This window comes from Schistocerca cancellata, chromosome 8 (assembly GCF_023864275.1).
Source record: "Schistocerca cancellata isolate TAMUIC-IGC-003103 chromosome 8, iqSchCanc2.1, whole genome shotgun sequence".
Lineage (NCBI taxonomy): Eukaryota > Metazoa > Arthropoda > Insecta > Orthoptera > Acrididae > Schistocerca > Schistocerca cancellata.
In genome coordinates this window covers 205,087,124-205,231,302 of record NC_064633.1, presented here as the reverse complement: position 1 = coordinate 205,231,302, position 144,179 = coordinate 205,087,124, and the positions used below count along the sequence as shown (strand labels likewise).

The following is a 144,179-nucleotide window of genomic DNA, read 5'->3' as shown; positions in this document are numbered from 1 at the left end:
TCATTATGTGTTATAAAATACATTTTGGTTACCTTGTCCATCATTAAATAAAAGAAATGCATACATGACCTCTAACAGCCTTTAGTTTGATTAACTTTCAGTAAGTAGGTACGAGTACGAAGTGTGAATGATCGTAATATTTCACAGTGTGTACACCACTTCAAGAATCATGGCAAAACAGAAGCAAACATGTGGAGTATTTCTTGTGTCAAGTGTCACTTGCTATTTCAATTGCTCACGAAGAATGCAGAGTAATAACTGTCAATGGTCTACATCTACATCTACATCCATACTCCGCAAGCCACCTGACGGTGTGTGGCGGAGGGTACCCTGAGTACCTCCATCGGTTCTCCCTTCTATTCCAGTCTCGTACTGTTCGTGGAAAGAAGGATTGTCGGTATGCTTCCGTGTGGGCTCTAATCTCTCTGATTTTATCCTCATGGTCTCTTCGCGAGGTATACGTAGGAGGGAGCAATATACTGCTTGACTCTTCGGTGAAGGTATGTTCTCGAAGCTTTAACAAAAGCACGTACCGGGCTACTGAGCGTCTCTCCTGCAGAGTCTTCCACTGGAGTTTATCTATCATCTCCGTAACGCTTTCGCGATTACTAAATGATCCTGTAACGAAGCGCGCTGCTCTCTGTTGGATCTTCTCTATCTCCTCCATCAATCCCATCTGGTTCGGATCCCACACTGCTGAGCAGTATTCAAGCAGCGGGCGAACAAGCGTACTGTAACCTACTTCCTTTGTTTTCGGATTGCATTTCCTTAGGATTCTTCCAATGAATCTCAGTCTGGCAACTGCTTTACCGACGATCAACTTTATATGATCATTCCATTTCAAATCACTCCTAATTCGTACTCCCAGATAATTTATGGAATTAACTGCTTCCAGTTGCTGACCTGCTATTTTGTAGCTAAATGATAAGGGATCTATCTTTCTATGTATTCGCAGCACATTACACTTGTCTACATTGAGATTCAATTGCCATTCCCTGCACCATGCGTCAATTCGCTGCAGATCCTCCTGCATTTCAGTACAATTTTCCATTGTTACAACCACTCGATACACCACAGCATCATCTGCAAAAAGCCTCAATGAACTTCCGATGTCAGCCACAAGGTCATTTATGTATATTGTCAATAGCAACGGTCCTATGACACTCCCCTGCGGCACACCTGAAACCACTCTCACTTCGGAAGACTTCTCTCCATTGAGAATGACATGCTGCGTTCTGTTATCTAGGAACTCTTCAATCCAATCACACAATTGGTCTGATAGTCCACATGCTCTTACTTTGTTCATTAAACGACTGTGGGGAACTGTATCGAACGCCTTGCGGAAGTCAAGAAACACGGCATCTACCTGTGAACCCGTGTCTATGGCCCTCTGAGTCTCGTGGACGAATAGCGCGAGCTGCGTTTCACACGACCGTCTTTTTCGAAACCCATGCTGATTCCTACAGAGTAGATTTCTAGTCTCCAGAAAAGTCATTATACTCGAACGTAATACGTGTTCCAAAATTCTACAACTGATCGACGTTAGAGATATAGGTCTATAGTTCTGCACATCTGTTCGACGTCCCTTCTTGAAAACGGGGATGACCTGTGCCCTTTTCCAATCCTTTGGAAAGCTGCGCTCTTTTAGAGACCTACGGTACACCGCTGCAAGAAGGGGGGCAAGTTCCTTCGCGTACTCTGTGTAAAATCGAACTGGTATCCCATCAGGTCCAACGGTCTTTTTTCTTTTGAGCGATTTTAATTGTTTCTCTATCCCTCTGTCGTGTATTTCGATATCTACCATTTTGTCATCTGTGCGACAATCTAGAGAAGGAACTACAGTGCAGTGTTCCTCTGTGAAACAGCTTTGGGAAAAGACATTTAGTATTTTGGCCTTTAGTCTGTCATCCTCTGTTTCAGTACCATTTTGGTCACAGAGTGTCTGGACATTTTGTTTTGATCCACCTACCGCTTTGACATAAGACCAAAATTTCTTAGGATTTTCTGCCAAGTCAGTACATAGAACTTTACTTTCGAATTCATTGAACGCCTCTCGCATAGCCCTCCTCACACTACATTTCGCTTCTTGTAATTTTTGTTTGTCTGCAAGGCTTTGGCTATGTTTATGTTTGCTGTGAAGTTCCCTTTGCTTCGGCAGCAGTTTTCTAACTCGGTTGTTGTACCACGGTGGCTCTTTTCCATCTCTTACGATCTTGCTTGGCACATACTCATCTAGCGCATATTGTACAATGGTTTTGAACTTTGTCCACTGATCCTCAACACTATCTGTACTTGAGACAAAACTTTTGTGTTGAGCCGTCAGGTACTCTGAAATCTGCTTTTTGTCGCTTTCGCTAAACAGAAAAATCTTCCTACCTTTTTTAATATTTCTATTTGGGATGAAATCATCGATGCAGTAACCGCTTTATGATCGCTGATTCCCTGTTCTGCGTTAACTGTTTCAAATAGTTCGGGTCTGTTTGTCACCAGAAGGTCCAATATGTTATCGCCACGAGTCGGTTCTCTGTTTAATTGCTCAAGGTAGTTTTCAGATAAAGAACTTAAAAAAATTTCACTGGATTCTTTGTTCCTGCCACCCGTTATGAACGTTTGAGTCTCCCAGTCTATATCCGGCAAATTAAAATCTCCACCCAGAACTATAACATGGTGGGGAAATCTACTCGAAATATTTTCCAAATTATCCTTCAGGTGCTCAGCCACAACAGCTGCTGAGCCAGGGGCCTATAGAGACATCCAATTACCATGTCTGAGCCTGCTTTAACCGTGACCTTGACCCAAATTATTTCACATTTCGGATCTCCGTCAATTTCCTTCGATACTATTGCACTTCTTATCGCTATAAACACGCCTCCCCCTTCACTGTCCAGCCTGTCTCTGCTGTATACATTCCAATCTGAGTTTAGGATTTCATTACTGTTTACGTCTGGTTTCAGCCAACTTTCTGTCCCTAGTACTATATGGGCATTGTGACCGTTTATTAATGAGAGCAGTTCTGGGACCTTTCTGCAGACGCTCCTGCAGTTTACTATTAGCAGATTAATATTGTTATTCCCTGTTGCATTTAGCCTACTCCTACCTTGCCGCGTCTCAGGAGGCGTCTTGTCGGGCCTAGGGAGGGAATTCTCTAACCTAAAAAAACCCCATGTGCACTCCACACGTACTCCGCTACCCTTGTAGCCGCTTCCGGCGTGTAGTGCACGCCTGTCCTATCCATGGGGACCCTACATTTCTCCACCCGATAGCGGAGAACCTAGTGTTGGTATTTCATGTCGTTAGCTTCCTTTCTATTAGCATAAATTTATACAGCTTCCATAAAACCTCCAGCTCATGTGACTTCAATGAAGATTTTTTGTACCAATGTCGTTCGTAGAATTATAGCAGTTCATTTGCAATAGCGAGTAAATATACCAGTAGAGAACATAATGTCAACAAATGGATGTAGCACAATCCCTACAACGAGGCTCTGCCAAGCGAACAATCTATAATTAATACCATAGTGTGACCTAAACTCCATGTTCGTACACAGTATATCAGCATTTCTATATACCAAATTAAAGAGTAGTTATGACAACAAAACAGAAATGTGTAAATATGCAATCCATACGCAAAGCAGCAAATATATATCTTACATAATAAACAGGTCATTAGCATCATATCAGCATAAGCAAATAAATGTTCATATGTAATCTTAATAAGTAAACATGAAGGCGCAAGCAGATAAATCACAAAGTATAACTTACATACATAACCATATCAGCACGACTAATCAGGTGACAATTATAATTTAAATAAATAAGCACAGCAGGCACATAATGAAAAAAATATGACATCAGTGAAAAAGCAGAGCAGCCAAGCAATGCATAATATACATAAGTAACAACCCTGTTCATTAATCAATCACTGTCAAAATCAGTTAACACAGAGTATAAATCACGCAATTGCGAGCAGAAAATTACGTCTAAAGTACGTACCTAAGTGGAAATATATTACCTGAAAAATAAACTCAATTAATAGTTACCTTTTTAGTTTATTACTTTCTTCTTCGAAATTACATTCTTCCTGAAATTTTCTCGATAGCAAGTCCTCTTAACGTCGGACACACACAGAATTTACCTGAAGTTCTTAAATATTTTATACAACTGTATCCTGAAAAAAACTGAACGTTAATAACATAATTTATCAAGTCACTATAGCTATATACTGAATTTGATCGGAGAAATTAGACTGTGTATTTGTTTACGGCTGTCAGTGCATTCGCACTGAGTGCTCGATCAGCTGTAGGTACGCGTGACGTAGGAAGTAATTGTTTGCGGTCAACGACTACCTTGTGCGGAGCGCAGACTTGACTGTTGCTTTGAGTGTGTGCCGCCGCCAGAACACGGCGCGGTATCCTTATATTCTCCGCGTGGTTAGTTGGTTCAAATGGTTCAAATGGCTCTGAGAACTATGGGACTTATCTTCTGAGGTCATCAGTCCCCTAGAACTTTTCTTTTTTTTTTTTTTTTTTGTCATCAGTCTACTGACTGGTTTGATGCGGCCCGCCACGAATTCCTTTCCTGTGCTAACCTCTTCATCTCAGAGTAGCACTTGCAACCTACGTCCTCAATTATTTGCTTGACGTATTCCAATCTCTGTCTTCCTCTACAGTTTTTGCCCTCTACAACTCCTTCTAGTACCATGGAAGTCATTCCCTCATGTCTTAGCAGATGCCCTATCATCCTGTCCCTTCTCCTTATCAGTGTTTTCCACATATTCCTTTCCTCTCCGATTCTGGGTAGAACCTCCTCATTCCTTACCTTATCAGTCCACCTAATTTTCAACATTCGTCTATAGCACCACATCTCAAATGCTTCGATTCTCTTCTGTTCCGGTTTTCCCACAGTCCATGTTTCACTACCATACAATGCTGTACTCCAGACGTACATCCTCAGAAATTTCTTCCTCAAATTAAGGCCGATATTTGATATTAGTAGACTTCTCTTGGCCAGAAATGCCTTTTTTGCCATAGCGAGTCTGCTTTTGATGTCCTCCTTGCTCCGTCCGTCATTGGTTATTTTACTGCCTAGGTAGCAGAATTCCTTAACTTCATTGACTTCGTGACCATCAATCCTGATGTTAAGTTTCTCGCTGTTCTCATTTCTACTACTTCTCATTACCTTCGTCTTTCTCCGATTTACTCTCAAACCATACTGCGTACTCATTAGACTGTTCATTCCGTTCAGCAGATCATTTAATTCTTCTTCACTTTCACTCAGGATAACAATGTCATCAGCGAATCGTATCATTGATATCCTTTCACCTTGTATTTTAATTCCACTCCTGAACCTTTCTTTTATTTCCATCATTGCTTCCTCGATGTACAAATTGAAGAGTAGGGGTGAAAGGCTACAGCCTTGTCTTACACCCTTCTTAATACGAGCACTTCGTTCTTGATCGTCCATTCTTATTATTCCCTCTTGGTTGTTGTACATATCGTATATGACCCGTCTCTCCCTATAGCTTACCCCTACTTTTTTCAGAATCTCGAACAGCTTGCACCATTTTATATTGTCGAACGCTTTTTCCAGGTCGACAAATCCTATGAAAGTGTCTTGATTTTTCTTTAGCCTTGCTTCCATTATTAGCCGTAACGTCAGAATTGCCTCTCTCGTCCCTTTACTTTTCCTAAAGCCAAACTGATCGTCACCTAGCGCATTCTCTATTTTCTTTTCCATTCTTCTGTATATTATTCTTGTAAGCAGCTTCGATGCATGAGCTGTTAAGCTGATTGTGCGATAATTCTCGCACTTGTCAGCTCTTGCCGTCTTCGGAATTGTGTGGATGATGCTTTTCCGAAAGTCAGATGGTATATCGCCAGACTCATATATTCTACACACCAACGTGAATAGTCGTTTTGTTGCCACTTCCCCCAATGATTTTAGAAATTCTGATGGAATGTTATCTATCCCTTCTGCCTTATTTGACTGTACGTCCTCCAAAGCTCTTTTAAATTCCGATTCTAATACTGGATCCCCTATCTCTTCTAAATCGACTCCTGTTTCTTCTTCTATCACATCAGACAAATCTTCACCTTCATAGAGACTTTCAATGTATTCTTTCCACCTATCTGCTCTCTCCTCTGCATTTAACAGTGGAATTCCCGTTGCACTCTTAATGTTACCACCGTTGCTTTTAATGTCACCAAAGGTTGTTTTGACTTTCCTGTATGCTGAGTCTGTCCTTCCGACAATCAGATCTTTTTCGATGTCTTCACATTTTTCCTGCAGCCATTTCGTCTTAGCTTCCCTGCACTTCCTATTTATTTAATTCCTCAGCGACTTGTATTTCTGTATTCCTGATTTTCCCGGAACATGTTTGTACTTCCTCCTTTCATCCATCAACTGAAGTATTTCTTCTGTTACCCATCGTTTCTTCGCAGCTACCTTCTTTGTACCTATGTTTTCCTTCCCGACTTCTGTGATGGCCCTTTTTAGAGATGTCCATTCCTCTTCAACTGTACTGCCTACTGCGCTATTCCTTATTGCTGTATCTATAGCGTTAGAGAACTTCAAACGTATCTCGTCATTCCTTAGTACTTCCGTATCCCACTCCTTTGCGTATTGATTCTTCCTGACTAATGTCTTGAACTTCAGCCTACTCTTCATCACTACTATATTGTGATCTGAGTCTATATCTGCTCCTGGGTACGCCTTACAATCCAGTATCTGATTTCGGAATCTCTGTCTGACCATGATGTAATCTAATTGAAATCTTCCCGTATCTCCTGGCCTTTTCCAAGTATATCTCCTCCTCTTGTGATTCTTGAACAGGGTATTCGCTATTACTAGTTGAAACTTGTTACAGAACTCAATTAGTCTTTCTCCTCTTTCATTCCTTGTCCCAAGCCCATATTCTCCTGTAACCTTTTCTTCTACTCCTTCCCCTACAACTGCATTCCAGTCGCCCATGACTATTAGATTTTCGTCCCCTTTTACATACTGCATTACCCTTTCAATATCCTCATACACTTTATCTATCTGTTCATCTTCAGCTTGCGACGTCGGCATGTATACCTGAACTATCGTTGTCGGTGTTGGTCTGCTGTCGATTCTGATTAGAACAACCCGGTCACTGAACTGTTCACAGTAACACACCCTCTGCCCTACCTTCCTATTCATAACGAATCCTACACCTGTTATACCATTTTCTGCTGCTGTTGATATTACTCGATACTCATCTGACCAGAAATCCTTGTCTTCCTTCCACTTCACTTCACTGACCCCTACTATATCTAGATTGAGCCTTTGCATTTCCCTTTTCAGATTTTCTAGTTTCCCTACCACGTTCAAGCTTCTGACATTCCACGCCCCGACTCGTAGAACGTTATCCTTTCGTTGATTATTCAATCTTTTTCTCATGGTAACCTCCCCCTTGGCAGTCCCCTCCCGGAGATCCGAATGGGGGACTATTCCGGAATCTTTTGCCAATGGAAAGATCATCATGACACTTTCTTCAAATACAGGCCACATGTCCTGTGGATACACGTTACGTGTCTTTAATGCAGTGGTTTCCATTGCCTTCTGCATCCTCATGTCGTTGATCATTGCTGATTCTTCCGCCTTTAGGGGCAATTTCCCACCCCTAGGACAAGAGAGTGCCCTGAACCTCTATCCGCTCCTCCGCCCTCTTTGACAAGGCCGTTGGCAGAATGAGGCTGACTTCTTATGCCGGAAGTCTTCGGCCGCCAATGCTGATTATTTATCAAAATTTAGGCAGTGGCGGGGATCGAACCCGGGACCGAAGACGTTTTAGATTATGAATCAAAGACGCTACCCCTATACCACGGGTACCTATCCCCCTAGAACTTAGAACTACTTAAACCTAACTAACCTAAGGACATCACACACATCCATGCCCGAGGCAGGATTCGAACCTGCGACCGTAGCGGTCGCGCGGTTCCAGACTGGAAACTGTTAGTTCCTCAAAAGTATGTCATTCCACAAAAATTTTAACGTTCGATATGTGATGTATTCCCTTAAAGCTCCGTGATTTAAGAGTTTCTACTTCGACAGTGTTATCATGAATAATTTTGCGAACTCTATATGGACCGTTATAAAGCAGAAAAAATTTGCGCCACAAGCCTTCTCCTTTGTGAGACAAACGATGAGACATAATCAACACTTTTTGACCAACTGACAAGGTTTTCAAACGACCAGGACGTTTAGCTGATTTCTTTCTTCTAGCAGCCGCAGATGCAATATTTTGTAGAGCCAGGCTGGCAACTTCAGAATGCCGCAGTTTCCACGTAGGCGGAAAAGGAACGATTTCAGAAATGCGATTTGTCGGTGCTTTATTTTTTAATATCAATATAGGCGGTAAAGAAGTTGAATCATTAGAAAGTTCATTCAGAATGTTTTGAAAAATATGAAGATACCGATCCCACGTTCTGTTATTCTGATGACAATAAAGATGACACAATTTATTGATTTCCTTCATCCATCTCTCTGAAGCGTTAGACTGAGGGTGAAAAAGTGAAATGAAAATTGGTTTAATCTTACGATGCCGTAGAGTACGAAGCCAAGTTTTAGAGCAAAACTGTGATCCATTAGCTGATATAACTTTATCAACATGACCCACTTCTTTAAGAAAATGTTTGATGAAAGCATTAGATACTGAACGAGCTGTTGCTTTACATAAAGGTGTAAAACACACATATTTTTATGTCAATTCCACTACTACCAAACTGTACGCAAAACCATTAGTAGAACGAACCACTGGACCGAACAAATCGACTGCAGCCATCTCCTTTAATTTCGCTGGAATGATAGGAAACAACAGTGTTCTGTGAGAAATAGTTGGCGGCTTAGGCTTTTGACATAATTTGCATTTGGCAAGAACAAATCGAATACGTTTTTCCATATTACTGAAGTAGCAATTTCCCTCGTAATTTATGAAAGCATTTTCTAGGACCGAAGTGTGCATAACTGAAATGTATATACCAAATCAATTTATTAACCCACTCATCAGGAATGCAAACTAACCAAACAGCGTTGTCAACCGATTTTCGTTTAAAAAGAATATCATTGCGAACTAAATAATACTGTCTAATCGCTACGCTTTCCTTTCTCCTCCACTTCTCCCTAATGTCCTTCCAGATTGGATCCTTGTTTTGCTCCTTAGCGATGTCCTGGAGCGAAGACGAAATAAAATTCTCAACGCAACACTTTGAATATACATCAAACAATAATTGTTTTCTTTGCAGTCCCCCTCAGCACTTTGTTTTAAACCCATAGGTGCACGTGATAAAGCATCAGCAATAATATTTGAAGGACCCTGTATGTAAACAATACTAAAATCAAATTCCTGTAGATACAGCGCCCATCGTGACAATCTTCCATGTGTTAATTTTGTTGACATAAGAAATTCCAGAGCTCGACGATCGGTGTAAACCTTAGTATGTCTGCCATGCAAAAAGATGTGAAATTTTGTGAAAGCCCATACAACAGCCAAAGCTTCAAGTTCCGTAGTCGAATAATTCTTTTCTGATTTAGAGAGAACACGACTTCCAAATGCAATAGTTTTCTGTACTACAACGCCGTTTTCTTCTACCTCTTGAAATAAATGTGCACCTAGGCCTTTGTATGATGAGTCCGTCGCCAAACAAAAATCTTCAGATAAATCCGGGTGTGAAAGAAGTGGAGCAGCAACTAAAGCATCACGAAGTTGTTCAAATTCTGATTGAACTTCCTCATCCCAACACCAATTAGAATTCTTTCCAGATAGTTCATATAAACGAGGTGTGGCCAAATTGTCCAATCTAACAAAGCGTCTAAGAAAATTACAGACACCAAGGAAACTACAAACATCACATTTTGTGATAGGAACAGCATAATTACGAATAGCACCTAGTTTCTCTGGATCAGGAAGAATACCTTCTGTAAAAATAATATGACCAAGTAATTTCACCTGAGAACGACCAAATCCAGATTTTTCCAAGTTTACTGTAATGCCAACTCTTGCAAAAATACGTAATAATGAATCCAAAATTTTGTTATGATCACTCCAAGAACGTTTAGCAATAAGAATATCGTCAACATATGAAGTAATATTGTTACGAAGATAGACAGGTAAAATTTCGTTTAAACTACTAATGAATGCTGCTGAAGATACAGTAAGTACAAACGGTAATTTCCGAAATTACTTTTGGGTAAAATAGTCATATCCGGTTATTCTTTACCGACTCCTTTTCTAGATAGATCGATAGTTGAAGAGTTGTTTTGATAGATACAAAGAATAGTAAAAGAGTAGGCAGTAGTGCAGAAAACTAAAAGGGAAATAGCACCACTACAGCTCGGGGCGCTGTGCACGCTACGGCACATATTCACTTAGAGTAGTGAATCCCCTGAGGGCTTAAATAGACACACATATATTCCAGTTTGTGACTTAGTGGCCAATTTGGTGGAAGTGCGTACATAAATTGATCTAACCATGAACATTCTTAGAATTGCGAAAGATCTTAAATTTCCGAACAGTTAAAAAGTGTTTATAGTCAACGTTTTCGCCTCGTGGCGACAAAGACCTACCTCGTCTGTCTCAGTCCGAATGTCGATTATTGTCAAGTTCGTGCGCCTGGCGCTCTCTTGTTGCATCTCGTAAATTAAATAAATTGTTTTCTTCAAAACCCGCTGCTATCTGTGATTCTAAATTTCTTCTACTATCTTTTCCTACGATTTCGCTTTCAATTTGTTTAACTTGTTTTCGTAACGTCTCAAATTCCCTTTTAACCCGTTCATTAAATTTTCCTTGATTTTCAACATGTTTATTTATGTTCTGGTACTCTTCGGTTTCTGCAAATGGCAATGGAGCTGTATCGTCTGAATCTCTGTCCCCATTAAACTAAGACTTGTCAATTTATCTGAAATCTCCTCAACTCTTTCCGGTAAGTCACCTATTTGTTCTTTCTGTTTATTTACGTCTTGGTTAAAATGGCTCTGAGCACTATGGGACTTAATATCTATGGTCATCAGTCCCCTAGAACTTAGAACTACTTAAACCTAACTAAAGACAGCACACAACACCTAGTCATCACAAGGCAGAGAAAATCCCTGACCCCGCCGGGAATCGAACACGGGAACCCGGGCGTGGGAAGCGAGAACGCTACCGCACGACCACGAGCTGCGGACTTATTTACGTCTTCCGTAAGTGTCGCGACTCGGGTTTCAGTATTGACACATTTAGTAGTAAACTGTTCATATTGTTGTGTTAGGTTATTTATTCTGTCATTTGGTACGGATTCGTCGATTCTTTCAAATATTTCTTCCTTATCGTGTGCACGTAAACTTAACTCTGAAAATTTTTGTACTATCACGCGATCTCTTTCTTCCTGTTCTCTATCCTGTTCCTTTTGTCTAATTTCTATTGAAATTAATCTATTATTGTGAGCATTCAAAATCGGTTGTACTTATTCTCTAATTTCTTTCTTTAATTCATCTTTCATGTTTTTGAAACATGTCCCTATTCGTGAGACTAACTGAGTTTCCATTGTTACCACATCAGTTTTAACTGTTCCTATTTGTGAGTCTAACCGTGTTGCCAATGTTCCCATCTCAGTTTTAATTGTTCCTATTTGTGATCCCAAATTTAATATTGCACTCATCAACTGCTCCATATTACCTGGTTCGAAATTCTTTTCGCCCCTAACATTTCCCGTAAAACTAACTTCCTTCGGCATAGCCCTAAAGCTATCTGTGTTCGATACTACTTCAGAATATTATATTGTTAATCTCATATTCTGAAAATGTTTTGATTGTGAAAAATTTTGAACTGGTTCCGGACTATTTTCCCGGCTTATTAAATAGTTTTCTACTTCATTATTCATCCTACTGTTCTCCTGTGTTGGCGAGTTCGCCATGTTAACAATTTCGTCATTCTGACTATCCATCATTTTTGCCTTTTTCATCGATCGCGTAATCATTTACAAAACATACAAAACTCGTCACTATACGAAAATTACACACAATATAACACTTTATCACCAACAATACCATTCACACGAAATGCTTCCCGACAAACACGATTAACGAACAATTAAAACCTTCACAATTGCACAAAATTGTCAACCCATATATGACTCATCAAAAATTAAATTCTGCAAAAATACCATTAGAAGAATGACAAGACAACTACAAATGTTCAATTACCAAATCTACACATGCAATATAGACTACTATTACTAAACTACAAATTGCTACAACAATACTACTGTCTGCTATTTTTACTATCAAAAGAATTCAAAGGGACGATCCGAAGCAGCGGTCGCCACGTGCATGGGGGCTTAATTGTTAAATGAAAATATAATTTTAGTAGCTGTATGTCCGGTTACGAAGTCTCGTAACCGGTTGGCCTTGACTAGTATTAGTACGCAATCTGACTGCATAAAATAACAATAAAGAATGAAAGGAAATTTCCGTTAACACAATTCATTAATTAAGTCCCCTGCAACTATAAAAGCTACGAAACAACAAGGCACAAGTGTAACTGTTCTGTGTGTGGTAGTGTGATTGAACGTACGGTTATCTGGCACGGTTCTTCCTTAATACGACAAGATATTTCAAACACAATTTACAATGAACTAATTGAAAAACCAGAAATACTATAATTGCACATAGAAACCAGAATTACAGTCTAATACATGAACACGAGCCAGATGCTTTGTTGACTGAACCTGTGACCAAGAGGCATTGTTATTTAGGAAATTTGAAATAAAATTTTTTTTGTTACCTTCATATATATTGCCGAAAAATACACTGTGATCATTGCAACATCTTCCATATATACATTACACCAACCGAACAGCATCTACTCTCTCGCCCAGCAGAACAATAACTACACACGACATGCTCTCAACTAGTACTGCTCTCGACATCCTCTCAACAAGCACTGCCCATGACAACCTCTGAACTACAACTGCCCTCGACATTCGCTGAACAACTACTGCCAGTGGAGGCGGCGGAATAATACTCTTTGGCGCAATCTCTGGCGCTGTGACTCAGTGTAGCCACCTTTCTATGTGTGTGGTATCCTTAAGTTAGTTAGGTTGAAGTAGTTCTAAGTTCTGGGGGACTGATGACCTCAGAGCCATTTGAACCATAATAATAATAATAGTGGCAGATGTGACACCTCTAATTAGAGGTAAAAGTAATTACAGGGATATAAGCTAATAAAGAATATTTTCCGCAGGTAGTGCCTTGAAACATTAGATCTCTCGTTGACATAAAGATTCAATGGACTATTATGTAAAAGTAAGACACTGTGGTATCTCTACCTGATCGCTTGTCTTTTCGATCTTGTTGCTTACCTCTTGTCTTGAACTCATGCCTCTGCATGCAATTCGATGTATAGACGCTTGCTGCCTATTCATGTAAGTTCAGTTACCCTGCCTATTCATGTAAGTTGAATTACCGTTAAATAATACTTAAATAAAAATATCGGCTCTTTATCGATATGACTGGGAAGACAGCAGGTTTATCGATATTTTATCGAAAGCCACAATTTGAAGAATGAACGCGATGTCTGTAACTTATCTGCTCGGCGTTGAGGAGTGACTGGGAAGACAGCAGATTTATCGATATTTTATCAAAAATAAAAATATCAGTGATGAATTTTAAAAATTTGTTCTCGGTCTGAAACGGAATCCTTTTCCTCTGCTTAAAATTTATGTAAATACGGCTAATATTTTGTAGGGGTTGAAATTCGTGTGGTAATTTAATTTAATTCCAGAGGTAGCTTAAAATTAATGTTCTTTCATTTCTCGCGCTCTATATGCTGAACAATCTGCATTTTAAAATTTTTTACGAAGTCCGATTTTCAGGTAACACAGTACGGTTATCTTTGATTGTTGAAAATTTGTCTTTACGTAGAACTACACTAGCAGAACGTTGCATTAACTTTGGTTTGTGCCTTACAAAGTAATTAAAAGAATTTTCAATTTATTTTGACTCAGAAAGAAAAATATTTAATAGCCATGTCAGAGATAATTTTTCGTAGCAGTAAAATATATCTATGATCTCAGATTAATAATTTCTAACATCACGATATTTTCACTTTATGTAAAGGATATATTTTAAGTGCAGTTTCCATCATTAAAGGTAGGACGAGAAGTTCATAATAATAATAGTTATTTATTCTTGCTTTTCCAAAAATTGTTTGTGAGGATGCTTTCTCAATTTCCCATAATGAAATCAGGTGAGGGAATTTATGTGTGTACAAAATAGATGTTTTCTTATACAACGCGTGATGAGGAAGGAAATTTGAGGAACAGCGGCTTCTACGGTGACTGCGTTGGCTTGGAAACGTCCCGTTTCCTGAAGCGTCATAAGACGAAGAAATAGCCGCCAGTAATGTGTGTTCTCATCAGGGTATCGCCCGTTGTGGAGGTTAGGTTAGGTTAGTGGTGTTTAACGTCCCGTCGACAACGAGGTCATTAGAGACGGAGCGCAAGCTCGGGTTAGGGAAGGATGGGGCAGGAAATCGGCCATGCCCTTTTCAAAGGAACCATCCCGGCATTTGCCTGAAACGATTTAGGGAAATCACGGAAAACCTAAATCAGGATGGCCGGAGACGGGTTTGAATCGTCGTCCTCCCGAATGCGAGTCCAGTGTGCTAACCACTGCGCCACCTCGCTCGGTCCGTTGTGGAGACCGTCTGCCTCAGTAGCATTACACTTACCTTCCATCACAATAAAAGAAAAGTAACGATGTTATAGTTTTTAATTAAGGATGACCTTTAGTGTACACAACCAATCATTTAAAACTATTACCTTACTGTACTACTTGTACTCAGATGGTAAATAGGAAAACATTACTGCAATTGCTTTTCTGCTAACCCACAATCTTCATATACGAGTAGCATTTCTACCTTCCATTCGTTTGTATTCATTGTACTCACAGACCATACAACTGCGTCATCCTACCCAGCGTACAACTGTGATGACACAGTACTTCAAATCCACAGCACCTAATGAAAAAACAATGTGCCATCTGCTCCCTAAAAAGCACCAACTCTTCTGGGTGCAACAAAATATCAGCCCGGACGCTAAAACTATGTGGTGACTTTATCAGCAACATATTGTGCTATTTAAGTAACCAGTCTACAAAAACTGGAGTGCTTCTTTTATAGATTAAAACATTCTACAGTGATGTCAATACACAAAGGAGGTGAGAAACATGTCATATCTATCAGCCTATCTTCAACTGCCAATCCTTTCAAAAATATTTGAGACGATAGTGTACAACAAGCTATATTAACATCGAACACTAAAAGGCTTTCTGACACCGTCGCAGTTTGGCTTCCGCAAAGGCTATCCTGAGCAATCTCACAAAAGAAATCCGAGGTTAACTGAAGTGTTGAAGGTCTCCTGTGGGGATTTTCTGTGCTAAAGCTTTTGGCTGTGTAAAACGTAAAATATCAGTCAAACACTCCCACACGATGGCATCAAATACGAACCACTAGTATGGCTAGGATATTACTTACGTAACCGGAAACAAAGAGTTGCCCCATTAGGTGCATGTGACACAATAAAACCTGAGTGGGGAACTGTTAAATATGGTGTTCGGTAAAGCTTGATGCTTGGAACACTGATATTCTTAGTGTACAGTAACGACCTACCAGCACCAGTAAATAACAATGCAAATACAGGAAGATTTGTTGATGATAGAAGCACCTTGATCAAGGGAGTGAAATCCTCAATGCACATTACAACTGAATCAGTACTGCAACAAGTATATAAGTGGTTCACAGCAAATAATCTACCATTAAATCTTTCAAAAACAAATTTAGTGTCGTTTCAAACAGCAAATAACAAGCTACAAGCTTTTGGAATATAGACATCAAGGGTCAGAAAATAAATTAAACTTCACATATAAGATTTCTAAGTGTATGAATGTATAATAAATTGTTATGGAATGAATTTAATTATCACCTGCTAAAGGAATTAACTTCAGCACGCTCTGCACTAAGAGCTATTTTGCCCTATGTTGACAGGGGAATATTTCCACTCACTGATCTGGTATGGTATAATATTCTGAGGCAATGATGCAAAAGTGGAAAAGTTTTTAAAGTACAAAAACGAATTGTGAAATCTATCTGTGTTATTACGAATTGGACATCCTGTAGGCACCTGCTCAAGCTCCTTGGAACACTGAGACCCGAAAGTCAGTACATCAGTTCACTGATGATATTTTTAATCAAAAACAAAAAACTTTTCCAAGCTAACTGCGACACAAGACGTAAGCAAAGCCTTCACAAAGGATCAATAACTTTCTATATAGTACAAACAAGAGTTATCCAGTAGAAAATAAAAAAAATTACAGTTATCCCCCAGTGAATGTAAAAAAAGGGATATTGGCAGCTCTCGTGAATTCAGGGAAACCATACGGTATATAATTTAAATGAATTTCTAGAGCTATAAGTTTTTTAAAAGATGTATTATATTATAAATTATGCTGCAATATTGTTGCTAATGTATGTAATAATGTGTACCTTGTATGTATATTGTCTATTATATTGTTGTTTTTCTTGAAACCTTGAATGTAACAATGTATACTTGATACATATATTGTTTACAGTGTTGTTTTTTTTTATACATGTAATAAAATTCTTTGACTTGTCTTACATTTCATTACAATCTTTGCTAGGTAGTTGCGTTGTGTGCTAGTATGGGAGAGCAAAGTCAGTTTTGTGTTACTTCTTAATAACATTATCAGTAGTACACTGTGATACGTTTTTAGAACAGGAAGTGGATTGCTGAAAAATACATATATATTCACAAAATACGTGCTGCTGTCCATATCTTCATAGTTAACAAATGCAAGAAACGTAATGCAGCTGACTAATGTCCTCCTGATAGCTAAACAACATTCGGCAGATACTCTCTAAGGCAAAAAAAAAGACGCACAAGGAAGGAATTATCCGAGTATAATGAAAATCGGTAGTTGTGATGTACATGTGCAGACAAACAAAGGATTTGGCCTGCAACTTCAGAAAAATTGAATGATGTATTCAAGAGAAAGAGCTTCATAAATTGAGCAAGTCAATAACGAGTTGTCCAGCTCTGGCACTTATGCAAGCACTTTTTGGCCTTGGCACTGACTGATATGTTGGATGTCCTCAACTGGCGCATTAGATCGTCAGAATTCCGAGATGGTTGGAGGGTCCTGTTTCAAACGTTCTCAACTGGGCAGAGATACGACGGCCTTGCTGACAACGTATGGTTTGATAAGCATGAATACAAGCAGTAGAAAATGTCACTGTGTGCGGGCGGGGATTATCTTGCTGAAGTGTCAGTCAAGGATGGCTTTCCATGAAGGGCAACAAAACGGGCCATACAATATCACTAACATACTGTTGTGCTGTAAGGGTGCCACCTATGACAACCAAAGGGGTCCTGCTACGAAAAGAAATGACACCCCAGACCATCACTCCTGGTAATAATAATGCCGTGAGGCTAGGACCTCCAGTCGGGTAGACTGTTCGCCTGGTGCAAGTCTTTCGCCTTGACGCCACTTCGGCGACTTGCGTGTCGATGGGGATGAAGTGATGATGATAAGGACAACACAACACCCAGTCCCTGAGCGGAGAAAATCTCCGACGCAGCCGGGAATCGAACCTGGGCCGTTAGGTATGACATGCCATCGCATTGACCACTCAGCTACCAGGGGCGGACAGCACTCTTGGTTGTCGAGCCATATAGCGGGTGACAGTCAGTTTGGTATCCCACCACGTCTACAGCCAAACCTTCGGCCTGGAATCTCATTAAAAGGAGTAGAACTGTCTTCGTTGATGAGTCCCGCTTCAAATTTAGTCCTGATGACCAGCGGTACCCTTATCTCAAAGCAGTTCCTACGCCCCATTTTATTGCCCTTCATAGCAAGTCATCCTGGCTTACGTTTCAGCAAGATAATGCCCACCCTCACATGACGAGTTTCTACTGCTTGTCAACGCCAATTCTAAAAACTCCTTCGATAAGGGCCTGAAGTGGACAATGCGTTGTCGACTCGCTCAATTTGTTAAGCTCTTTCTCTCGAATAAATCATCAAATTTTTCTGAAACTGTAATAGTTTGTTTCGTTTGTACATGTATATTAAATCTACAAATTTCATCCTATTCGGATAATTCCTTCGGGGTGCATCGTCTGTTGTCTTAGCGTGTTTAATTTTTTTTTTATTTTGCTTCTGAACGAAAAGGTATTTGGGTTGGTGAAGAAAACCTGGACACCTTGTACCTATATCAATGTTGCGTCTATGTCAGTGGTTCCCAGCCTGGGGGTAATTACCCCTTAGGGGTAAAATGAAATTTTCTGAAGGGTAAAAAAAACTGAAGGATTCAATTCTGTTTCAGTCGCGAAACTAAGTTATTTTCAAATGATCATTATTATCATCCCATTTTGTAAGACTCTAATATTAATTATATAAGTTATCAATCATTACTTTTTCTCAATTAGTAGCATTAATGCGGTGGAGATTACAGGGTCCTCACACAGTCCACCCACTACGAACATATGTTGTGCTTTGTTCTGTACATCGTTGATGATAAAAGTGATACATACGGAACAAATGCTTAATATCTCAAGAAAATATCTTCTCCAAGTTGTAGAAAGTACCTGCAGTAGTCTAGAAATTGCTTTATTATTCACTTCGAAAAAGTTAAATGAATTAATTGGCAGCACGGCACATAAAGGCTACTACAGTGCTGGACACAGTTTTATTATTATTATTATTATTATTATTATTATTATTATTATTGGAGTGGTTAATCAGAAAGCATTAACAGTTTGAAGTCGTCCAATTTCTGACAGTTCAGAAATAAGGAGTGCAGCAATGAAGCGATTTACAAACAGTAAGTATAGTGTACACACCTGAACTTCTTTGATTTTAGATTGGATTGCCGCGTGCAGGTCAAGCAAATGCCGCAATGGAGTGGGATAATGCAGAGGAAGCATGTTTTATAACGAGTGTGTACCCTCACTGTAGGTAGTTAGCTTCTTTTCCGAGAAAGAATCGTGGGTAGCACGTGCGATGTACTACAAATTCCTTCGTCATTCATTCTAAAACACATACTCACACACACACACACACACTCACACACACACACACAAAGTATCTTTCATCATTCTAAAAATAAAAAGTGCTCCAAGAAAAGTCTTTCATTCTACAGTTTAGTTAGGTTCTAATGTGGGAGAGGGCAGGCAACAGATGGCCGGGGGGGAGGATGGGGGCGTGAGAGTGGGGATACTAGCTAATGTCTGATTGCACTCAGGAGTAGTGCTCTAAGAAAGGTTGGGAAATACTGGTCTATACAGTACTTCCGCCAGCTCCAGTCTTGGAACCGGAGTTCCACATTGGCAGTACGAGGTGCATTCAAATTCTAAGGCCTCCGATTTTTTTTCTCCGGACTGGAAAGAGATAGAAACATGCGCATTGTTTTAAAATGAGGCCGCGTTCATTGTCAATACGTCCCAGAGATGGCAGCACCGTACGGCAGATGGAATTTTACCGCCAGCGGCGAGAATGAGAACTGTTTTAAATACTTAAAATGGCGACGTTTTCCTTACTTGAAAAGCGTGCAATCATTCGTTTTCTGAATTTGCGTGGTGTGAAACCAATTGAAATTCATCGACAGTTGAAGGAGACATGTGGTGATGGAGTTATGGATGTGTCGAAAGTGCGTTTGTGGGTGCGACAGTTTAATGAAGGCAGAACATCGTGTGACAACAAACCGAAACAACCTCGGGCTCGCACAAGCCGGTCTGATGACATGATCGAGAAAGTGGAGAGAATTGTTTTGAGGGATCGCCAAATGACTGTTGAATAGATCGCCTCCAGAGTTGGCATTTCTGTGGGTTCTGTGCACACAATCCTGCATGACGACCTGAAAATGCGAAAAGTGTCATCCAGGTGGGTGCCACGAATGCTGACGGACGACCACAGGGCTGCCCATGTGGCATGTTGCCAAGCAATGTTGACGCGCAATGACAGCATGAATGGGACATTCTTTTCGTCGGTTGTGACAATGGATGAGACGTGGATGCCATTTTTCAATCCAGAAACAAAGCGCCAGTCAGCTCAATGGAAGCACACAGATTCACCGCCACCAAAAAAATTTCGGGTAACCGCCAGTGCCGAAAAAATGATGGTGTCCATGTTCTGGGACAGCGAGGGCGTAATCCTTACCTATTGCGTTCCAAAGGGCACTACGGTAACAGGTGCATCCTACGAAAATGTTTTGAAGAACAAATTCCTTCCTGCACTGCAACAAAAACGTCTGGGAAGGGCTGCACGTGTGCTGTTTCACCAAGACAACGCACCCGCACATCGAGCTAACGTTACGCAACAGTTTCTTCGTGATAACAACTTTGAAGTGATTCCTCATGCTCCCTACTCACCTGACCTGGCTCCTACTGACTTTTGGCTTTTTACAACAATGAAAGGCACTCTCCGTGGCCGCACATTCACCAGCTGTGCTGCCATTGCCTCAGCGATTTTCCAGTGGTCAAAACAGACTCCTAAAGAAGCCTTCGCCGCTGCCATGGAATCATGGCGTCAGCGTTGTGAAAAATGTGTACGTCTGCATGGCGATTACGTCGAGAAGTAACGCCAGTTTCATCGATTTCGGGTGAGTAGTTAATTAGAAAAAAAATCGGAGGCCTTAGAACTTGAATGCACCTCGTGTTACATCTATTGTCATTGCTTCAGGTACATTTTCCTAGTTGCGGCTATTGACCTATGACTGTGGCTGGGCTACCCTGTGTCTTGTCGCTCAGTTGGATGTCGAAGCGGCACATAAGTAAATATAGTGGCCTTCATGCCACGGAAGGCGTGTCAAACTTCCCGCTCCCTCTGGGTACCCAGAACCACAGAGATGTTCGCTGCTCCAAGCAACTCGTATCGGATGACACATGGCGAGTGAAATTTCAATTCATTCGATTTTCCTAAAAAAATTGTATTATGTAGATGAAGCGAAGCTACATCCATCTCTGTAGTTAGTTTCACAGTAAAGCTTTTCATGTAAAAAAATAAAAGCCACTGTTTTGGGATTCACGCATGTTCTCCACTATGCAGTCTTTCTCAATCGATTTTGAGAAAACTATTCGGTAAGAAAACATTTCTCCGCTCCTTATACCAACATTGCCGCTTCATAATGAACTTTTTTTCTTTTAGATATGGTCCATAGTTATTGTCATACTTCAAAGTAAAGTACAAAAGTGAAAAATGTAGTTGCACGCCAGTTTACATTTCATGCATTTTAAGGAGAGTCTTACTATCTTTGGTTCAAAAAATCGATTTTTTTAAATTGAATTTTTGGATCCATAAAAGTGTTTAAAATCCACCCCTGAAACGGTTTTTCCGAATACGGAAGGGAAAAGTTTGTTATTCGCGGTTGAACAAAAAAATGCACCTGCCTGAAATCGGCCTTTTTCACGCACCAGTTTTTTTTCTTTCTGAGGACGAGTTACTGTACCGGTGCTTGGGAGGAAACACACAAAATGCAAATGAAGGTTTGAACGCGTGTGTTTGGAATTTAACCCCCAAGCATTTGCATTCTGGTGCGAAAACTGCGGAGATTGCGACTTTCCTGGCAGTGAGCAGCTTCAACGAAGGGTATTCAGCAATTCTTAAGACCATGACAACGATGGACGTCAGTCACCCTGGGACTCTATTCGACGCAGTTCACCAAGCATTCGGACTACAACCGGATTCAAGCGGCCGAAAACTACTTGTCACCGGCCGTACGAGCGGCTCTGGAGCAGCGCAGGTTTGTAGTCAAAACTTCAAACGCGTTTTTCTCGAAGTGACTATTTTTTATCGCACGGTATGGTAACTTCAAATCTACTGAACCGATTGGCACGATACTTTGTTTCCGACGAATCTAACTAAATTGTCTATGAGTTTTACCACTTTTATTCCGATCCATCAACTATAAATATTTTTACTTGGCCGACGAAGTCGAAAAATCGATGAAAAAACGCTATTTTTTTCAATTGGCCCTCATTTTGTTTCCTGTGGTCCAAATAACTTAAGCGAGGTACAACTCCTAAAGAATCTTATATACTTCACTAACGTCAACTCAATTTTGATTTCAGACGAGCCGGCTGACCTTGACATATCGCGCGTGGAGGTCTACATCGAAATTTTGTTTCGTTCCGACGGCACTTCCGCCTTTACTCTTCGACATTTCCGGTCGAAAAAATTCCAGTTTGTAGACGAAATATCAGTAAACATTTTGACCGAATTTGACATTGACATTTATAACAAATCCCGAGAAAAAAATTATCAAAGAACATGCTTTTTTCGAGCCAAAGATAGTAAACCTCCACTTAAGGGTCATAGTTATTGTGACATTTACGTGAAAGTAAGACACTGTGTGAAATTCAGAAAAGTGTACAATGGAAAACAAAGGTAACTATGATTTTGTGTTTGGTGCATATTACATAATATGTTGTTGCATATGAAGTTTAACTAACATATTGGATTTTTCTTTAGACTTGGGTAGAGGTATGTACCTGTCACCAATCTCGAGAAAACTCATCTGATGTAGCACATTCATTTGCGATCGTGCCGCGTCAGCTACGAAGTCAAATATCCACAATATTCCTGACATTCATAAAAGATTTCAGATATCGAAATGAGGTTTTGGCAAATGATAGCATGCAAAGAGAAGAGTATTTTCCATATAATTATTATGTAAAACTTTATTACCTGCCATGTTATTCCAATAACTACAAGCGTTTTCGGTGAAAGAATGTTATTTATAATGGCCAACGATAGCTGGCGAAACGAGAAATGCTATGGGTTTTGGAACAACATGTGTGATGACATTACGCGTTTTTTTGTACCGAGGATGTTCTTTTTTGTAAGTTAATGACTTTACTTTTCATCAGTTCCTCACTTAATAAACTTCATAAACCACTATTTCAGAATTCTCTTGCAGCTGTGTCTGCACAACATGTTAGTGAAGCAAGACAGTGTAATCTCCGCTATGTTTTGGCAAAACAAGCAAATTTTGACATGGCAACCAGAGAAATGCGTAAGTTTTACTCAAAATTCGCCACTCATGACCTTTCTCTGGAAGTTAGAAACGGTTAACAAGCCAGGCCAAAATAAATAGCTGCATTTTCGGCGGAATTCTGTTAAGATACTAACGAAAGTAGAGGTGACAGTAGATCTTTTTGAATGCTCAGCATGCAAGTGTGGGCTTGAAGGGGCTCCACTTAATATTTACAAAAAATGTGAACATAGGCTTCAATTTAGAATGGCACTTTCCCCTCCAGCCGTCAGCATTTTCCCTATAGCGCTCCTTGCGACCGCCCACTACTGCTACTCTCCCCATGCTTCCCCAGCCGACTTTGCATCTAGCGGACATAGCATTTTGTGCGTACTATAGTAAAATAATTGTCGTGTGACTAGGGCCTCCCGTCGGGTAGACCGTTCGCCAGGTGCAAGTCTTTCGACTTGGGGATGAAATGATGATGATTAGGACAACACAACACCCAGTCCCTGAGCGGAGAAAAATCTCCGATCCAACCGGGAATCGAACCCGGGCCTTAGGAATGACATTCTGTCGCGCTGACCACTCTTTTCTTTTTATTTGCATTTTGTTCGGTATTGTTCGTTGAGTTTGGTCTGCGCGGATGTCACAAGACGTCCATTCACGTTGATAAATGATTCCTTTACTCAGTTTTTTATTACAGAGAGCGAGCAACCCTCTGACTGAACACGCTGAGCTACCGTGCTGGCATTCAGTTACCAGGGGTGGACCGCACAATATCAACGAGCTACGACAGTATCGTGATTGTACAGTGCCGACCCACGTACGTCAGTCGTGAACTGTCGAGTATTATCGTACGCCTTCGGTCCCCTCTGCACGTAAACAAAGTTGTGTCTCGTGTGCTGCCATCAGAAACTGTAAAATGAAGATGCTATTGTTAATTTGAAATCTAACAAATCTGAAGCAAGCCTGATAGACAGGTGAGGTGAGGCAGTGAGTAAACAAGCAGAGGTAAAAACAGCAGTGAGACTGGTGCTGCGCGAAGTGCGGTAGGTAACAAAGAGGGAGGATGGGAGTGGGGGAGGTCCGGGCACAAACTACGGTCTACGGTCCTTCGTCACACAAATTTCATAACCTTTTGAGCCTCCACCCCCTCATTGTCAAAAGTGGTCTCATTTGTGTGACCACCCGCCCTGGTGCGATGTAACATACTTCGCAGTTTTAAGTGTATAAATTATTAAATTACAACAGCACTCCCTACATTATTTATATATTTCTATATAAAGTCTTTTTTTTCATAAAATCAGGAACGAATCAAATGTTTTAGAAAATTTACAAAAAATAATAAATCAAATGAATGATCAAAAATTTAATCTTCTTGTCCATGGACTTTGAACCCATTCCTCTATATTATTTATTTTGGATAATGTTAGGAACATCCTTTGTATCCACATCATATTCCCTGGCACGTCTAGCTGCAATTCTTTGAAGATGAATCTTCCTGCTAGGCGTATGTGATTACATTTGGTGGTTAGTGTTTTTGTATGGTGAAAAATATAGGGCACAGATGCCACACGATCTTATAACTAATTATGCCTTGCCAGTGGAGCAACAGCCATCGTACGGATCTTGTTTCAAATGTGATGAAGCTCGTAGATCCAAAGATGTTCATTTTTATTTTTTACAATTGCCGACGGCAGAATCAACGCCACCTAGGTGGCGTTGGCAGAACGCGGAACTAAGCTTTGTTTACATACTGACGGGACCGAAGGCGTCCGGCAAAACTCGACAATACACGAATGACGCACGTGGGTCGGCATTGTACACTCACGTTATTGTCACAGTGTGTTACTACTGCTGTGTATTTTTAGCATTTGCTGAAACGGACAGTGATCGCGCACATATGCTTTATCGAGGAGTACGCTCAGACGGAAAAGTCTACGATAATTCAGTTCTGTCGAGGAGAAAAACGAAAAGGTTTGCTAAAACCGTTAGAAAGAGCTCTGGAAACAGCAGCAGCCGCAGTAGGAAAGAGTGTAAGGACAGTGCGTAATGTTGTGCACGACATTGAGAAAGCCAGACGGAGTGGTCAGAACATTGTGACACCAAGGAAGTAGAGATTGAGTAAGAAAACGAAGTGACTCGATGACTCTGATAAGTGTTTACTGAAGAGAAAGTTCTTGAAATATTACGACGTTAAAAATCACATCGAAAGCTTTACAGTTGGATGAAGGAGAATACAGTCTTTAACTTCACGGTGAAATGAACCACTTTGTAAAAATAGACTAAAATTTCTGGTTGAGAGAGTGTACATTGTAACATGATGTGCATGCTTCCTTAGAATTTTGAGAGAAAACGAGAAAGTTGCGAAGAAGCCCGTCGTGTATACTGATGAAACATGGGCATATACACACTATACAGTCAGTAAATGTTGGCAGAATAGCGACACACCGCCGGCGGTTCTAGGCGCTTCCGTCCGGAACCACGCTGCTGCGACGGTCGTCGGTTCGAATCCTGCCTCAGGCGTGCAGTTGGAATGATATGGGACTCCCAGCCATGAACATTATTGAGCATACCTGGGATGCCTTGCAACGTGCTGTTCAGAAGATATCTCCACCCCCTCGTACTCTTACGGATTCATGGACAGCCCTGCAGGATTCATGATGTCAGTTCCCTCCAGCACTACTTCAGACAGTCGAATCGATGCCACGTCGTGTTGCGAACACTTCTGCGCGCTCGCAGGGATCCTACACGATATTAGGCAGGTGTGCCAGTCTCTTTGCCTCTTCAGTGTATAATACTTGCATCAACGTAGCGAGTAAGCTTATGTTTTTCAGCGACCACGAAATCTTGATCCATTAATTTTACACGGTAGTCAAAGTGCATTAATAGTGTAACTCTTCAGGCTTTCCCGGCGAGATCTTGACATGTGGAATAATCGTGTCTACTGCCGGATGTTTGTGTCGCTGTGGCACCGCAGGTAGCACCTGAAGAAGGCAACGAGTTACGTGGCCGAAATATTGTGCCAAAGCGACACTAACATCCGGCAGTAGACCCGATTATTCCACATGCATTAATATTGTTGTTTAATCATTTGCAACTGTAATGCCTAATGGCATACCTGTTTTGTCATACATATATAAAAAGAATAGTTGACCAGAGCCCAAAATTGAAAGAGTCAAGGTTTCGTATAGTAGCTGTACAGAATTTGCCATTTTTATGCTTTACATGAAGCGTAGAGTCTGGTTTCCACAATTTAACAGGAACAGTTACCACACTTTTTTTCCTTCCTCTGTATTGATTCGTCTGGGAGGTGTCTTCAGTCTATCCCTGTTCGACTGATAGTACAGCCTAGTTTACATAATTCGGCTTGTTAGTCGTCCAATGCTTTGCAACGCCTTATAATTTCACTGCGACGTCGATCATCAGGTGCACCACCAAAACCTGCAATCTCCTTTATGACTTCAAGTAAACCGGGCCTACTTTCTTCTTTCTAGGCCGACCAACAGTATTTCGAATTTTAAGAGCTGCTGCTAAGTCGAAATTACTTTCACAAATTTCTAGACTTTTTCCTGTCGCTGATATTTCTTTTCATTATGTTTCTTTCCCGTTGAATGTCTTTTCTTGATGCTGTTACTCTTCTTGTTGCTTCATCTGTCGCCATTCCAGCATCGCCTGCTAACATCATCAAGCTGTTGAACTGATTCTAGTACTAAAATTTTATTCCTAAATGTATCCTGACTAGTCGTTGATTTAGATACTGTTTGAGGTAACGCTTCCACTTGTTGCATACCAATATCTTAAGCGTTTTCCGGTATGTGTGGTTTCTTCCTACAATTACATGCAAGCATGTAACACGTTGAATTTGGGCATTTCACACAACATGTAGCGACTAAACCAACCATATGTATTTTTAATTAAAAACTCCAAATTTCTCGGTAAAATTTCTTTTGCAGCAGCTGAAACATCCAGTTGCAAGGAATGGCACAAGCAACATACTAAAATCAGGTGTGGTACCCCTTCTTACAATTTCGTAAATACTCAGTTAATTACTCCAACCATGACAGAGGCACTATCTGTAGCAATGCCCAATAAATTTTCGTCGCAAATCGAATCGCTGAAGTGTCTTCTTTACAGCAGAGACAATAGAGCTTCAGCATTACATTCGTGCCTTTCAGCAAGGTCAAGGTATGTAGACACTATTTTAGGTGAAACTTACTGTAATAAATTATAATCAATCCCAAGTATTTACATATTAAATAGGCAAACAAAGTTGACACTCGGCGCGGTGGCTGATGGGAGCGACTGCAAAGGCATTTCCAATTTACAGCCGCTCCCATCAGCCAACTTTAGATTCATCAGTTAATAAACTAAATGGTTGATCTTTGCAATCTTGTTTTAGAACGTCAGTGAAACGCGGTGCTAATACGTTTTTTATAAATGAGCTGCACTTAGATCGGTGCAGCTGAACTTTTTCGATATCTTTTTCATGACTGTCATTAATTACCTCTCCCAAATGGCCAACTACACGCATACTAGAATGCATGGCTGTGGATAATGCAAGTCTTGCTTCTTCCGTTTTTTGATTCGCAATGGGCTCTGACTTAAAACCAATTTTAGGCTGCATAGTTGCAATCTGCAACAATTTACTTAGTCAAAGAGTGGTCAAAGATGTAAAACCTGATTAATGAATGACTAATCAATTTTTTAAAAAGCTTACCTTTTTATTTTGTAGATGCTTCTTTGACATCCCATGACACTTCAAATCTCTACAGTGACTCCTTAAAACTGTACCACAAAATTTGCACTTCGCTACCTGACCTGTAGTACTTTCAATAACTTGAAGCCAACCTTTTAAATGTGGGTCTTGAAGTCAAGAATCCCGAAACTTTTGCGTATATTGTGGTTTCGACATAGTTATACGCGTAGGAAGTCGTGAAATAATACCATACAGTGAGAGTCACTATTGTCAAATGCACAAGACGAACGACAACAGTCTAGTTACTTTTTCTGCGCATCTGATGTGACGCACCCTGCGTGAGCCAACTAGTGCTCAGTGGTTATTCTAAGCGACAGTGAAATACGTGTTTGAAACCGGTTGCTGCAGTCCCTGCACCTGCGCAAGCCGCCTTCGCTCGTGAAATGAACTATACTAGGTGCTACTAAATACTGTTCATTCTACAGGGAATCCCCGCATGTAGTCTATCGAGTGTGATGGTTCGTTTGATGTCAGATGGTAATGCATCAGTGTTGTCTTCGCAGTAAAAGTTAAATGCTCCTGAAATCAAGTAAAGTAGAAATAACATATTTCGAAACATATAAATAGCTAGTGGTTGAGAGATCGCGTTTTTAGTAACTGAAACCAAATTCTACCCAATCATTATAAAATCCACCAGCCACTAGAAGCAACATTTCGCCACTAAAAAGAGGGTAGAAACCACTAGTTTTAGTGGGAAATCCACTCAGTTGACAACACTACTTTCGGCGCATGTCAAAGACGGCCGACGCGCGAGCATGAACAACGATCACATCGCGCGGCTGCCACGTACCGAAGTCATAGAAACAAATTTAAACCTTAATAAATAATAATGATATAATGGGTAATGTTTTAAAGTTTTATCAGAGTTGAAGTTCCGAGTTGTAATACGAAACAAAACAAAACATTATACATGTAAAATCATGAAGCTTATGACTTCCACACCCCTTGTCACACTACGCCACACTTAGTTGCCCCTTGCTTACTTCCATGTTCTGTAGCTGCAGCCGCCAATATTTCCTAAGGCCTGTTCCCAGCCACAGCCGCAGCGTACAGTCGGCGACAGCACGGAAAGACGCTTTAAAGGAAGTAGGACGTCAAACGGGCTGGCTTGGTGCAGGAGAGGCTCCATAGGATATTTTAATTTCCACTGTTTATACTTTTACAAATAAATTCGTAAAACGTTGTCACTGGATTAAAGTCACTTACAAAAACAGGACGCAAGAACTGCAAAATCGTGTAAACGGTAAAAGTACCGGTGACACGTTCTTTGTGCACGAGAATCCTTTTGAAGTGTGTTCAGCTATAGATTGTGATATCTCAATGAGCTGCGTCGAACCACATTGAAAGATAAAGGACATCACAAAACAAAGAACGACAGAGTCGCTTTCAACCACAGGGAAAAAACAATTCAACCGTGAGTGCAGTCACCTACAGTGAATTAAAATCAAGTGTTCCTCAAGTTGGAAAATCGACTAATATGGACAAAAAAGACAAAAGAAACAGTGCCACCACACAACATCCAAGAACCGGCAGGCCTAATAACAGCTATCTTCAACCATCGAAAACGTGTGACATAAACCTATTTGCAGATAGTCAAGGATGGAACATAACAGTCTAGAGCCAGTCACAATATAACTTGCGTAGTGAAACTAGGCGTAAAATTTCAGGCAGTGACATCCATGAACTGGCAACGGCCTTGTCGCAGTGGATACACCGGTTCCCGTGAGATCACCAAAGTTAAGCCCTGTCGGGCGATGGGTGACCAACCAGGCCACCATGTTCTGTTGCCATTTTTCGGGGTGCACTCAGCCTCGTGATGCCAATTGTGGAGCTACTCGACCGAATAGTAGCGGCTTCGGTCAAGAATACCATCATAACGATCGGGAGAGCGGTGTGCTGACCCCACGCCCCTCTTATCCGTGTCCTCCACTGCGGATGACATATATATATATATATAAAAACAAAGATGATGTGACTTACCAAATGAAAGCGCTGGCAGGTCGCTAGACACACAAACAAACACAAACATACACACAAAATTAAAGCTTTCGCAACCAACGGTTGCTTCATCAGGAAAGAGGGAAGGAGAGGGAAAGACGAAAGGATGTGGGTTTTAAGGGAGAGGGTAAGGAGTCATTTCAATCCCGGCAGCGGAAAGACTTACCTTAGGGGGGAAAAAGAACAGGTATACACTCGCGCACACACCCATATCCAACCGCACAAAAATGTCTACTTGTGTCTGTGTATGTGCGGTTGGATATGGCTGTGTGTGCGAGTGTATACCTGTCCTTTTTTCCCCCTAAGGTAAGTCTTTCCGCTCCCGGGATTGAAATGACTCCTTACCCTCTCCCTTAAAACCCACATCCTTTCGTCTTTCCCTCTCCTTCCCTCTTTCCTGATGAAGCAACCGTTGGTTGCGAAAGCTTTAATTTTGTGTGTATGTTTGTGTGTCTATCGACCTGCCAGCACTTTCGTTTGGTAAGTCACATCATCTTTGTTTTTAGATATTTTTCCCACGTGGAATGTTTCCCTCTATTATATATATATATATATATATATATATATATATTTTCTGGTGTTCCTCAGGGCTCCGTTTTAGGTCCAGTCCTATTCATAACTATGTAAATGATTTCCCAAGTCATTGTGACAATAAGCAATTGGCCATGCAGATGATACATCTGGTCTCTGCTATGCAGACAATGAGCCCATCCTAGTTGAAGAGATACATAACTTTATTGAAAAGGTAAGAGCTCACTTCGAAAGAGAGAACCTGAAAGTAAACATAGAAAAAACTAATGTTATTCATTTTAAACCAAGTGGTCCAAACAGACAAAATACTGTGATTGATCAAATTCAACCAAAAACCTGTACAGATTGTAAATTTTTAGGTTTATGCATAGATGATTGACTTTCATGGAAGCAGCAAGTTGATTATGCCTGTAAAAAATAACATCAAGTCAAGTATTAAGAAGATTATTACCATATCTTAATTCTGTAACCCTAAGGACTGTATATTATGGATTAGTGCATCCTTTCTTGTCTTATGAAATAGTACTGTGGGGTGGGACATGCCACACTAATATGAAAAGAGTTTTCATACTGCAGAAGCGAGCTTTGAGGATCAGAGCAAAAGTAAAACCAGGAAGTTTTTGCAAACCCTTATTCATTAGACATAATATTCTCACAGTTTATGTCATGTATATACTAGATAATATAAGGCTAGTGAAAGAAGTCACCATGATCAAAAAAAGAAACATGGATATTCACAACTACAGAGCATGGCATAGAAAAAATTTTCATATGTTTAACAAAAGATTAACTTTTTCAGCGTAAAACCCCTATGTCAAAGGAGCTGTTTTTAATAATTTGTTACTAAATAAAGTTAAGATATTAATGGGGGATAGTTTTAAAAGGTAAGTCAAGCAGTGGATTATCCAAAAATGTCCTTACAACTTGAATTTGTCATGAATTAAAATGTAATGAGACATAAAGTAAGCTAAAAAAAAAAATTTGTAACTGTAGGAACTTTATACTTAGTTGAAAATGGACATGCATGTAAAATTATGTCTTATGAGCAATAAATTGAATTGAAAAAGCATGACCAGAAAGGTTTTAGGATTCAAACCCATAGCAGTGGAAGTTCAAAAACATCACAAAATCTTTTTTTTTTTTTTTACATGTGAACTTTCATCATTTTTTGCTATAGGTACACTACTCTTCATAAGTAAGAGAGATTCTTCGATGAATTTTGCACAGCATGCAAACTATACTTATGAAACTCTAGAATTTATTTAATTTATGAAAAAAACGAGTGAGCTGTTGCATTTTAAACTTCATGTTTAGAAAAAACTCAAATTTTATAGTTAATTGTCTCAATGTTTACCACAGTTCTTAATAGATTTGCAAAAATTCTTAAGTTTCATACACCTGTAAGTATGGTTTGTATGCAGCCAATAGTAAGTGAAAATATAATGAAATTTCACATGTAAAAAAAATTTATTTTGTACTTCCACTGCTATGAGTGTGAATCCTGACAAAGTCTTACAAATTTATTTGTAAAAGTATAGACAGTGGAAATTAAAATGTCCTGTGGTGCCTCTCCTGCTCCAAGTCGGTCCATTTTGTGTCCTACCCCCTTAAATTTCTTAGATATTTTACAATAATAAGAAGAGGATGGCTCAGTTTGGTTATAAGGCTCCTGAACAAGGGGAAGAAGAAATAGATTGATAATAGTTTCGCTGCACATGGCAGTGAAGGGTGCTATAGCATTTTGATTAACACACATCTTCTAAATGACAGCTAAAGTCAGGCTTCAGTTTTGATTAAACATTAGTTAGTTTACAGATATTTTACAATTTATACAAAGTGATACACAAAAAAAGATCATACAACATGTTAAAGAAACTTCTGTATTGTCTCTGGAATCAGGCACAGTATTTGAAACTGTACTGTCAGTCATTTCTTCCAACAAGAGAGCGAAATATTACAAGAAAATATTTATTGTTGTAGCTCATTAAATGTTTCAACATAGGCCATATTTATTATTGCCAAAGCAAAGGAACAGAAACTCATGCCAGATGAAAGAAGTGCGCATAATATCGACAAATTTACTTGCTGTCTTTTGTATTGAACTATCGTGCAGAAATTATTTCTTTAGTTTAGGCACAACAAAAAGATAGCTTACTTTTTAGCTTCTTCTGAAGCACACACACATTCACACAAGCACAACTCATGCACACACAACTACTGTGTCTGGTTTCTGTGGATAGACTGCGTCATATCTGCACCTGATGGGACAGGAATCTGATGGTGCGGGTAAAGTGGCCACATGAGGTGTAGATGGTAGTGACAACACATAGGAATGGGCGAAGGCATAGTGCTGCTTGTGGGCTGTGCAAGGACATTGTGGGACCACGCTAGGTTTGCTAGGTGCAGTTGGATGGGAGGAGATGTGTGTGTGGGGGGGGGGGGGGGGGGGGGCTTGTGGAAGAGGAGAGAAGGAAAGCAATAAGTGGGTGCATTGGTGTAACAGAAAGCTGTGTTGTCCTGGAATGAGAGCAGGGAAGGGGGATAGTTAAGTGGAGGATGAGGCCAGGGGAACATAGGCTATGTTTCAGAGAGAGTTTCCCCCTGCACAATTCAGAAAAGCTAGTGATGACAGGAAGGATCTAGACAGCACAGGCTGTGAAGCACTCATTGAAGTGACGCACATTATGTTAGGCAGCAGGTTCAGCAATAGTGTGGTACCAAACTTGTTCCAAAGGAGATCTTCCCTACTTTGTCTCTCCAATCACTTACCACCTCCCACATACCAATCATCTGGACACAAAGGAGCATTCCTCTCATGACTCAGTCGTACCCAGCACAGGAGCAACTGAATCACATTCTCCACCAGAGTTTTGGTTCCCTTTTGTTGTATCCTGAAACGAGGAATATTCTACCCATTATCCTTCCCACCCCTCCTACAGTGGTAGTCTGCCACCCACCAGAGCTACGCAATATCCTTGGCCATCCCTAATTCCAACACCTTACCTCATTGTACATATTTCCACAGTAGGCCTAGACCTGTCCCATACTCCAGTCTGGTCACACGATTTCCTATCCCAACAAATGCAGTGCTATATTTGAGAGCAGCCATGTGATGTACAAACTAAGCTGCAACCACTGAGCTGCTTTCTACATGGTCATTTGCTGTCCACCGACAAACTGTGGCCAAGAGACAGCTGGACCACCCAGGCACTGAATATACTGTCTAACACAGTATTCCTCACTTCAGTGACTGCTACACAGCCTGTGCCATGTGGATCCTTCCTACCAACACTAGCTTTTCTGATTTCGCTGGTAGGAATTTTCTCTGCAATATATCCTATATTTCCGAACCCCCTGGCCTGAATCTTCACTAGTTTCTGTCCTCCACTTACCTATCTCCTTCCCTGCTCCCACTCTAGCACAACATAGCCTTCCATTTCACTGACATACCCACTAGTCCATTTCCCCTTCTCTGCCCTCCCCCTTCCCACCAACTAAACCTAGAGGCCCTACCTACCCCAACCATGTCCCTGCACACTCCCCACAAGCAGAACTACACCTTCCCTCATCCCACTCTGCTGGGGGCCCTCATTCCTACCTCATGCTGCCTCCTTACCCCCATCGCTGGATTGCTGCTCCTATCAGGTGTACAGATATGTCTCAGTCCAGTCACAGTGACCAAAGACCATGGCCGTGTGTGTGTCAGTTGTGATTGCATGATGTGTGCTTCTACTTCACAAGAAGGCCTTCTGGCCAAAGGATGAAACATGAGCAGTCATTTCATTGTGCCTTACTGCAACTGAACAACTCCTCTACGTAGAGAGTAACAATCTATCCTTTTCATGATACTGTTGTTGTTCTGTTCTGGACTTTCCATTGTCTGTCAATACAGAAAAAGCAACAGACGCCTCACAAACTCAATCCTGTTAGAAATTAAGAAGGAAAATTACTTGCTTGGCATATGCTGTGACCTTGTCAAGGCCAATGGTTGTCTAGATTACAAAATCATTATTAGATGGAGGGAACATATCACAACAGAAAACAACTAAGAAATACTACCACAGGAATAACACTAAAGTAAAAGTATGTAAATATTAACTTTGATGTTCTGCAAGGTTCTTTAATTGACCCACTCCTGTTCTTGCTACATAAATGATTTGCCAAAGACATTCACATACTGTTATGTATGTTACTGGTACAAATATACTGACAATGAGCTCAAACATATCCATACCAGACACAGTAAACTGTGAAAAATGCTTACAGCTGACTCACAGCAAACAAGTTAACTCCTTTTATTACAAAAACTCATAGTTCATAGTTCCCAAGAAATACAAATTATTTATGGGTACCATAAATAGATATCAATGGGAACATACTGAATGTACTTCCCACTTATATAACTACTAGGCATCCATCCAAACAGTACTGCCTGACTATGATACTAGAGCAGATCCTAACTTAACGAGCACCTTCCATAATGGCAAATTCGCACAACGAGCAAAAAAAATTGTAAAACAATTACTCACTTAACGAGCAATGTTTCGCATTATGGGTGGTGATGATTCAGTGTGATGTCACCAGCCATTCGCATGCGACGGGGGAATGTTTAACAACATGAATACCTTTCATTGTCGGCAGCGGCATATGAACAATGTCTTTAGTACATACCGCACACTAGGTTTGTGCTGTTTCTGCTACCATCTTAGTTCAGCTTATGATCACACATTTTTCTAAACTTGTGTCGCATAGAGGTTTTTGTGTGCATATTTTAATACCCTTCGTAGAAATGTCCCCGAAGATATGGTCGCAAAAAGAAGACCATAAGAGATGAAAAAGACCTTTGAAATAAAACGTAAAATCATTGAAAAATGCGAACATAGTGTGAGCGTTGCTGATTTAGCATGCACCTACAATCGGTCTACATCAACTACTTGCACTGTCCTCAAGAACAAAGGCAAGATTAAGGAGATAGATGCTTTAAAAGGGGTGACAAGAGCATCCAAACAACAGTTTCATATTCTGGATGATGTCGAAAGGTTCCTCCTCATATGGATAAATGAAAAACAATTGTAAGGTGAAACTATTAACGAGAACATCATTTGTGAGAAGGTGAGAATGATTTTTGCCAACCTCAGGATCATCAGCTGCCAAAGAGGTGTTTAAGGGAAGTCGTGGGTGGTTTCAGAAGTTTAAGAGAAGAAACAGCATCAACAGCTTTGAGAGGCATGGCAAAGCAGCCAGCTCTGATATAAAGGCAGAGGAGTACTTCATCAGCAACTTCACGATGCTCGTAGGTTCTGAGGGTAATCTGCCACAATAGGTTTTTAATTGCGACGGGATGGGTCTATTCTCGAACAAGATGCTGAAGTGTACCTTTATAACAGCGGAGGAGAATGCATTGCCTGGCCACAAGCCAATGGAAGACCATCTCACACTGCTATACTGTGCCAGTGCAAGCAGTGATTTGAAAATTAAATAGCTGCTTTACCATTCAGGAACCCCACAAGTGCTCAAGAAGTGCAAAGTCCAGAAGAATAGATTAAATGTGATGTACAAGGCTTGGGTGACATGTGATCTCTTTTGTGACTGGATCAATGAAGTGTTTAACCCATCAGCGAAAAAATATTTGCTTGAGATGACTCTGCCACTCCATGTCTTGCTTGTTATGGACAACACTTCTGCCCATTCTCCAGGCCTACAAGACCACCTTCTTGAAGAATTTAAATTCAAGATCCAATTTCTGCCTCCCAACACTGCCCCGTTACTCCAACTTACTGACCAGTATATTATTTCTAACTTTAAGCAGCTCTACATTGAAGCACTCTTCAAGCATTGCTTTGTGTTGACTGAAGCTACCAGTCTCACTCTACGAGAGTTTTGGAAATATCACTTCAACACTGTTGCCTGCGCCAAGATGACTGAAAAGACCTGGGCAGGAGTTACCAAGAGAACTCTCATTTCTGCTTGGAAGAAGCTTCAGCTAGAGTGAGTTGTCGAATGTGACTCTGAGGCATTTCAGTCAGAACCTGTCGTCAGTGAAATTCCTGTGTCTCTGGCCAAGAGCAAGGGATTAGAAGTGGATAAAAATGATATTGATGAGCTTGTGGAAGATCACAGCCAAGAAATGGCCACCAAAGAGCTTATGGAGTTGCAGTGTGTTTGACAGCAGGAAGCTGAGGAGAGGAGTTTGTCAGAGGAGGAGGAGGCAGTAACAGCAATGCAGCAATCTTCTGGTGCAATAAGAGAAATGCTGAAAGCACAGGAATCAGTTACATCGTACATTGAAAGATCATCACCCCCATAAAGTGATAGTTACATGTGCTACAAATTTATTTGACAGTAATGTTGTGTTGCATTTTCGCCAGATGTCGAAGCATTGGCAGAAAGAAATAGGTACCAGTATAGTAAAAAAGAATTAGTTATGTATTGTGAATAATAAAGTACATTTTCTTTGAATAAATGGCATGAATACGATAAAATTTTAGTACTTTTTCTGCATGGAACACATTATCATATTTTACATTAATTTATATGGGATAAATTGTTTCACTTAACAAGTGTTTCACACCATGAGTAAGATTCTGGAGTGAATTATGCTTGCTATGCGAGATTTGACCGTATTACACTTGGCCTCCCATGACATGACCGTTATTGGGAACACATGGTGACATTACAGTAAACAAGTACAGTGATGACTAACAACAACACATCGCACAGTGAATGATTTTAAGACAGCTGTGCATATACTACCAAGTGGTTCAGCAGATCATCAAATATCACAATAAACTGATCGAAGCAACCTCACTCCCAGGTGCAATAACATTGTGGTCGACTAATGTAGTCATATGACGTAATAATTTAGAACCATATAAATAAATCAAACAAGTATTTATTCTGTAGAAGTGTGCAGTAAGAACATTGTGTTAAATCGATATTTGACAACTGAACACAGTCTCTTCATGGACCTTAACATTCTTGCACTTGTGTGCCAATACATTTTTTGGTACATATATTAGGATTTTTATCTGTCAGTTTCCAGTTCTTTATCTTATGGTGATGTTTATTATTGCGAAAAATGCCAAGTTGCGATGTGGTTTGGAGTCCACATTAAGCTGTAGCACTCCCTGTAACTGGCTTGATCAGTCAGTTCAAACGCTGCAGTAAGGCACACCACACTTTATCACCTCCAAGAGGGCCACGCCAAGTACAGCACTATTATGTTTGAACCAATATTCAAGTTGATGACAGTTTTACTTTCTTTATTTGTGGTGAAATGAGTATTTGTGAGTGAAGTCAGTATGATGTTGAAATTTACAACCACAATTCTCGAAATAAAGTAATTTCACAATTTTTTTTTTCATATTGCGGGGCCACAGTCATAATATATTTCTTTAAAGTCGGTACTGCCATTAGACTGTTGTTTATTTACAGTGTAGTATTTACACTTACACAATCATGATTTCGGCTTCAAAGTGCCATCTCCTACACAGTATCTCTCTCATGATAATGGCACTTTGAAGAAGAAATCATGATTGTGTAAGTATAAACATAACTCAGTAAATAAACAACAGTCTAATGGCGGTACTGACTTTAAAGTAAAGTACTTTCCTTATAGGCTGTGTATGTCAGCACAGAATTTTATATTTTGACACAGAAGTCTTTTAACAGGTTTCTGGCAGACAACAGACTGGAAAACCTCAGATCTGGAGTAAACAATCAGCTTATTAATATCTCTATTATTTGTAGCACTTTAACTTCACCAGTATAAAGGAAGATGACACTTCTACGTAAAGTTATGTAAGTGTTTAATCTGGAGTAACAGATAAAAACAGTGACATAGTAGTGTAAGAGTAAGAGCAGCAGTTTTCTCAAAGTATGTCCTTTTCTGCTTTTAAAGTAATTCCCATAAATATTTTGCTTACAGTGTTTGTCTGAGTCCAACTGTCCCATTCACGGACAAAAGGGGGAACATGGTATATCCTGATTGTGGTCCTACAAGCATACCCAACACTTTAAAATCACCACACACCATCCAATTGTCAAGTGTAGTAAATAATATCTTCATGATGGCATATGTTTCCTTGAGGTGCACTGAATGGCCGGCCGCATACACATTACCATTGTGCAGCAGAACTGCCTTCTTTAGATGAGTCAATAAAGAGTCTGCAGTCACCTGGCGCAATGTTGAACTGATCCATAAAACCTTGTACAACAATGCAGAATACTAACAAGACATTTTGAGCAAAATACTGTGTGAATACCAAGTCCCTTTCTCTGTAAAATGTAACAGATGAACCAGCTGCTAACAAAGGTCTTTCATATGGTCTTGATCCTAGGAGCTCTGCTTTATCCTCTATCAATACCGGATCATGACCTAAATCATTTAGATCTGGCTGAGTGAACAGAAGAGTCTCATCTATGCCTACTTCAGTCAGTATCATCTGTCTCCTACACAGTATCTCTGTCATCTGTATTTGATGCTGTGGAGTCCGTGGTACATGTATGTCCTCCAGGCCCAAGGAACAAGACGAAGTGCTGAGCGAATGTTGTTTGGATACTCAATAGTCTTCTTGTTGAAATGAGTAGTCTTACGTGAGCAAACGTAGGAGATGTTGGTACGATTCTGTGCTCCTGCTAGATCATAGTGATGCCAAATTGTAATGACTTATTTCCTGCCATCCAGCATCATAAATCTTCTACACACATGCCCTGTGGAGCCCATGCTTTATTGCTGTCATCTAGTTTCACTCTGAAATAGGCATGGTGGACCACAAATATAACAAAACGTGTTAGGAGAATTTACACAGCATCAGCTAGACATTGTACACTAACACTTACTGCCTTCCATAAACACAACACAATGATGGACAGGCAGCACCATTTGCAATGTGACAGTTTGCTGTGTGTCACTAGAGGAGAAAGTGTTGAACAGTTGAAAGTTACACACCGCTTTTGAGCTCCATTATTGAAAACGTGCGTGACTTGTGGGAAAACAATGGGTGATATGATATTTTGAGTATCATTTTAGAATTCAGGAGGTCAAAATGCGCAAAGAATGCCTACATTTAAAAAAAATGGTTTTTGTGATCTTGCAGTTTGTTGCATTGTGTTATTGTAGTGAAGGTGAATGTGAAGTCAACACCCTCCACAGTTGAAACCCTCTGCAGATGATGGAGAAACTGAAATCATGTCTAATGAGAGAAACGAAATTACTCAGACAGTCAAAGGAGATGAAAATTTAATTGTGATGGGTGAATGGAATTTGATAGTAGGAAAAGAAAGAGCAGGAAGAAATGTAGAACATGGACTGGGGAAAGGAATGAAAAATGGCACTGCCAGAACATTTGGTTTAAGAACTATGAGAGAAGGTTGTGTATGTGGAAGAAACTTGGATATATTAGAAAGTTTCAGATTCATTATATAATGGTAAAGACACAAATTTTAAGACTGGGCTTTCAACTGTAAAACATTTCCAGAGGCAGATGGGGACTCTGACTGCAATGTATTAGTTATGAACTATACGTTACAACTAAATATATTGCAAAAATATATCAATTTACAGAGATGGGAGCTGAATGAAACTGAAAAAACCAGAGCTTCTTGAGAGCTGACGAGGGAACAGTAGCCAATGTTGGACTGTAAGAGGGGAATGAAATTCAATAGAAGATGAATGAATAGCTTTGAGAGATCAAATAATGAAGGCAGTCATGAGCATGTGGAAAATGGCTATGCAGAAATGGCTGGTGAACAAATGCAAGGCTGTAGAAATGCACATGGCTAGGGGAAAGATAGATAGTGCAAATAAGAAAATTAAGAGAGCTTTGGAGAAAAGAAAGTGTTATGCAAAAAAAAGAAAAGAAGACAGAAATACATAGAAGGGAAACAAATTTGATGGCAATCTTATGGAAAGAGAAAAGGAAGTAGGTGAAGATGAGATGGGAGATATGATACTGTAAGAAAATTGTGACAGAGCATTGAAAGACCTAAGGGGAAAGAAGGTCCTCAGAATTGTTGAGATCTATGGGAGAGCCAGTATTGAAAAAACCTATTTCACCGGCTATGTAAGGTATATGAATAGGCAAAATAGCCTCAGACTTCACGAAGAGTGTAATACTACGAGTTCCAAAGAAGACAAATGATAATAGATGTGACTGCTACTGAACCACCAGTTTGACAAGTCCTGGTTCCAAAATACTAATGTGATTTATTTACATAAGAACTGATAGAAGCCAACCTCAGGGAAGATAATTTTGTATTCAGGAGAAATGTACATATATATGAGGCAGTACTGATCCTACATCTCAGAAGACAGGTTGAAGAAATTTAAGCCTACATTATACCATTTGTAGATTTAGAGAAAGCTTTTGCGAATGGTGACTGGTCTACACTCTTTGAAATTCTGAAGGTAGCATGGACAAAATGAAAGAAGCAGAAAGTTATTTACAACTTGTACAGAAACCACAGTGCAGCTATTTGAGACAAAGGAAGCTGTCACCAAGAATGTGGTGGGTCAGGGTTGTAGCCTATTTTCCACGTTAGTCAATCTGCAATCAGTAAAGGAACCCACGGAGAAATTTGGAATGTGAATTATATCAGATGAAAGATTTATATTCATATTAAAATTGTTATCTCCTGTATCTGACAACAGATTGTAGCTACCTAATATTCTTTATATGAATTGATAGTTTTTAGCATGGCTGGATTCTGATCGAGCTGTGACACACATCCAATTGCAGTTTGGGACTGGAGAGGGCTTCTATTTTTTCTTTTCCTTTTTTATTTTCATTTCCGGCTATGGAGCTGAACTGGGAGAAGCCATTTTTGTTATTCCCTGGTGTGTTCAAGTAGAAATTATGTTTCATGGGCGAGTCTTCTCCTTCCTGGGACAATGTCATTTCTTAGTGCTACGAATTTAGAGATGAAATAAATATTCTTGGGTGTCCAGTCTAGCTACTAGCAAGGTTAATGCATTTTGTGTCCGGAGAATTACTCCACCTGAAAGCATATTGAGTGTATCCTTAGAAGTGTATCTCTCAATTTCTTTGAGCCAAGTCCTCATTATCGAATGATGCTCACACTGTACAACTGATAATCAAAATACTCCGTATTTTGAGTTCTCTCAGCAGATGCTTCATAGATTGCCATTTCAACAATTACAATCAAAATCTAGTTCTCTGATATTTCTCTCTTTGCACAAAAGTGAAGGGACACAATTCACAGAAATTACTTTGTGTCCTCAGGTGTGGCTGCCACTCCCTTTTCTGGGAGAAGTATCATAGAGATAACGGTACTAAAATCTTTGAAATGTTGCAACAAGATGACACTTTAAATCTTCTGAACAGTCATTGTACAAAAGCTTAACAATAGACTGCCTGTTCTGACTTGTCCTGTTGTTGTCATGAGTAAAAGAACATTTACTTGAGTAGCATAGAAAAAATTGCCAAATTTAGTACTAAGAATGTCAGCAAGTGTTGCCTCAAAAGTCGCTGCATGCTGTCATGATGTAACTGAACAAATGGCATCATCGCAAACAATCAATGTGGGAACTACGGAACATTGCATGCTACTGAATGACTAAGTTACTGCAGCAATGCTTATACATCAGGCTGACCTCAAGTGCTCACATTTGTGCAACAAGATTGAATAGAGTCATTTGTAATTCGTAGATCATCGTGTAATCCAATAAGCTCAACTTCTTGTTCTGCAAATAGGCAAGTCTTATCATACTTGGCAAGAAACAGTGGAGAATGAACGCATCAGAATTGCTGGTGACAGGACCGGTATGTGATTGAAATACTACAACATAGAGGCAATCTTATACCATTCTTTGTTCCCTTGGTCTGTGATAAAAGTCAATTTTGCAGTGTGTACAATCTCGGTGGCTCATCTACAATGGATAGTATAAAGGGCAGTGTAAGATGTCTAAAAGAAAATGTCCAACAATTCTTGTAAGGACACAAATTATTTATTGTGATTGAACTTATTGACAAAGCCCATTGTATAAGAAAATACTGAACGGCTAATAAAGATTCTTATTTTTTCAGAACTGTCATTCCATTGAAAGCAACCGAGCAACTATATGTCAAACTTCACTGTGGCTGTTCTGTGAATTACTGTGAGACAGCCTGCCCCCTCCGTCAGCTACAGAGTGTAATTCCAACAGCTTCATTCCACATTTATTACTATTTGCCAGCAAAAAGTGCTCATCTACCTGTTGTTCATGCTGAAAACTAGGGCTACACTGTAAATTAAATAGCAGTGTAAATAATGTATTTTGACTGTGCAGAGCAATGCATTAATAGATCATGTTTGCTATTTCTACCAGATCAGGGGCTTAAGATAATGCACATGTAGCACAGTGTATTCTGTTCATTCTGACACACAACTAATCAGTACTATATGCTGACCATCCAGTTCCGATTTTGCTCTCACAAAAATGAATAATAATTGTTGAAGAGCAATGTATGGAACCTGTTATAAAATACAGATTGTCTATTAGAAGGATGGACTAAAAATCAGTGATAAGTGATGCACAATGTAGTTTCCCTAGTAACAATAATGAAGAACTGATTATCTTACAACGAAAACTGTATGAGTGTTGCTTTACATTAATTTCAAGACCACAATTCTTGTTGGGTGTGATCTCTTGAAAAAAGTGTGTGTCTCAGCTTTAAGTAAGAATGTTATTGCTGGCATAAGTAATGGCTCCATTGATTTGTAAATCTTCTGGGAGTTTTTTTAGAAGGTGGCAAGGACTGAAAAAAATAAAGAACAAAAAACTGAAGTTCATTAATCCTATTTCACAGCCATCAGTTCATAAAATACAAAGAAATAATATAAATTTTTTATCCATATTCTGATGAACCTTTTCATCCTATAATTAACATTTATCTACATTTTGTACTATCTCACTGTCATTAAGGCAATCAATCAATAACCAAAAAACATAGTACTAAGATATAACATTTTCCTGGTAATATATGATTGCACACATATTAATTACAGAATACCATGCATTATTAATGTGGAAAAGGGTCAAAAGGCTAACCTTAAGACTATGCCACATCAGCAGCACACAATCAAAATAAACCAAGGGGCTAAGCTGCAATTATAACAACAAAAGCTTCTTGCCATAAAAGTCTTCAATTTACACAACAGGGCAGACATTGAAGGTGGATGTGGAATTTCAGAATTCAAAAATCATTAGTCCAGTCATATACGTGTTACACAGTTTTTTAATTCTCTTCAATTTTTTATATGCAATAAAGGAGTTCAGAATCTTCCTGACTCAAACCCAGGTCTTTGTTTATTATGGGCAAAGTAAGCAGAACTTCTTTGAAGCTTGGAAAGTATACAAGAAGTGCTGACTAAATTGAGCCTAAATAAAAAGGCAGCGAGTTCTGCCTGAATAAAATGATTGGTAACAGCATTTTCCACAAAAGCCAGGGGTCTGCATTCTAGTTTCTGTTTGACATGCAGTTGTATGTAACAGGAAGTTTCACAAGTCTCACCCTCTGGTGCAGACTGAAAGATTAATTTTGGAAACACAGGAGATGTTTACTGAATATTTTACAGAAATTATAAATCACACCAGACCATTGCAAAACAAATGGATTTCATATTATTGCGCACAGTGAAAAGCAAGTGGTATTACATAATTTTATAGTTGTAAAAGAAATCCTACTCACAAGTAACAATTCTACAGAAAATTATCAGTGTCCACAGTTTTTAGAATCTTTTACCACATTTTATGAGTTATTTTAACCCTGTCATCAATCTGAAAAATAATAAATAAACTATTAGGTACAAAAATAAAATATGTGAAATGTGATCCAAACAGTTATCCTATTGTAATTATTTTCCATTCAAAATTAATTGCAATACTGTCATGCTGCACTATGAAATTAATTTTGTTTATCATTCAGTCCTAATAAAGTGAATGTATACCTCTTACCTGTAATGTCAGTAATATGTTCATCACAAAAAGGAGGGAGATAGGTTGACTGTAATGGAGGGCAGGGAGAACAAAAGCAAACAGTTTGTGCAGATTAACATATGGAGGCACTGTAAATCAACTGAGGCAGCTACATACCAAAAAAATTCTTCCACTTGTCATTTTTTCTGATGCCAGGCAAAAGTTTCATATATTACTCTGAAAACAAAGTTTAAGATACCAAGTTTTTTTTTCATTTAGGTAATAAACTACAACTGTGTTTAAAAAATATTTTATCTTCTAACACCTGTATCACAGGTGCAGAATGCCGAAATGGAGTTTTTCACAACATTTCAAATGTATTCACAATATATTTACACAAAAGTAATGAAAATAAGGAGGTAATTAAAACTCTCTAGTTTTCGGCTGCCAAATGCAGCCATATTAAAAATGATAAAATTCGTGATCTGTCCGTGTATGACAAAATTACTATACATTTCAACAGTTGTCCGATACGAAACATTAATACAAAGATAATTTTTGATTCATCACAAATATCACAAATACAAAAATTTCACAATAATGACAAGGTGGAAAATGTACTGTACAATTTGAACAAGAAAAATTTCACTGTAATTTTTCCTCTTACTAAGTTAATATTTACAATAATTACACTGTAATAAATAGAGCTACAAGTTTCACACGGCAAAGAAGTTAACAAAGTAGTAAGATCATATAAATGCACGGTATGATCTGAATAACTTCATTTTATACAATTCTCTTATCTCACTTGCTATGAGTTCATAAGGAAATATCCAACAACTAACACAGTGCAGATAAGTGACAGTTTTAACAGGGAAGGCACACAAGTTGCACTGATTTTTTTATGATGATGCCCTCTCATTTTTATTCACATTTCAGTGGAATGCACGATTCTCTTGTGTAACTCCTCTGTCTTAATGTTACATGCATCTTTATCACAATTTAAGTTTCTCTTACGACGTTTACTTCTATTTATTCCAAATAAAGATAGAATTCTGCACATATACATGTACATATGTAGCCTTGGAACCAGTCACAGTTTGTGAGGTTTTATCTGGAAACATACTGACAAGATAACACTTACTGACAGCATGTTTAATTTTTCTTCATAAAATGCTAGACAGTATAGTCTTGAATTATCTCATTTCCATAAGATTATTAGCTCTTACCTGTCAGCAATGTTTAATAAATATAAACTACATCGTGGAGAAATTCTTTATAGCAGCAGCAAAAATCAGGATCTAGCACGCTAGTAAAAACTAATGCATTCTTATTTACTGCTTTGCAGTCCATGCGAACTGCACCCGTATAATAACATTGTTAAAAAAAATATTTGCAATTTCTTCAGAAGCTCAAGTTCTGAATTTAAAATGGTGCTACTTTTATTAAAGCTTGCCAAATGCTATTCCACATTCTGTCAATCAAGGCACTTGTAATGATTATTTATCTAAAGGGAATAGCTGCATGCAAATTGTGACTGTTCACATACATGTTTCAAACTTACAGCTTATATTGTTTCCGTGATGAAATGTTTTCAGTCAAAATTAACAGCACACTGAACAGCATCGTACTCCAGACAATGAAATGAGCCACTCTAAGAAGAGTGCTTGACAATGTAAATATATACAATAAACCACTCTTCATAAAATATAGTCTATGTTCACCTAGTAGAACAACACTACAAGGTGCAGGAATGAATGTGTCCTCTGGAGTGGCAATATTTTCATGCCAACGTTCTGCCGTCATTAAATTGTAACTATAAAATCTGTTAACACTCTGAACACCAAATCCAGTTTTTCACTCGCACGTTACACATAAACAAGGGTCAATGTTGTTGCCGTCTGGGTCCAAAACAACACTAAGACATGAGGGTTTTCACTGACACACGAAATGGTCAGTTCATTTATTTACAAAAGTATGTTACTGTACACACGATCAAGTTTACCCTGCAAAACAACTCGGAGAGGAAGAGCACCATAAATCTATGCCCATCAAGAGAATATGAAGTCATAATAATACGCCCTTCTTTGACAACACTAACTTTATGGTTTGGCCACCAATTTGTCAGTCATATAGAAGGGCACCATTGAGGTTCTGTCACCAGCTCCACACACTTTGTTCACCATAACTGTGCGGTCAGTCACTGTCCGAGCCTACTGGGTTAGTCTTTTTCCTCTTTTTCGCTTGCTTTGGCTTCACCACCTCCTCTTCCTTTGTAAATAAAACAAAACAAAAATCAATGAATACATTAAACACATTTAGTGAAGAAATTATGTTTTATTCTACAAAGCTTATTTACATTACCAGGAAATTGTTAATAAATGTGCTATTGCAGAAATTGTTTCATTCATTACTTGATACACAATTAACTAGATCATATGTCAGTCTACAGCAAATGAACCTGTCTTCTATATCTGGCAGGTCATCATTTATGTCATATTCTCTTGTTTCTTCTATTTTCTCACTCTTAATCAAGAACACTGAAACACAAAAATTTTCCTTCCCGTTCTATCTAAACATTTCCTGCATCTCCTCCATATTCAGTTACAAACAATGACTTTTCGATGATCCTAGTTAGGCAGTCATAGTTTCTATATTATGAACCTTTATATGTTTGCAGGCCTTATGCTCTATACTCTACTGCTCCTAATTATTTCTGTTACTTTGCTATACAGAAACACAAGTAGTATGAAGCTATATTAAGATTATTCTGATAACATTCAGTTTATTGACCTTTAATTTTAAAAAATTTAATTCTTGGAATAGAGAGACAGCCTATTCAGTACCCCTGAATGTTAAAAAAAATGGTTCAAATGGCTCTGAGCACTATGGAATTTAACATCTATGGTCATCAGTCCCCTAGAACTTAGAACTACTTAAACCTAACTAACCTAAGGACAGCACACAACACCCAGTCATCACGAGGCAGAGAAAATCCCTGACCCCGCCGGGAATCGAACCCGGAAACCTGGGCGTGGGAAGCGAGAACGCTACAGCACGACCACGACCTGCGGACCTCAATGTTAAATTCAGTTCACTTTTAGCCTCGGCCAACCTCCATCCCCCCTCCCCCCTTTTCCAGTCCAGGCCTTTTGTGATACCTTCTTTACTTTTATTTATACTAGCCACCATAACCCCCCCGAAGTTCTTATTTGCGTAAGCTTCTACTCTCAACTTTTATCCCTTTTCCTGTGTAGTCTCATAGAAGATTTTCAGTTTTATTGCACCATTCTTCTCCTAAATTGCTACACTCTTGCTTATAATGAAATCTTTTAGTCAATGAATATCATAAACTATTCTGGAATGAATACTACAGTTTTTGCACCATTAACTGACCTATATATACCACCAGTCCACACCTTCTTGGTATATTTCAACCCAAAGTGCATCTAGTTTAAAGTTATGTGTTAACAAAGACATTATGAAACATGTTGTCTCATGTTCTACACATGGAATACCAATACCTATCCAACATACTGACAAAGGCTGATTTCTAACCAAGAGAATTTTGTATGAAAGCAATTTAATTATTTAATCTGCAGGTGTGCTTAGAATATTCCCTACAGAGGTTTCAGTATTCTCCTTTTGTATTTTGTCAGCATGTTACGTAATGCCTGTCCTCCTCCAGCTGAGATTAAAATAATTACTGCACATTATTTCAGAACGCAATGAGATTTTTGAATGTACTGACAGTGTGTCAGATTATAGAACAAGTGGCTTCAGTTTTCAGTAAAAGTTTGGTTGCAGTAGTAGCAGTCCTACCTGTGGCTCTGCAAGAGTGACAGGCAATCGCAAAAAAAAGAGGAGACACTTCACAAATGAGTAAACAAATGTGTTACATAACTTGGCAAAGCAAGCTGTACTCCTGGCCATGTCAGGAACTGACTTGGTCACATTACTAGGCACAGCCACAGTCTGGTTCAAAGTAGTATCTCATAGCCCAAGTACAGACTGCGATCTCAGGAAATGCCTTCATGAGCAGCTACAATGCGCTTGCTGTTAGCATAATAAATTCACTGATAATGTGATGGAAGCAAGAGTGACAGCATAGAAGGAAAAAGTGACAGAATGTGCACTCAAATGGAGTAAGTCAATGGTGTGGAAATTACAGTAGGAAGGACATGACACTGAGCATAATGGAATTCAGGTATCTAGAAACGAAGTCCACATAATAAATATTCCATTGAAAATATGTTTAACTGTGTTATTAGACAGCAGTTTCTGTATATTATCAACAGTGCGAAAAGAAAAGCCACCTTTGAGAATAATTCACGGCCAACAATTCAAAGTCAACAAGGAAACTCTGAAAAACAGAATTTTCGAATCTATGGGACTGGGTTTTAAAGAAGTTACAATAAACAAGTCTTCATGGGTGAGCAAGATGACATACTTTCCTAAAAGCACATAACATTAGATTTTTATACAAAATGAACCATCATACTTGAAGAGGTCAGAGGTATATATGTGTAGCGACAGTTCTACACTAGTACAAATATTAAAATGTACACTATTAATATTTTCCATCCCATTTTTCTTAGTCATGGAAATAATACACATGTAGAAAAAGGGTTAGCAAACTTCCTAGATGAAAACAAACAAGAAAAAATGATATGGGTATTATCCAGATTGTAGGATAAAAGTACTTCTAATTAGTGAAAATAGATCTAAAAATTGTCTTCCACCATAATATATAAAATATATTTCAGAAAACATATATTTTCTGCTTACTTACCTAAATACAGTAGCGAATAGATATTTTTAGTATCTCAATAGAAATAAAGGCCATTATACTACGAGGGCGCCCAGAAAATAATGCCACACATTTTTTCCTCAGCACACAACAATTTTGTTAAAGTGAGACATTACGTATGAATTCTTTGAAGCTTCCTTACGGTGAAAGCAAAATTTCCAGTTCCTCTGACAAACACCGTAGCTGCAGCAATGACACTGGTTCAAGATGTACACGCAGTATGTCATCATTGAATTTCTCACTGCACACAAAGAAACTGTTGCGAATATTCAGGAACATTTGTTTTAAGTCTGTGGAGCATCTGCAGTCGAGAGGAGTACAGCGAGTCATTCGATACAGGGGGGTGAGACCATCAAAATGCAGTTTGCCAGAGTCCCCTGATTCACAGCAACCAGAGAGACCGTCCACAGCTGTCATGCCAGACACATAACAGACCAACATGCTGATGATCTCATTCTCAAGGATCACTGCATCATTCTTGGCATTGGGTGGTGCTGCTGCTGCTGATCAGCAAAGGAAGTATGGGTGCAATTATCCACATTCTTGGATACTCAAAGGTTTGTGCACGATGAGTTACATGCTGTCTTGTGCAACACAAAACTCGGAGAAAAAACATTTGCTCCGAGTTGTTGCAACATTTTGATGCTGAGAGGAGGCTTTCTTGCTCCAGACTGTGATGGGTGATGAAACCTGGGTTTACCATTTTCAGTGCAAAAGCAAACTCAAAGCTTCTGTCAGTAAGACTGTGTTTTGGGACTGTGAGGATGTGATTCTCATTGATATGATGCCACAAAGGCAGTACCAACAGTGCAGAAGCATATGTGAACACATTAATCACACTAAATGTTTATACTGACTTCAGTGCCATAACCACCCTTTGAATGTTTCAGTTCAACACAATTATGCTTGGCCTCACACAAGTCTGAGGACTTCTGAACATATCGCGAAATACTGTTGGACTGTGTTATACAGCCCACCCTGCAGCTCTGACCTAACTGCCTCACACTTCCACTTTTCATACCATTAAAAGATAGCATTTGCACAAGACTTTTTGAGGGTGACAAGGACATGATTTGTGCAGTGAAGAAGTGGCTTCGTGACCAGAACAATGACTGGTACCGACGGGATGTACGTTTCCTTTTGTCTTTCTGCAAGATAGTCATAGATCTGGAAGGAGATTACATGGAAAAATAGGGTGGGTAGATAAAACAACATTATTTCAAGTGTGTAATATATAATTGTATAACAAAAAAATGTCAGACATTATTTCCTGGGTGACCCTAATATAATGAAGACAAAAAAATGTACTACACTTTCAGGCCATTAGTAAGTTAAAAAATTTCATATGGAAGTTCAAACAATGGAAACTGCAGGTTGGAATACCAACAACATAAGGAAAAGACAGATTGTTACTCACTGTAAAGATGACACATTGAGTTTTAGACAGGCACAACAAAAAGGCAGTTACACATCATCTTTCAGACAAAGCCTTCTTCAAAAAGGAAACACACACACGTTCATTCACACAAGCAAGTACATCTCACACACACGACTGCCATTTACAGGAGCTTGGACCAGTTCAAGCTGTTGCAGATGGCAGTCATGTACGTGTGAGATGTTCTTGTATATATATATATATATATATATATCTGTCTGTGTGTGTGTGTGTGTGTGTGTAGCAGACTATCTTTTCCTTATACTGTCATATGGACATTCATCTCCCACCACCATGGTGAGAACTTTAAGAGCAGTGTACCGGGACAATTACATTAACCACAGTATTCTATGAAAAACATGCTGACAAGACCAGTTCCAACTCCAATTATGTGAACACAGTTGTCTAGATTCACACATTAAAAAACTTTAAAATGTACAAGGGTTGACCACTTTCTTACCTCACTAGAATCTTCTGAGGAATCAGATGGTCGAGTTGCTTGCCTCCCTTTCCCTCTCGGTTTACGACCACCCCCTCCCCCACCTCCTCTCCGACCCCGGGGTTCCAGTTCCTCTACTTCAGCAAGGGCAAAGAGGTCAGAGAAACGTTTCCTCTGCGGATCACTGCACTGGGACTGTGCCTGCAATTAGAATATAGCACTGTAGTGTTAAAACTTCAACTGCATAAATAACTAAAACAACTATTGGGTTATACGCTGCTCTAAATTTCTGAATACAAATTACACTACAGAAAAATTGTATTTCTTTTTGTTAAATGTGCTAATCATTTGGTAAGATTGAATGCAACACAAACAATAAACACAGTTTACTTGGTATCATCCATGTCAGATATGAGGTGGTGGTTGTTAAAATCAATCTTAAAATGTGTGTTCAACAACCTTTCAAAACGCAAAAGCACTAAAATTGACGAATTTCAAAAGAGCAAGCCTCTATCATCAGAATTATTTTGCAAGAATCCTATGAAAGCAATAAGGATAAAGATTTATCACTTTTATTCGATACCAGTGGAATAATTCTGACAATGGTGGCTAGCACCTTTGAAATACATCAATTTTGGTGCTTTTACATTGTGAAAGCTGGTTGAGCCTACATTTTAAAATTAACACAGTTTATTCTTAATCATAACAACAGGAAAATAATATTAACTACACACCACTGGAAAATGTTCATTTCATTGTATTTTAAGTAGAGCTGATGAAGTTGATGATGAAACCAAACCCAGAACTTCATACATGATGGTGAAAAATTATCTGAAATATTTGTACAATGGTCATGGACACAGATAACATCAGAGTTAATAAGTGTCTTCCCACAATCTTCAATGTTGTAGTAAAGTTTGTCTCCCTATCTTGGGAAACAGCAGTGTCTTATAATTGAGCCCTGTTCACTCCCCAAGCTGTATATGAAGTGTTACTTTTGAGCAAAAATGTTTAGAAAGCAGAATTTCAGTAATGCTGAACTGCAAAGTGGTTTCATGTCTATCGGTTGTGCAACCAATCTATAAGGGGCAGTCAAATGAAAACTGAACACCCATCACAATGGGCCATGGAATGGTTCCATTCACATGTAATCACCACATGTGTTACGACATCCACAACCTCACCCACTCTCACACTTTCTTGTCCAAGTGAAACTGACGTCCACTCATGTCTTTCTTCAGCTCGCCAAAAGTATGTAAAACATATGATGGAAAACACAGAATATATGCCGGATGTTGCTGTGTTTTCCAATCAAATCTCTAAATTATAGCCTTCATCTGATTGGCAGTGTGGGAGGACGGGCATTATTGTGCAACAGAAATGGTTCCACCTGACACCATTCCTTGGTGTTTTGACAGTGCACTGACAATGGTTTCACGCTCAAGGAACTCAACAGCCGAGGACCCCTGCAGTCAAAGAAGAAAGTTATCAGGGTCTTACTGGAACTTGTGTGAACAGCTTTGGATTTGTTTGGTGGGTGAGATGTTTCCACTGCTGGCTTTGCTGTTTGCCCTTAGGCTGTTGGAACGCTGTTGGATGGAATCATCCTGTTGCATGATAATGCCCACTCCCACATTGCCCATTAGGCAAAGGCTACACATGAGGGATTTGTGTTGGGGATCACTTCAACATCTTGCATACAGCCAGGATCCTTCACTGTGTGTTTTTAACTTCTTTGGCAAGTTGATGACAGACATGCATGGATGTCGGTTTCAGTCTGGCGAGGAAGAAAGGAGTGGGTGCAATTGTGGATCTGTCAGCAGCAAACCGTGTTCTACAAAACAGGAATTGACTGTCTTTTCTCCCTTTGTGATAAATGTCTTAATGCATGTGGTGATTATTTTTGAATGGAATCATTCCATGGTTTCCTTACGGCAGGTGTTCGGTTTTCATTTGACTGCCTTTCCTAACTGTGACAGTGACATGCACAGGTGAATGTGTCCACAAAATATATCAGGTCGACAGACACACAAACGAACACAAACATACACACAAAATTCAAGCTTTCGCAACAAACTGTTGCCTCATCAGGAAAGAGGGAAGGAGAGGGAAAGACGAAAGGATGTGGGTTTTAAGGGAGAGGGTAAGGAGTCATTCCAGTCCCGGGAGCGGAAAGACTTACTTTAGGGGGAAAAAAGGACGGGTATACACTCGCACACACACACATATCCATCCACACATATACAGACACAAGCAGACATATTTAAAGACAAAGAGTTTGGGCAGAGATGTCAGTCGAGGCAGAAGTGCAGAGGCAAAGATGTTGATGAATGACAGGTGAGGTATGAGTGGCGGAAATTTGAAATTAGCGGAGATTGAGGCCTGGTGGATAACGGGAAGAGAGGATATATTGAAGAGCAAGTTCCCATCTCCTGAGTTCGGATAGGTTGGTGTTAGTAGGAAGTATCCAGATAACCCGGACGGTGTAACACTGCGCCAAGATGTGCTGGCCGTGCACCAAGGCATGTTTAGCCACAGGGTGATCCTCATTACCAACAAACACTGTCTGCCTGTGTCCATTCATGCGAATGGACAGTTTGTTGCTGGTCATTCCCACATAGAATACATCACAGTGTAGGCAGGTCAGTTGGTAGATCACGTGGGTGCTTTCACACGTGGCTCTGCCTTTGATTGTGTACACCTTCCGGGTTACAGGACTGGAGTAGGTGGTGGTGGGAGGGTGCATGGGACAGGTTTTACACCGGGGGCGGTTACAAGGGTAGGAGCCAGAAGGTAGGGAAGGTGGTTTGGGGATTTCATAGGGATGAACTAAGAGGTTACGAAGGTTAGGTGGACGGCGGAAAGACACTCTTGGTGGAGTGGGGAGGATTTCATGAAGGATGGATCTCATTTCAGGGCAGGATTTGAGGAAGTCGTATCCCTGCTGGAGAGCCACATTCAGAATCTGATCCAGTCCCGGAAAGTATCCTGTCACAAGTGGGGCACTTTTGTGGTTCTTCTGTGAGAGGTTCTGGGTTTGAGAGGATGAGGAAGTGGCTCTGGTTATTTGCTTCTGTACCAGGTCGGGAGGGTAGTTGCGGGATGCGAAAGCTGTTGTCAGGTTGTTGGTGTAATGCTTCAGGGATTCCGGACTGGAGCAGATTCGTTTGCCACGAAGACCTAGGCTGTAGGGAAGGGACCGTTTGATGTGGAATGGGTGGCAGCTGTCGTAATGGAGGTACTGTTGCTTGTTGGTGGGTTTGATGTGGACGGACGTGTGAAGCTGGCCATTGGACAGGTGAAGGTCAACATCAAGGAAAGTGGCATGGGATTTGGAGAAGGACCAGGTGAATCTGATGGAACCAAAGGAGTTGAGGTTGGAGAGGAAATTCTGGAGTTCTTCTTCACTGTGAGTCCAGATCATGAAGATGTCATCAATAAATCTGTACCAAACTTTGGGTTGGCAGGCCTGGGTAACCAAGAAGGCTTCCTCTAAGCGACCCATGAATAGGTTGGCGTACGAGGGGGCCATCCTGGTACCCATGGCTGTTCCCTTTAATTGTTGGTACCTTAGCCAGCTTCATCCTGACCCACAACTTCTTCACTTTTGAAAACCAGACATACCAACAATTAAAGGGAACAGCCATGGGTACCAGGATGGCCCCCTCGTACGCCAACCTATTCATGGGTCACTTAGAGGAAGCCTTCTTGGTTACCCAGGCCTGCCAACCCAAAGTTTGGTACAGATTTATTGATGACATCTTCATGATCTGGACTCACAGTGAAGAAGAACTCCAGAATTTCCTCTCCAACCTCAACTCCTTTGGTTCCATCAGATTCACCTGGTCCTTCTCCAAATCCCATGCCACTTTCCTTGATGTTGACCTTCACCTGTCCAATGGCCAGCTTCACACGTCCGTCCACATCAAACCCACCAACAAGCAACAGTACCTCCATTACGACAGCTGCCACCATTTCCACATCAAACGGTCCCTTCCCTACAGCCTAGGTCTTCGTGGCAAACGAATCTGCTCCAGTCCGGAATCCCTGAAGCATTACACCAACAACCTGACAACAGCTTTCGCATCCCGCAACTACCCTCCCGACCTGGTACAGAAGCAAATAACCAGAGCCACTTCCTCATCCTCTCAAACCCAGAACCTCTCACAGAAGAACCACAAAAGTGCCCCACTTGTGACAGGATACTTTCCGGGACTGGATCAGATTCTGAATGTGGCTCTCCAGCAGGGATACGACTTCCTCAAATCCTGCCCTGAAATGAGATCCATCCTTCATGAAATCCTCCCCACTCCACCAAGAGTGTCTTTCCGCCGTCCACCTAACCTTCGTAACCTCTTAGTTCATCCCTATGAAATCCCCAAACCAACTTCCCTACCCTCTGGCTCCTACCCTTGTAACCGCCCCCGGTGTAAAACCTGTCCCATGCACCCTCCCACCACCACCTACTCCAGTCCTGTAACCCGGAAGGTGTACACAATCAAAGGCAGAGCCACGTGTGAAAGCACCCACGTGATCTACCAACTGACCTGCCTACACTGTGATGCATTCTATGTGGGAATGACCAGCAACAAACTGTTCATTCGCATGAATGGACACAGGCAGACAGTGTTTGTTGGTAATGAGGATCACCCTGTGGCTAAACATGCCTTGGTGCACGACCAGCACATCTTGGCGCAGTGTTACACCGTCCGGGTTATCTGGATACTTCCTACTAACACCAACCTATCCGAACTCAGGAGATGGGAACTTGCTCTTCAATATATCCTCTCTTCCCGTTATCCACCAGGCCTCAATCTCCGCTAATTTCAAATTTCCGCCACTCATACCTCACCTGTCATTCATCAACATCTTTGCCTCTGCACTTCTGCCTCGACTGACATCTCTGCCCAAACTCTTTGTCTTTAAATATGTCTGCTTGTGTCTGTATATGTGTGGATGGATATGTGTGTGTGTGCGAGTGTATACCCGTCCTTTTTTCCCCCTAAAGTAAGTCTTTCCGCTCCCGGGACTGGAATGACTCCTTACCCTCTCCCTTAAAACCCACATCCTTTCGTCTTTCCCTCTCCTTCCCTCTTTCCTGATGAGGCAACAGTTTGTTGCGAAAGCTTGAATTTTGTGTGTATGTTTGTGTTCGTTTGTGTGTCTGTCGACCTGCCAGCACTTTCATTTGGTAAGTCACATCATCTTTGTTTTTATAATAGAAGGAAACATTCCACGAAGGAAAAATATACCTAAAAACAAAGATGATGTGACTGTGTGTCTGTCGACCTGCCGTGTTCGTTTGGGTGTCTGTCGACCTGCCAGCACTTTCATTTGGTAAGTCACATCATCTTTGTTTTTAGGTACATCTTTGTTTTTATATATATATATATATATATATATATATATATATATATATATATATATATATATATATAATAGAAGGAAACATTCCACGAAGGAAATGGAAATCACCTGACTGGAATCAGAATCTCCCATTGGCCACAGTGAACTAGTTCTTCTCTGCATGAAATGTATATGTAGAAAGGATTGTGTTTGCTGTGTACCAGGCTCATATATGGCAAATATTCGATTTCACTTAAATTGTGTAATGAATTTAAATTACGCTTATCTTATATGCACTGTTCCACTCCATTTTTTTTATTATATATATAATAGAGGGAAACATTCCACGTGGGAAAAATATATCTAAAAAGAAAGATGATGAGACTTACCAAACAAAAGCGCTGGCAGGTCGATAGACACACAAACAAACACAAACATACACACAAAATTCTAGCTTTCGCAACCAACGGTTGCCTCGTCAGGAAAGAGGGAAGGATAGGGAAAGACAAAAGGATTTGGGTTTTAAGGGAGAGGGTAAGGAGTCATTCCAATCCCGGGAGCGGAAAGACTTACCTTAGGGGGGAAAAAGGACAGGTATACACTCGCACACATTGGGATATATGTGTGTGTGTGTGTGTGTGTGTGTGTGTGTGTGTGTGTGTGTGTGTGTGTGCGCGAGTGTATACCTGTCCTTTTTTCCCCCTAAGGTAAGTCTTTCCGCTCCCGGGATTGGAATGACTCCTTACCCTCTCCTTTAAAACCCAAATCCTTTTGTCTTTCCCTATCCTTCCCTCTTTCCTGACGAGGCAACCGTTGGTTGCGAAAGCTAGAATTATGTGTGTATGTTTGTGTGTCTATCGACCTGCCAGCGCTTTTGTTTGGAAAGTCTCATCATCTTCCTTTTTAGATATATTTTTCCCACATGGAATGTTTCCCTCTATTATATATATAATAAAAAAAATGGAGTGGAACAGTGCATATAAGATAAGCAGAATTTAAATTCATTACACAATTTAAGTGAAATCGAATATTTGCCATATATGAGCCTGGTACACAGCAAACACAATCCTTTCTACATATACATTTCATGCAGAGAAGAACTAGTTCACTGTGGCCAATGGGAGATTCTGATTCCAGTCAGGTGATTTCCATTTCAGTCACAGTCGACATTCCCACACAGAGGAGCAGTTAGGATCAGTTTTTACTTCTTTGCTCCCTCATAATAATAATGCGTAGTACTAATATTAACAATTACTATTATGAGGACATAGTTATTACCTACTGACTGCATTTTTGGTAGAGTACTGAAACTTCTATACAAAGGACAATTTTTGTAACATAAGAGGAATTTAATGAGCTCTACCAGTCAGTGGGTGAAGTAAGAAACCTTGTTAAAGAATGGAGAGCAATAGACATTAAATTCCTATCAGAGGGCCTATGAAATTTAGATCACACAAGTGAAAGGAAATGAATTTTCACATACCAGTATGATGCTATGTGAAACACTCATATTGATATGGAAGTGATTGCATCCTAGAGGTCTCAGCATTATGTACAAGGGCAAAAGTCTCTTTAGAAATGCAGATGGACAATTACAAATTTCTTCTCTTAACCACGAGCTGCATTACTTCTCAGCCACACAATCTCAGATGACAAGAAGAAAGCTGTTGCTAGCTTGCTGTAAACTATTTTTAGAGATGATTGGCAAAAACAACAGGACATAAGTTGGTATACATCTATCATTTACAATAGTCCCATGTTGTTCAATACAGAGATAGAGAAAATTGCTTGTGAATATGTAGATGCTTTTGGTTTATATGTTTAAGTGTAACAGTTACCACAAAGAATTGTTCTAATAACAGGAAATGCCACTGTTACATCACTGTATTCTGTTATAGGTGATTTGAAACATTTTAAATAATTGCGAAGGAACGATAAAATCAGAACTTTTACTAAAACACTGAATATCAATGTTACAGTTGGCAGTTTATAATTTTACAGTTGGCAGTTTATAATTTTTTCCCATGATATCACATACTAAATTGTTACAAAAATGATATAGTGTAAGAAGCATTATACAACAGGATTTAAGTTGTTTTCAGAAAACAACACATTCACTTTTGGAAATCATTCAGCATTGAACATGTCCAAAATGTTTCGGCAAATGAGAATATGTCCATATTTAAATGTACAGGATTATTACAAATGATTGAAGCGATTTCACAGCTCTACAATAACTTTATTATTTGAGATATTTTCCAATGCTTTGCACACACATACAAAAACTCAAAAAGTTTTTTTAGGCATTCACAAATGTTCGATATGTGACCCTTTAGTGATTCGGCAGACATCAAGCCGATAATCAAGTTACTCCCACACTCGGTGCATGTCCCCATCAATGAGTTCGAAAGCATCGTTGATGCGAGCTCGCAGTTCTGGCACGTTTCTTGGTAGAGGAGGTTTAAACACTGAACCTTTCACATAACCCGACAGAAAGAAATCGCATGGGGTTAAGTCGGGAGAGCGTGGAGGTCATGACACGAATTGCTGATCATGATCTCCACCACGGCCGATCCATCGGTTTTCCAATCTCCTGTTTAAGAAATGCCAAACATCATGATGGAAGTGCGGTGGAGCACCATACTGTTGAAAGATGAAGTCGGCGCTTTCGGTCTCCATTTGTGGCATGAGCCAATTTTCCAGCATGTCCAGATACATGTGTCCTGTAACGTTTTTTTCGCAGAAGAAAAAGGGGCCGTAAACTTTAAACCGTGAGATTGCACAAAACGAGTTAACTTTTGCTGAATTGCGAATTTGCTGCACGAATGCGTGAGGATTCTCTACCGCCCAGATTCACACATTGTGTCTGTTCACTTCACCATTAAGAAAAAAATGTTGCTTCATCACTGAAAACAAGTTTCGCACTGAATGCATCCTCTTCCATGAGCTGTTGCAACCGCGCCGAAAATTCAAAGCGTTTGACTTTGTCATCGGGTGTCAGGGCTTGTAGCAATTGTAAACGGTAAGGCTTCTGCTTTAGCCTTTTCCGTAAGATTTTCCAAACCATCGGCTGTGGTACGTTTAGCTCCCTGCTTGCTTTATTCGTCGACTTCCGCGGGCTGCGCGTGAAACTTGCCCGCACGCGTTCAACCGTTTCTTTGCTCACTGCAGGCCGACCCGTTGATTTCCCCTTACAGAGGCATCCAGAAGCTTTAAACTGCGCATACCATCGCCGAATGTAGTTAACAGTTGGTGGATCTTTGTTGAACTTCGTTCTGAAGTGTCGTTGCACTGTTATGACTGACTGATGTGAGTGCATTTCACGCACGACATACGCTTTCTCGGCTCCTGTCGCCATTTTGTCTCACTGCGCTCTCGAGCGCTCTGGCGGCAGAAACCTGAAGTGCGGCTTCAGCCGAACAAAACTTTATGAGTTTTTCTACGTATCTGTAGTGTGTCGTGACCATATGTCAATGAATGGAGCTACAGTGAATTTATGAAATCGCTTCAATCATTTGTAATAGCCCTGTACTTGTTAAAGCAATATTTTCAGTGTAGACTTGATTTACAGATATGAACTGCCTTTTAGCACAAAAGTAAAGGCATTTGCATTGCAATATGTGTTATTTTCATTCTTACATGTGCCTCAAATAAGACTTATGTTGATTGTGTAAAACTGCAATTAGTGGGCATGTTTGTCTTTGCATGTCACTTCCTCAGTTACAAATAGGTTTCCTGTATTACCTTACTGGATTGTAACAAAGGAGATCCATAAAAACAACAGTAGAGGGACGTTTATTACACTATATATAGTCCTACGTGGATGCATCAACAAAATTGTCACCTTGGCTATGACTTCCTGAAGTCCCAGTACCAAACTAGGTCCTTGCTACACATTATTTTCCTCCGATCAACTCTTATAGCTTTTCCTCACTCTCTAAATTCATAAAACCTTAAATTTCTTCTCAGTCATTCCTATATTTCTATGACTGTCATCAAAGTGCAACATCTCCTAGGCTACCTGCTATCAATGTCAACTCCAAATTGACTCTAAATGAGCCTTATAAATGGAAACTAACAAAAAGAGCATATTTTGAAACAAAGCAGCAGAAGCTGTGATTACTTCAAAATGTAGCTAGTTTCTTCCTGCATAGAAAGTACTCCAGAATAATAAAGGAAAGAATAACCTTAGCATGTGCCTGTAACTGTCAGTCATTCAGCCCTAATTTGTGCCTGTTCCTCCTGCTGCTGTCTATTTCTTTCTCCCTTTTCAGTCCCATCTCCCCTTCTCTAATTTATTTCCTTTGCAAACTTCCCTCTCCTCTGCTATCTACATCTCAGATTTTCCAGTCTTATTTTTGTGACACTTTATTTTTTATGTTTGTTTTTGGTTAAGTGACATCCAACAATAAAAAAGGGACCTGATAACCCTGGAGTTAACTGGTACCCCATCCCATCCTCCTGTGTCTCTGTGTTTCAAAACATACTTGACATCACTGTAAAATTATTGTAAGTGCCATTTTTCTAATAAAATCAGAAGGAACCTGAATTTCATAAATAACTTTCAAGCTGTTACTACATGATTAAGTAGGTCTTAGCTATTAACAGTAGATCTTACTTATACAGAGAATTCACTGAACAGTTGACAGTACATAAAAATAAGTGATTATTATTGCTAAGCTGTCATACTTAGTTTTCTAGCAGCTAAGTAATTATCCAGTAACACTTCTGTAGAATGAGTGTGTGCTAGTCTGCATACATGTTTTTAATTCTTCAAATATTTATGAAACAAGACATACTGTTAATAGTGTCGGTGATTATACACAGACTTATACCTGCTTCTTTTCACAACCACAACTAATAATTTTGCAGGATTCACAGCTTAAATTTATTGCAACCATCATCAGGTCTGTACAAACAGGGAAAAATACATTACTGACTAGCCCATAATCAGAAAAATGAAGCTGTCATATAGCACAATCTGTATGTAATGTTGTGTCATGTTGTGCTACATGACAGCTTCATTTTTCCTTCTCTGATGCCAGTAACACTGCAAAGTTAATTATATCACAAGGAAAATTCAATTGAGAATACTATTAAATGAGACAGAGTTTATGGCCAGCACTTAGCTTCAGAAGGACAGCTGCAGTTGCATCCTCCTCTTCCTAGAGCCTGAGTAGCTTGCCATTTCGCAACCTATTCTTCTCTCCTCCCCAAGGAAGAAACTAATGGTTCTGAGAGCTCAGTGCAGCATCATGTACTTTTATTTTTATACATATCTATATCAGCAGTACTAAATATTTTGCCCCCTGAAGGTACATAATGGTCAGCATTCTGTCTCTTACATTACTAATTGCAGTTGAGACTGTGAAAAATAAAAAGTTATTATTTGCAAAACTTGAATTGGTTGAACACCAAAAGTCTCTCACCTGCAACAGGGCTCTTTGTACCACCTCTGACCCATACAGTCGGCAACCATTTTGTTTGCAGGATTGCCGTAAATGGTCGAGATGCCCGAGTACCTGCTCTACAGGAGGGGTACCACTACTCGGCGATGGTTTTCCTCCTGGTTGCTGATTCCCACCACCACGTTTTCGTTTCCCAGGTGATGAATTTGTTCCTCCAACTGGTGTCAGTAGCTGAGCAACGAGACGACATAGCAATTCCTCGTGCTCACGGCACCAACATCGTAATGCTGACACAACAAACATATCCCCACCTCGTACTTCTCTTGACAGAATTACTCGAAGGAGCTCTTCTGTTGGCCTGGAACAATGTGAGTACAGATTTTTTTCAGAAAAAAAAAAAAACAGAATAAACATAACACTCAAATTTTATTACACAACTCACTTATACAACACACAGTGTGCAAACAGAAGAAACTTAAAAAATAGTTACAGAAGAATAGGGAACTGAAAAGAAAAAAAAAGAAAACTTTTTTTGCAACTCTTGTTAAAAGCAAGACAATATAATTAAAAATGTGAACCATGGCAACACTTCAACAACATATTTGTTGCCTTTTAAAGAAAATTTTGGAGAAGAGAGAAGCAGAAAACTTCAGATACCAAGTGGCAGAAAAAAGAAGGCTGAAAGGTGGAAGGAATGTATGGGAGGGCTACATAACAGAAAGTAACTTGAAGACAATATTATGAAAAAGGAAGAGAAAATAGATGAAGCTGTGGTGGGTGGTGCAAAACTGTGAGGAGAATTTTTGGGTAACTGATACATCCAACTTAAGAAGGGGTGCAATAAAGTTCCCTGGGACATGTCTGTAGTTACTTCTACACCTGTCAACAATTCTCCATCCAAATAACAAATTATGCCCTCACTAGTAATGATCCAACCTTTTTTTAAAATAAACAATGGTACAGTTCTGAATCAGATGCTTTTTGGAAATCAAGAAATACTGCATCCACCTTATTGCCTTGAGTCCACAATCCATCCAACCTATGAAATGTCCTTATCTCTCTTTGTGTTACACCTACTCCCAACCTTTTACCACATGGGTTATATCCCTGTGGAAGACCCAAGTGCAAGATCTGTCCTATGCACCTACCCAGCACATCCTATTTCAGTCTTGCCACATGTATATCTTATCCCAGCAGTAGCAGGGAGAGACCTGCGAAAACAGTAATTTCATATTTGCAAGGCCTTTAATGTGGGCATGAATACAATATGTCCACCAGAACAAATGTCCACTGTCAAACTATCTGACACCCAGCAGTAACACACAATGCTGAGCACAACATGGTCAACTTCAATGGGCACTACCTGTGCCATATGGAACACCCTCTCCCACAAAATACCAGCTTCTATGAATTACAAAGATGGTAATTCACTCTCAAAATCTTCCTAATACCTAGCTCCGCAACACTCTACCCCTCTCACCTACCTCCACATCTGTGCCCCCAACTCTGCCCCATTCCATTCAGTCTACTTCACACACACGTATCACTCTCCACATTCTCCCTCTTCTTCTGTTCCATCCCCCTTCCAATCCATTGTGTGCCACACCTGACTCCCTGTCCCAGCTCGTGAGTGATCTGACATGTGACACATTCCTATCCCATTCCTTTGCTGACTCTACCTCCCAGCCCTCAGTCACTCTGTTCTCGTGTGCTATGGCTGAATAGTTACCTTTACTTTTTTTCCATCATTTAAATCATTAGTATACTGAGTCAATACATGGCTAACATTTCAACTGATTTCTTTTTAACTGTGGAGCTGTGTGTTTTTCTTCTTGATCTTGAGAGGCTTTCCACTTTTATACTCAGAATGATTATCTTATAATTCTGCTCTGCTGGTGTTTTGATTAAGATGTCTTACTCAGAACTATCAGAACACTGGTCATTTATTGTTTTCTGGAATACACTTGATTGCCCCTTCAAGAATGAATAATAAAAAACCTGCTAAAACTTGAAAAGTATCTTGAGGAAAAGAAGCATTGATCCCTGTCTCTTTGAATCTTCAGGGGATGCATGGAAATGATAAATCGGAATGTGAGACTGGGACAAAAAATTGTTTTCATTACTTTAGCAATGCTTTAAGTCATTTTGATTATCAGCAGCCCTGTTTATGTCAACACATAATTAAAGACAGTAGAATTCAAATACCATATTTCACTGTTTTCAAACTCTACTTTGTGAGGACCTATTGATTCTAGAGCAGTTTCGTCTCCCATCCATCTTCCTAGATTCTCTCTCTCACTTCTTTCCTTTGTAGAGAGAGGTGTAACGCTGTTCAGAAAGGTTAAAGGTCAATAAATAATATTTATGGAGAAAGGTAAGGGCCCTTGTTTGACTCCTGTGTAGCTTAACTTAAAAAATGGATTCTCATTACTTTCAATATAAAGATAAAATACAAATCCAGGGATTTCAGTTAGAGCAAAAATTTTGACTTTTTATTTTGATAAATTATAGTGCAAATTATCAACACTCAAATTTTAAGTTAAGATGTGTTTTTGCTCTATGCCCAAGTCATTTTATGTCTAATACCAATAATAAAATAAGTCTACACATAAAAACAACAACAAAATATCACTGCAACCGTGTTTTGAAATGAAAGCCACTTCCACCATTAAGGAAAACAAAGTTATTAAAAGCTAGGGATAAGAAGCTGCTCTATCCTCCTACTAGTGCGTGTGCATGTGAGTACGCCGAGTGTAGTGTCACCGTGTGTGTGTGTGTGTGTGTGTGTGTGTGTACTTAAATCAACTGCCAAATGTATTAGCTTAGGCTGGCCACTACAGGCTGCCTTCTGTGTATCGGTTATGTTGCACCTTCTGTGCAATTCTTTTGTCTTGTTACATGTGGAGTCACAAGAGTCTTATTTCCATTACTGATCAGAAGTTTAGGAGTAAAGCCATATTTGTGTTACTTGGATCAGTTTCGTATACTACTTGATTACTACAGATGTGTTGATGGGTTAAGTCACATATGACCAAGTATTGAGCTGCTTCAGGTTTATGGGACAATTTAAATTAAAAATTAGATGGGGCCAAAACTACTTACCTCCTCCTTTCTATTTTTTCAGAGTTGTTCGGTTAACCATAAACTTTTCACATTGCAAGTTGGCACTCATCTTATTAATTTAATTATGAAGACTCCTTTTAAAATGAAATCACAATATGTTGGTAAGTATTGTATATATAAGCTCAACACTAGTTGCCTTCATTTGGAGCAGCTGAAGTTATTTCTCAAATTGCTCTTTTGCAAACATGTTTATGATGCTGTACAGATGACAATGAAGCACAAAAGTTTGTTACTCTTTCCCCTTCCTTATTCCTTTTCCTTATTTTCTAACATTTAATAGAGAGTGTTTTACATACAGCATAAGCACTGCATCCAAAAGCTCTGCTCACTACCTATGCTCCAGCCCACTCCTCAAAGTTTGGCAGGTGCCATATTAGTTTTAGCTGAACTAGACAAAATAGGAGCAGCCCGGGAAATAAGTTTGAGAAAAACATTCTGCCATTTAATACTTCAGACTGGTGTGTAAGTAGCATCTGCACACACAGATGAGACAAAATTGAACAGAAATGTAACAAAGAAATGGTAGTGCATTGACTGACTAATTGAGATTCTGTTGCTCAATGCCAGTACTGCAACTGGCTATTGCAGTCCATTTGTGACAGAGAGGTTGAAACAGAAAGGCTTCTTTCTCCTGATAAAGCATTACTTTATTTCAGATCGAGACTCAAACTCGGGACTTTTGCCTTTCATGGGTAAGTGGTCTACTGCCTGAGCTATCCAAGCACAACTCGCAACACGTCCTCACAGCTTTGATTCCACCAGGCAGTACCTCAGATCCTGCCTCCCAAACTTCACAAAAGCTTTCCTGCAAAACTTGCAGAACTAGCACTCCAGTAAGAAAGGATACTGTGGAGACATAGCTTAGCTACAGCCTGGGGGATGTTTCCAGAGTGAAATTTTCACTCTGCTGCAGTGTGTGTGCTGATACAAAACTTCCTGGCAGGTTAAAACAGTGTGCCAGACTCAGACTCGAATTCACAACCTTTGCCTTTCATGGACAAATGCTCTACTGACTGAACTACCCAAGCATGACTCATGACCGATCCTCACAGCTTTAATTCCTTTAATTATGGCAATACCTTGTCTCTAAACTTAACGACTCATCCTCACAGCTTTAATTCTTTTAATTCTGGCATTACCTTGTCTTACTTCAGAGAAGCTCTCCTGTGACACTTGCAGAACTAACACTTCTGGAAAAAAGGGTATTGTGAAGACATGGCTTAGCAACATCCCCCAGGCACCTCTTGTGATACTGCCAAAGTCCAAGAAATGAGGTAGAGTGTACGTGACGATCAGAGTCTGCCTCCTCAGTATTGGTATCCCAAGCAGTAGCAGGCACCAGCACTTGCATCATACATGAAAAATCCTGTACATCTGACTTTTATCTTTTCTATCATATTATTTTTGTGACATGGTTATCTTTTGGGCAAATCTGAATTCCAGTTATTAACCAGCAATAATCTGTAGTGTCTCAGTCCCACTTATTAATCGTTTTTTTCTCTACTGCTTCCACTTCTCATTGCATTTTACCACAATCACATCAGCAAGGATTTGACAAAATCTAGACTACTTTTATGTTTTTTCAGCTAGTGCAGATGGTTTGTCTCAAAAGCCTAAGATATCTTTCCCTCTTCACTGTTACATTACATAAGGTTTCAATACATTTTTCATAGTTACAGTACAACAGAAGGACTAGTCATATGGGTTGATAAGAGCATCCACTTCGTACTAATGCTGAGAGCCACATAACAGCTGATGTTTCTGGATGTGTGTAAATAATATATAAACCAAGTTTTGATGTACAATATGTAAAAAAATACAGAAACAAATAAAAAAGTGGCTGTGAATTTACAGAAAATGTGGGAGATTACCTTTCTTGCTTCAGCATTAAAAGAATAGAAGTCAAAGCCTCAGCGTGTCTTGTGAATTCCAGGCGTGGCAGAATGGGTAGTATGTAATCCACTGGAATGCCATGTGCTGCTACAAGCTGCCACAAACAGTACTGCTCGAAAGTCTCCCACGAAAGTGATGCAGAAAGAAGAGCACGAAATCCATCATGTCGAAACATTACGAGGCGTCCTTGGAGAATATGACAGACAAGTTCCTGTAACTGCAAGGCATCTACTGCAGATACAACTAGTTGCAGCAGTTGAGCATTGCCCACGGCGACTGCAGGAAACTGTGCATATACCTCAGGCAGCAACCACACAAGTAATCTCACATCTTCTTCCTGGCATAACTGTAAGCCACCAACAAATCAAAATTAATTGCAAGCAACAAATATCAGAAATAACATTTAGAGTAATGTGAGTTGCTGATACAACTCTGAAATCCGTAATTTCCATGACAGTTATCTACAGTAAACTACAAACATGGGTACATTTCTATACAAAGTATTGATTAGGTTTCAAAAAGTATTTTAAGAAATAAAAAATTCTATATGAGAATCAAAATAATTTACTCGGTATTTATATTTTCTTCACAGCGCTATATTGATAGTGGAATTGTTAAATAAGTAGTAGTAATAATCAATACTGTTTATTAGAGTTTGCCTGAATAGGTTACTATGGGTAAAGTGTAAGAAGGAAGGACTGTGGTGAGTGAAAAGACATGTGCAGGGAAGCATTGGGAAGCAGCAGAGAGGGAGATAGATGGCTCACAGCAACCAAATTAGGATAAATTCAGTAAATACTTGATAAAATCAATTATAGCATAAAATTCATTAAGCAAAAACCAACTCACACCTCTAAACCAGTGGCACCAGAAAGAGGTCCCATTTGTAGGGTCCTAAGAATGTGATGAAACATACAAGGAGATTAAATGATAGGACCTGGTGATCTCACTCAAAAGAAGGCTACATGAGCTGAGAAGCTCAAACGTAATCATCATCTCTGTTTCACACTGACATGACTTGCTAATCTGGTCATGTATAAATAAAGATCCTAAATATGGGTATAAGATCCAAAAATGTTACATTGTGGACATAAGCTGTGTAGGAAGAAGACTTGACACATTCCATGGCTTAAATCTCAACAGACAAGGGAAGGATTTAGTTACAACATGGATCCAAGAAGTAATTAACAGCTAACTGAATGTGCAGTGTGCTACAGAGCCCATCCCTCTCAAGGATAAAAATAATGAATACTTGGGAGAATCAACCATGAAATGCCAGGTCAGTAAAACAATACATCAGCAGGACTAGAGCAATGTTTTTTTAGTACAATAAAACCTTCCACCAGTGTGACACCAGATGCAAGAGTAAGTGTTTCATATGTGTCTCAAACAGATGTCAGTCCACACAAGAATAATTTATCACTTTTACATTATAATGTACAGGGTTTTAGGAAACAAAATAGATGCTTTTGAATCATTTATCACAGTACTATCTCCACATTTAATAATAGTTACAGAACACCAGAAAACAATGGACAACATTCAATATTGCAAATTTAAAGGCTGCAACCTAGCTACTTTCTACTGTAGGACACACAATAAAGGTAGTGATGCCATCTACACAAGAAATTGTAAATTCACAAGCACAACAGAAAAAGTGCTATGGGGGAACAATTTCTGTGATGACAAAGATTTCGAAATTGCAGTTCTTAAATTCACATTTTGCAATGTTCCTTTCTGTGTCATAGATGTATATAGATCCCCCCGTGGAAAGTTTGATGCTTTTCTGAAATCACTTGATGGAGTTTTAAGTAAATTAATGTCACACTGTAGAAGTGTAAATCTTGTCAAGTACCCACAAGAATAGCTAACACACATAGTAGTTCAATTGATCATGTTATTAGACATTATGACCACATCATTTCAACAGATGTCATAAATTGTCACCTCTCAGATCATTTAGGTCAAACACTAGTGCTAAAATGTAAAACCAAATTCAAACCAAGAAAAACGTATGAGCACAGGCGAATACTATCTGCAAACAACGTTGCTACACTAAGACACTGTTTAAGCCAGGAAACATGGGAATCAGTTATGACTACCATTGAGGCCTACAATAAATGGAACATGTTCACAGAGGAAGGGCCGGAGCTGGAGTTTACAATGTCTGTCCAATTCCAGTACATATTTAGCAATTTCAAAGCATTGCTAGGTTTGCTAGTAGATTAATATGTTTACAGGTGAAGCATTGACAACTGTAGTCACATAAAGACTTATTTTTAGGGTTGGGCAAACGATACCTGCATTCAAACGGGATTGAGATTTTCCAATAAGCCACAGTGCTCTATACGGTATTGAGTATTCTCATACAATCACTTGACATTTGATGTGGTGTCAGTGACCAGGAGGGAAATTACAAACAAGCCACAACAACAAGCTATAGCTCTGCTTAAAAATGGACAGTTTCACAAAACACAGTTGGAAATAGCACTAAATCCTATCACCTGGATTCTCTTGTACTTGAAGAAATTTCTAACAGGAGTCCCCAACCAGTGTTGCCATGTATGCACATATAAATAATTACGCTGACTTGTAAGTAAAGCTACCAGTCAAAAGTAAAGATGTTGTTCTTCGAAAAATATTACTTGACTATGAACCTGGTGCTATATTTTATTTAGTTATGACAGACTGTAATGATTTACCACATGGACTGAAAATGAATATTTCAATCCTTTTCCACATTTTATGTTAATGATTAACAATGTTACCACTTTTAATCAACTTAGAAACAAAATTGTAAAATTTACATAAAATAAGAAAGAAATTTAATCATACAAGAAATCCCTAATAAACAAAATAAATCATATTAAACTGACAGCAATTTCTATCATGAGAATAAATTACAGCAGCTAGACCCATGCTAAAGATAGTAGAGTGCCAGATGTGCAAAAGACTGGAAAGTTGCACAGGTCACACCAATACTCAATCAGGGAAGTACAAGTAATCCAATGAACTACTACACATCCATATTACTGACGTCAATTTGCAGCATGATTCTGGAACATATACTGGGTTCGGACATTACGAACTCCCTCGAGGAAAATGATCTGGTGACACATAGTCAGCACAGATTCAGAAAATATCATTCGGATGATATACAAGTAGCTCTTTATTCTCACGAAGTAATGAGTGCTATTGAGAGTGGGTCTCAAACTGATTTGATATTTCTAAATTTCCAAAAGGCTTTTGATACCATCCTTTGCAAGCAGCTTCTAATCAAATTGCATGCCTGTGGAGAATAATCTCAGCTGTGCAACTGGAAAGTCATTGAATAAAACAGAAGTGATATCTTGCATTTCCCACAGAAGTATTATAGGTCCTCTGCAGTGTCTAATCTATATAAATGATTTAGGAGAGAGCAGCCATCTTACACTGTTAGGACATTATGCTGTCATCTACCATCTAGTACACGCATCAGAAGACCAAAACCAATTGCAAAATGATTTAGACAATACATCTGTATTGTGCAAAAAGTGGCAATGGGCCATAAACAATGAACAGTGCAAGGTGACCTACATGAATACGAAAGGGAATCCTTTACATTTCGCTTACATTATAACACACACAAATTTAAAGGCTGTCATTTCAGATAAATACCTGGGAATTACGATTGCAAACAACTTAAATTGGAATGACCACATAGGTAATGTTGTTGGCAATGCAAACGAAAGAGGTTTTATTAGCAGAATACTTAGAAAATGTAACAAGTCTACTAAAGAGACTGCTTATGCTACTCTTGTCCTGTTATTTCTAGAGCAATGCTGTGTAGTATGGGATCCTTATCAGATAGGATTGATGGAGGACATCGAAGAAGTCCAAAGAAGAAGGGCAGCTCACTTTGTATTATCGCGAAATAGCGAAGAGAATGTCACAGATATGATAGGCAAGTTGGGGTGGCAGCTATTAAATCAAAGACGTCCTCTGTTGCAATATGAATTTTTCAGGAAATTTAAGTCTGTAACAATCTCCTCCGAATGTGAAAATATTTTGTTGACACCCACCTACACAGGGAGAAATTGTCACTGTAATAAAATATGAGAAATCAGAGCTCGCACGAAAGATTTAAGGGTTTGTTTTTCCTGCACGCTGTTCGAGAGTGGAATGGTAAAGAAATAGTGTGACAGTGGTTGGATGAACCCTCTGCCAGGCACTTAAGTGTAAACTGTACAGTAGCCGTGTACATGTAGTTATTATTGTTACATATGACCTGCATCCGAGACACTGCAATTTGTGTTTAATACAGTTATTTTTGTTAATAAAAGCCACAGTATGTTAAAACAATAAGACATGTCTTGATAGAGATAATACCAACAGAAGTCACTAGATCGCAAAGTGATCAAAAGATTTGAGCAGAAAACAAGACTTGGTGAACTGTGAAGAAAATTACTCAAGCAGCCAAATGAAGCTAAAAAACACCACTATTTATTTTAAAAAAATTGTAAGGGAATGAAGGGGGAACAGTGATACCTGCTTGCCTGAGAACTTGGAAGAATGTGGGGAGGGGAGTGGTGAAGCGGCACCAAATGTCATCAAACTCCCAACCAAGAGAATCTGTACCATTTGCCTCAGCTTTTTATGAATACCTACCAAGTTAAAACTGTAGTTTGCCTGACCCCATTTGTAGTCTGAATTGAACTAACCTTAAAATTGGACGAATAATCAGCTATAGTATGCATTTATTTCTACAGGAGACTGTGGTGTATTGCAGCAACTAGAGTACTTCAGAAGCAGGTCAAACAGACACAACACACTAACATGGTAAATACTGAAATTTGGAAACAATTAGTGGTCATACAGATGACATGTATTTGATTCTATCGCTGACACTTATAACATTACCATGGCATTCACCGCAGAATCAGAGAATCACAACAGAGTACAGCTGTCTGTAACATGATATGAAAATCAGAATAACTGTTCTATCTGCAAACAGCTGGATCTGTGCTATGAAGATACTGCCATCATTAGTAATGATTACTAGTATGTAATGATTACACAGACACAGGGTAAGCAGCACTGCACTCGGACATAAATACTTTCCAGCTGTGGCAGCGTAAGGAAGCACATAGGGGTGTGTCTACGCTGACGTCTCCGATTGATTGATGCATTGGCATCAATTGTGAGGTACCAATTTTCGCGTGAGGCGTTGTTCTGTGGGTGACACCACAGAGATGGTTAAAGTCTAGATAAGGGCCAATTGCATACTTATGTATTTTGTGCAGTAATGTTGTCAAGGTATGAAAGGAACAAAAGGGGTATTATCACCTGCTGGTTCTACATAGACAATGAGAGAGCAGCTGGCAGATGACATGTTTGGAAGCAACAGACGAAGGAATATTGTCACACTCTCATATCAGTATACATACAAAATACCCTATGTATTCAGTGAATACAGCTGTTTTCTCACAAACTTAATCGTAATGTCGGAAACTGAAACATATTCAGATGTAACAGCTGAATATTTGTGACAACAGCAAAGAAAGGAAGGGTTTGATTTTCACCGTTGAAAATTCACTGCCTCTTTTCTCACCTCTTATCAGTTACATCAACAAATGGCATAAGTTTGGAATGGATACATTGTTAAATTTTAGTCAGGTCCTTTACATCAATAAAACACTTTGTAACTTTGACAATATTATAAAAAGGATAGATTGCTACTCACATAAGATGGTACGCTGAGTTACAGACAGGCACAAAGAGGTGGGGAAGAGGGAGGAATATCAGGGTACAGGTGGGGGAGAGTCGTCAGCATCATCACTGGCTGGTGGAACATGCAGAAACTGGGTGACAGGACAAGGCTGCCAGGTGCAGAGTCTGATGTCTGTAGGAGAGGGAGGGGTGAGGTGGGGTGAGGGGGGAGGGGAGAAAAAGAGAGGAGCAGAGAAGGGAAAAGACCGGTTGGTGGAATGGCAGAGAGCAGTGTGCAGTGAACGTGAGGGGTGCGAATTGGGAGGAGGTGATAGGACAGAGGAGATGGGAACTGTTGGGAGTAGTGTGCAGGAACAGCAGGTTACCATAGGCTGAGGCCAGGGTAATTTTGTGAACAGAGAATGTGTTGTAAGGATGAGTCCCACCTGCACAGCCTGCTACAGTCATTGCACAGATTTTTTATATTGATATGACTATCAAACTGCTGTCCACCAGGACAATGGCCACTACCAATTTCTGGCCAAGAGCAAAGTGGACAACCCTGGGGCACAACAGGCAGCTGAATATAACATGCTTAATTTAAATGGCTGCTTCATGACCCGGGCCATCTGGATCCTCACCTCCATCACCGGCTTTTCTGAACTGCGCAGATGGGAGTTAGCCTTACAACATATTCTCCACTCCCCAAATCATACCGACCTCAACCTACAGCAACCTACTGTCCCTATGCCCTTCACTGAACAGTTTCCGCCCCTCTGTCCTATCAACTTCTCCCATTTCAAGTCCCCAACCTCTCACTCTGTGATGCTCTCTGCCACTGCATTTACTGGTCTTTTCCCCTCTTTGTTCTTTCATTTTCCGCTCCCTGTTCCTTCCCCCTGCCTTCCCACAGCCTGTGAATCCCATACCTGGCAGCCTTATCTTGCCACCTAATCCCTGCACACACTGCCAGGCAGTGCTCACTCCTCTGACCCCACCTGTACAATGCTATTCCTCCCCCTTCCCCATTACACTCCGGATTGTTGCTTCTGCTTGACGTGACACAGATGCATTCTGGTCAGAGCGGCTGGAGATAGTGATTACATTTACTTGCTTGTGTGAATGAAAGTGCATTTTCCTTTCCGAAGAAGGCTTTGGCTGAATGTGTAAAAGTTTTTTCATTGTGCCCGACTGCAACTCAACGTGTCATTTTTACAGTGTGTACCAATCTATGTTTCATAATACTGTTGATATTCCGACATGGACTGCCCATGTTTTGAGACTGTAATTTTGATTAGTCAGAATATGTTAGAAAATAAATTTTCTCAAGCAGCCTCTTAAGAAACAGGGGGTCATCTTATGCTCAGGTAAATATGGTATTTAGTTACTCTATGCTGTCAGAGACAGCAAAGGACTTGGAAGAGCAGTTGAACGGAATGGATGGTGTCTTGAAGGGAGGATATAAGATGAACATCAACAAAGCAAAACGAGGATAATGGAATGTAGTCGAATTAAGTCGGGTGATGTTGAGGGTATTAGATTAGGAAATGAGACTGGCAATGGCAAGGAAAGCGTTTCTGAAGAAGAGGAATTTGTTAACATCGAGTATAGATTTAAGTGTCAGGAAATCATTTCTGAAAGTATTTGTATGGTGTGTAGCCATGTATGGAAGTGAAACATGGACGGTAAATAGTTTGGACAAGAAGAGAATATAAGCTTTCGAAATGTGGTGCTACAGAAGAATGCTGAAGATTAGATGGGTAGATCACATAACTAATGAGGAAGTATTGAATAGGATTGGGGAGAAGAGAAGTTTGTGGCACAACTTGACCAGAAGAAGGGATCGGTTGGTAGGACATGTGTTGAGGCATCAAGGGATCACCAATTTAGTATTGGAGGGCAGCATGTAGGGTAAAAATCGTAGAGGGAGACCAAGAGATGAATACACTAAGCAGATTCAGAAGGATGTAGGTTGCAGTAGGTACTGGGAGATGAAGAAGCTTGCACAGGATAGAGTAGCATGGAGAGCTGCATCAAACCAGTCTCAGGACTGAAGACCACAACAACAACATGCTGTGTCTTCCAGATGTTACAGGATACAGCTTAAATACAAGACTGCCAAGCTGCCTATGACTCAGGTGCAACATAGTTATGGTTGGACTCCAGAGAGGGTGCACATGACAGGGACTATTTTACACATCTGCCTTACATCACACAAATAGTTCCCAACTGGACATCCACCTGGCCAACATGTGCATACATTTAAATAACAACTCTGCAATTCACATTTAAGTGCCTGGCAGAGGCTTCTTCGAATCATCTTCAGGCTGCTTCTCTACCACTCTACTCTCCAATAGCACATGGGGAAAATGAACACTTAAATCTTTCTGTACAAGCTCTGCTTTTTCTTATTTTATTACAATTTCTCCATATGTAGGTTGGCAACAATAAAATATTTTCACATTCAGAGGAGAAAGTTGGTGACTGAAATATTATGAAGTCACCTTGCCGTAGTGAAAAATGTCATTGTTTTAATGACTGCCACTCCAATTCGCTTATCATAGCCATGACCCCCCCCCCCCCCCCCCAATTTCACGAAAATATTTGTTCTGCCTTCCCCAAAACATTATCTACTTGATTGTTACCATAAAAGTTGTTTGTAATTGTAATTCCTAGGTATTTTGTTGAATTTACAACAGACACACAGCTCCACTAAGTAGCATGTACCACAAGACAGTGTCAGGACAGAGTCTCTGCGAGCGTCTCAGTTGTCGCAAAGGAAGATCAAAACTGAACATTATGGAAGTGATGTTTGTCATCGAGTATTGGATCTAGGACTTTATCGGTAGTTAAAGACAGATCAGTGCAAGTGAAAATTGAATCTTATTGTCATTTGAAATATTCATATTCCAGTAAAGTATGGTAAAACTTCTTTCAATAAGTCACTGCAAATTGTTGATAATTTGGATTACAATCTATGTTTTTGCTGTAGCTGTTGCCTAACCCTGTTTGGTTCTGTTACAAAGCTGTTCAGTTGCTGTGTGCAAGCAAGCCACCTCATATAACAGCAACTACTTCGATAGTAGGGGGTTCTCCTCTTGCCTCATTTATATGTTGACGTCAAGTGAATTTGGAGAAAACAAAGTTTTACCTATCTGTTTACTCTCCAGTAGTCTTCTGTAACACCATATTTTCAAACTCATATTCACCTCTTATCTGTACAGCTTATCGCCCACATTTTACTTTCAAGTAATGCTACGCTCTGGACAAATACTTCCAGAAAACACTTACTATGACTTAAATTTACAGTTGATCTCAATCTCTCTTGTTGATACTGTCAGTCTGCCACCATTTCCTATTCACTATGACTATCATCAGTTATTTTGCTGTTCAAGTACCAAAAGTCATCAAATACATTTAGTGTCTTATTTCCTAATCTAATTCCCTTGGCATCACCCAAGTTAATTTAGCTACATTCAATTAACCTTGTTTTACTTTCAAGACCCTATTCATTCAATTCTGTTGATAATATAAATCCTTTGCAGTCACAAACAGAATTACAATGTCATCAGCAAATCAATAAGTTTTTATTTCTTCCTCCTTTACCTTTCATTCCTCTTCCAAAATTTCTCCCTGGTTTCCTTTATTTGCTTGCTCAGTGTATATACTGAATAAAATGGGAGATAGACTGCTACCCTGTTTCACCTCCATTCTGATTACTGCCTCTCCTCCTTGTCCTATGACTATACAGACTGCACCACAGTTTCTGCAAAAGTTGCAGATAACCTTTGGCTCTTTGTATTTTATTATTGATATCTTCAAAACTTCAAAGTAGACATTGTGAAAACATTAGAAATATGTACATATAATGATAAATGTGATTAAAAATTGAACAGCAACATTAAAAAGATTATATAGTTTTGTCCTCTGTTCATACTTCAGATAGGCTCCTTCCACAATTGTGTGTCTGCAGAACAGATATTTCCATCAGTCAACCACATGAGTTCATGACAATAATGAGAAACATATCTTAAATTCACTGAAACTGCCCCAGTTGTTAACACATTGCTCATTTAACTTTAGAGATGCATGTACATATCCAACTGAATGAACAATTCATTATTTACAAACATTAAAATCTAAAAAGTGTAAAAATTGGTTGTGTTATTGAACTGTTGTATTACCCTAAGATCTTCCAGGAGGCAATCTTCAAGCTTTTTGTCCATGGTCTGGCAGAAATCCTTGTAGACTGATGCCTTTCCGTCATTCAGTTTGCTAGTAACATATAAGAAGAAAATATGTTATACATTACACTGCTTCATTTCATAAAAACATTACAGTAAAATAATTAAATACTTCATAACAATGCACAGAGACTAGCACCTTTAGATACTGAAGAGAAGTATTAAAGACAATGTTTTGGCATTTTATGGGACGTATATAAATGTAATCATCTATTTTATATTCTGTTTCACTACACAGTCACACTTATTTAAACTACATTTATTTTGCTGAAGACTGTAATTAATGCTGAATTAATTTTCTTCGTCAATGAAATGTGAAAATTCCAAACAATACAATTTTGCTACTAAAAAGAGATCACAAATAACATTATGCAAACCAAGCAGATGTATGTAATCAGGAAAAAAGGCCAGACCTGCAACTTAAAGCTTTCTACTTCAATAATTATGCTTTTGTGGACAAATGAAACAGAAATTGCACTAATATGCAAAGAATTAACTCAATTATAAATCAAATCATGTTTTGTGCTTTCTGTGCTTAGTCCAAAAAGAACATCTGAAAGCTGACTATTCAGAGCTATTTAATCATGATCTATCTCACTCCATTATATGAATTCTGACCAGAAACCACACTTGGTAGAGCACGTTTAACAGGATGGAAATATTTGGTATTTTCAGTGGAAATGTTGGCTTGTGCAGACTGATTATATAATTAAACTGAAATTACACTTTAGTGATACTAAATGTGCATCTGTGGTTAATATACAGCATTGTTAACAAATGATTGAAGTGGTATCACCAATGTACCATAGCTATTTTTTTTATTTCTTTGGCTTTATATTGCAAAACTTTGCAGTCACAGTGAGAAACTCAAAAAAGTGTGTCGGAGAGCAATTACGTGTAAAGTCTGTTGGAAGTCACAAAGTGTGCTCATTCTCAAATACTGGATGCATAGTCCAGTTATTTCTGCACCATAAGTTACTCTGCTTCAAGATAGAAAAAAAGAAAAACACATTTTCTAACAGCAATACTTATCTTACTGTGTTTAACTTTAAACACAAGCTTATACCTCTTAATGAATAGATTATGATAGCATTTTAAATTTTTAAATTTGATCATCAATTATGCAAAATACTGAAAATCAAATTTCTGTTGCCCCTGGAAGCTGTTAGGCAGGCAACCTACAAATGGTACTGGGTTCTGGGATAGTCACTTAGTAATATGGCTATGTACATATAAAAAGAAACAGAGAGATAATTTACTAACAGTTCACTAAATAAATGATCAAGAGACTTGCCTAAGCAAGTAATACAAAACATTGAGAAGCCCATATGGCAATGTTTATCCTAACAGCTGGTGAGAAAACAAGGAATTGGAGAGCTGTACTATGACCACAGATGAAGGAGCAGAAGTACTGCATTATATGCCAGCAAAATTTTAAAAGTTGTGAATTTCTGGGAAAGAAGTCCTAGAGGATTGCTCAAACTATTGGAAGATTTGGAGCTTTCTGGCAGATTAAGGCTGTGTGTTGGACTTGAGACTTGAAGCTGGGACTTCTGCTCTTTGTGGCCAAACACTCTACCAACTGAATTATCTAGGCATGACTTATGACTTGCCCTCACAAGAATACTAGTCCCAAAAGGTGAGCAGGTGAACTTCTGTGAAATTTAAAATGTAGGATAGCAGTCAGCAGAGAATTTTCCTCTGAAAAGCAAGTTCTGGTCTGATGCACAGTTTGAATCTGAAAGGAAGTTTTAAATCAGTACATATTCTGATACAGAGTGAAAATTCATTCTATTGCAAGGTTATTCATATTTTACATGTAACCAATGTTCCTTTTACATGTTCAGCATCATGTGCAGACTACTGAAAGATAAGTGTTAAAAGTACAAGCATTGGAAATGAAAATCCATAATACCAATATTCACTGAATAACTCAGAAATCCTAAGAAAATTAAACAAATCTCTACAAATCTTATAGGTGATTTTCATCATTTATATACATGACATGTACAGAAAGGCTGGTTTGACTAGTCTCACCCAGAAATGAATAATGGTTATGAGAAACATTAAGGACATTTAATACGTTTAGGCAAATTTCCTTAAAGAAACTAAAAGAGATGAAGTGTCTCATCACAGTTACAAAGGCAAAAGTAAACACAGCATAGCCATAAAAATTCAGATTCACAATGAATTAATCGAAATGGTTCAGGACTTCTCATTCCTTGGCTGTAAAAGTTACTACAATGGGAATGTAAAATTATAGAATCTTTTCATCTGTTTAGCCGTAATCAATTTAGAATACACAATAAAAAGTAAGGAGATCAATAACTGATCCATGTACTTATTAATCAGTTCTATCATTTGCAGAATGTGAAGGTAGAAGAATGCTAATAGATAAAATATTAATGCATGGAACTTGGTTCTTCGTGATTTTGACTGGAAGCAATAAGGGTATCCAAAACTTTTAACAAACACATTTAAGAATAGATCACACAAAATACTATTGTTGAAGGTAGGATAGTGCGACTGAAGTCCTGCTTTTGCTACTTCATAAAAAAGTTTTTTACTGTAAGGATTTCATGTTAGACATAGGAGTGGTAGAAAAAAGATGTGGTAGACACGTGTAATAAAATATAAATTTCTTGTGTAATTACAATTCAGGGCATGCCTATCTGGTGTTGGACACTTGTGTGGAACTTAAAAGCTGACTCTAATAGTAATAAATTCAGGAGGGTCAATGGGCAACAGTAGAAACTTTAGGGAAGTGAGGTTCAAGGTGCATTACCCATACTTTGATGGAAAAGTCCACAATTCTCAGCTGAACAAACACAAGGACATAGTGTTTCGTGTATCTGGGATTGTAAAACAGTTACGATCCTTAGATGCCACGAAGGCATCTGGCCCAGACGGTATCCCCATAAGATTATATGTTGACTTTGCTACCAATATAGCACCATTCTTATCCATCATCTTCAGATATCATTGGAACAGCGGAAAGTTCCACGGGACTGGAAGAAGGCCCAGGTCATAGCAGTCTATAAAAAGGGTAGAAATTCGGTTGCACACAATTACTGGCCAATTTCACAGACATTGATTTGTTGCAGAATCATGGAACACATTTTGTGTTCAGACATAATGACCTTTCTAGACTCTGAGAAGCTCATCTGCAGAAACCAGCACAGTTTTAGGAAACAGTGGTCATGTGAGACACAGCTGGCTCTCTTTGTGCACGATATACAAGAGGCTCGAGATACCGGCTCCCAGGTTGATGCCATATTCCTTGACTTTCGAAAGGCGTTTGACTCAGTTCCGCACTTTCGCTTGCTCCAAAAAGTGCACGCTTATGGTCTATCCGATGACACATGCAGTTGGATAGAAAGTTTTTAACAGACAGAGAGCAATATGTCATTCTGAATTGGGAGACTTCAGCAGAAACAAGCGTAACATCAGGTATGCCCCAGGGTAGCGAATAGGTCCGCTGATTTTTACGATTTACATAGAAAAATCTGGTTGCAGGTATTGACAGCGGCATTAGACTGTTTGGAGGAAAGTACAAGATTTACAACTTTGCTTCCACTGTTTGCCGATAGGTGGCTACAATGGTAAGTAGTGGTCGAAAGAAACAGTTCACAGACATCAGGCAGTTTGCTTGGACTTCAGTCAACATAACCTCATTCAAACATTGTGTTTGCATCATGAAGTTGTTCTTGATTGAAAATGTCAGTTTACGAGCCTAATTCTCCTCATTTGCAGGAGGTGTTCCCGTTTTGTTTCAATATGAAGAAAACAGCAGATGAGTCTCATCGAATGCTCTCAAGTACGTATGGTAAGGACGCTATTAGTGAAAGAATGTGTTGTGACTGGTTTCAATGCTTCAAGAATGGTGATTTTAACATTGTTGACTGGAAGAGAGAATGTTTTCGAAGATGCAGAATTGGAGACATTGCTGAGTGAAGACTCGCATCAAACTCAAGAAGAATTGGCACAATTAGTGGAATTGACAAAGCAAACCATTTCAAAATGTCTCAAGGCTATGGGCATGATTCAGAAAGAAGGAACTTGGGTCCCGTATGAGCTGAAACCAAGAGACGTTGAATGGCTTTGTGTGTTTGTGAACAGTTGATTCAGAGACAAAAACAGAAGGGATTTCTGCATGGTGACTGGGGACAAAAAATGGGTTCATTGCAATAACCCCAAGTGCAAAAAATCGTGGGGATATCCCGGTCATGCTTCCACATTGACAGCCAAACTGAATATTCATGGCTCCAAGATCTTGCTTTGCATTTGATGGGACCAGCTCAGCGTCGTGTACTATGAGGTTTGACCCCACATTGCAAAAGACATCAAAATGTACTTGGAAATGTTACATTGGGAAGTCCTATCCCATCCACTGTATTCTCCAGACATTGCTCCCTCTGACTATCAGCTGTTTAGATCCATGGCGCATGGCCTGCCTGACCAACACTTCTGATCTCGTGAAGAAGTCACACATTGGATTGATTCGTGGATCGCTTCAAAAGATGAACAACTTTTTTGACGCGGGATTCGTACACTGGCTGAAAGATGGGAGAAAGTAGTGGCCAGTGAATGAAAATACTTTGAATGATACACGTGTAACCAATTTGTTTCATTAAAGCCTTAAATAGTGGGGGAAAAACGGTGGAAGCAAAGTTGTACACCTTCTAGTATCACACGAAAGTTGTAAACAAATCAATGAGGATTTGCAGAAAATAAATGTGTGGTGTAATGACTGGCAGTTATCTCTCAATATTAGCAAGTGTAACCTACTGCGTATAACAAAGCGAAAATCTCCATTAATGAACGAGTACAAAAAAAAAAAAAAAAAATGCCCAGTCTTTGGAAGCGGTAACATCAGTCAAGTATCTGGGTGTGACTATTCGAAATGATATCAAATGGAACAATCAGATTACACAAGTAAGGGTTAAGGCGAACTCTAGATTGTGGTTTATTGGTAGAATCGTTAAGTGATGCAGTTCTTCAACAAAGGAAATTGCTTACAGTACTTTAGTTTGTCCAGTCTTAAGAGTATGGGACCCTTACCAGTTGGGTCTGATTCAAGAAATTGAGAAGGTCCAACAAAGAGCGGCAAGATTCGTGACTGGTACATTTAGCAATCGTGAGAGCATTACAAATCTCATAGAAAGCTTGAAGTGGGACACACTTGCAGATAGACGACACGCTAAACAGAAGGGGCTGCTCACTAAATTCCAAAATCCGATCTTCGCCGAGGATGTAGAGCATATGTTATTACCACCAACTTTCAAATCGCGCTATGATCGCCATTCAAAGATAAGGGAAATTAGAGCTCGTACTGAGGTGTTCAGACAGTCGTTTTTCCCACACTTGATCCGTGAGTGGAACAGAGGAGGGGGGTAGAGGGGGGGGGGAATTGGACTTTGGCGCAAATAGTGCCGTCCGTTGCACACTGCTTAGTGGCTAACGGAGTATATATGTAGATGTAGAATGGATGAGATAATGACATATCTTTCACACTGCAATTATAAGATCACAACTATCCTCATCACCTACTGGAAAGGAATCTATTCTGCACAGAAAGAATGCAAATTTATTCGAATTAAAAATGAACATGTTTGTACTACAAATATTTCCTCCTTTGATGTCCTCTTACTTTTAAATTCTTGAATTAGGGAGAACACAGAACAATAACTGAAATGAAAAAGCATTAATCAAAACTGTTATAGTTGTTGACTGTAAAAACCATAGCTCATCTGAGCCCATAAGGTTTTATTAAAAGACAAAACTCATTAATTATGATGTAACAAAATATTTTTCGTTTTGAAAAAAAATATATATATATTTTAAAATTCAACAAGTTCATAGCAGCTGTGCAACTAAATTACTTGTTGATTACCAAGTATACATTTAGCTAAAACAGCAAATTTACATTATTATAAAGAAGAACTTTTAGTTATTACAGGGTGTCCCAAACCTTAATGATCAACTTTATATAGATAACAGAGGATACAAAGATGAGTACTTTGGAATAACATGTCAACACTTGGAAATAAATAAGAGAGAACTGCTGGCCAGTACTTATCTTTACGAGGCAAAATGTGGAGTATTGCTGACATACAGAAAAGTAAAAGTGACATTCTGCCTAGCTTTCAACAACTAACATTTTCTTCCTCGGAGAGAAGAGGGAGAGAGTGGAGAAGGTTAAAAAGGGCAGGTTACTCAGACTTGAGTACGGGAGGTACCCACCTGAAATTAAGAAGAAGGCAGACAAACATTAAGGAGGAAGTGTCAGAGAAAGGAGGTCAGAGATGCTACACTGTTAAGCAATGTGCCAGCTTCTGTCTAGAAACAATAAGGACAGAGTGAGAAGTAAAGATAGATTAGGGAGAAGAGAAATGAATGGTGGAATTAAGAACTGGGGAAAATTTCATAATAAATACAAAATATATAATAAAAAAGTGTAAAGAGGGGGGGATATGTAACCAGAGATAAGTCCAGGAGGATGTCGGGCTGCAAGGATTTGTTGGAGGGAAAGTTCCCATCATTGGAGTTCACGGAAACCAGAATCAGGTGGGAGGGTGCAGATAGCATGCATGGTGTAGAAAGTATTCAGGGCTTGAGTCACGCTGCAGAGCATGTTCACAAGCAACTGGGTGCTGACACTACTTCTATGCCTATTCATGCGCTCAGTCTGTTTAGCGGTGGTCATGCCTAGATAAACTGAGCAATATGCTCAAGTTAGTTCATAAAAACATGCACTGTGTGGGATTTACCCACTAGTAGGCAGGAGCAGGTGGCAATGGGTGGTGCATGGTGCAGATTTTACAGCAGTGTCAATTGCATGGACAGGAGCCTTAGGGTAGGGTTGATTAGGATGTTACAAAGGTTAGGAGGACAACGGAAGGATACAGTGGTTGATGTGGAGAGGATATCAGGGAAAGAGGATCTCATATTTGGACTTTAGTTGAGGAAGTAACCTTTGCAGAGTAAAGTTTCAAATGAATAGACCTAGTGTACTGGGTGACAAGAGGGTGTTTCTGAGATTTTTGGATGTGGAAACTATTAGTTGGAGGGTGAGAGGAAGCTGTTGCCAGGGAGATTTGGTAGTAATAGGAGAGGAAAGCCTGAGGGATGTTGTTGATTCTTGTGGTGAAACTTTTCTCTCTCAATGTGTTTTATCTCGTTGAGGGATTCAGTGTCACAGCAGGTATATTTTCTGTGCATGTCTGAGCTGTTTGGAAGAGATTGTTGGATGTGTAAGGATGGCAGCTGTCAAAGTGTAGGGATTGTTGCTTATTGGTTGGTTTTATATGAACTGAGGTCTGGATGTGGGTTTCAGTGAGGTGGAGGGCAACATCAATAAGATTAGGTCTGAGCAACCTGCCCTTCCTTTTTGACCTTCCCCATTCTATCACTCACTCCTTTGCTGGGAATGAACTATTAGTTCTGAAAGTCAGGTAGCATGTCACTTTTTATATGTATCTATTTGTATTAAACATTTTGTCTCCTGAAAGTACACAATCGCCAGAAATTCTGTCTCAATAAATCAGTTTTCACGATTGAATTTTCCTTTCATACAAATAAATATGAAGTTTTTAAAAGAATGAATAACACACCTTCCAACAAACTTAAGCTCATAGCAATTGCTCCAAGAGGCAAATGCCAGTCTCAATACATACCTGACAAAAACCCCTAAAATTTCCTATAGTCTCTAAGATTTCCCTACTGTATAATGATACAGACAGCTAGGACTCTTAATAACTAGTTCTTCTTCAATTTTGCTGGTTTGTCACACACCAATGTGACTAAAAATAACCTCACAGCAAAACATCCACTGCACAGCAATTCAGTGATCACACTAGATGTGGGACAGAACCCCACCCTCCAAACCAACAGTGAGAGTATCTTTTCTTCAAATGCTCCCAGATATTAATATCAAAATGAGATAGTTCACTAGCACATTGAAACCACATCATCTCCTGGACAAAAAGAGGTCCAGACTTCAATGACTGTGGCAAACATATCTAATGAGCACCTGGTAATGTGCTCCATTGCAACGGAATGGCGACAAGTAACTTTCTATTATTTTCTATTCACTGTAAAAATGTTTCTTACAGTAAGGATGATGCATGTTGTGAAACTTTTCCCTCTGCATTTGCTTGATTTTTTTGAGCATTTCATGCTGCTGCACAATACATTAAACACAAATCAGCAAGTTCAAGTAATGAGTACTATCTATCATTGACAGCCAGTCATGAATTGTGAACAATGGTACACTTTACTGAACATATCACAGAAGACTGTGTACTGTTTTTCAAGTATTGCTACCAATGTTGATGCAGCAGTAAGAAAACATAAGCAGGTTCCACACACTGACTTCAAACACACTGTTCAGTCATTATCTTGTACCAACCTTTTCCCCCACTTGATCTCAAAATACTCAGTTTAGGAGCTTCTGTTGCATGTACCATTTTCACTCTATAGCTTTGGTATAGTACAATATAACTATGATCTTCCATTAAAAGCCAGAGCACTATCATCAGCATAATTTGATTATTGGAAGTGGATATATATGATAAACACAGCTGTTTCAAAGATCACTGAACTCACAATCAATCTTCGTCACATCACTGTCTCACAATTAATATAACAACAGATGGATGGTTGCACTCACCAGGCCTTCAGGAAGTACAGGAGTAAGTAGCCAACACGTTGTGCTTGGGGTGCCAGTTCTGCAAGGACTGCTAGCAATGGTAACCGCCTGCTATCATCTTCAGGCAACTGAATAAGATTCCGTAACAGTACAAATAGTGGCTTCCCAATACTGTCCTCTATGTTCCTGTAATGTCAGAATTACAACAGTCAATTTAATGTAAATAAAGAAAAAAACATGCTACCACAAAATTATTGTACAAATTTATTACTTGTTCATGGCTGTAAATTTTCAGCATTTGTAGTATTATTTTAATTTTATCCTTTAAAAAAAAACTGTACAAATAATTACGATTATTACGAGCATTCATTACACACTGAATACTTACTCATCATTGACTTCCTCAGGGAAAACTGTTCCTTCAAATTGCTCTTTTAATACAACAGCAAGACACTGCCCCAGAACAGCTGTGGTTTCAGAATCAATGTCATCTTCCTGGACTATCAGCTGCACCAACCGTTCCATTGCCTGGCATCTGCAAAAATATATTTTGCACTTTTGGGTTCAGGAAGACAAGGGATATACTGTATTTACTCGAATCCAAGCCCCACTCGAATCTAAGCTGCACCTGAAAAATGAGACTCGAAATCAAAGGAAAAAAATTTTCCCAAATCTAAGACGCACCTAAAATTTGAGACTCGAAATTCAAGGGAAGGGAAAAGTTTATGGCTGCACCTCCAAATCGAAACAAAATTGGTCCATTGTAATATGAGACACAATTTAGGTCGAATGAATGACAACACAGCTGCAGTAGTTTGGTTCGAGTCGTAAGCTTAGCAGTTAAGCTTTACCAGGTAGCCATTGCTATGCTTCAGGCGCGTATTTATACGGGTACCGGTATCCTTCCTTTTTCAAGTGCTTCATCTCGTTTGAATTCATTACTTATTTTCCTTTGATCTGATAAGTGCCGTTCTCTTTCTTATAGGTGTTTACGTCACTCTAAGCTGAAAATGCCTTATTGTACTGTGTCATCCATTGTCTGTCGCATTCTGATGATAAGTGTTTACAAGCATGGCTTGCTGTAGTGCGCGCTGCCGCCGCTTACGACTTACCAAACGAAAGTGCTGGCAGGTTGATAGATACACAAACAAACATAAACATACACACAAAATTCTAGCTTTCGCAACCAATGGTTGCTTCGTCAGGAAAGAGGGAAGGAGAGGGAAAGACGAAAGGATGTGGGTTTTAAGGGAGAGGGTAAGGAGTCATTCCAATCCCGGGAGCGGAAAGACTTACCTTAGGGGGAAACAAGGACGGGTATACACTCGCACACACACACATATCCATCCACACATATACAGACACAAGCAGACATATACAGAGGCAAAGAGTTTGGGCAGAGATGTCCAAGTGAAAGTTATCAGAATTAGACGAAATGGTTGTTTAATAGGTGAAAGGAACTGTTTGTGGACTAGAAATGGTGGATTTTATAGCAGCGGTAGTGTTGAAAGCGGAAAAAAAATTTTTTTGGTTATGGTTTGGAAGTGGGTGACATATTGTTGAGTATATATAGGCGGAATAAAATTGTATAGTAGATTACGGTAAAAAGGAGAAGGTGAATACAAAGTGAAACTACTGGCAAAAACAAAAAGAGAAAATAAGACGACAGAAAAGATTTCGAAATGCAACAGTGACAATAACAAACTATATATATATTTCTAAAAAGAAAGATGATGAGACTTACCAAACAAAAGCGCTGGCAGGTCGATAGACACACAAACAAACACAAACATACACACAAAATTCTAGCTTTCGCAACCAACGGTTGCCTCGTCAGGAAAGAGGGAAGGAGAGGGAAAGACAAAAGGATTTGGGTTTTAAGGGAGAGGGTAAGGAGTCATTCCAATCCCGAGAGCGGAAAGACTTACCTTAGGGGGAAAAAAGGACAGGTATATACTCGCACACACACACACATATCCATCCGCATCGCTCCCGGGATTGGAATGACTCCTTACCCTCTCCCTTAAAACCCAAATCCTTTTGTCTTTCCCTCTCCTTCCCTCTTTCCTGACGAGGCAACCGTTGGTTGCGAAAGCTAGAATTTTGTGTGTATGTTTGTGTGTCTATCGACCTGCCAGCACTTTTCTTTGGTAAGTCTCATCATCTTTCTTTTTAGAAATATTTTTCCCACGTGGAATGTTTCCCTCACACCGTTTGTTGCAATATGCTTGGGACAACAGTACATTTTCAGGCGGACAAACTTTCAAAATTACAGTAGTTACAATTTTCAACAACAGATGGCGCTGCAAGTGATGTGAAAGATATAGAAGACAACGCAGTCTGTGGGTGCGCCATTCTGTACGTCGTCTTTCTGCTGTAAGCGTGTGCTGTTCACAACGTGCAAGTGTGCTGTAGACAACATGGTTTATTCCTTAGAACAGAGGATTTTTCTGGTGTTGGAATTCCACCGCCTAGAACACAGTGTTGTCGCAACAAGACGAAGTTTTCAACGGAGGTTTAATGTAACCAAAGGACCGAAAAGCGATACAATAAAGGATCTGTTTGAAAAATTGCAATGGACTGGGAACGTGACGGATGAACATGCTGGAAAGGTAGGGCGACCGCGTACGGCAACCACAGAGGGCAACGCGCCTCTTTAGTACATTACATTCTACATAGAAATTAGTCATCTTAGATTTAAAAATCTAGTCAATTGCTGTGCTTCATTTCTGACTGTATCACTATTAGGCATAAGAATAATACAAATATAAACATGAAATGATATGTATGTTCTTCCGCGTTTGCTGTTGTCTCACTCTAGTTTCGTAGTTTATTAGGCAGACAGGATTTAAATGAGATAACAGCAAACACGAAACAATACATGGCAAAATGTTTATATTTGTATTATTCTAACGGTGAAGAGAATACTGCATGTGATTCACAATTCATAACAGTTCCTGTTAGCAACCATCTCTTCTCACAGGTAGGAAAAAATTCAGAACGTATAGTTGGCCATTTTGATTGACATACATCCCAAACAGTCTTGCCAGTGGATTTTCGTAGTACATTAAAATGCTGCTACATTCGACGATGAACAATGCGGAATTTGTATTTACTTCGTTGGATAATGCATGAAAATGCAGTGGTCGAAACTTGGCACGGAGAAAAAAGCTCGTCTTCCACCTTTTTATTTAAATTTATTTCCTGACGCACAGATTTTGGTGCCAGTAATTATGTTTGTGCCTGCAAAGCATGCCTGTGTAGCGCTACATATATTCGACGGCAGAAGTTAGTTGTGGCGGCACCTACCAACATTTTTCAGAACTTCTGCTTGATTTGCACTCAATTCTAAGCCGCAGGCAGTTTGTTGGAATACAAAAACCGGAAAAAAAGTGCGGCTTAGATTCAAGTAAATATGGTAGCAAAAATTGGAAAAAATGGAAAATTAGACCAACCTAATAAAAAGCCCAGTACTTCTGTCTATACCTACAAACCTAAAAGAAACAGAATATAAGCTGCTACATCCCGATCACATGCCTTATTGCCTGTGTTACAGCTGAAAAATTGCCCGTCTGATTCTTTCTTCTACCAAATGTAACGTTAGGTCAGTGCTAAATTTTTTGAGATCACTAAACTTACCACATACTGAATTTCATTGTCTGATCTGTGACGTGCATGGGCTAAACATCATAAGGAGTAGATTATGCATTGCTCCCTCATTAATGGCAACCTCAAAGAGAAGACATGACACTGCATTAAGGAAGGCCATGAATTATGATTACAGAACACTGGAACCATTCCCCACAGGGTTCCCAACCCTTGTTGCCTATTGAAATTTTCCATTAGACGATTATTGCAATATTAATCAAAGAAGAGTTGGCACGATCCACATCACTGCTCACAGCATATGGTTCACAGAACAATGTTTTGCACTACTTATTCTGGAACCCAATAAGTACGATATTTAGCCAATTATAAGACAAGGTTTTTTGCCACATTCATCATTCGAAAAATGATGCAGATCAATCTACTGCTGCTGTAGGCAACATTTTTACATTATTAACAGACTGATACAGCGGCCACCTTACATTTATACATGGAACTTTTGCTACTAAAATCACATGCAGATTTATTTCGAAGAATTTGGATGGGTAAGTTGGACAAACGATACCCGCCCATGAACAAGTTCGAGATTTCCCGATATGCTGAAGCACTCAACACGGTATTGACCTTCCCTGAACATTCAAGTGATATTTGACTAGCGTGGCACTAGCGCAAGGAATACGCAAGAAACTATGAACAAGCCACTACAACAGTATACTGATCTTATTAAAATTTGGCAGTTTTGTGAAACACAGGAAGACTACATTAAATTCTGTCATCTTACAAACTATTGTTGTATTTGAGTAGTTTTGCGATAAAATTTCTCATACAAGTACGGATACTGTATGCAAACATTTATACTATTTCTTAAATAAAGGTTACATTGGAAGGTGAAAATTTTGTCCTTCAAAAGATATTAATTGATTGTGAACCTAAGTCAATATTTTATTTGGTTAGATACTGTAATGATTTACCAAGTAGGTTGCAAATGAGAAATTTTGTCACTGTCCACATATTATAATACAGGGTAAAAATGTTACCAACTTTTAGCCAGCATTAGAACAGGATGATGACATTTAAATGAAAAAGACAAAAAATTAATGCAAAATTAACTGTCTAAATATGGAAAATGACTGTAATTGTTATTGTGAGAGCAAACTTCAGTGGCAAAACCCGTCATGGAGACAGTACTGACAGACACCACTGGATCATGGGACTTTTCAGAATTGGCCTGAATCATGATGGCAATCTTTTATTTATGTATTAGTTGGTGTTGCATATGACCTGTACCTTAGAAGATATTGCAGTCCATGTTCCACAGCTGCTCAAGCACAGCACTAAGGAATGGTTGGAGGGGGAACAATGATATCAGCTTTGCTGAGAAATACGATGAGTGGGGGAATGGGGGTGGTGAATAGGAAGCTAATTTCATTGTGCTGCCAACCCATGGACTGTATACCGCATATTTTTGTTCTTTATGAATGTCTACCATGTCTAAACCAGTTTGCCTGAATCCATCTGAATTGACTGGACAAATATACAATAGTATAGATTTCTGCAGAAGATGGTAAAAATCTGGACAAGAGCCAGTGACATGCTTGTTGTCGACACTCACTATGAGGCATGACGGGAACAAATGGGAGTGTGTCAGTTGCTGATTCTATGCAGCAAGGAGTGAGCAGTGGGCAAATGATATGTTTGGAAGTAAGAAACATTGTACCATTCAAATGTCAGTATAGAAGCTAAGTCTGCTACATATTAGACAAAAAAGAGCTGTGTTCTCAAGTACCACCATAAACACAACCTCAGAAACAGCAACATATTTGGCAGAAAACAGCCAAATGTTTGTGACGACAAAGATATAAATTTCACAGCTGTGCTCTTAGGTTCATGGTGGTGATTAAAAATATTGATACCGCAGATGACAAGTATAGTAAGCAAGTAGGAAAACGAAGATAAAAATTAATGTAAACCACTTCTTTTTGTTTATTTTGTTTCTCTCCATATCATCAAAATACCATGAAAACTCTATTTTAAATTTGTGTGTGGTCCAGACCTAAAAAACACAAAATCGACGAAAGTGCAGAATCAGGGAAAACATTGAAACCTCCAAAATATGAGAAAAAACATATGTGATGGGCATATACGATTAAAAATTGTAATCATCACCAATAAACTGTAAAAAATCTGTATAAGTGAAGGAAATTAAATATTCAATAGAATGATTATACGTCAATGGCCTTTCCACAGTGGTAACACTGACTCATGTCGGATCGCTGAAGTTAAGCACTGTGGGGCTTGGTTAGCACTTGGATGGGTCACCGTTCAGGTTGTTGAGTGCTGTTGGCAAGTGGGGCGCACTCTGCCCTTGTGAGGCCAATTGAGGAGCTACTCGACTGAGAAGTAGCAGTACCAGACACAAAAACTGACAATGGCTGGGAGAGCAGTGTGTTAACCACATGCCCCTCCATACCTGCATCCGGTGATGCCTAAAAGGGTGAGGATGACACTGTGAGCTGTTTTCAAATGTGCTACAACCACGAATTATATATCAAAACATGCATTTTTGAGAGATGTTTCCTTTGTGCTCACCCAGAAAGTAGCCATTGGCAGTGCAGCATACTCTGGTGATGCGAGTGCAGTGACTTCTAGTGTACTGCTTGTAAACTTTTCCTTGTTGATTGTGCTGAGTAGCTGAAGTGGCACATTCTGCAGTATTGCCAATGTGTGCTATTTGCACTTCGAAATCATCGCTTGCTGTAGTGTAAACACAGCAGGTTTCATGAAAGCACATATATACACACACAAGTTTTCCATCACACATGGTATTTATTTACAGCAATGAATATGAAATAAAGTTAAGCCTGTTGTGATTTCAGAGTTACTCTGTCCCAGCAATATGTTACATTTATAATGCTCTGTCTGTACTATCAGAATGCATTAAACACCACTGAGGACTGCAACAAAGACGAACAAGCCATCACACAACTGTTCACTGAACACATCCTGTTAATTATGGTGCCCCACAAAACAAATGGAGTAGCCTACATTGGTTGCAGTCGGTAGACAAACAATATGTTCTGGATTCAGTCGTCAGGTTCCGAGGAGAACTACTGTAATTAAAATTAAAGCACAATAGTGCAGGGCTTATGAGGTAAAACTCCATAAACTGAACCTATGTGGAAGCCGTGATCATTCCATTTGCTATACACCCATCACATCAGCAGTGGTTTGGAACAAGCCCCCAAGTAAGCTTGCTGTTTATCACTCTATATGCTAGAAGCCACTGCATTAGTGTGACGTCACCATTTGCGTGATGTCACCATGCCATACAGCTATTGACTGCAAGTGGAAAACAAACATCCAAGATGTTACAAACATCCAAAACATTGTAATCTGGCAGTTTTCACTGTATTTCACAGTTTTCAGTTTATTGCAACATGTAGGCTATAAATTTTTGCTATTTTCAAGGAGAACATAAAATGAAAGAAACCTCAAACTGCATGTTTTAAGGAATAATTTGTGGCAGTACTGTGTTGGGAAATGGCTCAATTACCTCGTACATCATTAGCAAAAGTCATAGTCGTTTAATTTACATGCCCTAAAATATTACTAGTGGCAAAACTCACGTTTTTTTCCTAGTAAGTCTATTACAAGACATAATGTTTTAAAAATTATTTCTTAGTTGTTTATGGATCTGTGATTTGGTTATGTTGGTTGGCATTATGAGTATTGGTAAAATTGCTACCTAGGAGGAGAAGAATGAAATTCTCGACTTTGATTTGTACCTTGTGTGCCTGTTTGTACTTTATAGTCCAGTACTTTAGGAACTTCGAATGTTTCAGAGGCTACGTTCTGTACACGTATGTATGTTATTGTGGTGTGGTGGTTGTGTGGACTGTTAGGTGATGTAACAATTCAGCAGCCAGTTTCTAACCAGAAGTAGCTGTTTCTTTGAGCGTATTCTTTGAGACTCTGTGGTTGAATTTAAAAGGTTGATGATCGATCTTGTTGCTGAATACAGTATATCAGAAGTACACGCAAAAAGACAAAGACTGGATTATAAGATGGTAGCTAGTCTCCTTCATCACATATTAGCTCATTCTGGAGCACTTCGTGTCAACTGTCCTGTTTTTCCAATGCTGTCATAATCTAGCAGTAGTTGTATCACAATTGCGTGATGAAGCTAAACACTGTTAAGTTGCTCTGGCAAGGCTGATTGTGGATTACGTCACTATTTCCTCTGTCACAGCTTCCCTCTTCGCAACAGCTTAAGATATTTTCTTAACTCCACCACCAGCCTTCGTGCAAACAGTCTGTCTTTCGAACCACTTTTATAAATGTCAAATAAGAATGTAGAACTGAGGTAAACCTTACTCAGAAGAAACGTAAAATCAGGGAATTTTTAGCATGGGTTTTTCATGAAGGCTATTACTTTATGGTTTAGAATCATGAAAAATGTAAAATCTGTGAATGTAACATCAAAGTTCCACTGTATAGACAAACAATAAATGGTCTAAGTTCAGAATAAGTATAACGTTGATGTTTTAGGCAGATACTTTGTCAATAAAATAATTTGTAACTTTGATAAGTCACAATATGTTTAAAAAAATCTCTCAAGAAGCCTTTTCAAAAATGGAGGGTCGTCTTGTACTCTGGTAAATATGGTAAATCTTGCTCCCATTAATTTTCACATTTTCCAACACCCTAAGAAATTACTGTCTAGTCCCAAAACACACACACACACACACACACACACACACACACACACACACACACACACACACACACTGGTGCATTTTATCAACAAAGTTGGCCAAGGACTATAAGTAAGAGGAAATTATTTCCATTTTCCATCTCAGTGGATGGAAATAGGTGAACCATTAATTACATTTTAATTCAACAATCCTTTACCTCTTATTCTCAACTGCCCAACATTCAATCTCAGTAACAGAAATCAAACAGTATAGCAGGGGACAGTACAGCGTCTTACAATGTGTTTACTTATGCTCCTTTGGCTACTGTGAAGACGACTTCTATGCATTACTGGACTCTCCAATGCTAGAAGGGCTCTCTTGCTATGTATTTGCAAGAGAAGAAGACATTTTTAATGCTTTGAAGTATACTGTCAGTGTATTATGAGTGATTGAAGGGTAATTTTGCCACAGTTGGATCTTTGTCTGCTCCATTGACTGCTCACAAGCTGTATGTATTAAATTACCAGAAAATTATAACTTGTAGATACATTTGTCTCATATTTAGACTGTTTACTACTACATTACAGTAAAATCATACATTCACCAACATGTATTAATGACAGTATAGCACATTTACTATATTGAAAAATTTGTTTACCTGGCTTCGTTGTCTGTCTCGGTATGTAGAGACTCTACAGCTAACCGGAAATCTCCATCCAACTGCTGAATGATATCTGCATCTGCATCAGAATCTGCAGTTGGCTTCTCTTTGAGACGAACTTTTGCTGTGAAAAAAGTATTCTCAAATTTAATGTCCAGTGTGATAATTCTAAGTGCCTTGTATAATGAAGAAAATTAAAGTTAATACACTACTGATTTTTCAATAGTATTTTAGTGTCTGAAATTTAATATATCAATGTATATAACATAAAATAGAAAATCCAGGATGGAATTATGACAATATTATGAAAAGGATAGATTGCTAATCACTATATATAGTGCAGATGTTGAGTTACAGAGAGGCACAACAAAAAGATTGCTAAAAATGTAAGATTTCAGCCAAATGGCCTTCTTCTGAATTAGACAACACACACACACACACACACACACACACACACACACACACACACACACACACACAGAAAGTGGCCCATTTGGCTGAAAGCTTGCTTGTTTAGAAGTCTTTTTGTTGTGGGTGTCTGCGACTCATCATCTCCACTATTTGGTAAGTGGCAATCTATCCTTTTCATAATATTGTCATTATATAACATAAAAGTAAGGGAATCATACAAGCAAAGTAAAGTAGAACAGCATGCAGCAGACTTAATGCTAACCCACAGAAAAGATGGTTGATTTGCCTATGCTTAATCAAAGCCACAGACAATATTTTATTACTTTTAGTGTTTCTTGTGGGTAGCTCAGTTGTGATTTTCAAGTAGAAGTCAGAAATTCCAGCAGGTAGAATATGAGACAAACATTTTACTTTTGAACTAACAGAAAAACAAAACCAAACATCAACAGCTCTTCTAAATTTATAGTAGCAATAACTGGTGTTAAGTTCACAGATATGTTTAAAGTTTCATTTTTACCAAGGGGAATGTCATCGTCATCTTCTTCGTCCAGAGAGTGCAGACGTGGTGCATGTGTACGACTGAGAACTGTGGCAGGTGTAAGTACTGGAGCAGAACTAGAGCCCTGTGGATCCTCATCATCATCACTAAAGGTTGGTTCAGAGCTGTGCTGGACGCTACCTGGAGCAGTTGGCCCATCACCATCCACTGCATCATCGTGATTAGTATCCTGGTCTGTCACGGTAGCTGGCTCATCCTTCACATTGACTCCAGGATCTTCTAACTTGACTCCTGTTGTTAACACACATTTTTTTTTTTAAATTGTGATGTTTTATATTGACTGAATGCATAAATCTAATGTTAAAAACTGTGCCATAAACAAGTTCTGAATTAAGTGGAAAATGAATGAAACAAGGAGCCAGCATAAAATTTGAGGTATATCAATGTTATTTTTGATGATGTCAAATTTAAGCTATTACAAAAAGCCGTTCTGAACACTATAAATGGTTATTTGTCTGAACGACGTTATTCTACGTTACAAGAAAAGCTTTTGTCATCCATATACACCGCCTGACGAAACACGCGAAGAACTCAGAAGGCATGGTCAGATATGAATGCAACTTCATAAACAACAGCACAGGGTATGTTAATGATCACAGCTGCAATTCCGTGTAACACATACAATGGTCACCAGAATGCATTATTGTTGTTTGTGTTTAGTGTTGTTACCAGACCAGGTATGATGTATAAGGGCCATGAACAGCATCAGATGTAAAGCGATCGCGGGGAACGACACGGAGATGCCGCCTACTCAAATATGACAGTGTCGTCAACATCTGACAGAGTTTGGAAAGAAATTCATCATTGTGGGTCTTCATTCAGCCTCCTGGTCGATTTGTAAAATAGCAAGATCTATGGGGCACTCAGATGTGGCTGTGACCCAGTGTTGACCTGCATGGGAATTTGAGAGCAGGCATACTCGTCACCAAGGTGCTGGTTGACCATGACTGACCACCAAAAGAGAGCTCATACCCCACACCTAGTACAATGTAACCTTTTCACATGTGCACCTGCCACCCGACATCAATTAACAGACTCCCTGCAACATTCCGTGCCATCCAACATCACTGGTCACAGACCTTCCCACGCATATAGTGCCATTAACACCACTACAAAAACAGCTGCATTTGCACTAGTGTCACGACTGGAAAGTACAGACTGCTGATGAATGGCTTCACATTGTGTTCAATAATGAATCACAGTTCTGAACTTCCTTGGATGATCACTGACAGCAAGTATGGCAACAACCTGTGAAGAAGTCGCATACTTCCAATGTCTTGGAGTAGCACAGTGGTGTTTACTGCTGGTTTCATGGTGTACAGGTTTGACTTCACGTCACAACTGGTAGTAATTGAGGTAACTCCGGAAACTCAACAGTATGTCACAGATATCCTGCATCCTCATGTGTTACCTCTCATTTGACAGTGTCATGTCATAACTTTCAACAGGACAGTGCTTGTCCACACAAGACTAGTCTCTATGAACTGTCTGCGTGATGTTGAGGTACTCCCACGGTCAGTAAGAACCCCAGATCTGTTCCCAATAGAACATGTATATGGTTAGCTTGGTTGTCAACTCTGTCCCAATGCCATTATCCAGGATATCAAGGGTCAGTTACAACAATTGTGGGTCACCTTGTCTTAGGATAGGATGCGACAGCTTTGTGACACCCTTCTCAACAGAATTAGTACATGCATCCAGGCCAGAGGTGGTCATACTGCCAAGTTCTTTGTAAATTTGATTCAGTTTTGTATTTGCTAAAATAACATCACACCCCTCCTCAAATTGTTAAGTTTAAATTTGTTTCTTCCTCTCCTTCTGGGTGTTTCACTTTATTTGTCAGGCAATGATATTTCAAGAACTGAGTAAGGTAGCATGCAGGAATATCTGACGTGTATTAAAAATGAATGCAAACATCCACATGCATGATTAGAGAATGGGTAAATTTAAGTATAGCAAAGAAGAAAAAAATCAAATGGGTGAGGCCTCTGAAAGGTAAACTGCAATAATGTATACATTTTTTATATGGTGGCAACTGGAAATTTTTTCAGTTCACACTTGGTAACTATGGAGTATTTAAAAAAGTGTTTATTTAATAATTAATAGACATCTCATCAAGGCCGGCTTAAGTGAACTGGAAGGAAGAGTGAGGTTTAACACTCCATCACCAATGGGGCCATTAGACATGGAGCCCAAGTTCAGATTAAGAAGGCAATTGCCTATGCCCTTTCAAAGAAACCATCCTGGTATTTGCCTTAAGCAGTTTATGGAGATCTCTGTATACCTATATCTGGATAGTCAGATAACAAGTCACTGTCTTCCTGAATAGATTCTGTGTCTTACCATTGTGCCATATCACTAACCGAGTGAGTTTGGAAAAAACCAACTATGATAGCTTAATGGAAAATATAAGGTTACATAATATGTTGACAAGAGAAGTAAGGGCCAAGAAAGATTGGAGCCTGGTATAGAAAAGATTTGTAATGTGTCTGTGTGTTGTAGTATTTGAAAAATGTGAATTAAAAACTGCTGAGGCAAACAGTATCAAGATGAAAGAAGTATTGTTTTATGTCTCTAAACAAATAACAGAAATACTGATGGATTTGGAGAAAAGAAAATGTGTGTGATAAACTGTTGGTTAAGTGATGGAAACCGTATGGCACTGAACTTAATGCAAGTACAGAAGGTGAAGAAAACAATCTTTAATAACTATACCAGAAGAAACGGAGTCTGAACAACATAGGACTTGTGCTGAGGAGCAGTCAAGAGCAGATCCTAGCTGCAGTTACACCATCGGAAAGAAACAGAAGTGTGTGGGATGGAACTTAATGGAAAAAAATGTGGATATCTCAAAATAATAAAATCAGAGGAAAAATTAGTACATGATCAATACTCAGAAAAGAACAGCGAAGTAAACTAGACAGTGCACATAGGTATGAAACAGATGTGGGAAACTGGATAGGATAAAGAATATAAAAGTGTTACCAACTCACCACTTTCTTGAAACATACCACTAAATGCACTCTTTTCTTCTCAGTGTTCCCCCAAATGTCAAAAAACAGCAATTATAGAACTATTTACTGTAGCACTAGCACAGAGACAGTCACATTAAACAATGATACACAAGTTTTCTCCACACAGTTAACATACCAGTTTGAAGTTCCTAGCAGATTGAAAGTCTGTGCCAGAGCAGTACCGAAACCTAGATCCTTGCTTTTACTAACTGCCCTCTCCAGACACGAGTCATGACTTATCCTCACAACTTTACTTCTGCTAACAGAGCTTTCCTACTTTCCAAACTTCACAAAAGCTCTCCTGCATATCTTGTACGAGAGCTGGGCCAAAAGCTACAAATCCAACTCCTTGCTTGTGTGCCTGTCCGCTGCTTGGCACCTCTTCAATACAGTGAGTGGTTATTGTCAGCCACTGCACTGTTTATATTGGACCAAGAATTTCCATTGTAATGTATTAAAATGTTCACATTTAATTTTTCTAGTACAGTTTGAAATATTATTGGGGCTAAAAATAATAACAAATTTTAAAACTGCAGCACAGGTCAAAATGATGTATTTTATAATATACACAACACCATTATATATATACATAGTTAATATTCTTTCCAATAAGACTAGTGTTTCTCAAACTGAATTGTATATGAACGAAAAAAGTTTCCCCACACCCACCCTCTACACTTTCATTGTGTATTCCATTGAAGAAGAGAAGGAACCCATGTCCAAATGCCACTAACATTTCCTAATTCAACATGGCTAACACAACATTGGTATAGCATTTTCAAAATTCATATACTTTCATCTTCTGAAAATGACCCAACAAAACACACATAATAAAACACAAAACCTGCAGCAGACTGTAGGCATCATTTGACAGCAGTCTGGATTGTAATAAATAAATTAAAAGCATAATTCTGAAGCCTGAAGCCTTCTCGGTTGTCAACGCGAGCATCTCACACAGCAGATATACCACTTGCCTGGCTGTATCCATGCACGCCTAGAGACAGAGTACAAGGAACGTTCTGAGCCAATACCTTCTGAAGAAGGTGGCAGGCAGAACTCCCTGAAGACATCGTGGACCATAGCACGCAGCTCTCCATCCAGTTTGGGGTTATCAAACAAGGGAAACAATGATGGCAGTACTCGTTTATCTAGGATCTGACGGAGGGATGCATAGATGCCAGCACGCACTTTCTCTGCCAGTGCAGGATAAAAGTTGGGCACAATCTGTAAGTAATCACAGAGTATTTAGTAAAATTATATTTCACAAACAAAGAAAATTAACTTCAAAATAAAGGCAAAGAGGTAGATGATGAGACAAGAACAGATGACAAAAATGCTAGCCTTCAGAACTTGTGATTCAGTCATCTGACAACTATAAAAGGTTTAAGTAGAAAACCCTAGCTAAAAGGTGTAAGCTAGCATTGTGGTCATCTACCGTTTATCTGAATGCTTCTTGTCAAGTGGTAAGTATAAGGGGCAGTCAAATGAAAATGAGAGAGATTGAAAAACAAAGTGAGTAAACTATTTATTATTTCTAAAGTAATCACGACAATTGTTAACACATTTAGCCCACTGTGAGACAAGACAGTGAATGGTTCATGAAATAATATTTGCGGTTGCCTATGGAACCACAACTCTACCCAGGTTTGCACCTCTTCATCCAAAGCAAGTTGACGACCATGAATGTCTTTCTTCAGTGCTCCAAAAATATGGAAATTGCATGGGGAGAGATTGGGGCTGTATGGAGAATGTGTAAGAACTTCCCAACAAAACATGTTGGTGGGCCTACATGTTGCCAATATTGTTTCTAGTACACTACAGAAGGTTCGCTGGAAAGCAATTACACATTCTTCATACAGTCACAATCTCTCTCCCCATGTGATTTCCACATATTTTGAAGCCCTGAAGAAAAACATCGCCGTCAATTTGTTCAGGATGAAGAGATGCAAGCCTGGGTAAAACTGTGATTGCGTAGGCAACCACAAACATTTTTCCATGAAGGTACTGTCTTTTAACACAGTGGGTTAAATATATTAACAGTTATGGTTATTACTTTATAAAAATAATGAACAGTTTACTTACTTTTTTCCATCTGTGTTGTTTTCATCTGACTGTCCCATATAGATGCCTTTTCTTTATTTATCTGACTATGAATGTATTGCTTTAATATTTTCCATGGATTGAAATGAAAAACAAAGTTCTAAAAAATACTTTTTTGTAACAAAGTAATTTTTATCAGCATTTTACATTAGGACAACGTTTCTTTATTTTCATCTTTTTTAAATTTTTGTCGCGCACACTATTCTTCAAACACAGCACCCTTTAACAATAATATGTATTTGCATTCTGTTCACTGAATAAGTTGTTTGTTATATATTACAAGAGAAAAATGTGCTTGAAAATCTAGCACATGGAATAAATTCAATTAATTATTACATTAATAAATTAACCCTGTATCAGGTATGGACATAGAATGTACAACCAAACACATTGTAAAAATAACACAAGTAACAAGCCAAATGTGGACGGATATCAACTAAAGAGACACAAAATGCAGACATTTTCTTTCAGAGTTGTTATGTTGGTGGCAGTGACCTGCAGCATTTCAGTAACATTTACAACATAGCTATGTCAAAAGGCAAAGATATCAAATAATCAAATATAAACCAAACTAATCTATTCTCAAAAGTGTAAGGCTTCCTACCTTTCAATGGACCATCACATGAAAAATACATAAATTTACTTAAAAGAAAGGGCCCTAGTAGGGGGAGATGGGAGAGAAATTGTATGCAAGACTGATGGAAAGACGGTCGTCTTTAAAAATGATGAAAGGCAGTAAGAGAGGCAAGAAGAGAGACTGAAGGAGAAAGTAGTGTTGAAGGAAGTGAGAAGGAAATCAAGTACAAACAAAATATGCAGAGAGAGAGATGCCTAGGAAGACTGGCAAGAGATGGACGAAAGGTAAGTGGTTAGTGTCTGCATAGGAAGGGGAAGCAGGAAGAGAAGTGGGAGAGGGTTATTAAGGTCTTGCACCTGGAACTGAATGAGATGGGGTGAAGGGGTAGAGTGTTGTGTAGCAAGCAAAATGTACATCTGAGATATTATACTCTGATTATTAACTTTTTGAATGGCATATAGAAGTGGCATGGGAAAGGTGGGGGAGGGGGTCTATGTTGACGGCCTGCTGCTATCCATGCCCATGCTAGACAAGGCTCTATGTGTGGCATTTGAGAAAGAATTATGAATACTTTGCAAAATGACAGAGGAGGTCAGTTCCTGGCAACACTCACTATTACAGACTGACAGATTTGAGGAATTATTCAAGGAAGCAGTTGAACATTTCACACCAATAGTACATGTTTTGGATGTTATTGCCAAACAGTACCTGCAAGAATAGTTCACATACACTTTCATTAAGTTGGTTTTGCATGTCAGGTCAGCATAAGCCTAACACTTACAAACTAGAGATGAAAATATTTACAGTAATCATGGGTGAATGAGAATTTGACTTATTAGATGTGTAAATCCAACTTGTCTGTGTGATATCGACCACAGCCGGTTGACTGCATTTTGAAATATGTGCGATGCTAGTCGCCACTGTGCTTCCTAAAAGCACCACTGTGGCAAAAGGGGTGCTACATCAACAATGTTACACTGTCGCCAATAATCTGCAAGGGACCTTCCACTCCGAGGCCCAGTGGCAAATATATTTAAGTACTAAATGGCTTCTCCTGTGCTCACTTGTGACTTCTTCTTGTATGTGCTATTCATTGCCCTTATGTACTTGTTGACCAGGGCTTACAGACTTCTGCAATTATCATTTAGAACATGAAGTCTGACTGATAATTCAGAACTTGTGCATATGTCTTCACAAGGAACGTTTACAGTCAACTGCTACCAGAAAGATACATATTCATTCTTTTCTTAACGTTACAAGTACTTAGAATAAAAGATAACTGTCTGTGTTTATGTTAACGATGCATTATGCTCTATGCTCCCATCAACCAATTGAGGACCCACATGTGCATAAGACGAGATACAACAGTCTGCACACAAGTCGTGTCTTCTATGTGCAGTGGGCTGACAAAAAACAGTGCGGTTCCCCACCCATATAATATCACTGAAATGGCATAGTACCCAAGTGGACAGGTGTTTGTATAATGTGATATCACTCTTGTAGAAGGCGTAGATGTACTTTCACTTCTTCATGGGACTGTGACTGACTAAGGCCAGAGAAATAAGGATGATATCAAAGATCACTATGTTAGACAATTTACACAAGAATGAATATATCAATTTGTCTTACAACATGACAATTACGATACACACAAAGAAGATCTTGTCAGTCAATGTTTGGAGGTGCACCATAAGTAAAAAGTGGTGTACTGGCAAATTCTCCCAAGCTTAATCTTACATGACATGAGAGACATTCCTAATCTATCTCCTGCTAGCCTTGTTCTTTCTTCTCAAATCCCGTAAGATCTCCAGAAAGCTTTTCAGAGACAACTGTTGTCAATACAAAACAAGCTGCATCACACTGATTCATAACATGCAGCTGCTGAGAGGCCAGATTACAATTCTGTTCGATTTTGCAAGAACATTTGGTCCATTTTGACATCATTACCATCAGAGATCAGGTTGGCAAGACACTGTATTCTTTGGTAAATTCTATATGGTTATGTTGTTTGGACTGATGCACTGGTTATCCATAACTTCTGTCTAGCTATAAGAAAAACCAACTGAACTAACCTTTGTCAATTTTCAGTGCATACTCTTATTTATAATTATTTGTTCTTTAAATCTTGAGAGTTTTAATGGATCTCTGATGACAAAAATTTGGTGACAACTGTATAAGGCAGTTATTAAGAAATATGCTTCATTGATCCACAGGCAGCAAGATCAGATTAATTTTGAGAAAGACAGGATTTACCATTGTTATAAGGCCACTGAGTTATGTAACATATTGAGAAATGAAGTTGGGGGAAAAAATAAAACTGGACAAAAATGTGGCCCATAATTACTAAGTGAACATTCTACTACTGTACCACTCACACAGTGAATTAAGCTTTCATCAAAAGCATAACCTGTATATATTCATAAGTAACTTCACTAAACACAGGATAAAATCATCTTGGTTTTCAAGCCGCATCAATTCGAATAAAATTCTCGAGTTTTCGAAAGGAAGCAACAGCGGATGCTTACGCTTGCAGGGAGGCAGGATCAGCAGTTTCAAATGTGGCACTGGCCCCTTGCACCACGTGACATCACTCGGTCCCGTGGCAGGCTGGAGCTGCTCAACTTGCCTTCCAACACTCGTCATTTCAGCCCCCTCGGCAGTCAGTAGTTTTACTCCTATTGACGAAGATGGAGCTAGCCATCGAAAGCTTGGGAATTTTATGGGAATTGATGAAGCTTGAAAACCGAGAAGATTTTATCCAGTTATGCTGCCATGAAAGACTCTGAGGATGCATTAAACAAATCTATCTAGTAGTGTATATAACCCTTTTTTGTCCTGATTACAGCAACAACATATGGTGTCTCACAAACTTCACAAGACAGTGAAACGATACACAGACATCCTGATATGTGAATATGTAATCACCACCCACAACTCATGAAGACTGCCTGAACTGGGTAAGAGCTGTGCCTGTCTGCTTCAGTGGCATCTTAGATATGTTCAGAGGTAACGCGTGGTGGAGAGTAATACAACACACTCAAACCACTATAAAACAACTTGGGTGCAATAGCATAATGCATTTCTTGCAGAAAGTACATGTCAGCTGTAGAATGCTGTAGGTGAACAAGCAAATGCTGATGATCAGGTAGTAGGGTCTTCTATCATTCACTGGTGCAAGACTATGGCAGACGTACGAGTAGCCCATTTCAGTCCCTGTAAAGGTCCAAGATAATACTAGCACCATTTGCTCAACAATATTCTTTTGGCAAGTAGAATACATTGCCTTGGGTAGTTTTCAATATGTACCCCACCACTGATACACAACAATGTGTAACATAACTCATCAGTTCATGTGACAGTTCTTCATGTTTCGGGTATCCAATTGGAGTGTTCCTGCACCACACTAATCTCTGTGCCTGGTAAGATGCGTAGAGTGGAGATAAACAGATGGTATCGTGGCTTTTACATCCTAAAGTGAGGTGATGGTCCTGGTTAATGGTTCAACTCCTCACCAGTTTTTCTCTAGCACTGGCAAGTGACAGAGTTCTGTGGCCCTTCCATCAATAGTTCAAAACTGTAATAGTAAATCATGACTATCGAACAACATTACTTATGGCAGTTAACTTGAGTGGCAGCTGTTTTACACACCCAAAATGATGTACTCACAATATAACATCAAGGCCGCCAATTTGGCACTCTAAGATCACACTGACAGCTTGTACAAGGCACACTGACATGTTCCATCTGTTGTGGTGTGAGGAGGGCTCTCTCTCTCTTCCCATCATAAATATAATTAAATTTGTTGACAAATATAAGAGTTCAATAATTTAGTGATCTTCCCCCTTGTGGTATTTTGCTCTGAAAGGGAAAGCAAGATAGAGAATTAAAACACATTATGTTATTTGTTACCAGTGTTCTTTTCCTCTTAAGTGATCAAATGCATTTCTGTCTTAAGATGATTACAAGTTTCGTTAACTTGTATCCCCTCCTCAAACGCACCTCACATTTGGCATCCACATTTGTTCCTGGCCTTGCTTTTTTTACAGTTTTGTTAATTTTTTATTTAACTTTGCATGTTGCATTTTTTGCTCTTTTTTCCTCCGACTTACATTACTTTTTTCTCTCTCTGTCTAATATAATGAGTTATTATTTACTAATCTGGAGCATGAATTTTTAGCTTTTATTTAAATTATTACTTTCAGCTTCTGTTCTGTATTGTGGGAGACCTCTTTAAGTTACTGCAATTAAACACTTATCCTTCTTTTCATTGTCTTCACATTAATATTGACACTTCATCCAGCAGTTCCTTCCCCTTCATACCTCAGAGAGATGCACTGTAAATTGTGTTACACTACCATTAATCAAGTCAAGTCTTCTTTCTTCTAAACTGTGGATTTATTATCTAGAAGTACATATCCATCCTTAAAAATGTACAACATGGAATATTATGATTTAATTCCAAGCAGAGAGGTAACAGAGAACTCACCCTACACAGGAAGTCAAGTAGAGTTGCAGTTACAGCTGGATGGGACCGCATTGAGTTGTTCATTACCAAAATTGCTGGTTCTGCAGAAAAAAGACAACAGGTTAAAGAACTACAGATGTAATCAAACAACATTATAAGAATTAAATGATTAGAAATACAACATTAACTGCAAAAATCACCTGTACATTATGCTCATCAAATAACTGGTCACAGATGAGCACAAATGGATAGCAAACCAGTGATACATGATGAAATACATCTAATACAGTAACAGGCTCCAAGCAGCAGTGATAATGGATATTAAGACACTCTGAGAAGTAACTTTAACAATTATGTACAGAAACAGAAAATATTCACATTAGCATCAATCACGTCACCTAAACAACAACAAATGCAAATACACCAATATAAAGTACAAAAAACGCAAAAGATTAAGAAGGAACACAAACACTTAACGGAAACACACATCGAAACATGAACACAAAGTGACATGACAAACAGGAAACCCTTTTAGTGCTCTCTATCGCAGTCATGACAATCAACACATTAAAAAATGAACTAACCAAAAAAGGTTTGTGTGTTAATTGAAAGCCCCCCCCCCCTCCCACACTCATAAGTTGTTGCGACTTGGCTGAAAGAGCCAAGCTCTGGAATGGGTCAGTGGACTGGATTCCAAAACAGATCATCTAGCCCTTGAATAGAACACTAACAAATAACTGTGGTATCTCTATGATCAGTATATCAGTTTTGTAAAATTATTCAAGGGGAAAAAACGTTAAATACTGAACAACTACTAGAATAAAAATAAATACAAATTAAAAAATAACCACGTTATTTGCCAAGTAATATAATTCAGAAATGAATGTCACAAAAAGAAGCATGTGGATAGAGTGAAATATATACAGATGTTCAGCCACACATCAGTTATTCACAACTTATCTAATTTTGGTCACACACTGAAACAAACATACCTATATTCATTATATTGTCCTTGTCCGAATCAAAGAACAACCAGTCATAGAATAATGCCAATTTCGTATTCGAAGCAGTCACAACAGATGTGCATGTTGTAAGTAGCCAACCAATGACAGCCCATCGTGGTATGATATCAGAACACAGTAATTCATTTGTCGGATGAATAACACCAACAATAAATCGGATAAGGTCACAGCGTAAAGACTGTGATTCAGGTGTTGCCAGGTACTGAAACAAAAATTTACGAAGATAAGTCCAACGAGCCACAGTATTCTTCTCCTTGCCTTAAAAACAGAACCTGCTAATTTAGGTATCACCAATAAAAATGGAACAAAATTAATTTGTGGTATTTACAGTTCTATTAATTTTTAGGATTTTTAATCAATAACCTCAATAATAAACCTCTTTCACCAGCCTTGCTCTCCTGTTTCTCCATTTTTGTGGCATACAGATATAAATGAAATAAAAACCATTTAACGAAAGACAAGAAACTAAAGTAAAAAAAATTACATATATTACAAAATGAATGATGATAACTTTGAAAGCAACACCAGAAACAAATATCTAAATACAAAAGAGGAACGAACTGTCCTCAATAACTACAGCTCAAACTGGTTAAATGTTATTTGCGAATTTTGTCCCTGTGTCCTACTTCGCCTGTCTACTGCCCCATTGAAAATAGATCCGATAATAAAATCATTATCAACATGATTCCTCATATATCAAACATTCAGTTTTAATGTATGCCTTATTTGGTCTCTGAGCACGAAACCTCTTGCCCATTTCCTCTTATTTACATATTTTCTTCTTATTTCATTATTCATGTTTCTTTATTAAACATTTGTCTAAAAAATGTGGTATTTTTCAGTTCCTAATGGACAAATCCTACAACCAAGCAGGTTGATCGATAAGATTTTTGAGATCTTCCCAGAGCATCTCTATGTGTCAGAAATTATTGTATACTACACTAGGAACTGACTACTATGGAACTACTGTATTGTGTGTGCTTACATATGCTATAAATGAACATAACTGAATTAGCTGGAGAGCAGTGACCATGAGCGGAAAAAAAATTATGTTTCTTCTGTTCTACTAACAAGGGAACCTCCCCATCGCACCCCCCTCAGATTTAGTTATAAGTTGCCACAGTGGATAGGCCTTGAAAAACTGAACACAGATCAATCAAGAAAACAGGAAGAAGTTGTGTGGAACTATGAAAAAAATAAGAAAAATATACAAACAGTAGTCCATGCGCAAGATAGGCAACATAAAGGAGAGTGTGAGCTCTGGAGCGCCGTGGTCCCGTGGTTATCGTGAGCAGCTGCAGAACAAGAGGTCTTTGCTTCAAGTCTTCCCTCAAGTGAAAAGTTTACTTTCTTTATTTTCGCAAAGTTATGATCTGTCCGTTCGTTCATTGACGTCTCTGTTCACTGTAATAAGTTTAGTGTCAAAACATGCCTCTCCAATGGGAACCGAAAACATTTGATTTGCAAGGTCATAGGTCAACCGATTCCTCCACAGGAAAACACTTCTGATATATTCTATATGACACTGGTGACGGCATGTGCGTCGCATGACAGGAGTATGTTGTCGACTCACCTAACTTGTACACTTGGCGAATGGGTAAAAAGATTCTTCTACCTTGCCCGATTTCGGTTTTCTTGTGGATGTGATAATCACTCACAAAAAAGCGCTGTAGTAGACTGACGTCATGTGTTTCGATGTTTGTTTAGGTGTAGCGTCCCCATACTACGGCGCAGTTACCTCGCATCGGATGGACGGACGGACAGATAATAATTGTCTGAAAATAAAAAATTAAACTTTTCACTCGAGGGAAGACGTGAACCAAGGTCCTCTCGATCCACAGCTGCTTACACTAACCACGGGACCACGGCGCTCCAGAGCTCACACTCTCCTTTATGTTGCCTATCTTGCGCATGGACTACTCAGTTTGTATATTTTTCTTATTTTTTTCATAGTTCCACACAACTTCTTCCTGTTTTCTCGATTGATCTGTGTTCAGATCATCAAGGCCTATCCTCTGTGGCAACTTGTAACTAAATCTGAGGGGGGTGCGATGGGGAGGTTCCCTTGTAAGTAGCTACTGGTTTACAGTTAGCTTAATGTTTACAGGAGACCACTGATGCCAAAGAACATAATTTATCTATATGCTGTGAGAACAGATGTTCATCCATTTTGGAAATTGTTACTTTTCAAGCTACTAACAGATATTTCAGATATTTTTGCTCCTGGGATCTATATAACTTAGAGAATTTGTGTGGTTAGTGAATGAGATTTTTTAAAATTGTATTTTGGATTTGCTGGAATTTCCAAATGTTTATTTTGTATAGTCTGTTAAAGGTCTTTTCTTGAGAACATATGTCTCACATTAAACCCCAGACAAGCAGAGAAAGTGTACTTGTATATCATGTTTGTACCTTATATTGTGAAAGTTTTAATAATTGCCCATCTGAAGCAGCTTTTTATTATTAGCTACAACAACCATTTAGCAGGGAACACATTGCGAAGTGAGTGTACGAATTCCAAGTTCCTTGAAGACACCATTCCAAGACGTCCATTTATCTGCTTTGCACAATATCAGGATTGCTTCATTTTGCTAAATAAACATTTCATTCATATCAAAAAGGAACACACTACCTAATGCTTGACAATATTATATTTATCTGGCTAAAAACCAGCTTTTGGTTTCTTAGGCCAGCTTCAGGTGACAACTGAATGTCGTAAACACAAATAAACATGATGTGCAAGGTACATTTTTGTATCCAACAGTGATTCGGATTTCCCACCTAGCACGGATGTGGACACATCAGAGGTACTAAGGCCGCAAGTGGCAGCTGCGGGCCACTCCTGTAAGCAGAGCAACTGCCGATGTATTCACCTCACTTGGCATTGCATGGTAGTGACTGCCGATGAACCTGTGGCCTGGGCTTGTGGGTCACTGCTTGTTGCACTCTGTAGCTGTTTGTATCGTGCCACTGCACAGCGAAGTTGACTTAGTTTGTTTCTGATCTACAGTGCTTACTGATTTGGAACTGTCATACTGGTATGTCAACTTGTCAGTGCTTCATTCACTTCATGAACTCAGACTCACGTGGACTTACAGGAATGACTGTTCATTTCCCTGTGGTTTGTTGTAGCCTCCTCAACAAGTGACAATAAATAGTTCCTACCTCAACCAAGCAGGATAGAAAACTGATGACCAGGAACTTTCTGACTGTGCTGTTTCGTTTAGTGACCTATGGATGCTGAGGCAACAGCTGTTGTTTCTAAGCCTTCCCCTTCTACCATTCGCTTCTTTCGACGAGGTAAGCAAGAGTTAGAATGTCTATTTATGACACTTCGAACTACACAGCAAGGCAAGTCAAACAGATGATCCTGAATGCCGTTGTGCACTGTTTCTGTCATCTAGTAGTAAACTGTATGAAGTGGTGCAAAAATTAAGTAGTTTGAAGTTTTCTGAAGTTAGCAGACTGAATATTATAGTCATCAAACACACATTGTTGCGGCTAGCTTCAAGTTCAATCAGTGTGTTAAGCAAAGTAAATAATCCTATGCAGCATGGCCTGTCAAAAATGTGATATGTTTTATGCAGATTCTTTAATTTGAGACATTATAATCTGCCTGGCTCCAGATCTTGCAGTTAGTACAAAGGCTTTAGAAACTTTGCTAAGGCATAAGAAGTGACTGCCTCAGCACAAGCTCTGTTCGATGATTCTTCTGGTTTCAATGTCGGTAGCAGTATTACTTGTCATCATACTCTTCGATCAAGTGATGACTCCCAGTCACGGTCATCATCTGATTTAATGAGTTCTTGTGCATCTGGTGATACAGGATTCAGTAGTTAGCCACCGTTGTGCTCACTGTTCGTCTCCTGGCTCTCAGTCAACGTCATCATCTGATTCATCAAGCTCCCATGTGTCTGGTAGTCCGGTGCCAAGGGATTCAGTAGTTACTACTTCCTCACCCTCCCCACTGATGATATGCAAAGACAGAAGTGCTTAATCCACTGTTGGCATGTCCCAAAGTGAGCTATGGCTCCTGAAGAATTTTTCTCCAGTCGTCGTATGAGAACCCCAGCACAAGTTGTGATGGCAAATCGTGTCCCGAGTGCGGCTCTCATCATCACTAGCATCACTGCCCGGGTTGGTGGGTGTCAACTTCAGCTGCTAGCATGCTATCCTGCCGCTGCCAGGGACAACATCAGATGGGATGCAGTATATCAAGCGACGGGGTAATGGTAGTCTTCCAGCTGGACATCAGCACAACCACCTCCATAATTAATTGGGATATTTACTGGTGCATTGGCTCCCTGCCACTGCATGCACTGTAGTGCAAAGTGCTGATGTACAACGGCCATTCAGTTCCACTATGGTGTGCAGGCTAAATACAGAAACATAGCTCAGAACTAACCTTGCCTGCAGTTAATTCTTTGACAACTACTAACATTTTCAGTCTCAAATCTTTCGCGCTTTTCGGGTTCCAAATTCAAGATCAGGCGAATCAAATTTCTAATGCACTTCAATTCGGAACTGCATGTGTTGTGTGAAAATTTCAAATAGTTGTTTGAACCTACCTTAGGTTGTGCTACGAATTTTCAGGCACACATGTTGTTGTAGCATTCGGCTACGACTAAATTCTCTAGAGCTCATCTGATACCTTTTAACATGAGCAAACAAGTTAAGGCATAACTAGACAAGCTGTAGAATATGCATGTTATCTCTCCAGTGTCGTCTAATCAATGGGCAATTCCTATGGTTATTGTACAAAAGCTTCATGGGTTACTTCATATCTGTGGCATTTTTAAGCTTAACTTTAATGCACAAGCAAACGTTCATTTGTACCCAATATTTTCCAGAAGTTAAGCTCACTCACGCATATTTTCAGTTACCTATTGGTTGGCCTACAAAACAGTTTCTGGTGATTAATAAGCCATTTGGCACACACAGATATATCAGATTGGCTTTTGGGATCACTAGCACTCCAGCAATTTTTTAGAGGTATCTAGAACAACTCATCCAGGGTATCCCTAATTGTGTCAATTACTTGGAGATTTGTTAGATACGGGGGCCATAAGGGAGCAGCACTTGCACAATTTATGACTGTTTTTTGAGTGGCTGCAAGCCAATGACCAATGTTGTTGTCTTGCCAAGAATAGTTTTTTCCAGCTGGCACTCAAGTATTTGGGCCACATACTAAGTAAGACAGGCTTACATTCACACAAGACCATGAGACTGCCTTTATTAATTTATTGGTGCCTTAGAATCTTTAAGAACTGCAATCCTTTCTGGGTAAAATCAATTATTATGCTAAATTCATTCCAAGTGCTGCTCATATTTCTCACCCACTTACTCCAGTTACGTAAAAAAAGGTGGTTTGTTTATGTGGTCAGAGGCGTGCCAACGGGCGTTCGTGCGACTCGGAAAGAGCCTCAGGTTGGTCCCTTGATTGGTGATGTTCCAAACGGACGAATGGTTAACACTGGCCAAGGATGCATCTGACTGTGGTGCTGGTGCTGTCCTGTCACATAAATTTGCCTACAGCACAGAACAACCTTTCCAATTTGCTTCTAGGACACTGAACTCATTAAAGTGAAATTATTCACAGTTGAAAAAGAGGTGTGGCCATCATCTTTGGTGTCCAGAAATTCCCTGTCTACCTCTATGGTACGAAGTTGCAATGATTATGAACCACAAGCCTCTCTTGTCATCATTTGGGCCCCAAGCTAAACTCCAAACAAAATGGTTGCAGCGGTGGGTGTTGTTTCTTAGAAACTACACTTATGACACCTAGCCCTCTAACGCTGATGCCTTGTCTCATTTGCCATGTGGTTCTGACGCCAATTTTGACAGACATGAAATGCTGTGTTTTGCATTGGACACAAATCAACAGCACAAACTTGATGAGTTCCTTATTAAGGTGGGCAATGGGGTGGAAGAGACAAGCTGGGACGTGCTCCTATACAGGGTGTCATCCACAGTGCAGCAGGGCTGGTCTGAACATTTGCTTAAAGACACGGCCCCAGAATGGTACAGTTACTTTTCCCTCAGGCAAAGACTTAATGTTACAGACAGGTTCTTTATGTTAGCCACAGACAATACAGAATGTTGGGCTGTTATCCCTCCTGTGCTCCACCCCCGTGTATTGAAACTCCTCCACACTGTATACTGAAGAATGTGCCAAATGAAAGCAATAGTGCAGCATCACATGTATTGGCCAGGCATTGGTGCTGCCACTGAACATTCCATCTGAAACTGCTACGCCTCTGTGTATAGCCAATTGGCTGCAGCACAGCAGTTTAACTCATGGCGCCACCCTGACCACACATGGCAAAGAGAACATGTAGATTTTGCCATTCACCAGCCCTATCCAGGAAGCGGTATTGCTCTTGTTCACTGATGCATTTTAAAATATCGCATATGTAGCGTGGCAGTCTACAGCTTCCTCCAGGCCCATGGCCTGGCCTTTATCTACTACCTTTGCTATAGAAGGAGCCCTAGCTACAGTGGTTTCTGACAGTCCACAATCACAGTTTCAGCAGTCGGGGATTTTTGTAGATATAATGGTACTGAACATACTACCACTGCCCTGTTTCACCCAGCATCCAGTTTGGAATCCAAGCTGCTGTTCAGGACACTTCAAGTCGCAGAGGTGAAAACATTTTGAAATCAGTGAACTCAAGGAATGCACTCAGCAGCTTCCTGGCCGTGCCTGTCAATGGACATAGTCCAGCCAAGATTTTGCACAAGCACCTACCACTTTCATCTGGCAGTGCAGCCTCTCTGCCCCACCACATTACTGTGCTGGCTCTCGCGTGGGGGCCTGCACATTCGGCCAGAATCCCAGGAGGCATCTTAGTGGGCATAGGGGGCGACAGATGTTCAAGATGGGGTCAGCCAGTAGTGGCTAGTCCGTCACCGGAATCAACTCCGCCGACAGTGTTATGTGCCAATCCCGAATCGTCCTCAGGCATTGATGTGGCAGCACCATTGGACTTACCCCAAAACCGCACCACCCTCTGGGTCTGCTTCTTTCCCCTCTACCCTCTGACCCAGTGCAAGGCATCAATGAGAAGTAGATACTGACAAGTGATGGGGGTGAATTGAGAAGGATCACCTCCCTCTCACCCTATTGGGTGTGTGGTTCCTGTCCCTACAGCGGGCGGGCGCCACCTGCTCCGAATGATCACAGGATGTGCGTGTTCTAGGGATGAGTTGCTGATGAGACCGACCCATTGGCACCACCCTGTCACACACGCAACTTCCACTTCCCTGTGGGCCAACATGAGCTGCACCCCAGAGATTATTACTGGCCTCAATCCATGTAACTGGTGTCACGTCCCACTCTGTCCGTGGGGGTCGTGCCACTCAAACCATTAGGGGAGATTCCAGTATTGCCCCACCCCACTGTATCTGACACAGATGCTTCCAAGCACAAATGCAGACTTGTCAGTACTAAGGTTGAGTGGCGGCTGCGAGCCACCATTGAAAGGGGAGGCACCACCGATATATGTGTGTTTGTGGTGCCACCTGGTGGCAATTGTACACCGCTGAGCTTGTGGCCTGCACTCATGGCATGCATCATTCCTTGTTGTACTTTGTAGCTGTTTGTATTGCACCACTGCACAGTCATGATGACTTTGTTTGTTTCCAATCTCAAGTGGTTACTGATTTGGAATTGTTGTGTTGCTATGCTGACTTTGCTAAATCCTGGACTTGTTAGAGTGTGTTCATTTCATGAACTCAATCTACTGGCGACTTATACGAATGTGTGATCATTTCCCTATGGTTTGGTGTACTCATCAGAGCAAGTGATGATAAATGGTTGCTAATTATGCCACACAGGAAAGAATATAGACAGATATTATTTGTACACAAGATACAAAAATGACGCAGAATGTTTACATAGGAAAACATTTAGGAAAATATTACACTTTTTGTCATGTAGAATGTTTTCCCATGTAAACACTGGTGTCCTTTTCGTATTTTCTGTACAAATGAGACCTTTATACATTGAGTATCTTGCTTTTCTGTGTTTGTGACATGTACCTGTCACCTGAACATGGCCTGAGAAGCTGAAAGCCGGTTTGTGACTAAATAAATATAATTTTGCAGAACATTAGGAAGTTTTTTCCTCCTTTGACATTATCATCATTTTCTGCCTTGCACCAACGGAAAATTCAGTTAAATATTTCATTGGTTTTAGCTACACTTTCCAGAAGATAATTCCATGTGACAATAAGGAGTGAAAATACGTGAACTACTTGTTTACCAGTCAACACAATAGCAGACATTTCAAAAGGCAAAATAAGCCGAACTGAATATATTCATCCACTCATCAATGAGCTGAATCCATTTTTGTTCATTATACACCTGGAGAACATGAAATTTCACACAGTTTTTCATTTAGTAAGTAACAATTAATAACATCTATTTACAGAAGGATGGTTCTGAGCAAGTAAGACTTAAAACTGGTATTGTAACCCATTGTAGGTGATCTGGCTCCACCTACACCAGAAGGAAGCCATTAATTCCTCGATACATAAGTTTTCAGAGTAAATTTTATGATCCACACAAAGTCTTTAACTAGCTCACTGAAAACAATAGCAGTACATTTGTTCTTGTTAAGCTCAGATATAACTTCATTCGAGAGGCATCACAATCCAGTTTACTGCTACAACTCCAAGAGCATAAATTCTTCCAATGTATATCTCATAAAAGCATGAAGGTAAAATTGGAGGGATTCCACCTCACTTGGAGGTTTGCATACAATAATTCTTCCCATGGAACATTCACAACTAGAACAGGAAAGAGAGAATGGGCAGTTCTAGACAAATTACCTTCGCTACTAACACCAGAAGATGGCTTATGGAGTATAAACACATGTGAGAGTTTTTACATGGATTTCTCTTCTTCCACTGTAGACAGTTCTTTATGGGAACTGAAGAGCAACTAACAATGAAACTTGCAGGATAAGTATTGATATCACCCCCTCCCCCCCCCCCCCCCACACACACAAACACAATATTCTTTCTATGATTCTGGCGACAATATATAGTTTATCTGATCATAATAGTCAAACATTAAAGATAAAACTTGTCAAGAAAAATACTGTGTAAAAGGATAGACATTAACAAATTAGACACAATATTTAGAGAACTTATAAACTGTGTCAGGAAGAAAGACATCTACCTAATTCAGAAAACTGGCTATAAACAAGACTCACCTGCCTTTGAAACCATTCTTGATACCGTTTGTGATAACCAAATCTAACTTGTGAAGTGAGGAAGACCAGCTTTCTCTCCATATCAGGTGTAAGACGAGACTGTAAAAACCTCCTTGAAGTCCTGGACTGTAGCAGCTGAAGGACACCTGCCCAAAAATCCAATAATTATTCACAAATTTGTGTACAAGCAACACACATATGAACACTGAATATTAACTGTTTTTTACTCTGGCACAACAAAGCAACACACAAAACATATGTCTTTCATGAGATCACATATCATGACAAATATAATTAATTTTAAAATGAAAGTTCCATTAGTCTTAAATGTTATAAAAGCAAACTGTCAAATATGACTGTTAATGAATCCCACTAACATTTTTCTGAAATTTGTGCGATTAATTGGGGATTCCTTTTTATCAGATCATATAGGTACATTATCCACATCAGAGCTGACATCATCATCACATTACCTGAGGACTCATTTGGTCTATCACAAATGATCGTGACAAACTGATACATATTTGTCTTCTATAAGTAAGTTTATAATGGGAGATAAAAACCTTATGGCAAATGAACTGCATGTATCATTATACCACAATGTACTGCTTAGTAACTACAAATTTTGTTCTAATTTTCTTTTCTTTTTATTTATCTTCATACTGCAGATCCTTTTCAAACACAGTCGCCATAACTGTGATACCTATTGAACAAGAATAAATTCAGTATACTACCATCTCATGCTGTGTTCACATATCCTTTAGAAAGGCACATTTATTGCAGATATATAATTGGAAAAAAAGTGTTTTTCATCTCAAAAATGTGAACAAGTTTATGAAGTTCAGTGAATCATTTTTTCCTCCAGTTTTGTTTACACATTTGAAAAAATCTTTCCAATCATGACCCAAATATTTTCTAACTGTAACACTGCCAATTTCACATTTGTGTTGTGTGCAGAGTTTTCCACATTTTCACCAAAATATTATGAGACATACTGGTGAATAATTGTGTCTTAGTTCAAGTTTGTTTGTGTAACCAATAGGTGACCATATTAGCAAGACGACACCAAGTACATGTTAACTCTTTGATTCTCTGATGCTGGGCTCAACAAAAGTATGTATAAGTCCCTTTTTTATTATTCTTATATTAAGGGGCTCCGGAACGCCCTATACTTGCAATGTTAAAATAACGCTTATAAATTACATCTTTCCTCACAAATTATTTGAGGTAGGAAGTTGAACTTTTTTCAGATTATTTATTGGAATATGGGCTACAACTTAACACAGGGATTTTACAAAATTTTAGTTCAGTTATTAAAGATGATTTTTTTTTCAATTGTAATGAAAATTCACAACATTTTTTTGCAATTTTTTATTTATATATTCAAAAATATATAGTTTTTTGGAAAAAGGCTGTGTTAAATTATGCAGAAGGTACTGTGTAACATTTACTGAAAGTTTGAAACAAATATGTTTGGAAGATCCTTAGAAAACATGTAATTAGTATGAGAAAATAAAAGTTTTGGGAATCGAGCGACAAAGATTGGATTAACTTTTTAGTGCATTCCAGGTCCATAGGATGGATTATCTTCATCCTCTGCAAACTCCTCCTCCAGCTTCCTCTTGTTCCTCCTCCTGTTTACTCTTGCTTGTATTTCTAGACTCTTTACAGCCCTGTCTGCAGCCCGAAGGCATTCCTTGTCTAAAGCAAGCATCGCTCGTACCAGGTTAGAACCTATCTTCATTCCCATATTTCTAAATACCTTGCACCTTACAATGTTGCCATCATTGAAAGTCGCAACAGCATCATACACACCAAAGTGAAGTGTTTCTATTCCAACAAATACAGTCTTGGGGATTCTCGACCATATAACACTATTTACACTTTCATTGGGGTTTTGAGTTTTTCCGCGAATACACTTTTTCAACAGTTCAGGTGCCGCTAAGTCTCTGAAAATAGGTTAGCCACAACACATACTTTATCTCACACCACTAAAATGTACCTGATGAACATGGATGTTAATAATAACACCATTTGACAGCAGTTTAACAGCGCCACAGTGGGTCACGCCCATGTAGAACCCATTTCAAAAAAAATTTAAAAATAGTTGTAGTCTTCGGAATTGAATAAATTATATATCTATTGAATCTGCAGATTCAGAAAACGCAAAAAAGTAAAAATTGAACTTTTCATGATTTTGAGCCTTTCCGGAGCCCCTTAAGAAACTAGCACTGAACTTACTAATTTCTAGATGTAATCTAATATACCTTCTTGAGTAGTATTTACACATTTTTCTGTCCTTTAGAAGATTACACTGCAGATAAAAGCATACTTTATATCTGGGAAACACTTTATAATTTCAGCTGTTAAGTCATATACTAGTGTGTGTGTGTGTGTGTGTGTGTGTGTGTGTGTGTGTGTTGCTTCTGGGTCTAAACATTACCAACTCATAAAATATTTTTAAGCAAACAGCGCCTGCTGTTAAACCATTGGTAGGTTGATTTGGGGGAAGGGACCAAACAGCAATAGGAGTAGGGAAGAATGAGGAAGGAAGTCGGCCTTGCCGTTTCAAAGGAACCATCCAGGCATTTACTTGAAGTGATTTAGGGAAATCATGGAGAACCTAAATCAGGATGGCCAGACGCAGGTCCAGTGTGCTAACCACTCTGCCACCTTACTCTGTGTGTTAAACAATTAAACAGGAATATATTGAAGAGTGGAATTAAAGTGGCTGTGGGAATATTTAATTTTTATCTTATTTTGGACAAGAAGAAAGGAAAAGCTGTTCTACAGACCTGTGAATGTTGGGCACAAAGAGCGTGGGTTCAGCAAAATATCCTTCCACAATTGCTCAACTTCTGGAATTCGTGCAACGTTTTGAAGCAATCGTACAAGATCACGGCCAATGGCCAGGCAATCCGAGAAACGCTCTCGTATCAATGTCACAACGAATGTAACTTCACGTTGCCGCAGGGCAGCCAGTGATGGTGAGAAATGGTCCTCTATAAGGCGCAAAAATGTGTAAGCGGCAGCAGCAGTCAGCAGTGGAAACTTATCCAGCCATGCCCTAGGGAATGAAAATATAGAATATTAATTAACCGGACAGAGGCACAAAAATTTATTTTAAGAATTACCAACAGAATAAGACCACAATTTGTTGCCTTAATGAGAAGTGAATACGAATTTCTCAGTATATTTCAACTGACCACAATGTTTTTAAGTTACTGTAAAGCATACGATTTATTATTATTACAATATTTTTTTCCCTTTTGATTATTAAATTTTGATTAATAAACACAGCTGAAAGAAAATGAACTACAGATTTAAGGCAACATGCATAAAGCACATTATTCAGACATCATCTTTACAATCTTAGGATGAAAATCATTACCTCCCATACTGTGGTACCAGTGATGTCTAAACTAGATGTAAATGGCAAGGGTAATGATTAAACATTCCTTAGTGGTTTGACATTACTATCTTTGGTATACATTTTTACAACAAGGAAAAAAAAAAAAAAAATCTTTTCGCTTTTCAGGTGCAACATGAAATCAAAATGGTTTACATAATAAGCTGCAGCTGATAAATAACATACAAGAAAATAAGCAACGAGGTACAAAGCCAACACAATCTTTTAGCCTAATAAATTGTGTATATACTCTAACTTACAATTTATTCATTGATACGTATTGTGGAAACAGTCAGCATTGTAGACTGGGTTCTACAGCCTCATGAGGTACATGGCTTTTGCATACTACAAGCAAAATATATTTCTTACAAAATAGACGTTTTTTCCTCTCACATGTCCTAGGCCTAAGCTATAGTTTTCAGATGCAGAATCAAGACTCTTCTAAGTAAGTTTCATTTCTATTTCTGAATAATTACTTCAGATCCTACTCATATCATATCACAACCTGCAATCGTAAATATTCACAAAAGCCATAAGGTATTTGGAACTAAACATACTGGCATCAGGACATTTATAACTTCAGAAGAAACAGAAAATATATTTGAGAACATGATATGTAGGAGTTCCCATATTAAAAAATGCAAGAGGCAAAAATGATACTGGTACCTCATAAGCAGATTTTATGACATGGGGTACATAAACCAGGAAAACTCCATTGTAGGCATATAGTCACAAAGTGATAATTGACAAAATGGTAATAATCCTCTAAAGAGTAAAAATATTTTTTGCTACATCACACCAGACAACAAATAAAAAATCTGATAGGTTCTACTTACAATTTGACAACAGTGACAAATAATTACTTGTGATATAAACAGAATAAAGTGCACTATACAAACACACACAATGCTGAAATAAAAGCTCAAAATCGACACTGGTTCAATATAGAGACCAAATATCTGATAAAAATGGTCTTTAAACAAAACCACTCTTCTGCTGTTACTTCACCATATTTTAAAACTAAAGTTATATAAGTATTAAAAGAGGTAGTGTTTAGAACCAACTTTACAGTAATCGCTGTGATATGCCTCTTACTTGGGTATGAATTTTAATTTTATCATTATATTTTTAACTTTTCTATAATACAATAGTAATCAATATGGTCATTAAAATAGTAGCTCGCAGTACCTGTTTTCGGTGTAGAGATCAAGCAGAGCTTCAACAAGAACAAGGTTACGAGGTGAGACATCTCCTCCTGCAGCATGCCTCTGCAAGCTCCAACAAAGTGAGTCCACATTAGCAACAGAAGCACGGATCATTTCTCGAACGAGCCACAAAAGTTGGGAACGTGCTCTATCAGTAAGTCTGAGGTATCGTTCCATAACAAGATGAGTGAGACTAGCAAGCACATGTGCCAGTCCATCGCGGGTAACTAAAGTAAGATCACGATACCACCGAGGTGCCCGTTCAGGTTCTGTTAGTATTGCATACAGCAGGCCCAAAGAAAGCTCTTCATGTACTTTATCCTTGCAAACAGCTGCATTAAGTGCATTTTGTGCCTCCTTCTCAGAAAGACCAGACACCAGTGACTGCAGTGATGCATAGCACTTCTCATATTTCTGGAAATAAAAGGAACATACTGAGAATGTGCACATAACTACTTTAATAGAGGGGCATCAAATCTACTGACAACTCAAAATCAGACTCAAAGTACTGGTAACAATGTTTGTTGCATGAATTATGCTGTATAACATAACAGGTAGATATAAAGTTTTAGCCTCTCATTTATGTAAAAACAGAATTTTATCACATATTATCAACTATTTCTATTATTGTACTAGAAAATAATTTTGCATCACTAACAAGAAAGAAAAGCAATTTCTTTTATTCTAATAGCAGCAAAGCAATGGGATTTGCAATTGGAAATGATGACTTCAACATAATACACACCTTGGGAAAACTTTGTTTACATAGCTTTACATTGAAACCTATCCAATACTAAATTGAGGTGGTCTATATTCTGCACTATTTTGAGTCTTACATTAATGTGTCTGATACTGGTTAATTCAATGAAGGTTATGACTAAGAACTTACTCCATTTAGAGACAGCTAAAATTCTCAGTTTCTTAAGCTCAGAACCCGAACAAATTCAATATAATAGAGGCAAACACTAAAAAGCATTTACAGTTCAAGTTTCAGTGTTCACTGGAGTGTGTACACATTAAAGCAACATATCAATGAAGGTGTCACACGAATTCCATCACTTCTGCTATCCACAATAACAACACTTACTGAAACAGCCACACGACACAAGTTTTATAAATTAATTTCACGTACTCTGTGGTTATTGGCTGTTTATTTTTCTCATTCAGTAACCACACATAAATGTAAATTTTCAGAAGGCCTTCCAAAGTGAGTATTGTACTAACACGCATACATAAAACTTTCAAATCTAAAAGTTATATTGTTTCAACTCAAAATTTATATTCTTATCAATAAGCACAACATTTCACCATGTAGCAGTAACACAGCAGATGCACACACACTTTTTTTCATTTATGGGATTTCATTCACAGGTATTCAAATAGCCCTCGCAAAGCACTACTAGCGCCATCAAACGACAGTTGAAGGAAGTAAAACCAGCAATCCATTATGGCCGCCTTGTACATTCTAACATGAATAAAACATGCAATTATTTTTACCTCCTCTAATTCATCCTTATTTTCCAAAACAGTAGAAATGAATAGCTTCTGCGGCAGCGGTTTAGTTTGCTCCATGCTTTTAAAAACGAATCACTGGGTCTACACAGCTACGAGCAATTAAGGTACGGTCTCTGCATTCTACATCATTTGCCTGCCCTCGAAACGCGTTCTGAGGTTAGCGGATGAATACATTCAGCTTGTCAGCTTGTAAACTTATACTTGAGCCAAGAGAAGTAGTGCGACGTATAGTCGTGGAATTATCAGTGTATCACCATCACACAACAGACGTGTTGGAATTGTGAATATGTTGCCGCTTATGGTCTCAGTAAAAATAATGATATTATTTACTGCGACAAAAGCAGCTCTGCTGCAGACTATGTACCCACGACTGTCAGATATATTTACGTATGCTCGACACAAATGTAATAGACTCGCTCGTCTCTTGTGAACACTGCAACGACATCGATTTGAAAGAGAATGTACGAACAATTACGAGTGGCGTGTAAAATAACAGCGGTAAGCTCAGTGTGAGCTAGGCGATTGCTGGAGGTGGGACGACAAGGAAAGGTTAAACTAAAGAGATCAGTGTTCCAGTGAGGTGTGGTACGAGTCTGTAGACGTTGAGAAACGCGTTTTAGCAGACATTGCGGTGATAAGTGTATCAAATGAGAAAGCTGTAAAGCCATGTGTAACCAGTTTCGGTCCCCTGCGTTAGATATAACAATATTTCTTGTGGAGAATAGCTGTGTTACGGACATTGAACATAATTTCTTAAGCTGTGTTAGAGAAATAAGTTTTTAATTTTCGTTGGCACGCGTTGACTATAACCTACATAACTTTGTTTATATGTGAGAAGAAAGAAATGATTGGAGGCGTAGGTTTTCGTGCGTGCTGCAGAAGAGGTGACGTATTAAACGTGGCATTGAAATTGTTTGTTCATTTACGGGAGACAATTTTCCGTACGGCACAGAAAACGTGGGCTATTGAAACTTTTTCTCGCGCAAAATCAGCAGACTATCCGTATATAATTTGGATGGTGAATTCGATTAGGTAATATCAAAGGTGTTTAGTGTGTGATAACACGTAGTTCCGAACGAACACAAGATTGCATAAAATTTTACTCCGAACCTTCCGTATACATTCTGGCCTTCTGTGGGTGTGAGTTTTCGTGCTCTGTGTGTTTTAGCAAAATTAACGAAGCAGATACGAAAAAGATAGATTCACATAAAAAATTACAACAACGATTTTGAGTTGAATCCATCATTGTATGATGATGCGGAAAATGTGTTAACTTAAAGGCAACATGTTAAGAAAGTAAGAGCGTACATTTCAGTATTATGTCATTGTTGAAGTTTTCTCCAAATTAAATCTTGTGGTTGGATGGAGTCTGGTTGTTGGCAAATCGGTGGCAACTGTTATTAGGAGAACTATTAGTAATGTAAAATTTCATTTGACGTCTTACCATTTAATAAAGTCATTATGCTTGTGCAGTAAAAAAGGCCTGTATTTAAGAAAGTGTGTGTGTGTGTGTGTGTGTGTGTGTGTGTGTGTGTGTGTGTGTGGGCGGGGGGGGGGGAGGGAGGGAGAGGGAGATTGAAATTAAGTGTGTATATGCTAAGTATACATTGAAGGATGTTTTTTCCTAAAAACTTGCATATTTGTTAACCTCTGTGAGTGTCGCTAGGAAGCTGCAGCCAGCTGTATTAAAATGTTCAAAATATATAAAAACTTTCCTTAAGAGTAAGGGTGTCGAAATGGAAGTTTGAGAGATAACTCACTTTTAAGTTTTGCCGCGCTTCGTTTCAAAGTTTTCTGCGTCGTTTGACATAATTTGGACGGAAATATGAACATAAGAATAACATTACTAAGAAAAGTATTGCCGTCTATCGACAGATACGTTTTATGGTTAATATTTTCATAGCAATGGCCTCGTGATGTATATCTGCAACTAAACAAAGCCACGTTGCTGCATGTTGCAATGTGCGTGTAATGTCAGAGTGAAGAGTTAAAAAGTGAACAATGGTTGTATTGTTTCTAGCGGTTTGTTGTCCCACGTCTGCGCTTTCTTTCATTTCATTTTCTAAGATTGATCTCTTGTATAGATTCATGTCAGTCAGGGTTAATTTCATTTACAGAAAACTGGGGGTGGGAGAGAGAAGATAATATTAGATGTGAACTTTAATGTTATGATCATTTCAATCAGTTTTACGGTATTTCAAGTTAGTAATTCCAATTTATACGTCTTGACGTTTTTACTAACTATAATTAACTACTGCTGCCACTGAATATGAGTATCCTTTGTGAAATATAGGCAACAGGATATTACGAATACATACGTACCATTTATGCTGCACATTCTTTTGTTTCTTTTACCCTCCCCCTAAATTGGTAGCGTTCAAATCATGCAGATAAACATTTATTGAAGGAAAGTTTTGAAGAGTTGATTTGTGATGCGTTCCTGTGTAGGGTCGCATTCATAAAGCAGCTTGGTTAATAAATTCTTCATTTACGGAAATGAAATAGAGAATGCGTTGCAACGGGAATGAATATTCGCATCCGTACCGGTGATTGCCACTTTTCCCGTTTACATGCTCAATTTTTTCACGAGCTGCCCGTTGTATTGTGGCCACCAGTTTGCTCATTAATATGTGCTCCACAAGTAAATACCAAGTTTTCTCTTGGGAATATATTTCCTGCAGATTTCTTTTTAGGCGACTGAGCTTTCAGCAAACATTTGAGAATGCGTTAGACGTGGGGCTGTTACTAAGAGATGAGCGATAAATAACATTACGCATACCGAAAAATGAGTCTAGGCATGAGTCTTAGGCATGTGACAGCGGTCTGTTTGCACAGATGATGCGAAAGTTAAAAAACAGTGGATGTTTGAAACTCCTTTAGTCTTAGAAAGGGCACACATCACCTCTGGGAAGGACATTTTACGCAAAGAAAAAGTAAAAATGGAACGTAACCGAGGAGGCAGTTTTCGATTGCAGAAAGAAATGGTGAGGATACAGAAAATTTATGGAGGGACTGTTAAGTGGGAAATCAAAAAGGTCAAGCTGAAACATTCGAATAAATAGTTAAGGAGCGCATGCTTGTGCGTAGCGTACGATCAGTACAAAAAGTGGCGAGAGAGAAAAAAAAAAAGCATTTGTGTTTCTCGCAAAGTTCGTCAGGTTGACGAAGCATAACAAAGCTGTTAAGTCTGCAAATTATTTGGTTCCGAAATTTCTGACAAAAAATCTGAGGGACCGGGACTAAAAACATGTTGCCTTTGACGCGATGAGCGTACTCACCTTTTACGACTCTACTAAACTCGTTAGGGATAAACGGCTGTATCGACACATTGAATCAGTGACTCGGGACATGGAGATAACTAGAGCTTACTTGAATGGCATAATTTGTAGAATTAAAAATGCCTGGATTTATAGACAAAAAACTGTCAAAATGATTCATTACAGTACACACACACACACACACACACACACACACACGGCTGCACGATTACTTACAATCTACATCCACCGTATTTGTAAAGAAGTCGCAGGTCGGTATCCAGTATTATACCATTTTTGCAGTGGTCGAAAAGTTTGAAACAATAGCGATTATTATCGCAGCAACTAGAGGGTATGTCAGATTGCATTGTATTCTGTCTCGGTATTTATGTTTTGCAGCGATAAAACTGAGTCAAATCAATTTCGCGAAGTGCGCACTCGCGCTTAATGTGTTGCCATTAAGTAACCAATTAGATAAACGAGAACAGTGTTGTAACTCTGCCGTCTTACGCTGTTATGGATAATAGTGATTAAATGCTGATCATACACTATCTGATGAAAAGTATCTGGACACCCAGTGGAGATCAGTATGGCGCGTATCCACCCTTCGAATTTGACAGCTTGAGCTCTGCTGGCATCACTATCAATAACGTGGCTGAATGGTAGCACGTTCTTCCTCAAGAACCGAAACCGGAGAACATAGGCTTCATTGTTGGCCGCTGGTGTGTGGGGCGACGTTCTAATTCAGTTGTCGTCAAACCTTTTTGCTTAAGAGCCAATACTGGCGTTTTAGGGCGACACGTCGGGCCGCATAAGAAAGGGGAGGGGAGGGGGGAGTGTGAAGTAGTCACTCAAAGAGATATTCAGTTTTCACCAAACCATGGTTACTGAATGAAGCTTACCACTTTCACATTTTCAATCTACATATTGTAAGGTATCACACCAAATATAAAAAAGAAAATATTTTTGAATTATATGCGTTTTTCTCAAGGTTTACGTAGTGACCAATTTCCGTACCTAAGCGGGTACTGTGGCCAGTGCCATCGCAATAGGACCTCATGGTTTTTTTCCTGATTCCGGGTACATTCTCTAAGCATCTTCACACCCTAGTGTCTGAACGAATACCGAGCGTCTGTTTGCAGCCGACCGTTTACAAACGGCGTATTGTATTAGGCCGAAAATAATAGAACAGAGACGGTTTTAAGTGATATAACTTAATTAATTCAAAATTGGCAAAAATGGGTAGAAAGGCAGACGATAGCTTTGTATATGAAATGGTTTTAGAAGTCAGTTTTATCCACGGTATTGTTTGCTTTTTTTGAAGGTAACCAACTTTTATTGGGGTGAACACCTTGGCCTCTTTTTCTCGATGCGTACTGTGCCTTCTTTTCCCAATCGGACGTCATGTCCTCATAAGTGATCCACAGAAGGACTTGTCAAATTGAAATAAATAACAAAGAACTACATGTGCAAGCCAAAAGGCGTTATTTAATTATTGATATGTTAACAAATTATTACTCGCCATAAAAGTGAGGTAACGAGAATAATATAAATGACTTATATCAGGTAACTAAAAAATAAAATCGTTTTTACTAAAAAATAACTGAACAAGCTTCGTCTGTCTGTGTCACTGACAACAATGGCGATGTGTATTAGAATTAGTTTGACCACTTCCTGGCAGGCAGCAACGCTGTGGGCAAAATATAGGTATTCCCGCCGTGGTCACTTTACCACCTTCCCCTACCATTCTTACTATTAACCGGTAACCTCCACAAATTAACTAATAACAGTAACTGCAGTTTGAGACACAATCACAAATCCTTACTAAATGCTTTGAATGACATTTTTCTTTTACTCATTGAAGTGTATTACAGGATCCCTAATTTGATTGCATATTATTTGCTACAAATACGTACCACATTTGAAGATGATCGTCTGTATGATGCGTATTCACGAATCCATGTGATTTCCGCTTGACATTTATACCATAGTAGTTGATCGGTGATAGTTGCACACGCTCGTGAATCGTCAGCACTGGAAGACAAACAATAAAACATTCCCCCTCTCACTTCTATTAACCCTGCAACGGCCGCACTGCATATCACTCTGCCCCTGACGCGCAAACCTTACTTAGCTCACGGCCGAATTCACCGACGTCAATTAAGACTGAATCTCATCTTTAAAATATCACTTTAATTATTTTGTTCGTTACTGGGCAAGAAAGGTACACTCTTAAGAAGCTCTGAACGTTAGTTAACGTTTTTGGATTTGGCTGTTAGTTGCTAGACGGATGTTACAAAATACGGCTAAGAACCGCTGGGCCCAAGACTACTGGAGGCCGTGCGGTTCTACGCTCTACAGTCTGGAACCGCGAGACCGCTACGGTCGCAGGTTCGAATCCTGCCTCGGGCATGGATGTGTGTGATGTCCTTAGGTTAGTTAGGTTTAATTAGTTCTAAGTTCTAGGGGACTAATGACCTCAGATTTTAAGTCCCATAGTGTTCAGAGCCATTTCAACCATTTTTGAACAAGCCATCGCCTCACAGATGCTGCTTTATAAAAGAGTGCGTTGTCACGCTGATACAGTCATTGACTCCAAACTGTTGCTCTACTGCACGCAGTTTACAGTGCCGTAAAAAGTGTTCACACCCTTTCGTATTTAGCGTTTTCTTAAGCACAACGAGTGAACCACACACTAAACACGAAAAACGCCTCCATACCATAACACCACCTCGTCCGTACTTCCATGTGGCACTACACATGTCAGATGGCATTCTCCAGGCTTGCATCAAACCCTTCCATTGGACTGCTGTAGGACAAGGGTTGCCAAACTTTTCCTCTGACGGTATACTGGTACTTCGCCGTATTGGTTCAAATGGCTCTGAGCACTATGGGACTTAACATCTGTGGTCATCAGTCCCCTAGAACTTAGAACTACTTGAACCTAACTAACCTAAGGACATCACAGACATCCATGCCCGAGGCAGGATTCGAACCTGCGACCGTAGCAGTCGCGCGGTTCCGGACTGAGCGCCTAGAACCGCTAGACCACCGCGGCCGGCCACTTCGCCGTATTTTCAAGGTTGGCAAAATTTCTAAAAAATGAGGAAAAGTTGTTTTATGCAGTGATTTTTAATCGTAACTAATAACACAGAAACCACAAAAATATTTTAAAAAATAATTAGTATCGTCAAATTGTGAAAAAGAAACTCAATGGCTGGTAGAGCACTTGCCCTCGAAAGGCAAAGGTCCCGAGTTCGAGTCTCGGTCCGGCATACAGTTTTAATCTGCCAGGAAGTTGCAAGAAACGCGATGTTATTAATAGCACTTACTCACTTCCCGCGAAACACACTGCTGTAGAGTAGACGGTAATTCAACACTCCAGATCACTCGTATCCAGTCATCAACTGCACAATGGCGTCGTTCTTTACGAGGGTGGTCGAAAAGTTTCTAGCCTAACAAACAAAGAATGACAGAAATTTCATAATACCAATTTATTTTTAAATATAATTCTCGTGTACACTTATACAATTGCGGGCAGGCTCAGATAAGTTCTGCGAACCATTCAAATAAAAGGTCTTCGATTTCGAGTCCAACCAAGCGTTCACAGCATCAACCACTGCATCATCATTGGCAAATCGTCCATTGAAGTTTTTTTTTTTTTTTTTTTTTTAGATTTGGGAAAAGAAAAATGGAGCCAAATCTGGAGATTATGGCGGATGACGTAATTATTTGAACCCGCAGCCACGCAGTTTTTCCAGTGTTGCGAGGGCTTTGTGCGCCAGTGCATTGTCCTGATGAAAAAGAACTCCGCGCGCCAATTTTCCGCGCCTTTTTTTCTTCATCTCTTCTCTCAAACGGCGCAGGAAGGTGCAATAGTATGATGCATTGATATTAACTACCTTTTGCACGTAATCAACCATAATTACCTCTTCTGCATCCCAGAAGACCGATGACGTCACCTTACCGGCTGATTTTTGCACCAGGAAGATTTTTGGAGTAGGGGATGAAGGATGTTTCCATTGTTGTGGGGCCGGCCGGTGTGGCCGAGCGGTTCTAGGCGCTTCAGTCTGGAACCGCGCGACCGCTACGGTCGCAGGTTCGAATCCTGCCTCGGGCGTGGATGTGTGTGATGTCCTTAGGTTAGTTAGGTTTAAGTAGTTCGCAAACGAAATTTCACTGCAGTGGCGAATCGACATTTCACCTAAATGGGAATGTGAACACACTTAATTTGTGTATCTGGGGTTAAGCAAATCCCCACCAGATGGTACAGTTGCAACGAGACTCCTCTCGACTTTTTCGGTGAAGCAATTACAGCTGGTGTTTCTCAGCAGCAAAATGGTGCGCCATCTCACTGGCATAACTCAGCACGCGACTGGTTAAACGACGTTGTACCCGACCGCTGGATTGGCTGCAAGGCACTGGATGACAGAACTAGTTTTATATGAGCTTCATGTTCACACACGATCTGACCCCATGCGATTTTTGCCTTTGGGGGTTCATAAAAGGATGATGAGTGTATGCCTTCGCTACTAGGTGATATATCCGACTTCAGAAATAGCATTGTTACAACAATTTCTATAGGCATAGTGGTCAAGGTTTTGGAAAAACTTGCCTATCGACTCGATGTGTGACGATGGTGAGCACATTGAAAACTGCTATAGTTGCTCTTTCATGTGATGTATTATTTATATTTGTAAGTTAAATGTAATAAAGGCTACAAAGCCTTAAAACCGTATATTCATTTTGAAACACCCTGTATATTAATAAACCGTTGGAGCTTACGCTTTAAACCAAATGCTCAAATGGTTCAAATTGCTCTAAGCGCTATGGGACTTAACATCTGAGGTCATCAGTCCCCTAGAAATTAGAACTACTTAATCCTAACTAACCTAAGGACATCACACACATCCATGCCCGAGGCAGGATTCTAACCTGCGACCGTAGCAGCAGCGCGGTTCTGGACTGAAGCGCCTAGAACCGCTCGGCCACAGTGGCCGGCAAAGCCAAATGCGCAACATAACCTTAAATACTAGTGAGCCCGTGTCTCGTGACATCTAATCTGCCAGTTGCGCATTACATAAGACTGTCTTGATAAATTTGATCATACTGTATGCCGAATATATATTAAAGGTCGAATGAGTAAGGGTATCTCTGCTTTGTTTACCTGGTCTCCAGCCACTAGATTAATAAATAATACAAGGGCATGCTGAAAATTAATGCCTCTGAATTTTTTATGTGAAAATTCTTAAAGCTTGTTAAATAAAACAAACGTTATTAACGTTTAACATCTTTGTTCTTCATATCTACGTGTTTGCAGCGCCCTGCCGCTAGACTCCGAATTGTTGCGCAAAACAGGGCGGTATGTAACGTTAACTATGTCTATGCGTGATCCTTCAGCATGACAATGTCAGACTACGCATGAGCGCGACATCTACAACAGCCTTGGGTTCATTGTCATCGATAATCCTCCATACAGTCCTGACTCGGCCTCATCCGATTTTCATCGTTTCAAAAACTTAAAGAATGCCTTCGAGGGCTTCACTTTGGCAGTGATGCAGTGGTGCAAGCAGAGATAAGGCTGTGGCTCCGTCAAAATACTCAAAACATTCTACATTGACAGTAAAAATGGTTCAAATGGCTCTGAGCACTATGGGACTCAACTGCTGTGGTCATAAGTCCCCTAGAACTTCGAACTACTTAAACCTAACTAACCTGAGGACATCACACACATCCACGCCCGAGGCAGGATTCGAACCTGCGACCGTAGCGGTCGTGCTGTTCCAGACTGTAGCGCCTTTAACCGCTCGGCCACTCCGGCCGGCACATTGACAGTACAACGAACTGGCCTCTCGTTGGGAGAAATGTGTTCGTCGCCAGCGTGACTATGTTGAGAAATAAGTATGTAGGCATGAAGAAGAAAGGTGTAGAATAATTGTTTCTTCTACAATGACGGAAAAATAACACCATGAAGGAGTTCTGCGATGTAAACGAAAGTTGGTAGGCCTGTTTCCCCTCGTCTAATCAGATTTGGCGCCAGTCACGTAAGAGTGACGCTAGTGGCACCACTGTGAGGATGCAAATTAGATTTCCTTTCGAAACACGCTGTAACGGACGTGAGCGTTAGTTACCTTTGAGATTCGACGTGGGGTGTTGATGTTAGTCAAGAATGTCCTTAAGGCGACAAAGACGCCATTTTCAACACCCCACCGAGTTTGAATGAGGTCGTGTGATAGGGCTACGAGAAGCTGGATGTTCCTTCTGTGATACTGCAGAAAGACTTGAAGGAATGCAGCGACTGTACATGATTGCTGGCAGCGGTGGTCACGAGAAAGCACGGTCGCAAGAAGACTGGGCTCTGGTCTACCATGTGGTACTACCGGGAAGGAAGAGTATGGTGTTCAGCGTAAGGCTCTGGCGCATCGTATTGCATCTGTAGCAGCAATTTGAGCAGCGGTTAGCACTACAGTGAGCACAGCGAACTGTTACAAATCTACACTACTGGCCATTAAAATTGCTACGCCAAGAAGAAATGCAGATGATAAACGGGTATTCATTGGACAAATATATTATACTAGGACTGTCATGTGATTACACTTTCACGCAGTTTGGGTGCATAGATCCTGAGGAATCAGTGCGCAGAACAACCGCCTCTGGCCATAATAATGGCCTTCATACGCCTGGGCATTGAGTCAAACAGAGCTTGGATGGCGTGTACAGGTACAGCTGCCCATGCAGCTTCAACACGATCCACAGTTCATCAAGAGTAGTGACTGCCGTATTGTGACGAGCCAGTTGGTCAGCCAGGTGAGAGATCTGGAGAATGTGCTGGCCAGGGCAGCAGTCGAACATTTTCTGTATCCAGAAGGGCCCGTACAGGACATGCAACATGCGGCCGTGCATTATCCTGCTGAAATGTAGGGTTTCGCAGGGATAGAATGAAGGGTAGAGCCACGGGTCGTAAAACATCTGAAATATAACGTCCACTGTTCAAAGTGCCGTCACTGCGAACAAGAGGTGACCGAGGCGTGTAACCAATGGCACCCCATACCATCACGCCAGGTTATACGCCAGTATGGCGATGACGAATACACGCTTCCAATGTGCGTTCACCGCGATGTCGCCAAATACGGATGCGACCATCATGATGCTGTAAACAGAACCTGAATTCATCCGAAAAAATGACGTTTTGCCTTTCGTGCACCCAGGTTCGTCGTTGTCGCAGGCGCTCCTGTCTGTGATGCAACGTCAAGGGAAACTGCAGCTATGGTCTCCTAGCTGATAGTCCATGCTGCTGCAAACATTGTCGAACTGTTCGTGCAGATGGTTGTTGTCTTGCAAACATCCCCATCTGTTGACTCAGGCATCGAGACGTGGCTGCACGATTCGTTACAGTCATGAGGATAAGATGCCTGTCATCTCGAGTGCTAGTGATACGAGACCGTTCGGATCCAGCACGGCGTTCCGTATTACCCTCCTGAACCCACCGATTCCATATTCTGCTTACAGTCATTGGATCTCGACCAACGCGAGCATCAATGTCGCCATACGATAAACCGCAATCGCGGTAGGCTACAACCCGACCTTTATCAAAGTCGGAAACGTGATGGTACGCATTGCTCCTCCTTACACGAGGCATCACAACAACGTTTCACCAGGCAACGCCGGTCAACTGCTGTTTGTGTATGAGAAATCGGTTGGAAAGTTTCCTCATGTCAGCAAGTTGTAGGTGTCGCCACCGGCGCCAACCTAATGTGAATGCTCTGAAAAGCTAATCATTTGCATATCACAGCATCTTCTTCCTGTCGGTTAAATTTCGCGTCTGTAGCACGTCATCTTCGTGGTGTAGCAATTTTAATGGCCAGTAGTGTATTAGTTCAAGTGCAGCTCCGCGCCAGACCTGAGGCGTGCATTCCATTGACCCGAAACCACCTCCATTTGCGACTTCAGTGGCGTCAAGCGAGAGCTCATTGGAGGGCAGGATAGAGGTCGATTGCCTTTTCTGATGAAAGCCGGTTCTGCCTCGGTGCCCGTGATAACCGCGTGTTGGTTATCAGGGGGCCAGTTGAGGACTTGCAATTAACCTTTCTGCTAGCTAGACACACTGGACCTACACCTGGAGTTATGGTTTGGGGTCTGATTTCGTATGTCTGCAGGGGCATTCTGACTGCAAATTTGTATGCCAGTCTGGTTAGTCGACCTCTTGTGCTTCCATTCGTGAACAGCATCCCATGGGGTGTTTTCCAACAGGGTAATGTTCGCCGACATATCACTGTTCTAACCCAACATGCTGTACAGAGTGTCGATCGCCGGATCTCTCTCCAATCGAGCACGTATCTGACATCCTTGGACAACTCCAATCTCATCCACAACCAGCACTAACCTTCCCTGTATTGATCGACCAAATGCGACAGGCATGGAACTCCAGCCCACAAACTGACATACAGCGCAATACATTCTGGCGGTTATATCGGCTGTTAATGTACCAGCATTTCACAATTGCAATGACTTATCTCGCGCTTACATTAACCTGTGATCTTGCAGTGTTAATCATTTAAATATGTTACCGAGACAAATGTATTCCCGAAATTTCATTACTCTACGTTAATTATTCGATTTTTTCCCCACCAGTGTATTTTAAAGTTTTAAGAATTTTCACGCAAAAAATTCAGAGGCAATACTTTTCAGCACGCGCTCACATAATTTTCCTTGGGGCTATAGCTTTTTTCTGAGACTGATTGGCGTCAGTGTGAGTAGGGCAGATATGTTGTTGGTGATTGATAACACTGAAACTTTAGAAATGTAATCCCATAGCTTTTTGACAAGGATGTGGCGGTTATTTAGAAATATCACAGAAAAAAAAAGAAAATCAACTATTGATATTGATATGGCACAGTAAAGAGTCAGTTTTTAGTTGTTAGTAAGGAAGTCCACAACAAAATTTACGAGGGGCGTTTGAAAAGTTCGTGCAAAAATAAAAACCACTTACGTGTTTGGGGTAAACCTTTTTTATTTTTCGACATAGTCTCCTTTTAGACTTACACACTTCGTCCAAGGCTGTTCTAATTTTTGATCCCTTCCGAATAATAGGAATTGTCCAAGTCTACAAAATAGCTATTAGTTGCTGCAATCACCTCCTCATCTGAACAAAATCTTTGTCCCGCCAGCCATTTCTTCAAATTGGGGAACAAATAGCAGTCCGAGGGAGCCAAGTCTGGACAATAGGGGGGATATGAAACGAGTTGGAATCCTATTTCCAATTGTTTTGCGACCACAACTACTGAAGTGTGTGCTGGTGTATTCTTGTGACGGAAAAGGACTTTTTTTGCGATCCAATTGCCGGCGTTTTTCTTGCAGCTCGGTTTTCAAACGGTCCAATAACGATGAATAATATGCACCTGTAATAGTTTTACCCTATTCCAGATAGTCGATGAGGATTATCCATTGCAAATCCCAAAAGACAGTCGCCCTAACCTTTCCGACGGAAGGAATGATCTTTGACTTTTTTGGTGCAGATTCTCCCTTTGGTAACCCTTTGCTTAGATTGGTGTTTGGTGTCAGTAGTAATGTATCCATGTTTCATCCACAGTGACGAAACGATGCTTAAAGTCCTGCTGGTTCTTCCTGAAAAGCTGCAACCCATCCTTGCAACACTTCACACGATTCCGTTTTTGGTCAAGCGTGAGCAATCATGGAACCCATCATGCGGATAGCTTCCTCATGTCCAAATGTTTATTCAAAATATTATGTACCCATTCATTCTAGATGCCCACAGCACCATCAATCTCACAAACCTTAACTCTTCTGTCATCCATTACCACATCATGGATTTTATCAATGATTTCTGGAGTCATAACCTCCACAGGGCGTCCAGAACGTTCAGCATCACTTGTGCCAATATGGCCACTCCTAAAATTTTGAAACCACTCATAAACTGTTCCAATCGAAGGTGCAGAGTCACTGTAATGTTTATCAAGCTTCTCTTTAGCCTCATGAGGCGTTTTGCCTTTCATAAAGTAATGTTTAATCACCACACGAAACTCTTTTTCGTCCATTTTTTGACAATCACTCGACTTCCTTAATTCACACAAATGGCAAACACAAAGAAATAGACCAATATGGCGGAAACTTGGTGTGAGTTCTTTCCAAAGATGCTACTAACTAAACATGACCTCAATACGCGCCGGTGGTGCCATCTCTCGGACTTTGCACGGACTTTTCAAATGCCCCTCGTATTCGTGTTCTGAAAGACATATTCCTATTTACAATAAGGCATCTCACAGCTATAACAAACCCTTTTATGCAGAAGAGACGACTGTTACGAAGCTATCTGGTTTACACAAGTGTTAGGATCAAAACCTAGTAACGCCTCAGGGTAATACGTGTAGAAATCGTTTAAAAGTTGCACTATACTGTTGAAGTTACTAATTTTGACTTGAAAAAAAGTTATTGAGAAAGGCACTCTCACTTGGATTGTCCTATGGGCTGCTATCAAATCCATGGCTGCCCCTCTCTCCCCGCCACTGTTCTCCTCACCGCGCAAACAACGTGCTCAGAGAATCTTTCTATGAGTCGCAAACTCTCTGAACCAGTGGTCGTCAAACATTTTATGGCTTTGTGGGGCGGCACCTCGGGCTGCATATGTATACAGATCTTACGATTAATAGGTAATCTAAATAGATTAGTATGTTATGAGTCCCCAATACACTAGATATAGCAAGGACGCGATAAGTTGGCTGATGGCCCCTTAGTACTGATCGTTAAAATTCCGCGCTATTCGGAACACCTTGTCTCGACTGTTCTCTGCCACCCTTAATGACCCCAAAGTTGTGACGCCGTTAAGTGCCTTGGCCTGCCATCACTTAAATTGCCGACCCCACACAAAGACTTCGAAAATCTAGACATTTAGGTCAGATCGAATTTTTTCCCGGGCACATACAGTCTGTCGACGACAAGTTCGCAGATTTCCACTGTATCCCGCGCTACCCTTATTTTCAATGGAAATGGTTGTTGAACAAATTGTGCAGACAACTTCCCTGTCATGACACCCCCTTTTTAACACTGAATATTTATTTTGAAAATAGCAATTAAACATGAATTTGCATTTTGGCTTTTCGCATCTGGAAAGAAGAGTAGAACGTTGTCATTACTGTTTTAGGTCGCTTAACAGCGTGTTATTAACACGCGTTCAATTAAAAGAAATAGGCAAATGAAAACATGACGAGTAAGAAATCTTAACGAACATAAATGATACAAACTTACGTAAGTGGATGTACTGTACGACCTCGGTTGAGGCACTGTGTGTTGCACTTGGAGCTTCCCAAATGGACACTATAATTCGCCACAAAATAGCGGCCTAATGGCTGAAGAGGGGAAGACACAACAAAATAAGGGAAATACCTGGACAAGACATAATCGACAAACGGAAATTAAACAAATGAAGGATTGACATATGGCAGGCAGAATGGGACACAGCTACTGTCTTCCCCAGTATTCGAGAGCGGATTAATTTGAAGTACATAAACTTAACACGCGGCATGGTGCACTTCCTCAAGGGCCATGCCCCGCATCCTGTACATCTCCATAGGTTTGGCCTCACACTTGTGCCTGTGGTGAGTATGGCTCACCTGAAAACACAGTGCTCATCTGCGATACCCTAGGACACGCAACACTGAGGTTACGGAACCGAGACATAGGACAGTTAATATTGAGACAGGATGACTGGAATTCTATAAACAACATCGCAGATGAAGTATCGCGAGCACTACATGCGGTGTACAAACAGGAGAGGTCATACGTTAGACTAAGACAGGCTCGACATCTGACAGACCTCCAGTACATAGTAAACGACTCAGATCCAAACACAGACTCACTGGGCCAAATATCTCATGAAATAAGCATCAAACGAAAAAACCACAAAGAACGAAACTCGTCTAGCTTGGAAGGGGTAAACCAGATGACGCTATGGTTGACCCGCTAGATGGCGCTGCCACAAGTCAAACGGATATCAACTGCGTTTTTTTTAAATAGGAACCCCCATTTTGTTATAGATGGCGCTGTAATTGTCACAAACGTATAAGTACGTGGTATCACGTAACATTCCGCCAGTGCGGACGGTATTTGCTTTGTGATATATTACCCGTGTTAAAATGGACCGTTTACCAATTGCGGAAAAGGTCGATATCGTGTTGATATATGGCTATTGTGATCAAAATGCCCAACGGGCGTGTGCTATGTATGCTGCTCGGTATCCTGGACGACATCATCCAAGTGTCCGGACCGTTCGCCGGATAGTTACGTTATTTAAGGAAACAGGAAGTGTTCAGCCACATGTGAAACGTCAACCACGACCTGCAACAAATGATGATGCCGAAGTAGGTGTTTTAACTGCTGTCGCGGCTAATCCGAACATCAGTAGCAGACAAACTGCGCGAGAATCGGGAATCTCAAAAACGTCGGTGTTGAGAATGCTACATCAACATCGATTAAACCCGTACCATATTTCTATGCACCAGGAATAGCATGGCGACGACTTTGAACGTCGTGTACAGATCTGCTACTGGGCACAAGAGTAATTACGGGTCGATGACAGATTTTTTTGCACGCGTTCTGTTTAGCGACGAAGCGTCATTCACCAACAGCGGTAACGTAAGCCGGCATAATATGCACTATTGGGCAACGGAAAATCCACGATGGCTGCGAGAAGTGTAACATCGGTGACCTTGGCGGATTAATGTATGGTGCGGCGTTATGGGAGGAAGGATAATTGGCCCACATTTTATCGATGGCAATCTAAATGGTGCAATGTACGCTGATTTCCTACGTAATGTTCTACTGATGTTACTACAAGATGTTTCACTGCATGACAGCCGGCCGGAGTGGCCGAGCGGTTCTAGGCGCTACAGTCTGGAACCGCGCGACCGCTATGGTCGCAGGTTCGAATCCTGCCTCGGGCATGGATGTGTGTGATGTCCTTAGGTTAGTTAGGTTTAAGTAGTTCTAAGTTCTATGGGACTGATGACCTCAGAAATTAAGTCCCATAGTGCTCAGAGCCATTTGAACCATTTGAACTGCATGACAGAATGGCGATGTACTTCCAACACAATGGCTGTTCGGCACATAGCTCGCGTGCGGTTGAAGCGGTATTGAATAGCATATTTCATGACAGATGGATTGGTCGTCGAAGCACCATACCATGGCCCGCACGTTCACCGGATCTGACGTCCCCGGATTTCTTTCTGTGGGGAAAGTTGAAGGATATTTGCTATCGTGATCTACCGACAACGCCTGACGACATGCGTCAGCGCATTGTCAATGCATGTGCGAACATTACGGAAGGCGAATTACTCGCTGTTGAGAGGAATGTCGTTACACGTATTGCCAAAGGCATTGAGGTTGAAGGACATCATTTTGAGCATTTATTGCATTAATGTGCTATTTACAGGTAATCACGCTGTAACAGCATGCGTTCTCAGAAATGATAAATTCACAAAGATACATGTATCACATTGGAACAACCAAAGTAAAATGTTCAAACGTACGTACGTTGTGTATTTTAATTTAAAAAACCTAGCTGTTGCCAACTGTTCGTCTAAAATTGTGACCCATATGTTTGTGGTTATTACAACGCCACCTATCACAAAGCGAAAAAAATGGTCCAACTAAAACATTCATATTTCTTTACGTAATACACGAATATGTAATAAAAATGGGGGTTGCTATTTTAAAAAACGCAGTTGATAATCGTTTGACCTATGTCAGCGCCATCTAGCGGGCCAACCATAGCGCCATCTGGTTTCCCCCTTCAATCTAGAAGAGTTGCGTTCTTTGCAGTTTTTTGTTTGGTGCTTATTTCGTTAGATATTTGGCCCGGTCACGATCAATGAACCACCCTGTATACAGATTTGTACTTCTTTCTGTTTTTCCCCTTTTTTCTTTTCTTTTTTTCTCTAGTTTTATCCTTTTATAAAGTTCTCCAAAAATGTAGCAGTAATAAAACTGAATCTGTACGATATAGCACGTAAAATTACAAAATGTACGACTTACGATATAACAACAGGTAGCAGGTCTTTACTCGAGAAATAAATAAATGTACTGCAGTATCGAGACATTACTCTTGCGGCCCAGACGTGTGGAATGAAAGGTACACTTGCAGAGGGCACAGCTGACTCGCCTGCGCACAACTTTCTAATGGCCGAGGCGCCGGCGCAGCGCATGCGATCGTCCAAGTATCGAAAGTACTCGTAAGTATGTAGGAGGGCGACTAAGCGTGCTTCGTGATTTTTAAACGAACGGAACTACTCATGGCCGGGCAGTGTGGCCGTGCGGTTCTAGGCGCTTCAGTCTGGAACCGTGTGACCGCTACGGTCGCACGTTTGAATCCTGCCTCGGGCATGGATGTGTGTGATGTCCTTAGGTTAGTTAGGTTTAAGTAGTTCTAAGTTCTAGGGGACTGATGACCACAGATGTTAAGTCCCATAGTGCTCAGAGCCATTTTTTTGAACTACTCATGCGCCAGTTCTCAGTCAATGATTTTAAACAAAGATTTATTGAAATCTATTTGTTTCGAATTAGTCGAATTTTCCCTGACAGAAAAAAGGTCCGGATCTGCCTTGGACAATCGTACGAGGTGCATTCAAGTTCTAAGGCCTCCGATTTTTTTTCTAATTAACTACTCACTCGAAATCGATGAAACTGGCGTTACTTCTCGACGTAATCGCCCTGCAGACGTACACATTTTTCACAACGCTGACGCCATGATTCCATGGCAGCGGCGAAGGCTTCTTTAGGAGTCTGTTTTGACCACTGGAAAATCGCTGAGGCAATAGCAGCACGGCTGGTGAATGTGCGGCCATGGAGAGTGTCTTTCATTGTTGGAAAAAGCCAAAAGTCACTAGGAGCCAGGTTAAGGTGAGTAGGGAGCATGAGGAATCACTTCAAAGTTGTTATCACGAAGAAACTGTTGCGTAACGTTAGCTCGATGTGCGGGTGCGTTGTCTTGGTGAAACAGCACACGCGCAGCCTTTCCTGGACGTTTTTGTTGCAGTGCAGGAAGGAATTTGTTCTTCAAAACATTTTCCTGGGATGCACCTGTTACCGTAGTGCCCTTTGGAACGCAATGGGTAAGGATTACGCCCTCGCTGTCCCGGAACATGGACACCATCATTTTTTCAGCACTGGCGGTTACCCGAAATTTTTTTGGTGGCGGTGAATCTGTGTGCTTCCATTGAGCTGACTGGCACTTTGTTTCTGGATTGAAATATGGCATCCACGTCTCATCCATTGTCACAACCGACGAAAAGAAAGTCCCATTCATGCTGTCGTTGCGCGTCAACATTGCTTAGCAACATGCCACATGTGCAGCCATGTGGTCATTTTCAGGTCGTCATGCAGGATTGTGTGCACAGAACCCACAGAAATGCCAACTCTGGAGGCGATCTGTTCAACAGTCATTCGACGATCCCCCAAAACAATTCTCTCCACTTTCTCGATCGTGTCATCAGACCAGCTTGTGCGAGCCCGAGGTTGTTTCGGTTTGTTGTCACACGATCTTCTGCCTTCATTAAACTGTCGCACCCACGAATGCACTTTCGATACATCCATAACTCCATCACCACATGTCTCCTTCAACTGTCGATGAATTTCAATTGGTTTCACACCACGCAAATTCAGAAAACGAATGATTGTTCGCTGTTCAAGTAAGGAAAACGTCGCCATTTTAAGTATTTAAAACAGTTCTCATTCTCGCCGCTGGCGGTAAAATTCTATCTGCCATACGGTGCTGCCATCTCTGGGACGTATTGACAATGAACGCGGCCTCATTTTAAAACAATGCGTATGTTTCTATCTCTTTCCAGTCCGGAGAAAAAAAATCGGAGGCCTTAGAACTTGAATGCACCTCGTATAACTCCCCCCCCCCCCCCCACCCATCCCCTCCTCACCCCAGGGCACCCCTGGACGCCCACGTTCCAACTTACTTAAATCTTGGTAACCTGCCATTGTAGCAGCAGTAACCGATCTAACATATGCACCAGACATTTTCTGTCTAATATAGGTGTTGCCAACCGCAGCGTCGTATTCTGCCTGTTTATGTACCTTTGTATGTGAATACGCATGCGTATATCAGTTTCTTTGGCGCTTCATTGTATATGAATGCGTGGAGACTGTTCTTCTGGACATGTTCGAAAGAGTAGACTCCACACATCCATGTAACTGATTCACCTCGATGGGCAGTGAATCGCAGCCCTCACTGCGGGTGCACAATATCTTTCGACTTGTGGCGAAAATCTAAAAAGAGAGTATGGAGAACGTGGTCGGGGACTCTGGACAGGTGACGCTACGTATGAATGTGAGTCGGCCGGATAGCTTGCCGAGGTATTCTGTGCATTTGCGATGAACACTGTGTCTAAAATGGTTCAAATGGCTCTAAGCACCATGGGACTTAACATCTGAGGTCATCAGTTCCCTAGACTTAGAATTACTTAAAACCTAACTAACCTAAGGACATCACACACGTCCACAGCCCCTGCGACCGTAGCAGTCCGGACTGAAGCGCCTAGAACCTCTCGGCCACAGCGGCCGGCTACACTGTGTCTGCTTGACGCAGTGGTTAACGCAACTGTGTAGTAAGCAGGAGATCTCGGGTTCGAGTTGTCGTCCAGCACGGAGTTTCATCGTCGTCGCCAGTTCCGCATAAATGTCCCGATGCAGCTTATATCGTGAGCTCCTTCCCTCTCCTTTCCTCTCTTACTCATCCACCTTCAATTTACACAATTCTTCAAAGGATCGAATTCCCATGTACTAAACAGTTCCAAACGTATAACGACTTTACAAGTGAATTAATGTCTTAAAAATTTGACGTGAAGCATGTAAACGAGCAAAAGTTTACAAAAGGGTTGAAGATATGTTTAAAATCCACCGGGTGTCGCTAAGTACTCTCAGTATCAAACATTGGGTGAGTATAATAGGGGCGATTTGCGCTTCTTTTCAAGTAAAAAATGGTTTTTGCGCGCATCTCAATATTTCTGACATCCTATCTCCTGAACTATTTGTCGTACAATGATATAGTTTTGCAGGTACAAATGGTTCAAATGGCTCTGAGCACTATGGGACTTAACATCTGTGGTCATCAGTCCCCTAGAACTTAGAACTACTTAAACCTAACTAACCTAAGGACATCACACACATCCATGCCCGAGGCAGGATTCGAACCTGCGACCGTAGCAATCGCGCGGTTCCGGACTGAGCGCCTAGAACCGCTAGACCACCGCGGCCGGCTTGCAGGTACAGTTAACGGTGTATGTGGGTATTCTCTGCAAAATATATTGTGAATAGAGTTAGTCGTTCAGTCGTAATAAATTATAGCGTCATACCAGGTGATGAAGTTTTCGTTTGCTGACGTGTTAGTGTATAGTTATTTTGCTGCGTTAATCTGTGCTTTATTCGCATGAAGTGTTGAGTGCTATTGACAAGGGATTTCAGATATTTTTCGTATTTCTCGATTTCCGGGAGGATTTTGACTCTGTATCACACAAGCGGCTCGTAGCGAAATTGCGTGCTTATGGAATACCGTCTCTGTTATGTGACTGGATTTGTGATTTCCTGTCAGAGAGGTCACAGTTCGTAGTAATATGCGGACAGACATCAAATAAAACAGAAGTGATTTCTGGCGTTCCCCAAGATAGTGCCATAGGCCCTTTGCTGTTCCTTATCTATATAAGCGATTTGGGAGACAATCTGAGCAGCCGTCTTCGGTTGTTTGCAGATGACGCTGTCGTTTATCGACTAATAAAGTCATCAGAAGATCAAAACAAACTGCAAAACGATTTAGAAAAGATATCGGAATGGGTCTAAAAGTGGCAGTTGACCCTAAATAACGAAAAGTGTGAGGTCATCCACATGAGTGCTAAAAGGAAATCGTTAAACTTCGGTTACACTATAAATCAGTCTAATCTAAAACCCGTAAATTCAGCTAAATACCTAGGTATTACAATTACGAACAACTTAAACTGGAAGGAACACACATCAAATGTTGTGGGGAAGGCTAAACAAAGACTGCGTTTTACTGGCAGGACACTTAGAAAATGTGACACATCTACTAAGGAGACTGCCTACACTACACTTGTCTGTCCTCTTTTAGTATGCTGCTGGTCGGTGTGGGATCCTTACCTGATAGGACTGACGGAGTACATCGAAAAAGTTCAAAGAAGAGCAGCACGTTTTGTGTTATCGCGAAATATGGGAGAGAGTGTCGTTGAAGTGATACAGGATTTGGGCTGGACATCATTAAAAGAAAGGCGTTTTTCGTTGCGACGGAATCTTCTCACGAAATTCCGATCACCAACTTTCTCCTCCGAATGCGAAAATATTTTGTTGTCACCGACCTACATAGGGAGGAACGATCACCACGATAAAATAAGGAAATTCAGAGCTCATACGGAAAGATATAGACGTTCGTTCTTTCCGCGCGCTATAGGAGATTGGAATAAACGAGAATTGTGAAGGTGGTTCGATGAACCGTCTGCCAGGCACTTAAATGTGATTTGCCGAGTATCCATGTAGATGTAGATGTGCTGCCGGTCAAGTTATTTAAAGGTGTGTCTAATACAAGCAGTGGCGACACTCTCTGATGTGAAAGTTGGTTACCATTCGACAACGGAAGCGACAGTTGCGCTCCAAGCGGTGAGAAAGCAGTTACCCACTTCGTAAGGAAAGTGCTTGTTTTATCAAATGGTTCAAATGGCTCTGAGCACTATGCGACTTAACGTCTGAGGTCATCAGTCGCCCAGAACTTAGAAGTAATTAAACCTAACTAACCTAAGGACATCACACACATCCATGCCCGAAGTAGGATTCGAACCTGCGACCGTAGCGGTCACGCGGTTCCAGACTGAACCGCCTAGAACCGCACGGCCACACCGGCCGGCGCTTGTTTTATCAGGAGAGATAAATTACCCTGAAATAAGTGTAAAATCAGCGGAATATTACTGATTCAATTATATAAGCTACAACTTTCTCATGAAGAAATACTTTCGAATACGTATATAATTGAAGCTTATTCCACTGGAAACAAGAGACTGTATCATATTTCATCCATGAGAAGTTTATATTCCTGTTGTTCTCTGTTCTTATCACGACAGAAACTTTCTTTGATACGTAAAATTTTTTTACAGAGTCTAATGA

The 144,179-nt window shown here is 39.8% G+C and overlaps 1 protein-coding gene across 2 annotated transcripts; it reads right to left on the bottom strand.

The window, feature by feature from the left end:
• Positions 1 to 44,545: 44,545 nt before the first annotated feature.
• Positions 44,546 to 122,028, bottom strand: LOC126094742 (integrator complex subunit 3). Of its 2 annotated transcripts, none has more exons than XM_049909290.1 (16): positions 121,723 to 122,028; positions 120,209 to 120,639; positions 118,407 to 118,678; positions 115,612 to 115,757; positions 106,365 to 106,596; positions 105,394 to 105,473; positions 99,205 to 99,454; positions 95,175 to 95,447; positions 94,244 to 94,370; positions 85,674 to 85,820; positions 85,307 to 85,471; positions 76,576 to 76,666; positions 66,682 to 67,049; positions 61,709 to 62,045; positions 50,955 to 51,134; positions 44,546 to 46,520 (listed from the first exon to the last, which is right to left on the bottom strand). In XM_049909290.1, the coding sequence occupies exons 1-16, from the start codon at positions 121,795 to 121,797 to the stop codon at positions 46,446 to 46,448; spliced, it is 3,249 nt and encodes a 1,082-aa protein (XP_049765247.1). In that variant the 5' UTR covers positions 121,798 to 122,028; the 3' UTR covers positions 44,546 to 46,445. The 2 variants fall into 2 exon arrangements, with proteins under 2 accessions (XP_049765247.1, XP_049765248.1); XM_049909291.1 differs by having other exon boundaries at positions 99,262 to 99,454; positions 121,723 to 122,023.
• Positions 122,029 to 144,179: the final 22,151 nt, after the last annotated feature.

Bases quoted from the DNA above. Each gene is read 5' to 3' on its own strand.
- LOC126094742 (XM_049909290.1), bottom strand. From the start codon at position 121,797: ATGGAGCAAACTAAACCGCTGCCGCAGAAGCTATTCATTTCTACTGTT. The intron at 118,679-120,208 runs GTACTGCGAGCT...TTCATTCCCTAG, and splicing joins GATCTCTACACCGAAAACAG to GGCATGGCTGGATAAGTTTC. The intron at 115,758-118,406 runs GTCTGTAGAACA...ATTTTTGGGCAG, and splicing joins TTTGTGCCCAACATTCACAG to GTGTCCTTCAGCTGCTACAG.